Here is a 121,896-nt window from a genome sequence, read left to right as displayed (position 1 = left end):
GTCTCAAAAGGCATGCATGCCGTTGGAAGAATTCAGTTCTTTGTGGCTGCAGGACTGAGGTCTGCCTCTCCTTGCTGGCACTCAGCTGGGGCTGCCCTCAGCTCATAGAGGCTGCCGAAATTCCTTGCCACGTGGCCCCCTTCACGCTCAAAGCCAGCTATAGAGAATCTCCCTCAGGTCAAATCCCTCTCACACTTTCAATCTCTGACTTTCTCCGTCTCTGACCTCCAGACCCACACTCAAATGGCTCATGTGACAGAGAGAAGACACACAGAAGAGGAGGAGGCAATGTTACCATGGAGGCCAAGACTGGAGTATTGTGGCCACAAGCCAAGGAATGCTTGTAGTCACCAGAAGATGGAAGAGGCAGCCCCAAAAGGGAGCGTGACCCTGCTGAATTTTGGACTTTTAGTCTCTAGAACTGTGAGAAAATAAACTTCTGTTGTCTTAAGCCAAAAACAAAAAACAAAACACCTCATGTGATTAGGTCACGTCCACTTAGAGAATCCCCCTATGTTAAGGTCAGCTGCTTTGGGACCTTAATTGTATCTGCAAATTCCCTTCTGTCATATAATCATGGGAGTGATATCTAATCATATTCATAGGTTCTGCCCACACCTGGAGGAGATTATGCAAGGGCAGGGGTCATTTTAGAATTCTGCCTACCACATAGCTTCTGTTTGATTCTCTTGTTACACCTGTTCTTAGGCACCATGCTGTGAGGAAGCGCAAGCAGCTTTAATAGTCCCAGCTGAGTTCCCAGTCAACAACCAGTATCAACTTGCCAGCCTTGTTAGTGAATCATTTTTAAAGTGGATCTTCCAGTGTCAAGCTGAGCTGCCCCAGCTGGCCATGATAGGAGCAGATAAGTTGTCTCCATTGAGTCCCACCCAAATTGCAAATCTCTTAAGTAAAATAAAGGATTGTTGTTGTTCTAAGCCACTATGTTTTAGGGTGATTTGTTACACAGCAATAGGTAATCAAAATCAAGTAACAAGCTATGTGAGACGATCTACAAGTACTGATAGCTTCTTGTGGACATTTCTTTTAGGACACTGGAGCATCTGGCAGGGTAGGCCTAAAATGTCACTTAATTCATGCTTGCTGATTTATTAATTCAAATGTATACTTAACTGACTCACACCAGTATACCGGTCATTGATATTTGGAAGCCCAGTGCTTTAAAAGGGTTATATGAAAATGATGCTGCTTTCCTTTTGAACAATGGCTATACCGTACATTTTAAAGCTGTATATATAAAACATCTGAGATGTAAATGAACATAGATAATGAATGTATTAATTTTTAAAAGTATAATGGGCTTGTTTATAAATCACTACTTAAAGTATTAATATTTCAATGTATACTTAATTACTTTTCAACGCATTACTTTTACTGGAAAAGGTAGAAAACACTGGGAAAAGAGTCATCAGTTTTGTCATTAAGAATTTTCATCAATGTATATTAACTATTAGGTGAAAGACTTATCCATACACTCTCATAAGAGGCTCCCCTTGGATTATCTGTTGATTACATAGAGGAAAAGGTCCTTTACAATGGAGAAATCCGGCAGACAACTCAACTGAATGATCAAACTATCACCAATAATAGAACAAAGTGATATCACGTGCCTCCCACTGTGATGCACTAAGGACACAACCACACGTGTGTAGTATTCTTGCCAAAAAACATTTAAGAGAAAACAGACTAATCCAAATTAAGGACATTCTGAAAAAACACTGACTTGTACTTTTCAAAAATATCAATGTTACAAAAGACAAAAAACCGCTGGGGGGAACTCTTCTAGATTAATGTAAAAGAAATGATAACTAAATGTGAATCTTTTTTTTTTTTTTTTTTTTTTTTTTTTTTTTGCGGTACGCGGGCCTCTCACTGTTGCGGCTTCTCCCGTTGCGGAGCACAGGCTCCGGACGCGCAGGCTCAGCGGCCATGGCTCACGGGCCCAGCCGCTCCGCGGCATGTGGGATTTTGCCGGACCGGGGCACGAACCCGTGTCCCCTGCATCGGCAGACGGACTCTCAACCACTGCGCCACCAGGGAAGCCCTAAATGTGAATCTTGAGTGGATCCTGGATCTCCCCCTTCCAACAATAAAGAAAAAAAAAAGCCATAAAACTATAACACTTAAATATGCACTGCATATTAGATGATAGTACTGTACTACATGTTAAGTATCTGAGTGGATTATTGTACTGTGGTTTGTAGGAGAATGTCCTTGTGAAGAGCCAGATGCTGAAATATTTAGAGGTGAAATGTCACTTCGCAATACTCGGGCAAATTGTGCAAAGAAAATTCTGTACCTGGCTGAAGAATTTTGTATCAACATCTAGTCAACGCTGTCCACAGACTGGAGAGAACAGTTTCCCCCTGTGTAGCTGAGAAGCAGTCAGCAGGAACCTCGCCTCCCTGGGCGAGGAGCTTTCAGGCGGCCGCAGCACGACGAGGAGCGAAAGACGAGGCTGTGAGCCCACCCTCACTTAGAAGCACACGCATACACACTTTACGGCAGTCACGCGAAGGCACGAGGGCGAGGCTGCGCCTCACGTTCCCAAAGACAGGCACGACAGCTGTACGTGCCATCTAGTGCACTTTACGGCAGAAACGTGAAGGCACGAGGGCGAGGCCGCGCCTCCGCCCCCAAAGCTACGCAGGACAGCGGCACGTGCTGTCTAGCGCGCTTTACGGCCGCCGCGCGAAGGCGGAGGTTCCGGGCCGACGCAGGGTAATCAACGGTTCCGGGCTCTGCGCTCCACCTCGTTGTCGGTAGGCTGTTCATCCGTTGACGCTCCCACGGCTCGGCGATCATGGCGGCGGTGGCGGCACTGTGGCGGAGGGCGGTGGAGATCGTGAAGACCACGAGTTCCGGGATTACGTGACCAGCACGCACTTCTGGGGTCCAGTGGCCAACTGGGGCATCCCGCTGGCTGCCATCAAGGACATGTGGGCGCCGCCGGACGTCATCAGCGGCCGCGTGACGACGGCGTTCATCTTATACTCGATGGTCTTCATGCGTTTCGTCTACCTCGTACGGCCTCGCAGCTTGCTGCTGATAGCGTGTCACAGCACCAACGTGGTGGTGCAGTGTGCAGGGGTGCCGCTATCTGATCTATCACTACGGCGGCGCCACGGCGGCCACAGCCGTTGCTGCCTCTATCGCCTCTCCCGGCTCTACCGCCGCTACCCCCGCTACCCCCCCCCCCCCGCAGCTGAAGACCCTGTGACTGACGGCGACTGCCTGGAGGTCACCGACTACGATCCGCTGACCCCAGAACATGATTGAGAGGGCCCTATCAAATCTTTGCAGCTTGCAAGCACTGAACTGTTCTTCCTAAAGAAAAGATCGATAAAAAGTTTGGTTTTGACTCTGAAACAGTGCGAATCTGATTGAAACCTGCAGTTCTGTTAATAAAAAATGGCAAATAGCACAGAACTGAAGCTGTTGAGTGTTGTTTACTTCGTGACAGGGAAATAAAATGGTTTTTAGAAGGTGAGGGTAGATTGGCTAGTCTTCCTCTCCACGGGACCTGCAACTCGAGGGTTAGTTTATGTAGGGGAGGAAGGCTGAACGAAAGACACTTCAACTTAGCTAATTTATTTTTTTTTAAGCTCTCCTGGGAACATGCTTTTGTTACTTGTTTCGGGTGTCCGGGCCGGATAAGCCACAATGTTTGTACACCAAAAAATTCCAAGGGCTACTTCTACTGAGGGAAATACTTCCAAGGAGGTTTAAATGAATTCAGTGAAATCCAGCTCAGACTTTTAAGGAGTACTTAACAAGAGAACCTAGAATCTGTTGGTGACCGGGAGCAATGACAGAACCTTCAATGGAATCAGGATAAATAAACAACTCAGGTCAGTGGCCGTCAACCCTGAATTCTAGGTAAACAGAAAATAAAAACAAGATCATTATCTTTTCCTCTTTTCCTCATGCCTAAAAATGGGGGAACTGACAGTTTGTAAAGGTGGTGAACCTATCACCCTGTGTTGCACTGTAGCTAGGGGTGAGGGTGAGGGTCAGTGGTAAACAGTATTAGCCCAGGGTATCCCCCCTAGGAATCCTATGGGTGCTAAAGGACTCTGCTTGGGAGCATGAGGAGGGAAAAGAGAAGGGTGGGGCTTTGGGTGTAAGGCCATTACCTCTGCAGCAGAGGCTGCCCTTCAGGATTTGACCCCCAATCCCCCCTCCCTCTGGAGAATGCGGGAAGTTCCAGGGTGGTCTACTGGGGAACCCCCATGTATGTGATCAAAACCCCTACTTTTGTTAAAGATTTCAAATGCAAAGATATTGAAAACAACTCTGAAATTTTCTGAATACATCAGGTTTTGGACAAGACAGGCACAACTTTACCTTCTGTGGCATCTAAGCAGTAGTCCTCTTTGTAGGCAGTTTCTGCATTTCACATTCTGCATACAGGGGGAAAAACAAACTGGAAAGTGACAGTGTATGAGTTATCTATTTCTGTGTAACAAATCACCCCCAAACTTAGCTTAAAAAAACTTAAATATCTCGCACAATTTTGTAGGGCCAGGAATCAGGGAGGGGCCTAGTTGGGTGCTTCTGCCTTCGGGTCTCAGCTGTCTGCTGGGGCTGCAGTCTCTGAAGACTTGCTGGAGGAGCCACTTCCAAGCTCACTCACACTGTTGTTTGCAGGAGGCTTCAGTTCCTTGTCATGTGGGCCATAGGGCTGCTCACAACATGGCTTCCCCCAGAGGTGTTCCAAAAGAGAGAAAGCCCAAGATGGAAGCCATAGTCTTTTATAGCTTAATCTGGGAAGTGACATACCATCACTTCAGCTGTGTTCTCTTGGTCACATGGACCAACCTTGGTACGCTGTGGGAGGACAACACAAGGGTGGGAATAGCAGGAGGCAGGGATCATTGGGGGCCATCTTGGAGACTGCCTACCACACGTGGCTCTGAAATAAAAACTCTCCTGCCTTCCTGAAACTCAGTAGAAAGTAATAAATCATGTAAGGTCATCGCCCACCTTCCCCAAGAGATGTCACAAAATGCTCAGTTTACAGTTTTGTGGTCATTACAAACATGCATATATTACAGAGGATGGGTTTGAGAAGCAGGAAAAAAGTCTCTGGAAGATAGGTGGTAGCTCATAATATTTTAGATAGTTCAGACTATCATAAAATAAAAAGCAGTTCTGAAAGTTCTGAAATGAATCATAACCTTGTATCGAGATTTTTATTAAAATTTTAAAGATTTTCCCCCTTTGCTCTTACATGAGTGGAAATTAATGCATTTTTAGATTTGTTTTACAAAATGTATTTTGTAATTTGACTATTGTATTTCAGTAAAAGGCCACTGTCTGTTGAAGACATATCAGAGCAGGTACGTTTCTAATTAACCTGGTAAGGGGAAAATAGGTAATCCCTGCTGATAATTTCCTGTCACTCTACATTTTTAGAGGGCAAAACGATTAGAGCAAATATCCAAAAGATTGCAACAACACCTCCATTCTAATGCAATGCTCCACTTACAGGACCTAATTTGCAGCATGCCCACCCAGCTAAGAGCTCTAACCCTTTGTTGCCTAGGATATTAGTGTTTAAAACCATGTAAGTGATTAATAATTTAATAAAAACACACCCTTCAAATCATTAGGGTAATAATCATTTCATAATCTCCCCAAACTCTCAAACATAATTCTTTCTGGTCTTGGCAATTTAAAACTGTCTACAGGTCTCTACCACTACTTTATGAAGCCAAAAACATTTTCCAAATAGGCAGAGTTATTTTTTCAGAAGCTTTTGTTATTGACACACTTTTGTTACTTCCCAGAATTTGGGTTTTATACTGAGTTTAATAAGTAACATCTTCCTCTTTAGGTCCTCTGACCTTCCTGGCAAAGCCCAGACTAAAATCCAACGAACTGCCTTATCTTTGCAACTCTAATGCTACAACCATTTTTCTCCTTTAATTCTTTCAAAACTATGAACCTCATACTGTGTCTCAGGGAGAGGCTGGGAACAAATCACATTGCTGGACAAAGACAAGGCACTTAGAGATGATGAAGCCCTGTGCGGGAAGGAAACCACTTCCTGGGCCTCTCCTGACCCTGATGACTCACGAGTGCCCCTGGAGGTGGAGCTGACCCCCGCAAAAATGGAGGCTACAGTATATTCCAGGAAACGTGACATATAAGTCTTGCAGTTTGAATTTATGTCTATTATTTTGAAATGCAAAATTTGAATGGAAAGTTTTCAAACTACAGGAGTGCAGCTTTGTTGTAAAAATGTCATACGCGAGTGTGCAAAAAATAGAAAAGCCAAATTCGACCCCAATTCCTTTGGCAGTGGTAACATGGCAAAAAAGCTTGGGAAAAGTACACTTTTCAGACCTCTGTTACTTGAAAATACCATAGTTTTTTGAAAATACCATAGTTTTATAGCATGCTATGCATTGTTACACATTCTGCTTTTCCATCTATAATGTCTCACACGTCATGCCCTATCATGGCATTGCAGCCTTCTTTTTAACAGTTGCATAATACTCGGTAGCATGGATGTGCTGTGATTAACCAGTCCCCTCTCTCTTTTGTCCATGCCCTGTGCCCACGTGCACAGATCTGTAGAAGAGAGTCCCACAGGGCTGATGTCCCTGGATCAACCTTTAAAGCTATGTTTGCTATTTTTTTTAATTATAGTTTTTTTAAAAAAATAAATTTATTATATTTTTGGCTGCATTGGGTCTTCGTTGCTGCACGCAGGCTTTTCTCTAGTTGCGGCGACCAGGGGCTACTCTTTGTTGTGGTGTGCAGGCTTCTCATTGCAGTGGCTTCTTTTGTGGAGCACGGGCTCTAGGTGCTCCGGCTTCAGTAGTTGTGGCATGCGGGCTCACTAGTTGTGGCTTGCGGGCTCTAGAGCACAGGCTCAGCAGTTGTGGCACACGTGCTTAGTTGCTCTGCGGCATGTGGGATCTTCCCGGACCAGGGCTCGAACCCATCTCCCCTGCATTGGCAGGCGGATTCTTAACCACTGCGCCACCATGGAAGTCTTAAAACTGTGTTTGCTTTAAAGCTATGTTTGCTTTAAAGCCCCCTCCAGGCATGTCTTCCTATCTTCGTTTCAATTTTAATGTAATTAAATGTTGCCAGAATAATGTTTTCTGAACAATATCTTCTTTTTTTTTTTTTGGCCGCACCTCCCGCCTTCTGGGATCTTAGTTCCCCGACCAGGGATCGAACCCGGGCCCCAGCAGTTGAGTGACAGTGCTGAGTCCTAATCACTGGACCGCCAGGGAATTCCCTGAACAGTATCTTTAATTCATCAGAGCAGACAATAAATCCAGTAAGACGACAGCTCACATATCATTGTCCATACCTTACATATCCTCCATTTGCATCAACTTCAGTGCCTGGCATGTGGTTGATACTTGATAAAACGTTTCTTGGGTAGATAAGGGAAAGCTAAATAGATACAAGAGGTATGAAATGAAAGTGTTCATAATCCTAAGTTCCTAAGGTGAGAAATCAGATCTTAAATTGGTTAGTGAATCAAGATTTAATGTGATCCCAAGTTTTGTTATCTTACATGTAGAAACTAGGAAATATTTCATGGAGTATCTTAGTTTGCGGGAAGTTGCAAGATGAAAGAAAATTGTTACTTTACTATTGAAGTCTTCTAAAGGAACTCCATGAAATGAAGGGAGAAAGAAAATGTAAGATTAAAGACCAAATAGTAGCAGGAAAGATGAAAGCAGGAAGTCACAGGCATATGTGCATTCATCCAGGTTTTACAGAACTACATTAAATGCATTTCAGGGTAAAAATGCATCCCCCCACCCCCATTCTCTAAAAATCACATCCTTGTTGGGCAGCTGAGTAAGCAAAGGAGCAGGGCTTCACCTGGGCTCGAAACGGAAGCACTTCCTCCAGGCAGTGGGGAATGTGGCAATTCTGTCCCTCAAGGTCCAGGGGCGACAAGGCCCAGTTCAGTACTGCTGGCTTTGGAAATGAGCAGAGGTAGGGGAAGGTGAGGGTACAGCTGATCCCACAGATCACTGCATACAATGGGACAGGGGTTTTGCAGTTTAGGAAACAAACAGGACAAAGTCAAAAGTGTATGACTTTTTGGGTAAAAGGAATAAGGAAGTATGAATGAATTTGTGAATTTGCTGAAAGAAAATGATGTCTTTGAACTTCCATAAGAATATTAAAGTTTCATTCCTCAATCTCATAACAAAGGACAAGGCTTAGTTAACAGTGTAACTAACATTTGCGTCTATGAATACCTTTAAGCTATCAGTTGACCCTTCAGTTAATAAATATTCATTGAGCACGCAAGGGCCAGGCCTTGTGCTCGGCACTCAGGTTATAACTGAACCGGAAGAGCTGTGACTGCCACCAAGGCTGACTTTTCTTAAGAGTGCCATAAACAAGCCAGCAACCTCAAAACTTTCCCGGACATCCCTGCTTGTGATACTGGCCTGGGCCCTCCCCCTGCTTTGGTCAGTCAAGTTACTGTGCTCTCCAGCCCACCTCTTTGTCCTACTGCCTCAAGCTACCAGAAACAGGTAGTAACAGTTCTGTACTAACTGGAAATGGCTAGAAAATGGCCTTTCGGGCACATTTTTTTCCTTGCCTGCTGGCGAAAAGGATTTATATCTCAACATGTACATCACAGCCCACCCTTGGGCATCCTCATGAATGAGACTTTCAGGCAAGGGTGTGGGCACAGGACTTGCATGCCAGTGGGCAGAGAACTCTGCGTGGCCCTTCACACAGGCCTGGCCGAACACAGCCTTTAGTGTTTAAGCAGTTAAGAGTTTTAGGACCAGAAAAGAATCTCACCTTTTAAACAGCAAAACCAAACCAAAAACAAAACCCAAAAAACAAACAAAAAAGCCCGGATGACAGCAAGTTTGGCACAAGAGTATCTAATATTTTTTGGCTGGTACAGATCACATAACACCAAGATTAGGAATGTAAAAAAAAAAAAAAAATTCCCAAAGAGTTAAAGGAAAGTCCAGTAAAAGATGACACAAATTCCTTTTTGTTTGAGCGGAGTACTTGGGTAAGTTTTCCCTTTTGCACAGAAAAGGACGGCTGAGATGGAAACCCGGCTGACTTTCACAGAACATGCCTGATTTTTGTTGAAGGTCAACCTAAAATAAAAGAAAATGTTTTAATTTTCTTCATTTGAGGAAAAAAAGTAAAATACTGAAGATAGTTACTTATTTTAACAAGTATTTTTTAAATTAATTAATTAATTAATTTGGCTGCACTGGGTCTTAGTTGTGGCATGCGGGACCTAGTTCCCTGACCAGGGATCGAACCCGGGCCCCCTGCATTGGGAGCGCGGAGTCTTAACCGCTGGACCACCAGGGAAGTCCCAACAAGTTTTTCTTATGAATATAAACAAATTGCTGTTATTCATGCCACGGCTAAGAGTGAGGCATCACTGGCATCACTTTAGGGCTGAAATGCTTCTTGATTATGTCATAAAGTTGATTCATTTAAGACTAGACCAGTGACTTCAGGTATACTTGACTGAACAAAGCTGACAGGGAGTTTATCTTGAACTAGTTCACAGATGTGAGAACCATCAATCAGAAAGAGCACAAAGCTCAGTGTCCTTTCTTTCAAATAATAAGGACATAGGGAAACTTCAGATGAGACTATGTGTGTTATGGCCTTACCTAAAAGAACAGACATTAAAGAGATGAGGCTATTCTGTCCTTATTTACCATCATATGCTTAAACTCACTTCAGGCCTTCCCTTCAGGTGTCTGTGCCCTAGGTTCCTTCGAATCCAGTTTTTGAGGCTGTTGGTGGAGGCTGTCTAGCTTCTGCATATCTTCTGTAAGACCATTTCTAAGATCCTCGTTGTTTCTCAGAAATTCTTTCACCACTTCCAGTTGATTTAAGATCTGTAAGAAGAAACCATACAATGCACAGCTTAGATAATTTTATAACAGACTTAAAATTCAGATGAGAAACTTACTAGCTCCAAGACTGGCTCCTGTTCATGTGTCTACCAATAGCTGGTACTGGGGCCACACAAGGGCGTGTTTGCTTGTCCCCTTAACATTTTTTGCTTTTAGGGGTTAATATCCAAAATATATAAAGAGGGACTTCCCTGGTGGCGCAGTGGTTAAGAATCCGCCTGCCAGTGCAAGGGACACAGGTTTGATCCCTGGTCCGGGAAGATCCCACATGCCGCGGGGCAACTGGCCCGTGGTCCACAACTACTGAGCCTGCGCTCTAGAGCCCTCGAGCCACAACTGCTAAAGCCCGTGCGCTCTAGGGCCCGTGCTCCGCAACAAGAGAAGCCATTGCAGTGAGAAGCCCGCGCACCGCGAGGAAGAGTAGCCCCCACTCGCCACGACTAGAGAAAGCCTGTGCGCAGCAACAAAGACCCAACGCAGCCAAAAAAAATAAAAAATTATACACACACACACACACACACACACACACACACACACACACACACATATATAAAAAGAACTCACACAATTCAACAGCAAAAAAAACAGACAACCCAATTAAAAAATGGGCAAAGGACCTGAATAGACATTTTCCCAAAGAACTGAATAGACATCTTCCCAAAGAAGACATACAAATGGCCAACAGGTACAGGAAAAGGTGCTCAACATCATTAATCATCAGAGAAATGAAAATTAAAACCACAATGAGGTATCACCTCACTCCTGTTAGAATGGTCATCATCGAGAATCCCCTGGCGGTCCAGTGGTTAGGACTCTGTGTTCTCACTGCCAAGGGCCCGGGTTCAATCCCTGGTCGGGGAACTAAGACCCCACAAGCCATGCGGCACGGCCAAAAAAAAAGGACAGTCATCATCAAAAAGAGGTAACAAATGTTGGCGAGGATGTGGAGAAAAGGGAACCCTCGTACACTGCTGGTGGGAATGTAAATTGGTGTAGCCACTCTGGAAAACAGTATGGAGGATCCTCAAAAACTTAAAAAAGGAACCACCAGGTGATCTAGAAATTTTACTTCTGGGAATATATCTGAAGAAAACAAAAACACCACGCTGAAGAGATATCTGCATCTCCATGTTAATTAGCAGCATTATTCACAATAGCTAAGACAAGGAAACAACGTGAGGGTCCATCAACAGATGAATAGGTAAAGAAGATGTGGGATATATATATACAATGGAATATTACTTGGCCATAAAAAAGACGAAAATCCTACCATTCGAGATAACATGGATGGACCCAGAGGGCGTTATGCTAAGTTAAGTCAAACAGAGAGAGATAGATACTGTATGATCTCACTTACATGTGGAATCTAAAACAAAAACAAAAAAATAAACTCACATAAAAAGAGATCAAATTTGCAGTTACCAGAGGTGGGAATAGGGAATTGGATGAAGGTGGTCAAAAGGTACAAACTTCTAGTTTATAAGATAAATAAGTACTAGGGATGTAATGTACAACACAATGACAATAGTTAACACTGCTGTATGGTATATTTGCAAGTTGTTAAGTGAGTAAATCTTAAGCATTCTTATCACAAGGTAAAAAACACTTTTTTCCTTTTTTTGGTATCTATACGAGATGACAGACATTAACTAAACTTACTGTGGTAATCATTTCACGATATATGTACGTCAAATCATTATGCTGTATACCTTAAACTTATACAGTGCTGTATGTCAATTATATCTCAATAAAACTGGAAAAAAATTTTAAAAGATTTTTTTTTTGCTGTAAAACTTCCTGCATTTGTACAAAAGGGCTATATGTCTATACCTATATGTGTGTGTGTGTGTGTATACACATATATACACACATACGTATACATACACATACATATATATGTATATATAAAAATAAAGCCCTTTCATTTTGAATTTTGTACCCATTTACTATGATTAAATACATTTACACATACACATATATACACACACATATAATGCTCTTTGATTTTGAATTTTGTACACACTTATTACTAGTAAATATGTATACATATATACATTTATTACTATTCAATATTTATAAAATATACATACACATTTACTAGTAATAAATATACTGGTACAAAGTTCAAGATGAACACAGGGTACAACGTAAAAAGTTGGTCCTCTTCCACATCCTGTCCCCAGTCACCCAGCTCCTCTTAAAGGTGACCACAATGAAGTTTCTTGTGTCTCTTCCAGAGATAGTCCATGCATTTACACGTGAGCATATATGTATATATGTGCACACCTTTTTAAAATTTCCGCTTTATTGAGACATAATTGGCACATACACATTTTTAAAAACACAAATGGCAGCATATTAGACATTGTTCTTCAACTGATTTTTTTCTATATCAGATTGTTAAGAGTGGCCTCATTGTTTTTTTTAATGGCTGAATAGTTTTTCAGTTATGGATGTCTCATGTATTAACATATTATTTCAAACCTTCTGCTAAGAGAAATACTGCTGCAGTAACTAACCTGGGACATGTGTCATTTTGCATAAAGTGACAGGCTATTTGTAGGATCTGTTTTTAGAAGTGGAATGAAGTTTTAATTGATAGAGTTTTCTGTTTTAATGTTAATAGATTTTGCCAAAACTGTCATCTCTAGAGGTTATACCAATTTAAACTCCCACCAGTAACATCCTTCCTGACATTTAAACTAATAAAAGCATGTATTCTTAGAATAGTACCACGGAAGTGTTTTCACTCGGCTTATCCGAGGATACCCTCACTGGTCACTGTGCTTATTACAAAGAAGAGAGTTATTAATATTTTGGGGTGTGGTGAATTGTTTAAAATGAGGGACCCCCAATTCCAAGCTAAGTCAAGATGATCGACATCTAACGAAGGAAAGTGATGGAGTACCCTACTCGTAGCAGAGTGGTGGTTCTTAAACTTTAGAGATGTACACAATTGACTCTGGTGCAGTAGGGCTAGGGCAGAACCTAAGCAGCACCAGGTTACTGTGACGGCAGTGAGTGAGACGGTCGGTTGCAGAACGATGGCTGCCAGGGATGGGAGGGAGGGGAAGACTGGCTAGGGCTTGTGACCAGGATGAACAGGGAACAGGGAGGGCCAGGGTGGAGCTGAGGATGACCAGAGGTCTTCAGACAGGTTACTAAGTAGATGGGGATGTGCCCTTCAGCTGGAGCTGTTTATTACATGGCTAGAAACAAGCCTACAGCTCCTGAAAGATACCTGGGCTTTAAATAATAAATCTGGAAACCATAAAAACGTGAAATGAAGATTACATCAATGACATAATTCACAGTGTACATTAGTAATTAGTAATTGCGGGTACTGCACTGTTAGCACTCATTGCCTGTGCCGGGTGCTCTAGATGCACCCCAGGGTTCTTCCCATTCCTTGGTTCCCAGCAGATGCCCGAGACCATGCCGGCCTGGTCTGTGCGCCACACATACCCTCCAAGATGGAGTGGGGTCCTCCCTTCCCATAGACCTTCTCATTTCATGACTTGGGAGCTATGATCCTTTGTGCTGTCACCTCCTGACCCTCTCTGCTCTTGAAATGTGCTCAACAGGGGTGATTATTTTAGCTTGGGGGGAGGAGAAAGAGTCAAAAGGAGTTTTTAAATAAATTTATTAAGAATGGGGAAGGCTTATGCACGTTTATATGTTAAATGGGGAAGGAAGTAAAGATGGAAAAACAAAGTGCTAGAAAAGTAGTCAGACAGACTTGGATATTGAAGCCCAGCTTTGCCACTTAACTAGCTGTGTGACTTTGGGCAAGACACTTGACCTCTCTGAGCTTACTTCCATATATGCAAATATAGGATGATGATACCAACACCACCAAGCATTCCTGTGAGGATTAGAAATAATCTAGTAAAAGCACCTAGCACTGTGTCTGGTACATTCCTCCCTTCCGACAGTCATTTAACAAAAGTGTACCGAGAGTCTACTATGTGCCAGGCAGGCGCTGTTCTAGGCAAAAGATGCTTAGCGCCTCCATACTCCCAGGCACTTAAGCCAAAACCCTTGGACTTGTCTTTGATGCCTTTCCTTCTCTCCCACACCACACGTGCCCCCCTTCTCACCACCTCTACTCTTCACCCTTCCACCCTGGTCTGAACCACCACCTCTCTGACCTGGTACCTGTGGCAGCCTCCTAATGTCTCCCTGCTTCCATCTTTGGCCCCCGGCCCTGCATCCTCCACACGGCGGCCAGCGTGCTCCCTTCACCGTTCTGCTGCTCAGAACTCAGTGTGGCTGCCGCCTCAGGAGGAAGAGCCTGGATCCTCCCAACGGCCCACAAGGCTTCCCTTCGCTCAGCTCCTCACCGCACTCCAGCCAGCCTGCTTAGCTTGCCCTGCCCTCCGCCTGAACGCTCCTCCTCCAGAAGCGCACACAGCTGCTCCGCACCTCCTCCAAGGTATCGCTAAGTCTCAGCTTCCCAATGGGGCCTCCCTGGCCACCCCGCGCAACCCAACCTCCAGCCCCGTTCGGCCACTCCTGATCCCCACACTGTGCTCCACACAACCCTCCTCCTTCGACCTCGCCCCATCATTGCTTATTATGCTGACCGTTTACCATCTGTTTTGTTCACTGATGCACGCCAAGCTTCTAGAACTGTGCCTGGCAAATAGTAGGCACTCACTCATGAAATAAATCTGGCCTATAACCAATGGAGTGTCACTTCCATCCTTTCCCTGACTGCCTCGACTGCATTCTGTCACCTCCTCCCTGAGTTTCCCCCTGAAAGCGGTCCCCCCACCAGGGTTTAAGAAGTCAGTAATGATTTTCAAGAATGTGCAAGTTCTTTGCATGTTTTTTAGCCACTTACTGCGCTCAACGTTCTCTGGCTGAATTTTGAACCCCCCAGATCCTAACAGAGCGCCGAGGGCCGGCAGGTGTGTGTGAAGGGCTCTTGGGCGGCAGCTGCTGCTCCCATTTGGCTCTGAGGCGGACCGCGTTTTACAATCACGGTTATGCACGCACAGTGTATTTTAATGGGAGCCCCCTTTTATAATGTTATCATTAAGGCTCGCCAATTGGACAGAAAAGAATGGAGATGATGAACTCTCTGCTTCGTGGTCCCTGGCACTCACTCCCGTGCTCCTTTCGGGGGACTGTCGCACTAAATCACCACCATTAACCCTTTCTTCTCAACTTGGCTTTCCAACCCGAGCTCTGCTGTTTTAATGAACACCAGAAACAGGTCTTGCTAAACATTCACACAAAAAGTGCCGCGGTCATAATACAACCACTGCATTTCTTGATTCCTAATTGCACATTTTTAAATACTTTAACATCTCGAATGAGAATGCGCCTTACCATTGATAGTGTCTTACAGGAAATTGGCAGCATTTTTTTTTCTTACAAGTGACTGAATTAATGGTGTGTCTTGCAATTCATAGTGTTTTAGAGTCACTGAAATTTGGTTTACCAAATCCTCTGACTTTGGAGACTAACCCAAAAGAACATGAATAATCGTATTTGCTGCTGAACTTTCAAAAGAGGTCTGTTCCACACATCGTGGAAAGCCATCCTTCAGCTTCTCAGAGATAACGTGCCAATCAGTCCGAACTTACAACTTGATCAATTGAACTATCAAGAGAAATGCCACGGTCCACTGAACAGAAAGCATGAAAAACGAGAATTTATCACCTTTATCTAGAGACTTGGGGACCCAGAGGACAAGCCAATTAACCCCAATTTCCTCTCTGTAAAACAGAGATAATGAAGGGTCGAAATTTACAATTGCTAGCTGCTCGGTGACATGAGAGCCGCTGCACGGCACGTGGGAAGGCAGGCCCAGGGCCAGAGCGGGAAGACTCCCGGGCCAGCCCTCATACCCCAGCCGTGAGGCCTTGAGCCCATCAGCACCTGCCCCTTAGGGTTGCTATAAAGCAGGGTATTACCCAGGTCCCTTCCCGCTCCCAACTTGCAGAGACTCCTGGTTTCAGTGTGTTGCTACTGATGCATTTTGCTCTTTGTTACACAAACACGAAAAGAACTGCAGCTCCCTCAAGAAAGAGGAGAGAATTTCTGACGACTCAGGGACCGTGAGCCTGATCCCCCGGTTTTCTTCTGTTGTCTGACTCTGCTTTTAAAAGGAGCAGTGGAAAGAAAACTGGGGATGGTTCTAATGGCATTTTAAAGTAAAGCTAGATGAGGGACTTCCCTGGCGGTCCAGTGGCTAAGACTCCGCACTCCCAATGCAGGGGGCCTGGGTTCGCTCCCTGGTCAGGGAACTAGATCCCACATGCCGCAACTAAGACCCAATGCAGCCAAACAAATAAATACTTTTTGAAAATAAAAAAAAAAAAAAAAGCCAGATGAAACAGATGGATTTAGAAAACAGCTTTAACAGCCTTATTCGTCACTTTAAATACCTATGGTGTGCCAGGGTGGGTGCACCCCAAAACCACTGGTACCCAGTCCCTGTGCTAAAGGAGTTCATCAGGCTGAGTGAAGCACCTGGGTCAAGGTCAGAAGAGTTAGCGTCGGCATATGGACCAGTACGGAGCATGGCCTAAAAAATGAAATACACACCTTGTATTAAAACACGCTGTGTTTCACGAGGTAGCCAGTAAAACTACTTTCCTCGGACGAGGTGGAATTGGAGAGGTAAAATGATCTGTCCAAGACATCCTGGGAATCTGGAATTCTAATCCAGCAAGTGCTGGGCTATTTCTGAACCTTACCAAAATATAATTCTACTACTGTTAGTTTTTTTAGTATCTTGCATGTAACAAAGGGGACTCGAATCTCCTGTACTTGAGACGATCATTAGCTTGCAGCGTCCTGAGCTAGAAGCCTTGACGATCCTTTAACCCCTCCTTCGCCACCTCCCGCCAGCCCCGGGCCACGCCCCAAGTAATCTAACCAGCCACTGCGGCTAGGCCCCAGTAGTGCCTCCCGCACCCGGCTCCTCCCCCACACCTCTAGCTTCTGTCCTCTTTCTCTCACCCTCACACAACTGCCAAGAGCCTCCTGGCTCCAACCTCCAAGTGCCATTAAGACGTCACTTTTTAAAAGCCCTATCGTATCTATTCATTTACTCTCTCCTGATTTAAAACCTCTGTTGGCTCCCAACTGCTTTTTGGGAATTAGGTCCAAACCCCTTAGTGAGGCATAGAAGACCTTTCAAAATACGGCTTCGACCTACCTGACCACCCTCACAACCGACCATACCTCCCTCCTACGTCGCCTCGTCACTGTCTGGCCCAGGCTAGTCTTTCATGTCTTGGCAAATGCCTTCTGCCAAGAATGCCCTTCTGCTCTTGCCAATTTGCTGAACTCTGATTTGATTCTTAGTCCCAGCTCAACAGCGCCTTCTCAGCAAAGCCTTTTTCTGCAATCGCCCCTCTGAGCTGCAGAGTCGCGGGAGCCTGCGGTTCAGGATTCTGTGGCCGCCCTTCCTGTGGTCTTCCACACTGTGGCACATATTAGGCACCCAAATGTTTGCTGATGGGGTGAAAACATTTGTTTAAGGGTAACAGTAATCTGTGCCAAAAGAATATCCATTTCTGGAAATTATTTGACTTTTAAAGCAGAAACATAACCGTTAATAAGTTAAAATGTGCTACTCTTCCTCCCTGGTGCCTTTCTTTGTTTTGTTTACTCACACAGGGGATATAATGTGGTTTTTTTTTTTTTTTTTTTTTTTTTACCTCTTCAGGCAACACCTCTTGTCCCTTTGCTTGAAGATAGAGCTCTTGAAGCTTTTCCTTTAGTAACTCCATTTCTATCTCGTTTACTTGGTGCTCACTCAGGTAAACTCCTGTTTCACAGTCACACCCATCTGGCTGATCCTCCTCAGGGATGTAAACAGCCCAGTCAGATGTCAACAGCTGTTGGGTTACCGAACAAATATATGAACTGATTGAATGGAAAAGATATTCCAAAAAAAAAAAGATATTCAAAGAATTTGTAATTAAACATCGTTGACTGGATCCAGTCTAATAACATCCCGTGACCACAGAAAAGCTGCTCAGCCCAATCACGATTCTGACTTCATATCAATGTTGTTCCCCTACTTACATTCTAGAATTTTGTTCAAATCTAATAAGCTTCAAATTCTAAATGAGTGACTGTGATTCCTTTTTTTCCCCCTTAGGTCTTTATGCAGGAACTGTTAAACGTGATTTTTTACCTGTTCTATTCGGGAGTATACCGCCACAATCTCTGGGATATTCTTAAATTCATTCAGAAAATTTTGGATCTTTATCTGAAAATCTCGAAGCCACACAGAAGATACTTTCATCTCTGAAGAGTGCATGATCTCGTTACGACACTTAATCACCTATAGAAAGACAAAAAGAGAGAAAAGCCCTCAAAGGCCAATAGTGGGGTAAACTGAGATTTTGTAGTTCCAGAGAAAGACTGTTGAAAGGCCTTGTTAATTCTAAAATCCACAAGTGTGTGGTCTGCAGGTGCTGTCAAGGCTCGAGGGGGATGTTCAACCCCCAGCCACTTGAATAAATTAATTGGGGTAAGAAATACAAACAAGCCTATAACTGTCGCTAGTCCTTGAAACCTTGTGGCCGGGTGGGTATCTCTCGCACAATCCCCCAAATGCCCTAACTTAAAACAACCTGCCAAAGAGCAAAACTATTGGCTACTGGCTCTGAGAATACCCAAAGGCCAAGGCAGACAATGCAAAACTCTTTTAATATACATTTCATGCCAAGTCTTCCACACTCTTGGTTGAAAGCTACCAAAGGGGTCGATTTTATACTGTGATAGTTTTTGAGTCTGCTGATGATAAAGGATTCTCAGTCCTTTCAGCTGCTGGCATGCTAGCAAAATATACATGCATTTTCTCTACATATTATAAATAATCCAGGTATGCTATATACCCTTTTCAAGGATCCTTAGAGTAACAAATGTGCCAAAGCTGTTCTCTGGTGAAACAGAGATAGTCTAAATCTCCCAGAGGAAGTCTGACAAGCGCAGCGATCTGTTCTGACACTGTTTATCCATTAGGGTTTATATTTTCCTCAGTTCTAGGTAAATTGGCCTTGCAACTGTTTAGCCAATGAGATTGAGAAGGGCAGGATTCCAATGCTGGCATCCAATGGACAGAATGACGCATTACTCTGTATTTGTTTTTTTTTTTTTAATATGGAAGATTACTTTGCTTCTGTTTATGGCAGAACAGGGAAGAGAAATTTGAGGCCTGTCGATTTAGTGGCAAACAGTGCAACAGCAGGTTGTTGGAAAAGTTCAACAGGGTAGGGTTGAAGGGTCAGTCTCCCGCCTGCATTCGCACAGGGGTTCTGGGACATCACAGAAGGTGCATGTGATGTGAGCCCTGCTTGCCTGCTCAGCGATGACAACTGTGGACCAAAGTTTAACTCCTTCGCACACCACCGTCTGGGGAGAGCCGTGAGCTCTGCCCACACGGCTGCTTTAGCAGCACGGGGTGTGGCTCCTGGCTGGTCTTCACAGTACCCACCCGACCAACTCTGTCTGCTTTTCAATCTGACAGTTCTTACCTCTGTGACTTTCTTTCGATCAACCTCGAAGTGATCACAGGAGTTGATGAGACTTAGAAGAGCAACCGCGTCACATTCCTCGGGTCCTGTTTTGTCTGCCAGTCCTCGGGGCATGAAGGCCTGCAGCAGGGGAGGCCCAAGGGGCACCCGAGTCTCCTCCAACCCTAGGAGACATCTATCTATATGGGGCTAGTGGGACAAATGCTATGTGCCTGTTCCCCAAATGATGACTGAAACTCTCTTACTGAGGTTTCAAGTTAGAGCCTCATGAGTCCAAAACACAAGTTGGGAAACAGTGCGGCAGCCAAGCCTCAGCCCAGGGCAATAACTGAAGAGTTGCTCCATCTGTCCACTTGCTATTACAGACACTTACACACTTGACCTAATTGTCCTTTCTTAATGGCATATAAGCAGGAGGCAGGGGAAGAAACCACCCTTTTCTTTTCCTTACTGAAGTTTCAGTGGCTGAGTTGTTAAAGAAGATTTAAAAGTAATAGTTATTCCCAAGTGGACACTTTAAAATTACTCGAGAAAGTTCAGTATGGTAGTAGAAAGTTAAGAGTCTGGGCTGTGGAATGCGACAGACCTGGGGTGCAAATCCCAGCTCTGCCACTTGTCAACTGTGTGACCTTGGGCAAGTTACCTATCCTCGGATTCCTCATCAGTCAATAGGGGCTAACTGTCCTCATCTACCTTGAAGGATGTTTCGAGAATTAAATGAGTTAATGCGAGTAAACCACTTGCACGGTGCCTGGCACATGCTAATACACAGGCCACAAATGTTGGCAATTATTATGCTGATGGTGCAAGGTGAGCAGGACCTACACAGGCGTTACAGACGGTGTCCCAGGGTTTGAGATACTAGATACAACAGAATGGCCTCATTCGAGCATGATTTTTCCTTTTGTAGCATTTTATGGTGTGTACCCCCAAAATGGTGTCATAGCAAGGCTTGGGCATATTTCTTTCCCGAAGTATTTCCAAATTTACATCTGAAGGCAACAACTTTACCAAGCTACGAAGCTCGAGAGTACATTCCTGCCAAGGGACTAGAAGAGATGACATATGAAAAATGACTCGCCAAAAAAGAACTCTAAATAAAGAGACCTGCTCCCTTGAAAACAAACACATTTCCGTAGGCATCAACCATGCTGCTTCCTACAGTGCTCATGGTGCTATGCGGAAAAAGGAACGTGGTATGGGCCGACACCCCCCAAGGAGAGTCAGGGCTCCGTTCCTGATGGTGGCAGAATCACACACCTCGGCCTCATGTAACTGAGAAGAATTCTACACACACTGGATGGCCCCTATCAAAAGGTACAGTAGCCAAGACCATCACTGTCTCCGGCCAACCCGCTGAAAGTAGATTATGGATGTTACAAGTGTTAACAAAGAACTAATGTATCACAGGCAAACTAATTTGATGAAATAGAGGAAAAAAAGAGGAAGAAAAGAAACACTGCTTATTCCAACTGTGGCTGAGAGGAACACCCAAAGTGGGAGGGGCCTTAGTTGCCTCAAAACCAAGCAGAGTTTTTCTTTCCCATTACAAGGTATGTCCAGTCTGGCATTTTCTCACCAATATAAACCTGTCTCTCCCACGTCAAGGTTTTATTCTAGTACTTCTTTCCTTTCCTCAGAACCAGAAGCCGACAGAGGCTCTGCCGCCTCCTTGCCTCTGAAAGCTGTTTCTTAAAATGGTATCGCCTACCGCCAGGTTCCGTATGTGACAAGCACAGGATGAGAAACACACGCTATTGCCTCTCACTACCCCCTCCTGTCTCTTCACTGAGTAGTAGGAGACAAGGTTGGAGAAATAAACAGGGGCCAGACGTGCTGGGCCTTACTGGACTTGACAAGGAGTTTGGAGTTTACTCTAAGGACATCGGGAAGCCATCCAAGGGTTTTGGGCAAAGGAAGAAAGCGATCTGATTCCCACATGAAGATCGCACATCCTGCTGTGTGAAGGACCAACCAGGGGTGAGCAGAGCAGCAGAGGCGGCCAGGTGGGAGGCTGGCAGGAGAGGGGGCGAGAGCTGTGATGCAGAGATGGCGAGGATGATTCCAAAGATAATTTGCACGTTACAAATAAGAGGGGTGGTGGGGGGAAAGAGGTGAAGCAAGAATGACTGTAGGTAGTTGGTGGTGGGGCATGGGTGCAGGCTGGCGGGGAGAGATGAAGAGTCCTGCTTGAGAAGAAAAGACGAAGTACCCAGGAGGTGGTGAAGTGGAGGCATCAAGTAGCAGCTGGGTATGGGCCCCCGGAGCGCAGAACAGCGCATTGTTAGGGGTACCAATCTGGGAGCCGTCAGCAGAAACGTAGTATTCAATATTTCACTCCACGGGCCTGGACAGTATCACCAGGGGAGAAGGCGGGATGGGGAGGGACAGAAAAGGCCCGAGGAAGGCCAACCGACACTCAGAAGGAGGCTAAGGAGGAGCCGGGGAGACAGGAGGAAACCCAGGAGGGGAGGATGTCACAAAGCCAGGGCTGTTTCAAGAAGAGTGGCCTGCAGTGCGGCAGCGCCGAATAGCTGAGAGGTAGGAAGGGCGAGGCCAGAGAACGGAAGGTCACGTGTGCCCCTGACAAGACATGCAGTGGAGTGGCGGGGCAGAAGGCAGAGGGGAGTGGGTTGAAGAGTCAACGGGACCTGCATGAACCCTGAAAAGAGAATTAGGCATAAAGCACTTTTTGAGAAGTTCTACTGGGTATGTATGTGGGAGGCAGTTAGAGAAATGGGGAGACAGCTGGACGGAATGGATGAAGGAAGTTTTTCTTTCTTTTCAAATTTTATTTTCCAAGTATTCACTCAATTCTTTTTTTAAAAAAGCTTTATTAAGATGTAATTCACATACCATATAATTCACCCATTTAAAGTACACAGTTCTTCATGGAAAAGACTCTGACAAGCACAGGTTTCTGGTAACTGACTATACTGCTGAACTGAATGAATAAGCATTTCCAGAACTCTAATGGAAAACTGATGAATTCACAAAAGTGCTAACAAAAGATCAAGATGAAAAAAAAAATTAATTACATGGGACTGAGTGAACTGATGAGGATGATTATAATTTTTGTGACTTTCTGTGTGAATTAAAAAAAAAAAATCCCACAAGGACTCAGAGGCAAAAAATATACAAATCAATTTTCACTGCAAAGTAAAGGAGCTGTTACCGTGGAGGATTACTGGACTGAACGCCAATATCATGACATAGTATGAGTGTGTTTCGTGTTCGGTAATTGCAGTCGTTGTTGCTTTTGTTGTGGTCATCCACTTACAATGCTCGATGTCAGTTTATTTATCTCTTGTAAAAATAAAATACAGTGTGTGTGTGTGTGAAAAAAAAAGAATGTGAATACAGGGAACTTTGGGAAACTAGAAAATCTAGAAAGGATTCATTGGTAATTATTTATTTTCAATGAATAAAATGTAATAATACGGCTAAAAAAATAAATAAATAAAGTACACAGTTCTTTGTGATGACATGGATGGATCTTGAGGGCATTATGCTAAGTGAAGTAAGTCAGACAGAGAAAGACAAATACCATATGATCTCACTTATTCGTGGAACCTAAAACAAAAACCCCAGCTCGCAGATGCAGAGAACAGACTGGTGGTTGCCAGAGGTGGGGGGTGGGGAGTGAGCAAAATAGGTGAAGGGGGTCAAAAGGTACCAACTTCCAGTTATAAAATAAATAAGTCCTGGGGATGTAATCCACAGCATGGTGACTATAGTTAATAATACTGTACTGCAGTATTTGAAAGTTGCTAAGAGAGCAGATCTTGAAAGTTCTCATCACAAGAAAAAAAAATTTGCAACCACACATGGTAGTGGACATTAACTAGACTTACTGTGGTGATCATTTCACAAAGTATTAAATATCGAATCATTATGTTGTATACCTGAAATTAATATAACGTTACAATCAATTACACCTCAATAAAAAAAATTAAGCATTTACAGTTTAGTGGTTTTCAGTATATTCACAGAGTTGCATAACTATCACCACAATTTTAGGACATTTTCATCACCCCAAAAAGAAACCCTCTACCCATTAGCTATTGCCCCCTCTCTCCTTCAGGCCCTGGCAACTACTAATCTACTTTCTGCCTCTATAGATTTGGCTATTCTAGACATTTCATATAAATGGAATCATACAATATATGACTGGCTTCTTTCACTTAGCATAATGTTTTCAAGGTTCATGCAATACTGTAGCATGTATCAGTACTTCATTCCTTTTTATGGCTAAATAATATCCCATTGTATGGATAAACCACATTTTGGTTATCCGTTCATCAGCTGATGGACATGTGTGTTGTTTCCACCTCTTGACTATTGTGAAGAGTACGGCTATGAACATTGGTGCACAGGTTTTTGTGGGGACACATGTTTCCACTTCATCAGGTATGTACCTAGGAGTGGCACTGCTAAGTCATATATTAACTCTATACTGAAATCTCTTTCTTTAAAAAAATTGAATAAACCAAGGCAGTACTAAGGCTATTTGTATGGTGATGGGAATAAACTGGGAGGTCGCAAGAGTGGAGACTCAAAGTCCTTGGGCAGGTGGGAGGGGATAAGGTCCAACACTCAAGTGGAGGGACAGGGCGGTAAGAGGAGAAACGCCCTTCCTCCTTTGTAGCAGAAGGAAGAAGATGGTGCACATTGAGGTAGGTTGGTAGGTCTGGTAAAAAGATAAGAAAGCGAGAGCAAGGTTAGCAGCTGGGATTGCAGGTGGGGGAAGAGGAGTGGGAGCTCAGCGAAGGAGAGGCAGCAACAGTTGTCTCCGGGAACAGGAACCTACGGAGAGACAGGGCCAGGCTGCTGGGCTCGTGATCAAGAACTGAAAGCGAAAGATCCCTCGAAAGATTCTTCCCCAGAGCAGCAGGTGTGGTGTCATCAGGGCTGGAGCTGGGCCTGGCAAGTGCAGAGAAAGGAGGAAGAAGACCGAGACAACTGCAAGGGACCGAACAGAATGATGGACTGTGGAATCTGGGCTGGCTGAGGAAGCAAAGGAAGCTGGGAGGGCAGAGGCTGCTGGGGATTGGGAAAGCTGTGGACTTTGGAGAGGGACGAGGGGTGGGGCAGAGGTGGGGGCGGGTTGAATAAGTACACCGAGGGCAAGCAGGATGTTGGACACCGCAGCTCCCTGTGCTGACACAGTCCGGGTGTGAGCATGCAAGTGGGAGGCTGAGGTCGAGAGGATCACAGGATGTTTGACAGGGGAGTCCAGCTTGGGGAGAGAATATACACATGTGGTTGGACTAGGTCTGCAGGTGACAGCAATGAAGAAAGGAAAGAGCGGCAGAAACAGGTGGCATGGGCTTCAAGAGGATTCTGAGGGTATGAAAGCAGTGACAGAAAGCAAACAGGTGAGGGACGGTCATAGCAAAGGGTAGAGTTTTAAGTTTTCTTCTTTTCTAAGTAAAAGCAGAAGTTGGCAATTCTATGGCAGCAACAAACCAACGGGGGAGAGGGTAGGATGGGTTTACTGGACCACGATAGCCAAAAGTCTGGGGGCCACCGATATAGTCCAACTTCCTCATTTTTGAGGTTAGGGAACAGAGGCGGGCCCAGTGGTGCACCACAGCAGCTGGGCGGAGATTCTGATCCCTGCTTCCCAGGCACCAAGCCTGTGCCTGCTGGTAACTAGCATGTAGACTGACGCCAGAGGTGAATTTGTGTTAGGAGGCTACTGCGACTCCCCTCCCCCCCTCCTACTGGGCTTCTGGCAAATATCAAAAAATCAAAAAAATTCTTCAATCAGCCCAGCTAGTAAGTCACATCACCAAGATCTGAAAACGGGCCGAACAGTCCCCTTTTATCTGGCTGCCTACCCCACCCCTACCTCCCCAAAGTTTTACTCCTTAGCTAGGCACTTAAGGTCCTTTCTATCTTAACCCCAACTTCCCTTGGCTTATTCTGCCTTCCTCATGGCACCTTACAGACAAAGTGAGCTACTCAGGGAGCCTACCCTCAAAAGGCCTTGCCTGCTTCTCCCTCTGTGCCTGTACCCATGATGCCCACTCTACATCTTGCCCCAGCGTCTCTTGTTGAAATCTTCTACTTCACTAAGCTGCGTTGGGTCCGATATAACAGCCCTGAGCCGCCTAGACACTACACCCTTGATCAAAAGCCCAATCTCTCTCTGCATCTGTTTATGGGGGCCCAGCTCCCACACAGACCCAACAGACGCCCCGGGCTCCAGGTAACTCCTACCTGGTGGGCCAACTCCTCCTACCCTCCCGACCGCAGGTGCTTACCTTGGCCACCTCCCAGGCGTCGACCGGCCAGCGGACCGGCCGGCAGTTTCCCCAGTGAACGTCTCCATTTCTGCTGGTGTGATGTTTCAAAATCTCCCGTTTCCACTCTGCGCACACCTGACACTGAGGCTGAAACTACAGGGGGCGGCGGTGAGGAGGGGCCCGGGAGGGAGGGGCGGCGTCTGGGCATCTGAACCCCAGGCACGGCGGTCGGCCCGGCTCCGGGGAGGGCACGAGGCACTGCGCCCGCGGACGGGGTGAGGGGCGACGGTCAAGACCCCGGGCCGGGTGCTCACCTGGCGGGCGCGCGGGCTGCACCGCGAGCCGCTGCGGCAGGTGGCGAGGGGGCCCAGGCCGGGGGCGGCGGCTAGCACGCTGCGGTGGAAGGCGAGCACCTCGCGGCCGACGAAGCCCTGCAAGCAGCCGCGTAGCAGTAGCAGGCAGTGGCCCGCCTTCACCCAGTTCTTGTACTCGGCGCAGTTGAGGCGCGCAGCCAGCTCAGAGAGCACCATGCCGGGAACGAGCCCGCGGGGCCACGGAGCGAGGGGCGGGGCGGACGGTCGTGCGCAGGCGCGGAAGTCTGGGCGCGCCCGAGGCGACGGCGGCGCTCTGGGCGTGGCCCCGCCCGAAGGCGCCCCGGATTCCCCCAACCGCCAGGCGGCAGGGAGTTCTAGTTTCCGGGGCACGTCGGCCCCACCCCCGGCTTAGATGGCGACCGACGCGTTATGTACTTTGGTGCTCGCCCAGAAAGCCTCTACTCTGTTCCCCCAAACTGAGACCTCGCCAGCCAACGATTGGGCTCCCTCTCCTGAAGCCTGTGCTCCTGTTCTTTTTTTTTTTTTTATTGTAGAGGTGTAAGACGGTGCTCAAGACAGTTATTGAATTACTTACGTTCCTTGTGTTATACAATTCTAGAAAGTTTATTTAACTGGATCCTAAGCCCGCAGGTTGGCTGTAGCCTATCTGGACATTAGTGAAATTTGACCGTTGGCTGTCTGCACCGCGCACCTGTTAAGCGCCTGCGGTGTGCCTAGGTGACACAAAGCTCAGAGACATCCGCCATTGGGCTACCTAGCAGAGGCAAAACAGGACGACACATCACCCGGATTCTGGAGGGCTGCATCGCCCCGAGTGGGATGAGGACTTCTTCCACTCTGGTCTTGAAGCATCGAGCTTAGGTGACTTAGTACTCTTGGTTATATGATAATTAGAGCTCCTTGCATAAGGTAATCTAAGTTCCAAATAAGTGCCATGAGGGTCAGAAGGCAATGGCTTGTCAACTCCGAATGACAAGAGGTCATCTCAATTTTAGTTGCTTTTAGTGAGCTGCTTGAGCTTGGAAAACATTTTAAAATTGTGTGTAGTCAAAAGGCCCTGAGGGAAGAGCCTAAACATTGAAGCCTTCCCCTGACTTTGTTTCACAGCAAAGTGGCAGTGTTCAGGAGGGTCAGCTTTGGACTCAAAATGCTGCTTCTTAGCTGTTTGATCTTAAGCAATCTTAATTTGATCTCAGCAAATTCCTTCATTTGTCCAGGCCTCAGTTTACTCACAGTAAAAGGAGGCCTACCCTGCTGGGTTGTTGTGACAATTAAATACAGTCTGAAATACTTAGTGCCGGGCAATAGTAAGCTCTCAGTAAATATTAGCTATTATTTTATATTGACCTAAACGTGCCCTTTCATCAATCAGTCATTCCTGGGCAAAGTATTTTAACAAATCACTGGCCACCTGGAAATGGAGGCAATTTATAGAAAACCGTGAGCAGATCATAGCCTCCTGGAATTCTGCAGCACAATGCTGGCTGGCCTCTGCTAATTTTTTCTTAAAAACCTCGATAGTAAATCCATCCCAAGTAAATTTCAAATCATTCCCTTAGACAAACTGTCCATTCCCATTAAACCACATGAAAAAGGAAATTCCGCAGGGAACAATGAAATATACATTAACATCTTTCCTTTCTGTCCCTTAAATTCCCTGAGTATAAATTCTCTTATCATTTTCTGTGTATTGATTTTATATCAGGAACACTTGGATGATAGTAAACTGGATTAAAGTAAAATGTAATAGGTATTTCTTCTGAGGAAGAAACCATGAAAGAAAGGAATATCTTTTTTTTTTTTCTTCTCTTTTTTTGCTGTACGCGGGCCTCTCACTGTCGCGGCCTCTCCCGCTGTGGAGCACAGGCTCCGGACGCGCAGGCCCAGCGGCCATGGCTCACGGGCCCAGCCGCTCCGCGGCACGTGGGATCTCCCAGGACCGGGGCACGAACCCGCATCCCCTGCACCGGCAGGCGGACTCTCAACCACTGCGCCACCAGGGAAGCCCCAGGAATATCTTTTTTTTATGTTGAAATTGGACCCAGATTTAGAGTAGCAAAATTATATTTCTTGAAGTTATCAAATTAACCATGATCCCAAAAATGACTAACAGACTATTTAGTATCTCGTCGCTGAACAGGTTACTGTGTTAACTACAACATAGTAAAGTTATTAGTGGTGTTTAAATTTAAAATCATGTATATTTTAGTTTATGCTTGCACTTAGCTCACTCAGTGTTAGTTTTCAAACAAAGTTCAGCGCTCCTGTTATTAATAACTTGATATGTTCTGTTAAAGTTTTCGCTTTCTTCCTCTCTAATTCTGAAAATACTTCTAATACATTGTTTTTTTTTATCTTTTGGCCGTGCCGCGGCACGTGGGATCTTAGTTCCCCGACCAGGGATTGAACCCGCGGCTCCCTGCATTGGCAGCGCGGAGTCCTCATTTCAGCAGATGGAAAAAAGAATGTGGCAAATCAGGACCAATTTCTTCAAGGTTAAGCTAATAATAAACCAGACTACTACCCAAAACATCTTCATGAAAATTAACTAGAGAGTTGGTAGTTCTCTGAAACTTGTATGAATTTTATTTATTACTGAAATTTCTAACGTCACATTGAAATACACTACAGACCCAAACCACCTATTAGGCAAAATCCCTATGGGCATACAGTCCCTTCGATTGAACTCGGTTAACAGAAGAGGCAAAAGACATAGTTTGTGATGAAATCTAAGATTCAAATGCTCAGTGTTTTCAAGCTGTAATAAAGTATGCATCAATTCCAAGTATCAAGCGTGATATCAAAATTCACATCCATGGGTTTTCTCTTCATAAGCATCAAAAGCAAATTCTGTTCACTGAATTCTATCTTTTGATTTGCACAATGCATTCAGAGATGACTTATAATAAGGAACAAAGTATCCACTGACTGTATCATGTTTAAAAATGCAATTAATATTTCAAAACCACAATTAAAAGGGAAAATGCCTGAAAATTTAACTCTATTAATAAAATTATTTGAGACAATATTATCCTGCCGATAAAAATACATTTCTTGTATATACATGTAGATTTCTACATGAAAGAAAGGATTCAGCTCCAAATAGGAAAGGGCTGACCCTTGATAAAAGACATCTCAGACTGCCAAACTGATGTGATTACCATTGTAAGGTGAACCAAAAACAGAAGGATAAAAGGTAAGTTAAGGGAAGGATAAAAGTTTAGTCACCTGCTTCTGCATAGTGGCAGAGTTGGGTGAGAAGCAGGAGATGAAGGCAGAAATAAGACATAGAAGAAAGGCAAAGAAGGCCTCAGTTCCGACCAGAAATGAATGGAGAATCAAGCAAAGTTGAGAACAGATATTAACTGCAATGAGATGCTTGAAACTAGAATTTGGCAGTTGATAGTCACAGAAGCTCAATTAAATCATCTTAAAGTAGAATTAGATAAAGCATCTAAAATTTCATGGAGAACAAGTATAACAGTGATCAGATAGCTCAGCATGGTATTACCATTTAAAAAACTTTCCCAAATAACATCAAGTCTCCAGAAGACCTTTGCTTTGGATCATGTTCTTTGAAGCTTAAAAAAGTTCCCGACGGACTGGGAGAGACAGCACAGTGCTCCGAACAGAAACTCTGCTGAGATGTGTAACAGAAACTCCATTTGACCCTGGACAGACCCTGGGTCTTGGATTCTTCCAAGTGAGTGCACTGCACCAGGCTTCTTCCAGGTAAAACATTTCATCATTTTGTTGACAATAAATTAAATTGGGATTGTTTAGAACCACCCCAATTCTGGTGGGGAAGGCAAGGGGGAGAAGTTAATCAAGATAAAGAAACGTCACAGAAATTTCATGCAAGGGTAGAGCATTCAAGTTCTTGGTTTCCTAATTAATGCTATATGCAGAAGTATCCTGTAAACTAAATTTGCCTAACAGAAAAGTTCCCACATCCTCAACAGAGAATGACTGCAGTATTTGGGATCCTTGATCAATATGAACTACTCACTGTTTGTTCTCAAAGATTGGGTTCTTTCTTTTTTACCCAAATCCTACACTGAAAGACAACCAAGGTCCTAAATGTTAACCACCAGTCAAATTAGGAATGTTTAAGGAAAATAAATTAACCTTGAAACAAAGATATTTTGGTCAAATTTCAGACATGTATTATTAGAAATTAATTACTGGCCCCACCAGGTTAAAGATGAAGGGAGGCCCTGAGAAGTCTACAGAGCTGATATACACACAAGTGAGGGGTCACTTTTTTAACCTAGTTTTATTAAATATTGCTTCTTTGGGATGTGTTTATAACAACTCCCAGAACATTTTCATGTAAGGATTCAAAGCGGTCATATTAAAATACAGCTTCAATATAAAGTTTATCACAGTTTTACAGTATTCAAAAATGACAGACCTGCCTTAAAAAACAAAACCCAAAAAAGGACTATTACACCCAAAACATAAGAAAACAATTAAATAAACAAATTTGGCATTTCCATAATTTTATAGTATAAAACAGAATATTAAATCTATTACTGGCAAGCGGACACTGACGTATTACCTAATTTGAAATGTGTCCCATTTAAACACACTATACAAGTTCACTATACAAAAGATTGATGGTCTTTTTGATGAAAGAAGTGCACCCTGAAAATTTTTGCCACTTTAGAATATTCAGCTCTTAAAGTCAAAAAAGTCCTTTTGCTTTTTTAAACTGAAGGCTGAATTCAGATTTTTTTTTTTGTTGTTTTGTCTCTTTTGTCAGCCTTCCTGGTTTAAAAACAATAGTATCTATGGACGCCCACCAGGGGGCAGTGTAAGATTAGCCATTAAATCACGAACAGCTGCAAATATTGTGCATTCACCTGCAACAGAGAAAAATGGTCATTAGCTATTCGCAATACAGGAAAGATGATGTTAACACACCGGTGGGGGTCGGGGTAATTAAGTCTAAGATTAGCAAGAACTTTAAAGACCAAAACAAAAGACTAGATTTTAACTGCACGGATTATAGGGGATTAAGCGTTAAGTATCAGATGATACTTGGTTTGGGTTTTGTTTTTTTCATCATGAAGACATTTTGGGCAACTCCCAGTTAGATCTGAATTTAAGACAATATGCCTAGAGTTTCTCCACAGAAACACTGGAGCATTGGATAAGACTTTGAAGTCGGACTTCAAGGCTCCTGACGACCTTTTCTTGAATCTAATGCAAGATCTAATTTTATATTTATATATTAGTTAACAACATCAATCGTGTCCTTCTGATGTTGCATTAAAGGCCAGATAAAAATGTCTACGACAGCACTAATAGAACCTTCTGTGATGACAGAAATATTCTATATGTGTGCTGTGGCTACTGAATACTTGTAATACAGCCAGTGTGACTGAGGAACCGAATTTTACATTTTATTTGATTTTAAATAAATTTAAATAGCCACATGTGAAGAGTGGCAGTTATACTGGACAGTGCAGGTCTATGACACCTATTGGAGTCTCCCTCAAATTTCCAGGAATTGATCAACTTCTGGAGTTCAACGTTAAAATCAATTAATACAAAAACAGAATGATTCCTCCTTCACCGGGGAGGAAGTGATGAGTTTGGGAGGAGGGGAGGGGGGGCTAAAGTACAGCACACCAACAATCCCAAAACAAGATTCGTTTGTGTGCGTGTGTATGGGGGGGTGGTTGGGGGAGGTTAATGATTCATCCTCTCAATTTCCCCTTTGCTCAAAGAACGAAACACCCTGCCTCTTACTTATTGTGTGTGTGTGTGTGTGTATGTGTACATACACACACACACACACACACACACACACACACACGTATCTCAAATATTTCAATACAATAAACCAAAACCAGTTGTAAATATTAGAAACCCCAAACCGGGTCCTTTCCCTAGAGCATGGCCTAACGCTACAGTGGCTGAGAGCGAAGGAAGTGAAGACCTCAATTGAATAATGGCCTTCCGGCAAAGGGCAGGATGTGCAGTGATCCTGCGCAAGTCACTGCAACCTTCTCTCCAACTACTGAAAATTAAGGTACAGAAAGAAAAATCCAAAGGTTTAACCAGTCTAAGGTCAAATAAAGGAAAAAAAGAAATATACTTCCAAAATATCGCAACAATTTCTTAAATAAAAGAAGTTACAACTTTTTATTTTTTAAAAAACACATTTTCGTTATTGATAGGGAGAAAAACTTGCTCGATCCCAACAGGATCAAACATTCTTTCCTTTAAATTTTAAATTCCATGAGACATAACAATGATAGTCATCTGCTTGCGAAGGAATGGTGTTTATTGTCAAAGTTACACTGAACTGCTACTTGGAAAATGTTGATAGCTTTAAACTTTGATTCTGAAGGACCTATTCTGAGCTGAAAGAAGAGAAGTCAAAGGATGAAAGCAGAAAATTATAAGAAGTGGAAGAAGCATTACAACAAAAGAAGCACACCCTTCTCTACTGCCCAGTGTGTTCCTTATAAACTATATGTAGGTGAGAACTTGTCTATGTATACAATATGGGGCAACAAACAGCTGAAAATATAATTTCTCCCATGATTCCTGTGTCTAGTAAAATTTTGACACTGTGGTACCTAAAAAATGTTTCAGAGAACAACTTTCCCTCATTTAAAAAATTAATTCTGTTATCATACTATTCTAAACAGAAAGATACAGAGGACTTCCTTAATATTAGAAATAAGCAAATTTAATTTCCTTAACGTTAGACATAAGCAGAATGGAAGAGAAGTTCTCTTTGCTGAGCTTTATGTTTTATAGTAAAAAATTTAGCACTGCCAGAAGTTCCGTGTTAAGCATAGGCTACTCCGGTATTGAAGGGACCTTGTTTATCTACCAGAATCATTCTGGTCTCTTCGAAAATGTTCAGTTTGAGAGCTTCATTGTGCACTTGGTGAAAAGGTTCACTTGCACCCGCCTAACACTTATATAAGAAGCCCAAGGAGCAGTGATGCCATTTGTATCAGCTTTTATTCTTCACAAAACATTTAGAAGATACAGAAGTTTGAGTGATATTATTCTATTCATGACTGAACCATGAAATAGGAGAAACCAACATGCATTTCAACTTGGTGATGTACAGAGTGGCAGGTATCGATGGTGGGGCAGGAATTCACAGCCATGGAAAATTCTATCATCCTAACCTAGGGCTCTGTGGCAACGTGTGCTATAAATACAAGCTTCTGGCATTAGCAACTGGGTCAGTCCCAATAGTAAATCACTAACAAAAACAAAGTCCAGGCAGCAGAGACATGGACAAAACTGAAGAACCAGTGAGAAAGGAAGAAAGCGACAGGCAGACATTAAGAGGGCCACAGCAACCAGAGCTCTACTACTAGGACTGGGGGGCAAGGTGGGTAAGGAGGGAGCAGAGGGGAGAAGGGGGATCTCTCAAAAGAACGTTTATAACATATATGCAATAAAATATCATCTACTTGTCATGTACCTTGTCGTGGTGGGTTCATCTCTGCAAACCTCTTCAGAATGTTGCTGACCATCATGGGAGCAGCAACAGAAGAGTTCTGCTGTCTGGGAATGTCTGCCTGCTGGGTGGTACCTGAAGCCATGTCATAAATGATTGGAACTATAATACTAACGGGTTCTTGGGGAGGGACCGGTGTTTTCTGAGTTAGCTGAAGCTGTAGACACAACACAAACAAAAGAGAATAAAAACACAGTAAGAAAACAAAATATTTATGTAAATGTATCAAAAGTACTATCATTTACTCTACTGTCAGATTAAGATACAAGTAAAAGAAAATTAAATAGAACAAGAGAAGTGACAAACAACTAAATATTATGATTAAGATGCAACTGTGTCACACAATTACCTAGTTCAATATATTCCTTACTAAAGGAACCAAGGTTATGTGAGGTCTAAACTGACAATTAAGGGATCTGGGCCTATATTTGGCAGCAACAGGTAATTTCTGTAGGTACCCAAAAGATGCTCTGTTATCCTCAAATGGAGTCTCCCTCAGAAGCTCTGCACACCTGCACCCATATACACACACACACATACACACACAAACACATGTGCACGCCAGGTGGTACTTACAAAAAATAGCATTTTGGATTTCAGCACCACAGCAGGTGTCCCAGGAGGTGCAATTGGCGGTGCACTGGGAGGGATCGTCAGGCAAAACTGAACGTTCCATTTTAGCTGTGTTGCCTGGTCAGGAAACTGTTTTGAAAAGAAAAAAAATTATGATAAAGTCATATGAACATTTAAAATTATATTCTAGTGTAGGAGCCTGAAAGGTTAGAGGGAATTTTATATTCAACTATCAGTAGATCATAAAGTTGATAACCTGCCTTTTCTCAAAGGAAATATACACATGAAGGCCCTAACTGAAGAGTCAGCTCTGGATTCATGATATGTTCACCTTCCTTCCCTCCCACTTCATTAATTCCCAAGGCCTGCGGGTTCTCCTTCCTCGGTGTCTCTGACATCTGTTCCCTCCTCTCTATTTTCACTGATGCCACTGAGCTCAGGGCTCCGTTACTTCTCCCGTGGCCCCCCTAATGGTCCCTTCCATTGGCTGCCTCTCCCAATCCATCCTTACACCACTGCCAGACAAATGTCCTAGAGCATGGTTCTAATCTAGCTGACAAATGCTCAGTGACATGCAGTGATCCATGCTGCCCCCCTCACCCCCCAAGGACCAACACTGGCATTCAAGGCACTTAACTGGTGCCAATCTAGACTTCTCAGTCTCATTTCCAACTCCTTCCCTAAAACAAACTGCATTAATAATTTTAAACTATTATCTACTGGAGCTTTTTTAGTGACATAAATATTTACTCCTTTAAAAACTCAAATGGATTTTTTTAACATAAATAATGTTTCCTATAGCCTATCAGAGCAGAAGCCAAATGCTGACACTACTAGCAAAAGAACACTGCCGTCCCAATATTAATAATAAAACACCAACTGAAAAAAGGAATGAGGTATTTGGAATTACCCAAAGCAATGCTAGAAACATTAAAATGAAAGGCCTACTGCAAGACCGGAAAAATAAAATTAGCTGCCATCTGGATTCCAGCTATATAACTGTATACTTTCATAGGAAAGAAGAGGCATTTAAAAACCTCCCCAGAGGGAGAGAGGGGGAAGATGGCAGAAGAGTAAGACGCGGAGATCACCTTCCTCCCGACAGATACACCAGAAATACATCTACACGTGGAACAACTCCTACAGAGCATCTACTGAACGCTGGCAGAAGACCTCAGGCCTCCCAAAAGGCAAGAAACTCCCCACGTACCTGGGTAGGGCAAAAGAGAAAAGAATAAATAGAGACAAAAGAACAGGGATGGGACCCGCACCAGTGGGAGGGAGCTGTGAAGGAGGAAGGGTTTCCACACACTAGGAAGCCCCTTCGCGGGCGGAGACTGCGGGTGGCGAAGGCGGGGAGCTTCAGTGCGGCGGAAGAGAGCGCAGCCACAGGGGTGCGGAGGGCAAAGCGGGAAGATTCCCGCACAGAGGATTGGTGCCGACCGGCAATCAATCATCAGCCCGAGAGGCTTGTCTGCTCACCCGCCGGGATGGGCGGGGCTGGGAGCTGAGGCTCGGGTTTCGGTAGGAGCGCAGGGAGAGGACTGGGGTTGGCTGCGTGAACACAGCCTGAAGGGGGCTAGTGCGCCACGGCTGGCTGGCCGGGAGGGAGTCCGGGGGAAAAGCCTAGAGCTGCCCAAGAGGCAAGAGACTTTTTCTTCCCTCTTTGTTTCCTGGTGCGCGAGGAGAGGGGATTAAGAGCGCTGCTTAAAGGAGCTTCAGAGACGGGCGTGAGCCGCAGTGATCAGCGCGGACCCCGGAAACGGGCATGAGACGCTAAGGCCGCTGCTGCCTCCACCAAGAAGCCTGTGTGCGAGCACACGTCACTCTCCACAACCGCCTTCTGGGGAGCCAGTGCAGCCCGCCACTGCCAGGGTCCCGTGATCCAGGGACAACTTCCCCCGGGAGAATGCACACCGCGCCTCAGGCTGGTGCAACGTCACGCGGGCCTCTGCTGCCGAAGGCTCGCCCGGCATCTGTACCCCTTCCCACGCCCCCCCCCCCCCCCCCCCCCCGCCTGAGTGAGCCACAGCCCCTGAATCAGCTGCTCCTTTAACCTCGTCCTATCTGAGGGAAGAACAGACGCCCTCCGGCGACCTACACGCAGAGGCGGGGCCAGATCCAAAGCTGAGCCCCTGGGAGCTGTGCGAACAAAAAAGAGAAAGGGAAATCCCTCCCTGCAGCCTCAGGAGCAGCGGATTAAATCTCCACAATCAACTTGATGTACCCTGCATTGGTGGAATACCTGAATAGACAATGAATCATCCCAAATTCAGGAGATGGACGTGGAGAGCAAGATTTACTATTTTTTCCCCTTTTCCTCTTTTGGTGAGTGTGTATGTGTATGCTTCTATGTGAGATTTTGTCTGTATAGCTTTTTTTTTTGCGGTACGCGGGCCTCTCACTGTTGTGGCCTTTCCCTTTGTGGAGCACAGGCTCCGGACGCGCAGGCTCAGCGGCCATGGGTCACGGGCCCAACCGCTCCACGGCATGTGGGATCTTCCCAGACTGGGGCACGAACCTGTGTCCCCTACATCAGCAGGCGGACTCTCAACCACTGCGCCACCAGGGAAGCCCTGTCTGTATAGCTTTGCTTTCACCATTTGTCCTAAGGTTCTGTGCGTCCGTATTTACTTTTATTGTTTTACTTAAAAAAAAATTTCTTAATTATTTTTTATTTTAATAACTTTATTTTATTTTATATTATTTTATTTTATCCTCTTTCTTTCTTCATTTCTTCCTTTCTACTTTTTCTCCATTTTATTCTGAGCCATGTGGATGAAAGGCTCTTGGTGCTGCAGGCAGGAGTCAGCGCTGTGCCTCTGACGTGGAAGAGACAACTTCAGGACACTGGTCCGCAAGAGACCTCCCAGCTCCACGTAATATCAAATGACGAAAATCTCCCAGAGATCTCCATCTCAACACCAACACACAGCCTCACTCAACGACCAGCAAGCTACAGTGCTGGACACCCCATGCCAAACAACTAGCAAGACAGGAACACAACCCCACCCATTAGCAGAGAGGCTGCCTACAATCATAATAAGCCCACAGACACCCCAAAACACACCACCAGACGTGGACCTGCCCACCAGAAAGACAAGATCCAGCCTCATCCACCAGAACACAGGCACTAGTCCCCTCCACCAGGAAGCCTACACAACCCACTGAACCAACTTTAGCCACTGGGGACAGACACCAAAAACAACGGGAACTACGAACCTGCAGCCTGCAAAAAGGAGACCCCAAACACAGTAAGATAAGCAAAATGAGAAGACAGAAAAACACAAACCAGATGAAGGAGCAAGATAAAACCCACCAGACCTAACAAATGAAGAGGAAATAGGCAGTCTACCTGAAAAAGAATTCAGAATAATGATAGTAAAGATGATCCAAAATCTTGGAAATAGAATGGACAAAATGCAAGAAACATTTAACAAGGACCTAGAAGAACTAAAGATGAAACAAGCAATGATGAACAACACAATAAATGAAATTAAAAATACTCTAGAAGGGATCAATAGCAGAAAAACTGAGGCAGAAGAACGGATAAGTGATCTGGAAGATAAAATACTGGAAATAACTACTGCAGAGCAGAATAAAGAAAAAAGAATGAAAAGAACTGAGGACAGTCTCAGAGACCTCTGGGACAACTTTAAACGCGCCAACATTCGAATTATAGGGGTTCCAGAAGAAGAGAAAAAGAAAGGGACTGAGAAAATATCTGAAGAGATTATAGTTGAAAACTTCCCTAATATGGGAAAGGAAATAGTCAATCAAGTTCAGGAAGCACAGAGAGTCCCATACAGGATAAATATAAGGAGAAATACGCCAAGACACCTATTAATCAAACTGTCAAAAATTAAATACAAAGAAAACATATTAAAAGCAGCAAGGGAAAAACAACAAATAACACACAAGGGAATCCCCATCAGGTTAACAGCTGATCTTTCAGCAGAAACTCTGCAAGCCAGAAGGGACTGGCAGGACATATTTAAAGTGATGAAGGAGAAAAACCTACAAGCAAGATTACTCTACCCAGCAAGGATCTCATTCAGATTTGATGGAGAAATTGAAACCTTTACAGACAAGCAAAAGCTGAGAGAGTTCAGCACCACCAAACCAGCCTTGCAACAAATGCTAAAGGATCTTCTCTAGGCAAGAAACACAAGAGAAGGAAAAGACCTATAATAACGAACCGAAAGCAATTAAGAAAATGGGAATAGGAGCATACATACCGATAATTACCTTAAATGTAAATGGACTAAATGCTCCCACCAAAAGACACAGACTGGCTGAACGGATACAAAAACAAGACCCATATATATGCTGTCTACAAGAGACCCACTTCAGACCTAGAGACACATACAGACTGAAAGTGAGGGGATGGAAAAAGATATTCCATGCAAATGGAAACCAAAAGAAAGCTGGAGTAGCAATTCTCATATCAGACAAAATAGACTTTAAAATAAGGACTATTAGAAGAAACAAAGAAGGACACTACATAATGATCAAGGGATCGATCCAAGAAGAAGATATAACAATTGTAAATATTTATGCACCCAACATAGGAGCACCTCAATACATAAGGCCAATACTAACAGCCATAAAAGGGGAAATCGACAGTAACACATTCATAGTAGGGGACTTTTAACACCCCACTTTCACCAATGGACAGATCATCCAAAATGAAAATAAATAAGGAAACACAAGCTTTAAATGATACATTAAACAAGATGGACTTAATTGATGTTTATAGGACATTCCATCCAAAAACAACAGAATACACATTTTTCTCAGGTGCTCATGGAACATTCTCCAGGATAGATCATATCTTGGGTCACAAATCAAGCCTTGGTACATTTAAGAAAATTGAAATTGTACCAAGTATCTTTTCTGACCACAACACTATGAGACTAGATATCAATTACAGGAAAAGACGTGTAAAAAATACAAACACATGGAAGCTAAACAATACACTACTTAATAACGAAGTGATCACTGAAGGAGTCAAAGAGGAAATCAAAAAATACCTAGAAACAAATGACAATGGAGACACGATGACCCAAAACCTATGGGATGCAGCAAAAGCAGTTCTAAGAGGGAAGTTTATAGCAATACAATCCTACCTTAAGAAACAGGAAACATCTCGAATAAACAACCTAACCTTGAACCGAAAGCAATTAGAGAAAGAAGAACAAAAACCCCCAAAGTTAGCAGAAGGAAAGAAATCATAAAGAGGAGATCAGAAATAAATGAAAAAGAAATGAAGGAAATGATAGCAAAGATCAATAAAACTAAAAGCTGGTTCTTTGAGAAGATAAACAAAATTGATAAACCGTTAGCCAGGCTCATCAAGAAAAAAAGACCTGTATGCAGAAAATTATAAGACACTGATGAAAGAAATTAAAGGTGATACAAATAGATGGAGAGATATACCATGTTCTTGGATTGGAAGGATCAACATTGTGAAAATGACTCTACTCCCCAAAGCAATCTACAGATTCAATGCAATCCCTATCAAACTACCACTGGCATTTTTCACAGAACTAGAACAAAAAATTTCACAATTTGTATGGAAACACAAAAGACCCCGAACAGCCAAAGCAATCTTGGGAAAGAAAAACGGAGCCGGAGGAATCAGGCTCCCTGACTTCAGACTATACTACAAAGCTACAGTAATCAAGTAAAGATGTAAAAAAAAAAAAAAATCTCCACAGAAAGGACAGATTTTTCAATAAATGGTATTAGGGCAGTTGGGGGCATCTGAAAAAATTGGACCCATACCTCACCGTTTGACCCCAAGATATATTTTAAATAGATCAAATATATAAGTAGTTTACAAAATGATTCCGTAACAGTATTAGGAGAAGCCACGGGAGGATTATTTCATGATCTGGGAGTAGGAAGAGTATATTAAATGTATCTTTTTATAAGAGAGAAGCCACTGATAACTTGGATTGCCTGTGGGGAGGAGGACTAGATGGCTGGATAGGGATGGATGTGAAATTTCCCACTGTATTACCTTGTTCTAAATTCAAAAGATATAAGAGGATTGTGTTACCTACCCAAAGACAAATAAAATTTAAGTTAAAAATTAAGGATGCAAGAGAAAAATGAAGTACATAACATAAATGGGTGAAAACCAACATATTACTGTTCCCACCAACTCCAACCTCCTCAGACCGACCTGGCTAGAAAAGTCTGTGTGTCTCTGTAACTTACCAACTCTAGCTTCATAATATGCACACAGTCCCTGAGGATGTGTGTAGGAGCTCCTAACAGCTTGGTGAAAGCTATTAATGTATTGGCTTTAAATGGCGGTCCTGCAACCTACAAGGATAAATAAAGCAAGTTAAGTTACTCTTCATTCTACCTTGACTCCTCTGTTTCACCGACTGTATTAAAATTATGCATTAAGAAACACATACTCTTGTTTCAAAGAATTTCTCTAAAACTTGAAGTTCATCAGGTTTCCACTGTCCTGCATTTTCGGGTGTCACTTTCAGCTGAAGTGTTTGGTTGGTTTTGGGACTAAGGGCTACTCTGCATTTCAGCGCATCAGTCTTAAACATGATCACTCCAGGTTCATTGGAATTTATCAGCTGTAGCTGAAAAACAAGAAGCATGCATCAGATTAACATGTGAAATAATATGTAAGTCAAAGGGAAAATGGGAATGTTAACTAGAGAAATGTTTCAAAAGGAAAACAACTAAGTTGGTACCTGTTCCACAAAAAGGTATCTAGGCACTGGGCACCAGCAATTGCTAACCATATAGCAAAGAGAGGCAATCAGACATTATGTGTCTCCTGATGGAAGAACATAACACCACCTATCAAAACCACAACCAACTTGAGCCTGAATTCAGTAGTCAGATCCACAGGGTTGATCAATATTACAGAAATATGGAGGTCAAAAGAACATGTTAGATGATTCCAAAGGGATGCGATCAGCAAGATCCAGACTGAGAAACTCCACAGGACAAATGATATGGCTTCTTCAACAAATACATTATCTAATGAGAAATGGAGGGGGAACCTGTTGTTTAGAAAGGACTTAAGAACATGTATGGATTTTGATTCAGATGGTAAAACCTGTGACAACTTGGGAAATCTGGACACCAATTAGAAATCTGATGATAAAGAAACTATGGATGAAATGATGTCAGGAATTTGCTGTCAAACAATCTGGGAGGAGGAGTTATAGGTGAAACAATGTTAGTGTGAGTTCACTGTGTTGAAGGTGGGTGATGAGAACAGACAGGTTTATTATATAATTCTCTCTACTTTTGTATATGTTTAAAATTGTCCACAATAGTTTTAAAAAAAGATCCAGTAGGAAAAAAGAATAAAGAGTTCAATTACAAAATGTTAGATCTGGACTGGGACGATATGCTAGTCCAGGGGTTGGTAAATATTTTAGGTTCTATGGTCTCTGCTGCAACCACCCATAGACAATATGCAATTGAATGCGTGGGGCTGTGTTCCAATGAAACTTTACAAAAACAGGTGGAGGGCAGGACTTGGCCTCCAGGCCCATAGTTTACTGACCTCTGCACTAGCCTAATATGCTGATTATGCAGATGAGAAAAATGAGGTTCAAAGGGCTGAAAGCTTACATGGCTTTTAAGTGGCAGAGGTGAGGCTAGATCACAGGTCTGATGATTACTTTTGAATGCTAATTTATTTCAACTGACGTTAAAACTTTTCCTTCTTTCAAATTTGAATATAAAGGTTGCAAAATAGCTTGGCGCCATCTGTGGTGAGGCTATTTTAAACGCTCACCATTCTGACTACCTCATTAACATAAATATCAATAATAATTATTATAAATAATATGTAACTGAATACCAAAACATTATGTAAAGGTTTTATATGAAGTTATCTCAAATTTCCACAACTGTTGTGAGTTAGGTAGATACTACTATCTACTATTATCAAAAAAGGTGAAGAAATGTGCCGAAGCTCGTACCAGCCAGTGGCATGGCCTGGCTACAAACTGGGGTAGCCTGACTATAGAACTGGTGCTCTCAACTCTGAACTGTCTCCTAAGGGTATCACCACAGGATAGAAGTCTTTTTCTATAAGAGTTTTAAATCAATTCAGTTGCTCATGTGTTTTTTTAAAATACTTATTTATTTATTCTGGCTGTGCCAGGTCTTAGTTGCAGCATGTAGGATCTAGTTCCCTGACTAGGGATCGAACCCAGGCCCTGTGCACTGGAAGCACGTCTTAGCCACTGGACCGCCATGGAAATCCCCAATCGCTCGTGTATTTAAAAAGTAGCTCTCATCCTTGTGATCATAAATAATTTCACGATCACAGATTCCGATTCAGCCTGCCTGCAGAAGCATTCCAGAGGGCAAATAGTTCCTCGTATGCTATTCTCTACCAAGTCAGATCCTGGGTGCACTTGTTCTACGGTATCGTGGGGACCTATCTCCAGGTCCATGATAGCCACAGTATGGCAAATTATAAGTGAAGGAATTTGTTAATGTAAGAATGGAAAAGAAAATAGTGGATCCATTTTTAATGCTAGGGTGGAGGGCAAAACACAATGCTAACAGGCTGGTTAAAGGAGGTGAGGGAATAGCACTTCAGTTCAGATCCTACTCTAGGAAGCAACTTAGCACCTGCTTTGACAATCACCACTTAGGAATTCAGCAGGTAGCCACATACCGTTTCTTGTTGAATAATTCTTTGAAGGTGTCGTCTCATGATGACGGATCCAAGGAATCTCTCAAGCGGAGAACAAAGGTAACTACCTGCTAGGCCGGGCACGAGGCCTGGCGTTGGAGAGGGCAGCAGTAAAATATTCAAGGCACTGTGAGTGAGGATGGTAGGGATGGAGGCCGCCCAGGAGCGCTGAGGTAGTTTACGAGGTGGAGGCATGTTTGTGGGCATCGTTTGGGAACCTTTTGGGAAGGAAAACGTCATTTTTTTTTTTTACAAATACACACAATCTCGTTGTTCCCTGTTTTGCTTTTATTAAACACCTTTACTTTTCTATAGCAATCCATACTGTTTCCGTTACTCCCTGTGGTGTTAACAATCACATATTAGTTTCCTTACAGTTATTCTCCTCCCTGCAGCCAGGTCCCTTGCAGTGTGACTTTGCAGCAGTTCCTTCAAGGAGTGGGGTCTACTTCTTTACTTGGGACCTGGGCTGGCCTTGTGACTTGCTGTGGCCTACAGAATGCAGTGGAAATGGCACAGTGCCAGCTGCAGGCCTAGGCTTTTACTGACTCTCTTGGAATTCTGTCTAGCCCCAGGTGAGCAAGCCCATGGTCAAGTATGAGACCACAAGAAGCAGAGAGAAGCCAGGCCCCAGCCAACCCAGGCGCTGACCACACATGCATGAGTGAGCCCAGCAGAGCCTGGAAGAATCACCCAGCTGGGCTCAGCCCAAATTGCCAATCTGCAGAACAGCGAGCGAACATATGATTGTTGTTTTAAGCCACTAAAAGTCACACGGCAAAAGCTAATGAACATATGTGTACAATTCTTCTTTTCTGTGTTAATTTGCATAACCTTGTCAGTTACCTTTAGGTATCTTTTAAGGTCTAGTAGTGCAGCTAAGTTAGTAGTCATAACAGAGGTACAGCGTTCACCTCAGAAGACTTCTGGAGGAGACATTCTCCTTTCTTACATTTTGCCCGACTTTTACAAATTTAACTACTGTTACAACTAATTTACTAAATGGATAAAAGTTTAAGTTACTGAGTATCCTTATTAAGTCATGACTTTCAAATGTGAGGTTGAGGATAGAATGATTAAAACAGGTCATTTATGTTATTCTAAAAGCTAACATAAAAGTGTCGATGACACTCACTTGTTCCAGCTCGAGGGGAATGAGAAGCATCTGGAACTGGAGAATGTAGTGATGGGTTGGCTGGTGACATCCCAGGCATGCGTGTTGCTGGTGAGGGGCCAGACACTTGAGGAGACCCTGGCCAGTTCCCTGCTCGTCCACTTGGTGACACCATAGTGTATGGAGAACTAGGGTCCAGGGTTCCTGTAAACAAGTAAACAAATGGTTTTCAAAACCTATATTTTAATAGCTGAAAAGCTATTAAATAGCTGACAACATTCAAATGCTTAAACCCCACGTGGTGATATTTTGTCTTTCAGTAAGATATTTCACTGAAGCCTGATGCACATGGCACATTTGAATCTCTATTTGGTGTAGTTTTTGTACTTTTGAACATGATAAAAAAAATTAGGAAGGTAAAAAAATACTGAGAAAGGATAAAATTTACCTTTACACAAGCTCCAAGATGTGTAATATGTAACAATCTACTTTACACTATATAACAGACACTGTGTTTGAAAATATTAAGCAAAAAAATCTCAAAGCTCCTTTAAGGGTAGAAATCTTATATTTTTAAACTAACCCTGACAAATTATGTTTTCATTCTACTCAGAGAAGGCTGAAGAGAGGGAATTTTCCATTTTCTTTATTTAGTAAAGGGTACAGTGACTAAGAAATGCACCAAGAATCAAATTTTGAAAGCAGTGACCTCCTGAACAATCTGATATTTAAATTTCACCCTGCAGATACTTTTAACTTATTTACACCTCTTTGTAACCAAATGACAAAATGAGAAAATAACTTCTACCATATATCAGAGAATAAATGTTCCTTACTTAGAAATCTTACAAATCGGTAAGAAAAAACACAAGAATATAGGCAAAGGATATAAACTGGCAGGTGTAAAATAAGAAACACATAAGACTAATGAACATAAAAAAAAGTTCAACTTCACTAATAATCAAAAAACCACACATCGAACAGTAATATGCCATTTTTTACCTACCAAAATGACCAAGATTTTAAAAAATCACAATACCCCTTGTTGGCAATGATGCAGGAAAACAGACATTCTTGTACAATACTAGAGGAAATTGGTACGGCCTTTTAGGTGAGCAATTTTGCAGTATGTTTCAAAAGCTTTAGAATTTCTCAAACCCTTTGAGACAGCAATTCCACTTCTAGGAACTTACCTAAGAAGATAATCCTGCGAGCAGAGAAGACACCATTTTCAGTTGTGAAAAAATAGAAACATTCTAAACGTATCGTAATAAGAGAACGGTTAAATCATGGTATGCCCAGACAAGGGGATACTATGAAGCCATTTAGTATGATGACGTAGTTTTTACTGACAGAAATGTTCCTGCAAATATTAATAGTAAAGAGGAAAATCACAGATGCTACACAGCTGTAAAACCTGAGGAAGCTCTTTATGTTCAGATTTGGCACGGGATTCATGATACAGTTAAGTGACGAACGTAAGGCACCGAAGACGGTGTGCAGTATGCTGCCATGTGTGTAAAAGAGAGGGGGAAGAACAATCCGCATAAGACATCCCTCCAAGAATGCACGAGAAATCAGTAGCACTAAATGCCTCTGGGAGGAAGAACTAGGTGGTTGGTGGACTCGAAAGGAAACACCTCACTGGCTACCTCTTCTATTCTTTCTCTTTTTGAACAAATTCAAAATAGAATTTTTGAGTTAAAAAATTCAAGTCTCAATACATATGGTAGGGTCCCAATTTTGTGTGTGGGGGGTGGTGTTTAAGGGGAGAGAAAAAGATGGGTAGAGAGCAAGATAGAGCAACAGAGATTTGGGCGGGCGGGCAGGCAGGCAAGCGGGGGTGCATGACAGGCCGAGTGAGGGGGAGAGAGAGTGCGAAGCAGACAGACTAACTGGTAGATCTCTTCGTTGTGTGATTAGGAAAAACGTATTCTTATTTTTGGCCACGGCACGTGGGATCTTAGTTCCGAACCCGGGCCCCCTGCAGTGGAAGCGCGGAGTCCTAACCACTGGACCACCAGGGAATTCCCAGGAAAAACGTACTTTCTTTCGCTATTTCCCCAATACACAAGTGCTAATTTTGCAAAAAGAAAATTTATTTAACAAAAACTTATTTAACAAAAACTACTTTCACATCAAACTCTTATGTTCTAGCAATTTCCGGTATGGACTCACCATGTGGACTAGCAAAACTGGCCCCTGGTCCTATTGAGATTCCATGCGAGGAAGGGGGAGGAGTTGGAACAAATGATGCTGGTGATGGGGCTCTCAAAGCCCCACTGGGGGAGCTGGCGGCATGCAGATTTCCTAATAAAGGAAAATAATTATAGATGATCTTGCAGGACACATATTATGTCCTGTCCAAGGACCCCGAGTTAAGACTCTCTACAGACTAAAGAAACAAGTAGTAAAGCTCCCGTAAGTAGCACAAAGAAAAACTGGAACAATTTCAGTATGGAAAAAGAGAGACATCAATTCCATGGGGTCCAAATTCTAGCTCTTATATTGACTGATGTTTAAAAAAAAAAGCCAGTGTACTTTTTTATCCACTCACTCACTCATTCAACAAGTAGGCATGAACATCAATTTCATGCCAAGCATTGTTGTAGGTACTGGGGATGCAGCAGTTAACAAGAGACAAAAAATCCTGCCCTCATGGAGTTTATATTCTAGTATAACGAGAAAGACAAACAAATATATGTCAGGTTATGCTAAGTGCTATGGAGAAAAACAGGGCAAGGTAAGGGGGCTATATCGTGTAGTGGTGGAGGTGGGTGCTGTTCTTTATATAGAGCAACCAGGGACCTCTCTGAGAGGGGGCTATGTGGGCTGAGACATGAAGTGAAGGATCAGAAGAGCTAGTGCAAAGGCCCCAGTGGTAGCAGCAGTTATAAATAACAGGGGGAGGCCAGTGTGGCTGGAGCAGCGTGAGCAAGGCGGGGAGCGGGGAACGGAAGACGATCAGGTCAGAGAGGTGGGAGGAGGGTCCCAGATCACACAGGGACTTGTAGGCCACTCTAAGGACTTAGGGTTTACCCTGAATGAGATGGGAGGCCACTGCAGAGTCTGGAGCAGAGGAGTCATGACCTAACTTCTGTTCCAGAAGGATCACTCTAGCTGCTGTTGAAAAACAGACTATAGGGCAGGAGGCAGCAAAACCAGTTAGAGGCAACTGCAATTACCCAGGTGAGGGATGGCTAATGACCCGGGAAAGGGTGAAGGCTGAGATGGTGAAGGTGGTTAGATTCTGGATAAATTCTGAAGATGGAGCTGACAGTATTCGGTAACTGACTGACTGTGGGTGTGAGAGAAAGAGGAGTCCAACATGACTCCTACAGCTTTGGCCCAAGTAACAGGAAGGAAGGAAGAAGCTGCCACCTGCTGAGATGCAGTGCCTATGGGAGAAGCAGCACAGGGCAGGGTTGGGGGGGTGTTAGGAATTCAGTTTCAGCCATGCTGAGTTTCAGATGTTGACTAAACATCTACACAGAAATGCTGAATAGTTAGCTGGAAAACACAGGACTCGAGTTTGGGGGAGAGGCCTAGATGGAGCTATAAAAAACTCGGAGACATGAGCTTAAAGATGGTATTTAGCCACAGGACTAGCTTTAATTTAGGATGATGAAGGGTGGGGACTATGGCTATCAAAACTATCAGTGCAACATTAAAATACTTGCTACATTACCATGACTATCCTCAATACCAGCAGCTTTCAAATTCTCTACTATGTAAGAGAATTTCATATTTTTAATGTTCTATTAATATCTAATGCAGTACTAATTCAATACAGTATGAATTCAATAGTAACATATTGATATTCAATAAATGTTAATCAACTTGATTAACCTTTAAGTATTATATTTACATATTTAGCTGTGTGATCTGGACTAGTGACTTAACTTCTTCATGCCTCGGTATTCGTTTAACCATTTATTCCCTAGGGAATAAACGAATTCGTTTAATTTGTTTAATCCCTAGGCATTACCCGTTTAATGCCTAGGGCTTAAACGGGTAAAGTGCTTAGAACAGGGCTTGGCACACAGGAAGCACTATATACCTGTCTGCTACTAAAATTATTTCAAAATAATCATCTCTCCTTCCTTCTATACGAAACCAGTCTCAACCCACATCCTAGAAACTCCCTCCCCTCGGGTGCTGGGACCCCGCTTCCCGTTCTCCCCCTTGCTCCCCAGCTGCTCCTCCTCAGGCTCCCACACTGTCTACTGTCGGAGCTTCACAGGGTCTGAGTCTCCCACCAGCTCAGGGGGTTCAGGGGCCTTCAATGACACGACAATGACTTCCAAGTCTTCACCTGGGGTCCCACCATCTCTGATGAGCAGGGAAGGGCTCATCTACGCTAAAAATCCGATACCAGTGCTCCTTGCTAGAAGGTAAGCTCGAGAAGCAGGACTGCTATCGGGCTCACTGCTGAATCCCCAGCACCGTGCAGCATTAGACACAGAGCAACCACTTAAGACAAACCAACGAATTAACTGTTCTGTTAAAAGTCAAAATTTGGCATTCTCCCGCAATTTGTTTTTAAAGATTTTTTTTTGATGTGGACCATTTTTAAAGTCTTTATTGAACTTGTTACAATATTGCTTCTGTTTTATATGTTGGTTTTTTGACCGCGAGGCATGTGGGATCTTAGCTCCCCGACCAGGGATCGAACCTGCACTTTCATGCATCGGAAGGCGAAGTCTTAGCCACTGGACCGCCAGGGAAGTCCCTCTCCAGCAGTTTTTACAGCGTACTTCATGGGGTTGCCAACAGAGCCATCTTGTTCAGACAAGCAGGTTGTGGGCTGCCTGACTCTGAGGTGGGGCACTGTTCACATACACCTGGGCTCTGCCAACTCCTTCTGTAAGGGGGCTTTTCTGAAACGGGTCGTCGTAGCGGGAAAGCAGCCACAGACACTACATAAATGGACGTGGCTGCGTTCCGATGAAACTATTTACAAAACCAGGTGGTGGATAGGATGTGGCCCACAGGCCTTAGTGTATCGACCTCTGACCTAGATCACGTTGTGATTCTTGGAGTGGCGCCATGAGTCTGGCTCTGGGTGACAACAACTCCACTTAACTCAAACCTTTTAAAAGTGCTCCTGAATCATGAACATAGATTTCACAACCCTGCCATAATGAATGAATGGCAAATATCCAGCCACGGACTAGCAAAGCAGTTCCCTCTGACAGCTACGGCTACATCTGTAGTATTTCTCACGGTGTGTGTGCGTGTGTGTATGCGTGTTGTCTATCTTGGAGCTGAAAGTTGAACACAACAAGAGAATAAGTAATATCTTACCTGGAGACTGTGTGTGCATCATAGAGGGAGACTGGTTAACTGTGCTGTGATAAGATGTAGGGGGCGAAGTTAGAGGATAAGCGCCTGATGATCCTGGCTGCTTTGGAAATGGCTGAAAAGAAGAACATTCCATGTTGGTAAAATGGCCAATCATGCAGATTATGTGAGTGTGGCTTTCCCCAATAAAGAGCTACAGTGTTGACATTTACACACATCACTGGTTACCAAATAGGAAAGGTGAGGTATGAAAATGCCCAAAATTCACATCAATAATGCAAGTTTTAAAAAACTTCCTTTCAAAATGTTTTAAAAATAGCAACATTCTCATTCCTGACCTTGCACTCCCACTGCTTATAGCCCCCAAGATGTTTTTTGCTCATTTTATCTACCATATAACTGACTTATCTATATTATTTATCTACCATTTGACTGATTCTAAGATAAATTTTCCCCATATTTTAACATCTCTGAAATCAGTGTGTGTCTTCCAATTCATGGCATGTCGCAGTTGAACTGGCAGTGTTGTTTCGGGCGGTACATAAAAACAATGCATTTGGTGAAGTTTTAGAGTCAGTGAAATATGGTAGTTCAGCCTGATCTCTACTCACCTTCACCTTCATCTCCAGTAATGACCATGTAATTCTTCCTAGTCTATTTTTTTAACTTGAGGTATGAATCACATACAGTAAAGCACACGACTCTTACATGTATAGTCTGATGAGTTTCTATAAATGTAACTGCCACATAGATCAAGATACTGAAGGACATTACCAGAAGCCCAGAGGCCTCCCTCACCCACCTTCCAAGTCTCTATCGCCTCCCCAAACTCTGACTTCCATCACTCAAGCTTGGTTTTGCCTGTTTTTTGCATCTCATATAAATACTGAATGTACTCATTAGCGTCTGGCTTCTTTTGTTCAACATTACGTCAGTGAAATTCATCATTTCGTTGCATGCAGCAATAGCTTTTTTCATTTCTGTAAAGTATTCCACTGTATGAATATACCCCCGTTTACTCACTCATTCTACTGTTGCCGGATATTTGGGTCGTTTACAATGTTTTGCGTAAATAATGCTGCTGTGAACATTCCTGTGTTTTTTGGCAGCATTTCTGTTGCATATATACCCAAGGTAGAACTGTTAAATCACAGGCATGCATAATGTTCAGCCTTAGCACTCTGGAATAATGCTGAACACCACTGCAAGGCAGCTGTACCATTTTATACACCTTCCAGTAGTAAATGAGAGTTTCAGATGGTCCTAATACCAAATGTTGGCAAGAACTATCAATTTTCTTTTCCTTAAAGACATTTCTGTGGGTATGGGGGTATTATCTCACTGTGGCTTTAATGTATAATTCTGTGACGCCAGATGACACTGTTCACCTTTTCTGTGCTTACTGGCCATTTGGACACCACCTTTTGGGACCACATGGGTGATCACCTGACATTATTTTAAGTGCGGGAGTCTGAAGTTAATGCTGTTTCTGGTACTATTTACTTCCCATCACTAGAAGCCTCCTCCTGTCTCCCTCTGTCACTATTTCTTCATATGAATTTCTTGGGCATCTCGGGTCCACCAAGGACCTCCTTGCCTTTCAGCAAAGAAGCAGAGCCACCTATGGAACCTGTTAAGTAACACAAATATGACACCGTTTGGAATGTCAGCTAGACATCACCTGTTGCTGGGGTGGTGGCTGGAGTTGTGAGATTAAAGAATCCATCATATCTCCTCCAATGGGAGAAGGGGGATTATCATCCTCATTTACAGACCTTCTTCGAGCATCCTGATTGCTGTCAACAAACATATTCAGGAATGTCTATGGATATAAACAGGTAAAATTTAGATTATTTTACCTAACTTTAGTCAGATATTCTTAATCACTGAGAATGTGTTAACAGAAACAAACATATTATGTCCATTATCTGAAATATAAGTTTGACACGTGGCCACTATTGTTAGGCCAACCTAGAAGAGAGAGTGATCAATTTGAAGAAAGGGGGAAAATTGAGGAAAAGTTAAACACAACAATAAAAATAACATCTAAGTTAAAATGTTATTATGTGAGCAAAAAGTTGAAGAAAGAAGTTCACCCTGGCCAAAATATTTTCTTATTAATTTCTGAATCACAAACGTGGAAAAGAATAAAAAGTTGTATGGTAGGCATATAAGTAACTTCAATGACTCGGAAAACTTCCTATTTAGTGAGAGTTCTCACTTTTTAAGCCAGAAAATATGAAAGAGGAAAGCTGAATAAAGAAACTAAGCCACCTTTTCCCTTTTTATTTTATGTGACTTAATCTTAAACATCAAGAGTGGGACAGTCTTGTTTTATAGGTTATGTCATCTAAAATTAAGCAAGGCTACCAGAACTTGTGTCTCAAGAACAGATTCTCTTTTTTTTTTTTTTTTTTTTTGCGATACGCGGGCCTCTCACCACTGCGGCCTCTCCCGTTGCAGAGCACGGGCTCCGGACGTGCAGGCCCAGCGGCCATGGCCCACGGGCCCAGCCGCTCCGCGGCATGTGGGATCCTCCTGGACCGGGGCACGAACCCGTGTCCCCTGCACAGGGCAGTCGGACTCTCAACCACTGCGCCACCAGGGAAGCCCCTCTTTTCTTTTTAATATAAATTTCATTTATTTATTTATTTATTTTTGGCTGCGTTGGGTCTTTGTTGCTGCGTGCAGGCTTTCTCTAGTTGCGGTGAGTGGGGACTACTCTTCGTTGCGGTGCGCGGGCTTCTCATTGCGGTGGCTTCTCTTGTGGAGCACGGGCTCTAGGTGCACAGGCTTCAGTAGTTGTGGCACGTGGGCTCAGTAGTTGTGGGTCGCGGGCTTTAGAGTGCAGGCTCATTAGTTGTGGCGCATGGGCTTAGCTGCTCCACGGCATGTGGGATCTTCCTGGACCAGGGCTCGGACCCGTGTCCCCTGCATTGGCAGGCGGATTCTTAACCACTGCACCACCAGGGAAGTCCCAGATTCTCTTTAATATGCTCCACCTTCCCAATCTTCAAAAATATAGATTACAAGCTTATCAGAATTACTGAAAAGCTTTTAAAGGTACAAAGTCTGATTTCTAATTAAAGATAATAGATTATTCACAACACACATTTCATCTTCTCTCAACACCCCACTGAAGCTCCTAAAAAAATTTTTTTAAGCAGTAAGTCACCAAGACAAAAAGAATGGGATAAGAGAGAAATAGCAATAAATTCTAGGAGGTTGCAGAGCAGATGGCTGAGTGGTAACTGAACTATCTGATGTGAGGAAGTTTCTTCTTAAGCAAGCAGTGGGGAAAGCCAAGAAGCAAAGCTATTTCCATCCAGATCTCCAAGATACACAGGAACTGGCAGCATCAGATACCCCTGGAAATGGAAATGAAACAGACTAAGAGCAGAGGACTGGGTGAAACGTCTTAAAGACAGTAGTGAAACCCTCCAGAGCCTCTGGCACTCCCACTGAGTTAGGCTGACCTTTACCACCCAGGTGGAAGGTCTCTGATTGGGGGCGGGGGGGACCTCTAGGATCAATTGACAGCAGGGGTACCATACTAAAAATAGAGATTAAAGTTTACATACTGAATGCTGAGAATACTAGTTTCCTTCTCTTATTTGACTTGCCAAATATTGGGAGCCAGATGCACAACAGCTATGCAGAGTCTTGATACTCTTCTCTTGGTACTCACACTGGCCCAACAAAAAGACCTGAAGCTACTGACATTGGGAGTTACCCAATGAAATGGCCCAAGCAGATCATCCTGCAGTGAAGATTACAGTCAGCAAGTGTCACCTTTAAATAAAAGCACAGAGTTAAGAATCACTTAATATTTGAAAACTACTAATATGAAAGAGATGAAAACAAAAAAAGGTGGATGAAATGGAGATTATGTAGGAAGAGGTAAGAGAAGATAATGCAGCCATATAGAACAGGACGTCATAAAATGAACTTTCAGAATCAAAAAGAGCTCTCGGAATTTTTTTAAAAGATGGCAAAAAAAAAATTCTTGATGGAAATGAAAAATAGAAGGATTGGAAAAAAACAAAAAAAGGAAATCTCCCAGAAACAGAGAGATAAAAAACAGGAAAGATAAGAAAATTAGAGGATAAGTCCAGGATGCCCAACTTCAGAATAGCAGGGGTAGCAGAAAGAGCTAACAGTGAACACAAAGGAAAAGACTCGAGGAAGAGCACAAGGAAATTCCCCACAACAAAAGGATGTAAGTTTCCAGACTGAAAGAGTCCACTTAGTCACATAAGGTTCAAGAACTGGAACAGGATGAAATGTCTCAATGGTCACAACAGAAGCTAGGGCACAATGGAGCAATGCCTTCAAATTCTCCCAGAAAATGACTGCAACCTAGAATTCTACACCTAGCCGCTCTCTCGACTAGATGACGCTAAACTAAAGATGCTTTCCGACATACAAGGTCTCAAATTAACCTCCCGTGTATCTTCTCCCAGGGAGCTACATAGAAAGTATTCCACCAAAACAATGAAGTAAACCAAGAACAAGATGTGGGGTCCAAGCCACAGGGCATGCAACACAGGAGAGAAGTGAAGGAATCTCCTGCTTCACCACCCTTCTGCAGATTCCTAAATCAAAACTGGGCAAAAGGTCTGGAGCGCTACCATTCCAGACTGGAGTTCAGAGGACTGTGGAAGAGATGTCTTCAAGATGAAACTGGTAAGGTGTCTGATTTGTGAACATACTGAGGGGAGAGTTACACATATGGGAGACTTTAAGGTTGAGTTAGTGATAAGTACAGAGAGAGCTAAGAAACAAAAAAGTTAATTAATAGTTCCCAGGAAAATAAATGCTGAGCAAGAAAGGAAAAGTAATCATAGTAAGCTTGGTAGAATAGTGTTAAATACTCATAATAATGTGAACACTGAAAAATTACCTAACCATATCACAAGGTTGGAGGAAAGAAAGAAGATGAATCGGTACTGGGAGCAGCCTGAAAAGGGGAAGGGGCATATAAGAAAGAACTAAAAAAGAATTAAATCCTCATCTCCCATTACGAGAGTCAGATAACGCCCTCAACTAAGAAGTCAGCAAAGAGCAATGAAAGCATGCTATTTAGAGGTAAGGATGTAAATACCAAGAGAATGAGCTATACTGTATAAGAGTGGAAAACAGAGTAGGAAACTGGCAAGACTGGGACTAATTTTCAAAACAGGCCATTTGGAACTATTTGACTCTAAACTATAAGAACATACAACTGAGCTGTCATACCAAAATCTCCAGGGGTTGTGGCCCAAGACCTTACATTTTAAAAAAAGTATCACAGCTGAACTGATGAACAAAGCTTTTCAATATTCACTGATAAAGACTACTTTTAAAGTTCCTTGAAGCTCCAAAGAGCAAATAGGACTCTCTTTAGTATCTTCACTCATTACATGGTAAGGAAATAAAAGGAAGGACATCTTATCATTTCATGTACCTAGGCACAGCACTTTACCAGAAGTTCTAGCTCCTTCAGAATGAAGTTGCAGAGATGATGAATTAACATGGCTACTCATTAAATTTAAACAGGAATTTGTTGCTTTTCCTCCCCGTTATTTCCCCCTCGAAGGAATTGTTTTAGAGATCACATTTATGTTTACTAATGCTGTAAACACTGAAGTCCATTACCTTGAGTCCTGGTGCAGGATAAAAACCTTCAACTAACTTGCTATTATCAAAAAGACTATAGGCCCCATCGCGTATTGCCACAACGCCTCGACTCCGGCAGTATATATCAATGCAATACATGTTCCTGAAGGCCAGTCTGATGTGGGTGGACGACTGCGGCAGGATGGAGAAGCACTGGTAGGCAGTGTTGGTTCTCTGGGTCAAGCCCAACATCGGCACAGTGGGCAGTTTGTTGATGGCATTCAATGGAGCCTGAGTATCAAACAGTACCTACAAGGAACAAATGCAGTGAGAGCAGCCAGTTTCTGCTAAAACCTCAGAATTCTCAACGTAAAATCGTCACAAATGAGACAATGTCCTTCTGGCACATTCCATAAAAACTTTCGTCGTTAAAGACAAGTTAAGTCCACATGATTTTTTTTTTTTAGTTAAGGGTACTTTGATTAATTAATTAATTTATTTTTGGCTGTGTTGGGTCTTCGTTTCTGTGCAAGGGCTTTCTCTAGTTGTGGCGAGCGGGGGCCACTCTTCATCGCAGTACGTGGGCCTCTCACTGTCGCGGCCTCTCCTGTTGCAGAGCACAGGCTCCAGATGCGCAGGCTCAGTAGTTGTGGCTCACGGGCCCAGCTGCTCCACGGCATGTGGGATCCTCCCAGACCAGGGCTCGAACCCGTGTCCCCTGCATTAGCAGGCAGATTCTCAACCACTGCGCCACCAGGGAAGCCCCCAAGTCCACATGATTTTTTGAGGAGTTTTACACGAGACACTAACACTGAGTCTTATTTTTAAATAGAAAATGAACTTAATTACCTGTAATAACTGAACCACATTTGGTGTTTTGTTGAACATTTCTTGAAGCTGATGGAGAATGGTATTGTGACAGTTACTGCATCCTGAGTTTGGACCAACAGTTCCCAAAGAAATGTGAAATTTCTGATGTATGGAATTCCACTGGATACTAATCTAAATCAAAGAGATTACATGTTTCAGAAACCGAGAAAGGAACGGAGTCAATCAGAAGAAAAAATAATGTTTAAACAGTAAGGCAAAATGCCAAAGATCTAAATGAGGTCTTTTTTGGAAGCAACTCATGAGACCCTGTAAACTGCAGATGTGCTGTCCTTATGGACATTCACTGAGTATGTGTGTGTTAGACAGACCACTTCTACTAAATAAAACAGAAAGAAAAAATTTTGATTAAACTTTATTTGAAAATTGTCACTGTTTCTTATTTTTCCATTTTCTCTTGAACGGAATAAGAGTCACCCCCTAGGTGAGTACCGTATGAAAGGGAAAAGGAAGCCAGCCCCAACAGATGCCACCTTCAGTTAACAGATTTTAAAACACTCAAGTAATTTCTGATATTACTTTATGTGGAAGAGTCCAGAAAGAAGCTAGCTGGCTGAATTTATATACTAAATTTCTAGGACTTTACATATGGGGTGGGGAAAAAAATAAGAAACTACAGATTATGGGGAATACCTTCAAGATTAATACAGGATCAGATAATGTTAACAACCATGTGACTAAAAGCACAGACATACCACACTGTTCAAGACCATTCATATATAATCTTCATTATAGTAATCACGCTGCTAAGCAGATTTGAAATCAGTGAAGGAAAAAAACCCCATAAATACCAAAAGTATATTACCTTGCCCAAAACTCTTCAAGAATACATACTCCAAAGAGGGTATAGTTTTTGTTTTCAATTTTAAAGAGTGAAGCATTATAGTATATTTTTTATCAACAAAGTATTTAAAATTTACCATTTTATCCCTAATTTTTACTTGAACCCTCAATTATTTCAAGAAAGTTTTCATAATTTTTGAATTCTTGAGTTTTTAAAGATATATGAGAGGAACTTTAGTTTTTTGGGGGTTTTTTTGTGCACCCCACCCCCCTACCCCGCCAAGCAGACACCCTGAGACCCCTGGAAACCCCTCTGACCTCCACTCACCGTTGCCAAAACGCCCCAATCCCCACAAACGGAGTGTTTAACCCGTCCAGGGAACCCCCTCGCCTACGCTTCGCACTCAGGCAATCCCCACCCCATCTGAAGAGGTGGAGCCCCTCCTGGGGATTCCACCCCAAGTCCCCCACAGGAGCCACCAGCCAGGCGGCTTCTCCGCCTCCTCCTCGCAGCCGCCGCCGTCGCCGGGAACCCCCACAGCTCCTCCCGCTCCCGCCCCCGCCCCCCCATCCCCGAGGAACTTTAGTTTTAATTAATTCATAGACTTACTGAACTTCCCTTGGTGGTTCCATAACACAAGATAAGTTTTCGGTAATTATACACACGAACTTCTGAGAAAATGTTTAGATGAGTGGGTATGTCTAAACAGAAGGAAAACAAAAAAGTTTAAGATTATACATACGAAATTTTAAAATATATATTTGAAAAAGAGGGCATCTTGGCAATAGTATATGCCTAGATAGAAAGGTCTCTGTATATATAACTTAGTTTAAAAAAAAAAAAAAGAAAGGAAAAAAGATAGTAACAGCATAAATAGATAGTAGGGCTTCCCTGGTGGCGCAACAGTTAAGAATCCGCCTGCCAATGTAGGGAACACGGGTTCAAGCCCTGGTCCGGGAAGATGCCACATGCCGCGGAGCCACTAAGCCCCTGCGCCACAACTACTGAGCCTGCGCTCTAGAGCCTGCACGCCTAGAGCCCGTGCTCCACAACAAGAGAAGCCACCGCAATGAGGAGCCCGCGCACCGCAACGAAGAGTAGCCCCCACTCGCCGCACCTAGAGAAAGCCCACGCGCAGCAATGAAGACCCAATGCAGCCAAAAATAAATGTAAAAAAGAAAAATTTCAAAAGAAAAAAAAAGCTGAAAGTATTTCTAATAGTTTACTTAGTTGGTTGACAATAGTAATAAGAAGAAATAAATAAATAGGTAGTAGGCTTCAATTTCCATTTCGACAAAAGAGGGCCAGGGCAGGGGCAGAGATGTACTGAAGCAGTACAGCATAGTGGTTTATGGGTTCCAATTCCAGCTCTGCCCTTTGCTAGCTACGTGAACTTCAGCAAGTTTCTTAAGTCTCTGTGACTTGTTTTCTTCATTTGTGAAATGAGGGATGATAAATTACCTCATTGGGTGACTGTGAGGAGTGAATGAGTTAATACAAGCGTTTATTACATTGTGTGGCACACAGTAAACTCTCAATAAGCACTATTATTATAATCTGGTATACCTGTGTGTTAAAATTTCTCAATATATACGAATCATCACAGTGGCTGTCTCTCGGGGATAGACTGACGATTTTTTTTTTTTTTTTTTACAACGTGCATGTTTCACTTCCTCAGTTAAAAAAGGCGGTGGCGGATGCTTCCCCCCCTCCCTCCGCACCAAAGGAAGATTATCACTTGTACCTGGTAGAGAACGTGCAAATTCCAACACACACTCATATAATCGTGCAATGCTATTCCAGTCATTAAGGAACATTTCAACCACTTTTCTACCACCAACAGGTTCAGACAACAGGTTTTCATATGTCAGATAAACATGCCGGGATGGTCCTACAGATTAAAAGAAAAGATTAATAGTAATCAATACAAAAAACCACCCAGAAATATGCAAAGACAAAGTGTGTGAAGCATCTCACCTTGCTCCCTGGTAGAGGTGCCATTAAGTGGACAATTTGCAAACACTAACTCTGCCACCCAGGTGCGGTTATTTCTACCTTGTAATCGGAAAGTGCAATCAAGAAGAGAGCGGTCCAGAGCCTTTTGCGTTTCCTCATTTACACCCTTACAGGGAGGAATTCTGGTGATGAAAGACAGCATATGAAGTGTACTTCGTATCACAGAAAGACAAAAGCACAATCTACACAATGACAGGCAGGGTAGCATATTAGAGCTTTGGTTCAAAGTCCACTACTAGGCAGCTTCTGCAAGAGAAGGAAACAATTCACAGCAGTTAATAGCATTTAACCCACTTCCATTCATATCAATATGGATTAGGACTCTCATTTTAACAGTGATGCTCGCCTTCATCCTTAATCTTGTTATTAGAAAAGACCACAATTTCTCAGAAAATCAAAGATACTAGCTTTCTATGAAATCTACCTAGAACATCCTCAAGGAAAAGCTAAGGAGAACAAAATATTTTTAAGACCACTCTTTGAAGTCAGGATGACACACTGAAAAGAACAAGGGCTTTGGAGTAAGGGACCTGCATTCTAATTCTGACTCAGCCACATTCAACCTCTCTGAATTGCAGTTTTGCAACTATAAGATGGAGATAAATAACTACCTTATGGGTCTCTGATTTTAAAACATGACAAAACATATATATAAAGTACTTATGGTGGCTGATACAGCAGGTATTCATATATGTTAGTTTCTCCTTGCAGTAAAACCAAGTCTTGCTCACTGACTGCCATGACAAAATTTCAGGTTCGTTATCTCCCCCCACCTTCTCCCCTCCTCCTCTGTAGAGGTAACTCACTGTGATGGGGCTACACATGTATCAACTCATTTAACATACATACTGTCACTTATACATACCACATATACAAGAGGAATGTATTAGCTTCGGTGTCTTAAAATACCCATCTCTTGCAACTTTATGAACTATCTTATTTGTCATAAAACATGATGAGGTAATATATTTTGGCTGTTTTTTTCAGTAATGGATGAAATAATGAGATAATATTTAATTACACATTATCCTTTAACTCACAGGGAAAGTGAGTTAATTATCAGACTTGGTATAATAATTATCAAAATCAGCAAAAAACAACAAATATAACTAGAAATATGGAATTTTGGTTCAGGCCTCTCATTCAGATATAACACCTAGACCAGGCTTTCTCAGGGTCGGCAATATTGACATCCTGGGCTGCAGAATTCTTTGCTGTGGAGGGCTATCCTGTGCAGGTTATCCTACCCTGGCCTCTACCTACCAGCTGCCAGTAGCACCTCCCACCCCTTCTTCTCAGTTAATGAGAACCAAAAATGTCTCCAAACATTGCTCAATGTTCCCTGGCAGGGAACATTGCCCTGAGGTTGAGAACCACTGACCTAGAATAAACAATTTAAGAGAGAAAAAAGAGACAGAGATTGTATATGGTAAAAAATAAAATCTGTAGGGGGAAAGAAAGCTATCCAGGTTGCATAAAAACAGAATTAATGTACTGAAATTTTCTCAGTAAATTAAAAATTCCACCACAGCTTGTTTTAAATGTACACGTTTGGGCTTCCCTGGTGGCGCAGTGGTTGAGAGAGAGTCCGCCTGCTGATGCAGGGGACACAGGTTCGTGCCCCGGTCCGGGAAGATCCCACATGCCGCGGAGCAGCTGGGCCCGTGAGCCATGGCCGCTGAGCCTGCGCGTCTGGAGCTTGTGCTCCGCAACGGGAGAGGCCACAACAGTGAGAGGCCCGCGTACCGCAAAAAAAAAAAAAAAAGTACAGGTTTTAAAGTTTTTTCAAAAGTTAATATTTCATACTACATACTTGTTATCACTCACTACCAAGAAGATTCTGTCCAACATTATTTGGGGTAGTTATTATAGAAATCGCATACACTGCACATATGCTTCGAACTTCGGGTATACTGAGGACTTCTGCCTGCCCTTACCCCTCAAAATGTACCTCTAAGCCACAGTAGTTATAAAGCAGCCAATTCAGATAGATTTTTTAAATCCTGATTTTGAAAATATAAATGCAGTACATTATCCTTCTTTCACATAAAATAGGTATTTCATGAAATCCATCTGGTTAGAAAATGAACACATAGAAGTCAGCATGTTTGGAAGTAAGAATTAAGTAAGACTCCTTCCAATTTATGTTCTCAGGGACAACACGACCCTGAAAATGCATTCTATGTCACTTTCTTAATCTGTGATACCGATATAATTGGCTTTATTTCAAGGAACCTGCAAAATATCTACTTGCTTTTAAGGTTATACATGTAACAGAGAGAAATAACAATAACTTTAATCCTCCCTGCATGATCATGTGAGGTGGAAAAAAAAAAAACAGGTTCCCCCAAAAGGAAACCTGACAAAATCATTACAAACACAAAATACTATTATTCAATATATTTGCCAAAAATTAAGAACCGAGGAAGATGTTCCCCGGACAATGAATTTAACATATCTGAAAATTTCTATCATTTCAAAAAAGTTTTTTGATCTAAACAGCTACTCCTGACTGATTTTTCTCCTGTAATTCTGAATACTGAACAAATTTAGAAAAGTAAGCTCTGGTCTTCTAGGGCAGATGTGTATCAGCACTGCTCCTTCTCCGCCATCACGTGCTGCGTGTCAGTTTCGTTCTGAGGGATTTTACAAACATCAGTAACCACGTTATGTCCCCACAGTGCAAAAGTGGGGAGGAAGATCACTGAAAGTGCTAGTAAAAGCAGCAAAACTGCACCTACAAGGAAAGTGGGGTGGATTTTATATAGATTGCACGTGCATATGCAGGACTCAGTCGCATAACTGACAAGCCGAGTCACACAACTTGCAAAAAAGAGCTGGGCCTGTGCATTACTTGCATAAGCTACCAGAGGCAAACGAATCACGAGATGAAAAAACCTTGTGGGCGTGGCTGGAGGACCAGCACCACTGCCCATTACTGTAATGTTAGTTCAGGAGAGGGTGGAAAGTTTGCTTAAGAGCTCAAAACAAGGCACTGCGAGCATGCTGCTCTCGAGACTGTGTCATCTGAGCGGTGGGATCAAGGCTCTTGAGTTTGCACAAGGCAACAGGCCCATGAACCAGAGCAGTCTAAGGTGTTTACCATATTTTCAGAGATACAGCAAGAAGGCCTGCTCAACAGATTTTCAAGGAGATAAGCTGAACAAGAACAGAACATATTTTTTAGCAAAGAGGAGAAAACTATGCTCAATTTTAAAGCTTTGAAGTCATACTCCCATTTAATATGAATATACCTAGGACTAAATGCTTAAAAGAAGAGTTTCTGAAGATTAAATGAATTGGAGCAATTACTTACTAATTATAATTAGATCTATCCCAGATTTTAATTTAATAAAATCATATTTAGACATTTATTATTTTTTCCTTCCCCCGATAACGGACAGCTTGTACCAAACAGATCTCTTTATCCATTTCTATATATTTTCCTTTTGTTTTAAATAAAGGAAACAATAGCCAGGATATAGTAAAGACTTTCTCAAAAATTATTGTAAAATGAAGATTAAAAAATATGAACTGCTTCCTCTCCACGTAAGGACTATAATGAATTCTCTTGAGTTCAAGAATAAAGGGGACTGAAATGTCTTTTGTAAAAATGCCGAGAGCAAGATATTTTAAGATTCTTGCAAAACATGAAAAATATAACTAAGAGACTAGAACACAAATGTTATCATCTATTAATCTACAGTTGTCAAAAAGAGTAAAGAGAAAAAAACCCTATACTTTAGACAGAAGTAATATAAAACCAAAGGCAAATTAATTAAAAGTTTTACATTTTCCTTTTGATGTCTATTCTAAGACCAGCTCTCTCCCCAGAAAGCTTTTTGTGGAGATGGCATTAAGGTAACCAGGCAGGGCAGCTATTCTAGTTCTTCAACTCTTTATCTAACGTGAGCACCATGACACATGGGTGGAGTGCACGCTATCTGCGAGTCCTTCCCACCTTCCACAGGGCAAATTGATTCCCAAGTAACAAAAATTAAAGCCCCGCTGGCTCAAATTGCAGAGCCGCCATGTCTTGGCAGACAGGAATTCAATAAAAATTGCTTCTATGATTTATATTATTAAGCAACGTCTAATAAACAATACAAATGTCCAAAAAAGAAAACTGCTTTGTGCACCAAAAAGGGTGATCTCTTAAATGGCATTCTAGCTTTGCAAGTCCATCCTGGTCACCTTATAAATCACACACGCTGCCTTAGTTTTCCCTCTAAGCATCCTTTGGCCCCCTTGTCCTCTACCCGTTTAGAACCAAGCCCTCTGCCCATCTCCCTCTGCGTGCTCTTTCCTGGTGATCTAAGTTACTATCCCAGCTCAATTACTTTCACCTTGGTACCGACTCATTTACTTCTCCTGCCCAGACCAGTCACCTGGGCTTGAGACACAACCCTGCCTGCCCAAAGGGATGTCTAGGCACCTCAAACTTAGCAAAGCCCCTTCAAACTCGCATCTTCGGTCCCGTCTTGGAAAACATCACTGTCATCCATCATTTGCCCAAGATAAAACTAAGAGTTATCTTTGCCACCTTCTCCTCTTTCTCACCTTCGACATCAATCTAATCACCAACCCCTTAAGATTTCGTCCCCTAAGTCCTTACGGAACTTTCTCTGGTCCACGCTACTAAGAACTCTGGTGTGAACCATTTCAGCAACTAGTTTTGCTACTTCAGTCTTGTTCCCCTATCAGGGTGAGCTTTCAAAAACACCTATCTAATGATGTCAGTTTCTGCTTAAAATCATCTGATGGCTTCTTACTGCCATTGTGGTAAAGTCTAAATTCCTTAAGGACACTTACAAAGACCCTACAGGATCTGACCCCTTCCTGCTCACGTCTCTAGGTTCATCTCTCCTAACTCCTGCCACGCCCAACTTCCTTCAGTTCCAGGATGCCGAGCTTTCTCTTCCCTCTAAGCCTTCATTTTCGCAGTTATTCCTTCTGGTTAGGGGTGCCCACTCTCATTCTAGCTCCCTTTCCTCTGGCTAATTCTCACCTCTCCTTCAGTCTACGTACAACTGGTACTTCCTCAGGGATACCCTTCCTGACTTCTGAACTGGCCCAGATCCCCCTGCTATGTGAACCCACAGCATCCTGAAGGGCCCTTTCAGAATTCAAGGCTGACACATACTCACACTCAGTAAACACCTGTTGAATGAATGAAAGATAAGCCAGAGGAAAGACATCCTAAAATACCAAGTGCTGCTAGATCTCCACTTGGCAGGTGAAAGAGAACGCTCCCCCAGACTGTAGTACTTCCATGCAGAAATCTGTGGCATCCGCAGGTTCTGAACTCGGCTTTATGCTGACTCACGGAAGGAGAGGGGCAGCACTGGCAGTGTGGCTGCAGTGTGTGGCACCAAGTCAGACACGTGACAGGGACTTACTTCAATAAGCGAATCGCATGACTGAAGCCATCACCTTCCATTTGCACTCCTTGATGTGGAATCTCCAGATTGGACAGCTGAAAACAGAAAAGCACAGTTACGTCAGACCACCAATTTTACAAAGGAAACTACCTTTTCTAAGTACTACTGTCTCTATTCTCGTGGCGTCTGTACTAGAGTCACTCTGTCCCAAACTGACAACGTATTAGGCATGAGCATTGTGCCCCATCATCCGATTTCCTGGGAAACCAAATAAGACTGGTTTTCTTGTGTGATTCAATTATGTTTGTTTGAAAACAAAGTTCGAGTCATAGCCACATCTCATTTTTAACCACAAACAATATTTTTCCATTTATAACTTTTCTGGAATACATTTTTATTTTTAACAACTATTTCCTCCGTGAAACCCAAGAAGAAAAGATTTCCACTTTATGCATTTACCCAGTGAGATATCATTCCCAATTGGAGGATTCAGTAAATGAGTTAAAAAGATAAATGCAGGGATAGTGCCTGAGACCTTATCAGTGGAACTGCAGGTTATTTGGGTATGCCAGGAAGTCATCTGATCTAGCAAAGAAATGCCTGCCTTCAGCACATATTCCCAGGCCTTCTCTGACAGAGTATTTATTTATTTATACCCACCTTGTTCCAGAAAGGATTTAAAGCAGCCCTAAGCATTTCACTGAGCCCTGCTCTTTGGGCCTGGGAAGAGCAGAGGTTTAGGAAAATAGCTGCTGACCAAATAGGCAGGAGGGGTCCAGATTCAAAAGGAAGCAAAGTGTGGGAGGGCTTCTCTTCTATGGATCAGAAATATAAACATTCCTGGTAAGACTAGATTTAGTTATTCACATCTCAATATAAATTACTTTAAGCAGAAAATGTGCTTGCTTTTACCTTTAACATATCTTTTTCATTGAGAGAAGAAAAAGTTACGTTTTTAAGAGCTTGACTGAGTTCAGTAGACTACTACAGAATGTTACATGGCCTATGTGTGCAACAGGTATAGGAGCACAGGGAAGGGGGACAGAGGCCATATGCCTACAGGTGTCTATAGGGACACTACGAGGACACAAGCTTTTGCAACTTCTAGCCTGTGGGTAATGGGGAAGACAGCAGACAATGAATGAGGCATTACACTGCCCCTGGGCATCATGTAGCCTCCCTTCCCACTGCAAGGGAGTAACTGAATGACATTCATGTAACCAATCCACATGGCACGATGAAAAAGCCCAACAACACAGTTAGGTAGATACAAGCACGGACACCGCACAGTTTTGGAGCTTTGGCCAGTTCCCAGACAAGAGGACATCCGTCAAGCTTACAGTTCTAGGAGCGGGGACGTTGTGGACATAAGTATCTACTTCAGCCTATTTCTGGGCTTGGATTTTCTGGGCTACTGCTGCTCCTCACAATTTCACACCTTATTCTCGGCCTTCAGATCCCAAAACCCTATAAAGCAGCGGTTGGCATACAACAGCTCATGGGCCAAATCCAGCCACTGCCTGTTTTGGTAAATAAAGTTTTGCTGGAACACAGCCACACTCATTTGTTTAAATATCAACTATGGCTGGCTCACACTACAACAGCAGATTTGAAAAGCTGTAATAAAAGACTATGACCCACAAAGGCTTAAAATATTTACCACCTGGCCCTTTATAGAAAAAGTCTGTTGATTCCTGCTCTAAAGAATCAAAATGTTTTCAACAAGTCTTCCCAAGACTATCATCGTCAGCCCAACTGAAATAATCCACTTTCATGTTTCTAGGTCTCTTCTTCATTCCCAATAATTTACAGAGGGGAGGAGTCTTACAGAAAGTAAAACTTTAAACTAGAGGGAAATAATTAAGGTTTTGATGTATTACTTTTAAGGGCTGCCAATCCTTGGCCAAAGCCCTTTTTGGAAAAACAAAAATGCAGGTTCTGTTACCTCCCTTTACTTTCATGTTTGGGGATCATGCTGGATATCACGATTGTGTACTCTTGAAAGACACTAACTCTGCATAAGTCTATTGCTTCTTCCATAGGAAAAGAGTAAAAATTCAGTTTAATATTCTTTCTGACCCGCTTCTCAGAAAGGAACCCAATTTTATTAGTAAGCAATATGGACAGCTTCACCCACTGAAAAATGAGCGACCCCTTTATCAACTACCCATCTCTAAAAGGGTAAATAATGTTCCTAAGAGGTATACAAGTAAGATGTTAATTCTCAAAAGTTGTCTTTTTTTTTTTAAACTAGAAGAATTTACTTTCCATTTCCACAAAGAACAGAAGGCCCACAATTTGGAACCAGAGAGATGAAATAATTTAAGTCATGTTTTACATGTATACCACGAGATGCTGTGATTTCAACCCCACCCCTCCCAAAATATACAAGTGATCACAACCATCTGGTTCTAATGGAATTCATGTAGCTTTAGCAAGGCATTTAAAAATTACTTAGATACCCCAAATTACCTCCAACCGAAGTCCTACAAATGGCATATTTGTATCACACATAGCGACAAAGTGAGCTAGAACTTTATTGAAGGCACACATTTCTCCTGATCGTTTGGTTTTCTTGGGTTCTACTGGACACAGATCATCAGACAACTAGAATTTAAGTAAAGAACACAAGTGGGTAAAAAAAGTACATGTGATGCAATTAGTTAAGGCAGTTGTACCACTATAACAAAAGTCAAGGTTAACCAAAACAAATGTTAATTCATTCAACAAATATTTACTGAGCAAATATTGACCTAAACGCTGGAAATTTAGTAGTAAATATTATGTATTTAACAAGCTGTCTTTTGGAAAATGGTATATAATTATTAATTAAGAGAGAAACATTTGCAAGAATACATAGACATTTGTTACCTAAACCTTATTGCTGCTCAGTATCTTAAAAACCATACCAAATTCTTTCCCATTTAAAAATGGTTAAAGAGCACAGCAAAGTTCATACACGCAAACCCTGTGCTCATTTCTGTATGTGATCGTACCTTGCGCTTGGTACTGCTTCTAGGCTGTTTCCCGTTTTTTGTACGATAAACGAATTCCTGGATGTTTTCCTTGAACTGCTGCAGCAGGAGGGCCATGACAGGGCTGTCTTCACGATCTGCAGCATTCACGGACATGAAGTAGTACTTGTATGACAGCTGTGTGGGTTTATTGGGAACTTCCAACATCTCCACAACCTAAAAAGGCCCCAAATCAGAAATGAGTCTCAGAGACATAACTGATAAGTGTTGGATATTTTCCTCCTTATATCAAGTAGGGCTCAGAATTATATACCTAATGTGGATGCCTTTTTTCTTTAAACAAGGACAAGTCAGTCATGATCTCAAAAAAAAAGGCACTGCAATTAAATATGTAATTTGTTTTCTAAAAAAATAGATCAGGCTAAAGAACAATGATAAAAGTAAATGCAACCATAAACTAGAGCAAATGGAACATTTAGACTATCAGCGTTAGGTGTTCTTGAATTCATACCTTAGCTTATAAATTGAAAACATTTTCTGCTTAAGTCCAGCAGGTCTTCTAGATTTTCTAGAATGGTATCTATTTTAAATTGCCCTGCTGTCTCTCTTAACCAATGAAACAGCCTAAGAATTCCACTCTTATGGCAGAAGAAAAATGACAACTACCTCTCATACTTGGAAGCATATAAAAATAAACTCTGATTTTTCAACTGAAATATACAGTCACTGTGAGGATAATAACATCAACAGTAGTTAACACTGATACAGAGCTTACTGTGTGCCACGTACTGTCCTAAGTACTTGACAGATGTTAACACATTTAATCCTCCTAAAAACTCTATGAAGTAGGGATTCTTATCTTCATTTTTCTGATAAAGAAACTGAGGCACAAAAAAGTTAGGTTAATTGCCCAAGGTCTCAGAGCTGAGAAGTGATACGTTTTGATCCTAGAAGTCTGGATCCAGAGACCTTGCTCTTACTCACTATAACAGCTTACTGTTTTCAAGGTCTACCTAAAATTTAAAAGTCCCCTAAATACTTTAAGAAGTGAGAGAAATGAATGCCACTGGACAAGGCTCTTGACCAACACATACTTTTATGTCTCTGTTCCTGCCTCCCTTCTCTCCACCTCCTCCTCCCCACACACTCTCTTCAGGAAATTGTTTGGTCAACACGTAAGCATAAACGCTGAGGCACCTGAGGAAATGGAAGGATTAAAAGTAAAATGGAACTTCACTAAAGCTATACGGATGGCAAATTAGCAACATGAAATGATATTCAACATCATCAGCCATCAGGGCAGCATAAATTAAGACTACAATAAGATACCACTACACATCTATCAGAACGGATAACATTTTTTTTTAAGAAATTACTGTTGTGGTTTATGGGTTTTTTTAACTTATTAAGTTATTTATTTATTTTTGGCTGCGTTGGGTCTTCGTTGCTGCACGCGCGCTTTCTCTAGTTGTGGCGAACGGGGGCTTCTCTTCGTTGTGGTGTGCGGGCTTCTCATTGCGGTGGCTTCTCTTATTGTGGAGCACGGGCTCCAGTAGTTATGGCATGCGGGCTCAGTAGCCGTGGCTCACGGGCTCTAGAGTGCAGGCCCAGCAGTTGTGGCGCACGGGCTTAGTTGCTCCGCAGCATGTGGGATCCTCCCAGACCAGGGCTCGAACCTGTGTCTTAACCACTGAGCCACCAGGGAAGTCCCGAATAGCTAACTTTTTAAAAAAAAATCACAATACCAAGTGCTGGCAAGAATTGCAGAGCAACTAGAACTCTCACGTATTGCTGGCAGGAATGCAAAATGGTCTGGCCACTTTGTTTTTTTTGTTTGTTTGTTTGTTTTGCGGTACACGGGCCTCTCACTGTTGTGGCCTCTCCCGTCGCGGCTAGCACAGGCTCCGGACGCGCAGGCTCAGCGGCCATGGCTCACGGGCCCAGCCGCTCCGCGGCATGTGGGATCTTCCCGGACCGGGGCATGAACCCGTGTCCCCTGCATCGGCAGGCGGACCCCCAACCACTGCGCCACCAGGGAAGCCCTGTTCTGGCCACTTTGGAAAACAGTTTGGCAGTTTCTTATAAAGCTAAACATACACTTAGTGTATGACCCAACAATCCCACTTTTAGTTACTTATCCAAAAGAAAACTTATGCTCACAAAAAAATCTATATGCAAAGGCTTATAGCGGCTTTATTCACAATTGCCCCAAACTGGAAACAACCCAGATGGCCTTCAATGAGAGGCTGGTCAAACAAACTGTGATACATCCATACCATGGAACACTACTCAGCAATAAAAAGCATGAACTATCATATATACAACGATATGGATGAAAATCAAAGGCATTATGCTGAGTGAAAGAAACGAAACTGAAAGGCAAATCTACAGAGACAGAAAACAGGTCCATGGTCACTAGATGAGAGTGGGGGGAGGGTCTGATTATAGAGGAGAGCATGCGGGAGTTCTGGGGGATGATGGCAGTTACAAAACTGTATGCATTTTTTAAACTTCAGACACTAAAACATCTGAATTTTTACTGTATATAAATTATATCTCAATACAGCTGGCAAAAGTAAAATAGCAGAAAGACATTTAAAGGCAGGAAGACTTTCCGCTGTTCTTAATGTCCATGGTAGTTCTTCCCACTACTATGAACGTATCATCCTTAAGTGAGAAAGATGAAGGATGAAGAGTAGTATACATTCAGTTTTGGTCTAAACCATGAGAAACAAATTATTGCTTTATAGTAAATCACTAGTCACTGAAGCTTAAAGCCTGGCTTTTTGTTGATACTAAATAAGGTCAGAAAGTAATAAATTATAACCATTTACTTCTGTGTGTGGCTGGGTACAAAAGATCTTTGTGTGTTCATAGGTTTGATTATTATGTATATCATTTCATATGTAGACCGGGCAGCTCACAGAGAACTGAAACAACAATCCTCTGTCACGCGCCAGATCTAGTTCCACAGCTGGTATTTTAGAATTCAGAAAAAAGTGAACTTCACATCAATGACAGACTTATTCATCGACATAAGTAACCCTAACTTAAGCTATATCAGGCTACCTTTTTATGACAGTATCTTTTAAAAGTACAGCTTAAAACCTTAAAAAAAATGCACTCCCATTACCTTCAACCAACAATCCTGAATTAAGTTGTTTCAAACACCTTAGAATCTTATCTAGAAATAGCTACTTGGTATACACAAAAATTTCTACAAGCAGGAAATATATTTATAAAATATATGAATCCATATTTCAAACTCTTTCAAATTTTAACCAATTCAATGATCTCAAAGAAACTACTAGAAAACATCTGGAGTGTAAAAGGAATGAGGATTTTACAGTGTACTGAAAGGTACGTGCAATCAATAAAATGGATATATATGCCTTCAATCAATTAAGGATGAGAAAATAAAGCTACTTTAGTCAGCCATATTTAAAAGGCAGCGTTATGCAAGTTAACATTTGATTAGAGCCAAACAAGTTTATCTGACACCAAAACATCTCCAAACCTTCACAGTAGTTGCTTTCAAATTTTTTCTTACACAGAGATGCCTCATTCCAAGCAGAAACTAGGCCTCACTACAGGAGAGATCCTAGGGTGAGGGATAGGGGCATACCTTATATTCACCAACCCTGCCTAATCATTATATAATTTCTTACAGACATGATTTTCCTCTCTCCCTCATCCCTACCATCTCTCTCCCCTCTACTGGGTTGAGAATCACCATACAAAATTCAAATATCCAATAAAATACGTTTGCAAGTTAAACCAAACAATAAATTATTCAAGATACTAATAGAATTACTGAACTCGATCACCCAAATCACCCCTTTGCATACTTACGATGTAGTATTGTGGAAGACGGGTAAGTTTAATGAACAGCTTATTCTTAGAAAGGTTTCCAATAGGATGGGTTGAATAATTGGACAGCTGCAATGTTTCACTGCTTATTGTAGGCAAGTGTTTTATAGATTGTTTGCAACGCTGTTGTCCAAGCCAAAACCTTAAAAGAGATAATCCAAATCACAAAATCATAGACTTTTCTGATTAACTGTGCGCTACTGATTTATAAATAGATTAAAGACCACTAAGAAACCAATTAATATGAAATTTAACTGAACTAGTAAAAGGACACATGACCATAATGATGAATCATTCCTCTAGTTTTGTACTGGACTGTTAGTTCTAGTTCTAGTTTAAGGAGTTTAAACTGCAGTGTGAATGGATTTTAATTAATAAGGTAGAATTAACTAGTATTAAGGCTGAGACACTGTATCAGTTTATTATAGGAGATGAAAGATTTCCTATGCTTTATAAGACAGCACAAACTAATCTCAACATCTTTTATAAAATGCCTGAAGTGTTTATAAAACAAAATAGAACAACAAACAATAAGTATAAAAGTATCTCATTTTTCTGGTATCACTGGAGATATTCAGTCCCAGTTTTTATACTGTGCAAATAAAGTGACAGGTATGCCTAGCAGGTGCCAGTAAGTGTTGCTTACCTTCTTCCCCGCTCTCTCAGTTAAGCCACCAGATTTCACTTTGATGCTTCTACTACAGTACTCCTCTTATTCCTTTTATCTGACTGTCTATCCTTGAGGCTAGGATACCATATAATATGTGAAAAAGGGATAAAATGATTGGTACACAAACTCTCACTGATCCACAATGAGACAACTCAAAATATAAGAATACAAATATAGAAGCTTTTCATAGCAACATAACAGTGCCACAACATCCAAGATCACGATCACTAGGCTTGCCTTGCATAACAGGGCACAGACCAGTTTGGATGTTGTTGCATTTCTGTGGTGAGCCACATGTGATACAAAATATGTACTAGTCATGTACAGTAAAACCATGTTTAGTAATATAATATTTTAAGGGCACTTTGTCAACTATTACCCCCCAAAATGTATAGAATCTGGAAACTGCTTTTTCACCCTGAAAAACAAATTTAACTACAGCTTCACAGGATCAATTGCTAGAACTATTAATAAAACAATGAAAATAAATTTTTAAAATACACCAATACTTGCCTCATTCTGGATGACAGTTAAAAACGAATATTCTGAACTTGCAAAAACTGCTTTCAGATCTCTACGTCCACTCTCATCAACATACCTTTGTGAGACTGGTATCTCTACTATGGATGTTATTTTAAAAAAACCATGGAAACACTTAAGATACACATTATCTCCTGTGATTTTCGTCATCAACAATCCAACCGAGATTAATTACAACAAACCAGAAACAAGCTCATTTGCCACATTAAAAATCTAAATCTATTACAAATGTAATATATATAAATTATAAATGTGTGAATAATACATACAAGATATTCTTTCAAAGCATATATGGGATTGCTATTTCACTCAACTTTTTTTTTTTTTTTTTTTTTTTGCGGTACGCAGGCCTCTCACTGTTGTGGCCTCTCCCGTTCCGGAGGCGCAGGCTCAGTGGCCATGGCGCATGGGCCCAGCCGCTCCGCGGCATGTGGGATCTTCCCAGACCGGGACATGAACCCGCGTCCCCTGCATCGGCAGGCGGACTCTCAACCACTGCGCCACCAGGGAAGCCCTCACTCAACTTTTTTGTTACGACTTTGCAGAAGAAAAAAAAAATTTGAGTGAGTTACGGGCGGAAGACGAAGGAAGAGTAAGACTCGGAGATCACCTTCCTCCCCACAGATACATCAGATATACATCTACACATGTAACAACTCCTACAGAACACCTACTGAATGCTGGCAGAAGACCTCAGACCTCCCAAAAGGCAAGGAACTCCCCACGTACCTGGGTAAGGCAAAAGAAAAAAGAATAAACAGAGACAACAGAATAGGGATGGGACCTGCACCAGTGGGAGGGTGCTGTGAAGGAGGAAAGGTTTCCACACACTAGGAAGCCCCTTCGCGGGCGAGACTGCGGGAGCAGGGGAGCTTAGGGGCCGCGGAGGAGAGCGCAGCTACAGGGGTGCGGAGGGCAAAGTGGAGAGATTCCTGCACAGAGGATGGGTGCCGACCGGCACTCACCAGCCCGAGAGGCTCGTCTGCTGACCCGCCGGGGCGGGCGGGGCTGGGAGCTGAGGCTCGGGCTTCGGTCAGAGCGCAGGGAGAGGGCTGGCGGCGTGAACACAGCCTGAAAGGGGCTAGTACAGCTAACCGGGAGGGAGTCCGGGAAAAAGTCTGGAGCTGCCGAAGAGGCAAGAGACTTTTTCTTTCCTCTGTTTCCTGGTGCGCGAGGAGAGGGGATTAAGAGCGCTGCTTAAAGGAGCTCCAGACACGGGTGCGAGCCGGGGCTAACAGCGCGGGCCCCAGAGACGGACATGAGAGGCTAAGGCCCCTGCTGCCACCACCAAGAAGCCTATGTGCGAGCACAGGTCACCATCCACACCTCCCCTCTCGGGAGCTTCTGCAGCCCGCCACTGCCAGGGTCCCGTGATCCAAGGACAACTTCCCTGGAAAAACACACAGCGCCCTCAGGCTGGTCACGCTGGCCTCTGCCTCTGCAGGCTCGTCCCGCATCCGCACCCCTCCCTCCCCCTGGCCTGAGTGAGCCAGAGCCCCCGAACAGCTGCTCCTTTAACCCCACCCTGTCTGAGCGAAGAACAGACGCTCTCAGGTGACCTACATGCAGAGGCGGGGCCAAATCCAAAGTTGAACCCCGGGAGCTGTGCGAACAAAGAAGAGAAAGGGAAATCTCTCCCAGCAGCCTCAGGAGCAGCGGATTAAATCTCCACAATCAACTTGATGTACCCTGCATCTGTGGAATACATGAATAGACAACGAATCATCCCAAATTGAGGACGTGGACTTTGAGAGCAAGATTTATTATTTTTTCCCCTTTTCCTCTTTTGGTGAGTGTGTATGTATATGCTTCTGTGTGAGATTTTGTCTGTATAGCTTTTTTTTTTTTTGCAGTACGCAGGCCTCTCACTATTGTGGCCTCTCCTGTTGCGGAGCACAGGCTCCGGACACGCAGTCTCAGCGGCCATGGCTCACAGGCCCAGCCGTTCTGCAGCATGTGGGATCTTTGCGGACCGGGACACGAACCTGTGTCCCCTACGTCAGCAGGCGGACTCTCAACCACTGCGCCACCAGGGAAGCCCTGTCTGTATAGATTTGCTTTCACCATTTGTCCTAAGGTTCTGTGCGTCCGGTTTTTTTTTACATTTTAAAAAAATTTTTTTCTTAATAATTTTTATTTTAATAACTTTATTTTATTTTATCTTACTTTATTTTCTTTTATCCTCTTTCTTTCTACTTTTTCTCTCTTGTATTCTGAGCTGTGTGGATGAAAGGCTCTTGGTGCTGCAGGCAGGAGTCAGTGCTGTGCCTCTGACGTGGGAGAGCCAACGTTAGGACACTGGTCCACAAGAGACCTCGCAGCTCCACGTAATATCAAATGGTGAAAATCTCCCAGAGATCTGCATCTCAACACCAACACCAAGCTTCACTCAACGACCAGCAAACTACAGTGCTGGACACCCTATGCCAAACAACTAGCAAGACAGGAACACAACCCCACCCATTAGCAGAGAGGCTGCCTAAAATCATAGTAAGTCCACAGACACCCCAAAACACACCACCAGATGTGGACCTGCCCACCAGAAAGACAAGATCCAGCCTCATCCACCAGAACACAGGCACTAGTCCCCTCCACCAGGAAGCCTACACAACCCACTGAACCAACTTTAGCCACTGGGGACAGACACCAAGAAAAATGGGAACTACGAACCTGCAGCCTGCACAAAGGAGACCACAAACACAGTAAGATAAGCAAAATGAGAAGACAGAAGAACACACACCAGATGAAGGAGCAAGATAAAAACCCACCAGACCTAACAAATGAAGAGGAAATAGGCAGTCTACCTGAAAAAGAATTCAAAATAATGATAGTAAAGATGATCCAAAATCTTGGAAATAGAATAGACAAAATGCAAGAAACATTTAACAAGGACCTAGAAGAACTAAAGATGAAACAAGCAATGATGAACAACACAATAAATGAAATTAAAAATACTCTAGAAGGGATCAATAGCAGAAAAACTGAGGCAGAAGAACGGATAAGTGATCTGGAAGATAAAATACTGGAAATAACTACTGCAGAGCAGAATAAAGAAAAAAGAACGAAAAGAACTGAGGACAGTCTCAGAGACCTCTGGGACAACTTTAAACGCACCAACATTCGAATTATAGGGGTTCCAGAAGAAGAGAAAAAGAAAGGGACTGAGAAAATATTTGAAGAGATTATAGTTGAAAACTTCCCTAATATGGGAAAGGAAATAGTTAATCAAGTCCAGGAAGCACATAGAGTCCCATACAGGATAAATCCAAGGAGAAACACGCCAAGACACATATTAATCAAACTGTCAAAAATTAAATACAAAGAAAGCATATTAAAAGCAGCAAGGGAAAAACAACAAAGAACACAAGGGAATCCCCATAAGGTTAACAGCTGATCTTTCAGCAGAAACTCTGCAAGCCAGAAGGGACTGGCAGGACATATTTAAAGTGATGAAGGAGAAAAACCTACAAGCAAGATTACTCTACCCAGCAAGGATCTCATTCAGATTTGATGGAGAAATTGAAACCTTTACAGACAAGCAAAAGCTGAGAGAGTTCAGCACCACCAAACCAGCTTTACAACAAATGCTAAAGGATCTTCTCTAGGCAAGAAACACAGGAGAAGGAAAAGACCTACAATAACGAACCGAAAGCAATTAAGAAAATGGGAATAGGAGCATACATACCGATAATTACCTTAAATGTAAATGGACTAAATGCTCCCACCAAAAGACACAGACTGGCTGAATGGATACAAAAACAAGACCCATATATATGCTGTCTACAAGAGACCCACTTCAGACCTAGAGACACATACAGACTGAAAGTGAGGGGATGGAAAAAGATATTCCATGCAAATGGAAACCAAAAGAAAGCTGGAGTAGCAATTCTCATATCAGACAAAATACTTGAAAATAAAGACTATTAGAAGAGACAAAGAAGGACACTACATAATGATCAAGGGATCGATCCAAGAAGAAGATATAACAATTGTAAATATTTATGCACCCAACATAGGAGCACCTCAATACATAAGGCCAATACTAACAGCCATAAAAGGGGAAATTGACAGTAACACATTCATAGTAGGGGACTTTAACACCCCACTTTCACCAATGGACAGATCATCCAAAATGAAAATAAATAAGGAAACACAAGCTTTAAATGATACATTAAACAAGATGGACTTAATTGATGTTTATAGGACATTCCATCCAAAAAACAACAGAATACACATTTTTCTCAAGTGCTCATGGAACATTCTCCAGGATAGATCATATCTTGGGTCACAAATCAAGCCTTGGTACATTTAAGAAAATTGAAATCGTATCAAGTATCTTTTCTGACCACAACGCTATGAGACTAGATATCAATTACAGGAAAAGAGCTGTAAAAAATACAAACACATGGAAGCTAAACAATACACTACTTAATAACGAAGTGATCACTGAAGAAGTCAAAGAGGAAATCAAAAAATACCTAGAAACAAATGACAATGGAGACACGACGACCCAAAACCTATGGGATGCAGCAAAAGCAGTTCTAAGAGGGAAGTTTATAGCAATACAATCCTACCTTAAGAAACAGGAAACATCTCGAATAAACAACCTAACCTTGAACCGAAAGCAATTAGAGAAAGAAGAACACAAAACCCCCAAAGTTAGCAGAAGAAAAGAAATCATAAAGAGGAGATCAGAAATAAATGAAAAAGAAATGAAGGAAACGATAGCAAAGATCAATAAAACTAAAAGCTGGTTCTTTGAGAAGATAAACAAAATTGATAAACCATTAGCCAGACTCATCAAGAAAAAAAGGGAGAAGACTCAAATCAATAGAATTAGAAATGAAAACGGAAAAGTAACAACTGTCACTGCAGAAATACAAAAGATCACGAGAGATTACTACAAGCAACTCTATGCCAATAAAATGGACAACCTGGAAGAAATGGACAAATTCTTAGAAATGCACAACCTGCCAAGACTGAATCAGGAAAAAATAGAAAATATGAACAGATCAATCACAAGCACTGAAATTGAAACTGGGATTAAAATTTTCCAACAAACAAAAGCCCTGGAACAGATGGCTTCACAGGCGAATTCTATCAAACATTTAGAGAAGAGCTAATACCTATCCTTCTCAAACTCATACCACAATGTTCATTGCAGCTCTATTTACAATAGTCAGGAGATGGAAGCAACCTAAGTGTCCATCATCGGATGAATGGATAAAGAAGATGTGGCACATATATACAATGGAATATTACTCAGCCATAAAAAGAAACGAAATTGAGTTGTTTGTTGTGGGGTGGATGGACCTAGAGTCTGTCATACAGAGTGAAGTAAGTCAGAAAGAGAAAGACAAATACTGTATGCTTACACCTATATATGGAATCTAAGGGGAAAAAATGTCATGAAGAACCTAGGGGTAAGACAGGAATAAAGACACAGACCTACTAGAGAATGGACTTGAGGACATGGGGGGGGAAGGGTAAGCTGTGACAAAGTGTGAGAGTGGCATGGACATCTATACACTACCAAACGTAAAATATAGCTAGTGGTAAGCAGCCGCATAGCACAGCGAGATCAGCTCGGTGCTTTGTGACCACCTAGAGGGGTGGGATAGGGAGGGTGGCAGGGAGGGAGACACAAGAGGGAAGAGATATGGGAACATATGTATATGTATAACTGATTCACTTTGTTATAAAGCAAAAACTAACACCATTGTAAAGGAATTATACTCCAATAAAGATGATAAAAAAAGAAAAAAAAGAAAAACAAATTTGAGTGAAGAGTATCTTGTCTGTATATGTTCACTTTCAATGAAAAATATATAGATTTTGAATTTTTTTCTTGTATTTTTTGTTCTGATTTTATGTATTGAAATGCAATTTTATGTCTGTTCACTCTAATAAAAAAAATGGAGGCTTATATTTTGAACATGTTTTTTCAGTTCTTTTTTCTAGAATTTGTTTTCATTGCATGTTATAAAAAAAAGTAATCACATGAACAGATGCCCAACCCCATTAGTCCCTAGAAAATGTAAGTAAAAACCACAGTCAGACACCTGTCCCACTCACTAGGATGGCCACTGTCAAAGACAGTAATGAGCGCTGACAAGGATGTAGAGAAATGGAAACCCTCATACACTGCTGATGTCACTGTAAAATGGCACAACTACTTTGCATACTAGTATGGCAACTTCTTTAAAAGCTTAAATTTACTGTATGATCCAGTAATTCCATTCCTAGTGGAATGAGAAGTCTAGCCATATATTCGCACATGAATACTCACAGCTGTGTTATTCATAAGAGCCAAAAAAGTGGAAACAATCCAAATGTCCATCAACTGATGAATGGATAAATAAAATGTGGCCTAGCCATACAAGGGAATGTTAGTTAGCCATAAAAAGGAATGGAGTACTGGTACATGCTTCAACATGGATGAATCCCAAAACATTATGCTAAATGAAAGAAGCCAGTCACAGAAGACCACATACTTTATGATTCCATTTATATGAAATGTCCAGAAAAGAAAAATCTACAAAAACAGAAAGTAGATTCATAGTTGCCTGGGGCTGAGGCTGGGAATGGGGATTAACTGTAAATGAGCATCTTTTTGAGGCAACGGAAATGTTCTAATTGTTCTAAAACTGGATTGTGGTTATGGTTGCAAAACTCAGTAAATTTAATACAAGTCACTGAACTGTACACTTAAAACAGTTGAATTTTACGATATGTACATTATGTTTCAATAGTTATTTCAAAAAATTTAACGCCCCATGATAGATTAGTGATAAACTGGTCATTCACCAAAGATCATCTGAGAAGCACCACTGTAAGTGACAACCAGGGGACCTTTCCTATAAATAATGTGAGTTTAAGTATAGGTACACATTTGATAAGTTTAAAGCTTTTGGAGCTTGACTTTCTGGTTTTAGGTTATATTTCTACTAGCTGGAACTGCCCAAAAGCGTTAAGTTATGCAAGATGTGAATTATCAAGATTTAAGTATTTAAATCCCACTGAACAGTCTGGCCCCACACCCCCACACCCCCACTCCCCCACCCCGCCATTTGCCAGTTTGGTTTTAATCGCTGATATTTATTTTTATCCCTTGGAATTCTGTTTTATCGATTTAAAAAGAGTCTGTTAGAGTTGCCATAATGGTACCTTTGTGTACCAGGGTGGTAATGAAACCTCACACAATTATCTCTAGCTCCATTTTCAGTTTTATTTAGTTTAACAGTCTGAAGCATTCAAAGGATTCTGAGACAAACTGAATGACAGTATTAGAGAAGCAGAAATGACTACTCTGAAAGTGTCAGCTGGTAGATTCATACCATGAAGATTATCCCAGATAAGAGCAAATAAGACTCTACTGCAAAGAACACTAGATACAATAAAATTCATTGTGTAAGTATTTGGGAGAGTGCTTGCACAGGAGAAAATGTGAGTGTCAAAGCTGAGTGAATCAAAGCTGAGTGTCATGCCCTTCATACCTATATTTGCTCTAGAGGGGAATTTGATACAAAGCACTGCCATCTTGGACCTATTCCAAGAAAATTTAGATTCTAAGTACCAAAAGGTACTCAAGTTTCATGTCATAAACATTAAGGATAGTGGGTGATCAAGAGTAATGATGGAGAAGAAAATATTATCTTGTCAAAAGAAGTTTCCATTTTTAGTTTTGAACTACATAGACTCACTTAAGTTGCTGAATCCAAGGAATGATCCGTTTCATATCATCATTCACAGACTTCTCCATGTCATCCAGTGTGGCCTGGTCTATAACATAAAGTACTTCATTAATTAATTGCTTACATGAGACACAAGATATCCAGGTAGCCCAAAATTTAAATGAAAATTATTGTTTTAGGCAGAAAGTAGTGTTATTTTTGAGTCAGAGAAAAACTAAACGGAACGCATCATGAGGCATAAATTAACCTAATTTGTTTTCCCTCTTTAACATTTAGGGATAATTAATAGCAAATGTACATTAGCAGGAAGAACAAGTAACAAACAACACGAATTAATTCTTTGCCTATAGTTTAATTACCAAAATTCTTAGTCTAATTAGTTAATATTATTAATTTGTATGTATTCAAACTCATAGTATTACTAGACTTAGAACCTTAAAAATTATAAAACTCCATTAAAATGTTTATTTATTAAACACAAATGATCTCTGGCATAAGCACGATCTGTTGGCTGAAGATTAGCTTGCTAAATGTCACTTAGAATTTTTAATGACCTAGAAAATGCCAATAATAGAATGTTGAGCAAAAAGCAAAATATAAAATGAGTTCAACTAAAGAAAGAAGTATAGAAAAAATTAGAAGAGCATTGCTATGGATTGAACTGCATCCCCCCAAATTCATATGTTGAAGCCCTAACTCCTCATGTGATAGTGTTTAGAGGTGGAGCCTTTGGGAGATAATTAGGTTTAGATAAGGTCATGAGGGTAGGCCCTCATATAAGATTAGTGCCCTTATAAAGAGACACCAGAGAGCTTGCTCTCTCTCTCTTCCTGCCATGTGAGGATACAGCATGAAGGCTGATGACTATAAGCCAGGAAGAAAGCTCTCACCATAACCTGACCATGGTGGCAACCTTATCTCATACTTGAAACCTCCAAAACTGTGAGAAAATAAGTTTCTGTTATTTAAGCCACCCACTCTGTGGTTCCCTGTTATGGCAGCCTGAGCTAAGACAAGCATATATCCACTAAAAACAATAATTACCAACAGGCAACTACTTTTTTGCTTCTCTCATTTTTACATGTTTAGTTTTTCTACTTATGAGTATGTACTGTGTTAATCATCAAGAAAACAGTTAAATAAAGTTTTGAAGAGCAAACAACAATTTCCTAATGTGTCACTTATCATTTAGCCATCATAAATGTGATGTGATTCAAAGTAATGAGGCCAGTGTTCCATAAGCAGTTCATAGAAAAATCTATCTTTATAGCCATATGACATAGCCATACGATATAACCAGAAAGCCTTTTATTTTCATCAATCTATCTAGCGTAATATTAATTTCAAATGGTAAATGTGCTAACATATTCAAGAACACTATTCCATCAGCAATACAAAAACACTAAGTTCCTAGTATTTCATCATTTCAGAACACCAACTTGGTAACAGAACATGCTAGAAATCAAACTTCAATTTCTACTGTGTTTAAGCCAGAAAAAAAAATCCTTTCCTACAGGATTCTGTACCCTGAGTCATCTGAGATGTTTATACTGTCATAAATTTGTTCTTCAGCTGTGAATGACATTAGATTGTAGTCTTCTCCATGACACCCTACTATTAGTGGTAAAATAGTTAATCTAAGAAAAGATCAGCCATCAATATTATTACTTTTACATAAGAGAAACAACATGAATGTACTTCATACTGGGAAGTTTCACTTCTGGTACAAGAGAGTTAAAATGGGCCCCAAGGAATAGACATCAGCCAGAGTTATTCCTTCCATATCTACTTTCCATACACTGTTTATACCACCCCTCCCAATACCTTATGGCAAAAAATTTTTATTCTGCTTTTGTTAAAAGTATTTTTCTTTACCTTGAGTGAGTCTATCATTTAGTAACTTACCAAGTCCATAAAGCATCAACTGGAACATTCCAGAATGCAAATCTACAAAAATGTGTAGACACTCCGAATTACCACAGGGCTCCAAGATGGGAACAACAAGAGCTGGAAGTGCAGTCTCTATGGAAGCTGAACAGTTAAGAATTAAGTTATATTTCTATCTGAATATCCACCCCCCCCAAAAAATACATATATTTCTCAGTGAGTAGAAACGAACCAACTGCTGAATGATCCTGAATGTTACAGGAAAAACATAATTTTGCTAAACTGGGTTAGTAATATTACATCACTTAGTAGCTCAAAAGCAGAATGTAATCTACAAGGTGACCTGAAACAAACACACCCATCTCAAATACTACGGCAAAGAAAAAACCCTCCAAGATTCCTTTAAAAAGGTTAAAATAGCTCGTGAAAATTTAACCTTATCAGTGAGCTGAGTTCTAGTTTTACTTTCACTCAGTAATTACTAATAAGCTAATTTGAAGGATTTTCTTTCTGATATAATGGGAAAAAAATATTGTTTGGTAAATAGAATAAACTTCATTTATGGCCTAAATATTTTTAATGCCATTTTTCATAAAGAGAGGTTTTTCTGGCAATTAGGGCCCATGTATTTAAAAAAACCTCTGAACGCTATTAAACATTGATTATAAAGGAAAAGATTTTTTCAAGTTATTTATGTACCTCATTTTCAAGTCACAGATGAAATAAGAACAGAGGCAACTGCTAAACACAAATTCCCAAAGCTGCCAATATACTCTTTCTAGAGTTTCACAGTATTTCCACCAGGCCCGATTAACTTTCCTCTTAATCTCACAAGTTGGTATAACACAATCCAGTAAAGGAGCAAAGTCCTGAAAGCACACCATGTGCTCATCACATTGATGACCTGCTAAAGGAATATGCTCTTCTGGTTACCACAGTCCTTTAAAGCTACACTGCAGGAGAAAGGCAGGGAGTGAGTAGAGTGGTAGCGTAGGTCCAGCCCTTCACCAGGTGTGACTTCTCTGTGCTACTTTGTTAAACAAGGACAATGACATCTTCCTGTCCACGCCATGGGTTCAGGAAGAAGCAATGACAAGCTTTAAAGGTGCTTTAGAAAGCAAAGTGCTCAATAATGTACATTTTCTGTATTTATGTACCAAAGAAACAAACCAAAACCCCTTGTTATAAATTTGCAACAATTAAAATAGGTGATGTTGCCACTGGTACTGTCTATACAAACAAAATAATAAATCAAAAAAAGATTGCAGGAAACATATTTAATCAGAGGAAAACAAACTGCTTTCAGGTGTATCTAACATATTTGCATACAAATCTTTAACATGCAGGTCCAGCATAACTCATCTAAAACAAACAAAAAAACAGGACAAAAAAGGCACAAACGGGAATTTCTTTTACAATATTCTATCATTCAGACCAGTGTGACAAATTTAAAAAGTGCTTAGAGATTTGAAGCAGAGTTGCTGATTTTTAAAATATATCTGTACTGTCTTAATTCCTAATGGGATAGGAATGTACTCTTTAAAACAAAACTATTTTTAAAGTGTAGCAACGGAGTAAAACTAATTCTGACAAGTGGGATGACAACTATAATTTCAATCTAATTAACAAAATTAAATATTTTTGAAGATAGGGCATCAGAGAAGAATACAGAGAACACAGTCCAAAAGATAGAAAATACTTTGATGTACATCTCTGAACATATTTTATGGCTGCCGATGTCTGTATTTTTCTTTACAGAAAATAAAATATATAAGGCCTTAAGCATTTAAAGGCAACAGGTTTTAATGGAGTGTATCCAGAATGGAGAAGCTTATGGAGAATGAAAGGCCGTGCAAAATGACTGAGCTGCACACTTCTTCCTGCAGCAGGAATATATACAAATCTCCTCTTTCATTTCTCCCTATCTATTTATTGAGGACAAGATGAGGAATGTACCAACAGACAATAATATAAAGTGGGAAGACTGAAGAGAAGCAACTAAGCCCAATTAGGAATGGCTGTGTGTGGTTCACAGCTTCTGAACTGACCTTGAGACCCCAAATCTGGTGCTGACAGAGCACAACCCAAGGGAGAGCACCCTGGCTTCCTAGAGTCAGGTGATGATGAGAAGGGGCTGCAGGGCAAGTTACCTTTAGTGCCTTGAACTGCCTTTTTAAAATTGCTCTCCCAGAGTCCTGCCTACCCTTCCCTGAGACATTCCCACCCCACATCTCCCACCCTCAAGAAACCACACAATGCCCCCTGGGCTGTCTAAAACCTGCTATCTGCACACTCCCCTAGCCCTTCCTTGAAATGCTCCATTCTCCCGAGCTACTCATTTCCTCGGCTTATTCTAGTGAGGAGCTGGAAGAAAAGCCAGCTAATTAAGGGTAATTGCACTAAGGGGTTCGCAGAACAGACTATGGTCCCTGGCTGGTCCCAGCAAAGGATCTGACTAAAGCATGCTTTCCCATCACAAAAGAGATCAAGTAAGACTACATGAGAGTATAAATGCATGAACGTGAATTTAAAAAAAACAGTTAAAGCATATGTCCTAAAATGGTGGGTCAGCAGACCTTTTCCTACAGCAGTCCTTGTTTCCAGAATTGTTCCGATTAAAGCAGGGCTGAGGGGCCAAACCCCACGTGCAGAAACCTCCCTCTCCTTCAAAACAGTCTCCAAAGCACCCTTCTCTAACACTGAGGACTCAACAGACTCGTAGGGCTTGAAAACCACTACTGTAGCACACTCCCACTACAGTAAGAGATCCAGGAAGAGCCTGGACTAACATCCTCAAATTACAGATGAGGAGAATGGGGCCCAAAGAATTTAAGTGACTTGTTCAAGAGTAGAAGAGCAGCTGAACCCACATCTTTTGGCTACTCAAGCAGTGACATCTCTACAAAATGCTGCTAAAGAAAAATCTTCGCAACTTACGTGAACAACACGCAAAACTATTCCTAGGTAAACACACGTTCAGTCCATTTTTCAAAGTAGTTTAAATATCCCCCAGGCAATCATACTGAGGGTTTTTTTACTTACTAAGACTTGTTTACAGATGATACTAAAGTAAACCAGAGCCTATCAAAAGATCATAAACCCCAATTTTCTACAATCCCAATGATATTTTAGAATTTCACTATTTTGAAAAATTAGAAATAATTAAAATTAGAAAAATTAAGATTGCAAAAATACTGTGGGCACCAGGTAATCACAGCCAAAAACTGGGGTAGGAATAGTAAATATGCTCATTGTAATACTGTGAAACGATATTCCTAGAATGAAAGCACTTACTTTGTAAATGACTGACCGTCCCCATATGCTCTGAATATACCAGGTAATTAGAAGATTTTTCACTATGTGTGCATATCTTTATTTCTTATTTTGAATCCTGTTAATGTATTAACAACTCAAAAACATTTTTAAAAAGACAAGGGATATATTTTGCTTCATTCAAACAGGCATTATTTCATAAATACATTATAAATATTTGCAAAGCTGCCTTAACCTTTTAGAAGAAAAAACGAAAGAAGACTCATATTAAAATGTTAAAATAGCTTCTATTTCAATAGCAAAGAAAAGTTTTAAGGAGAGTTGATATACATACATTTCAAAAATAAGGTCAAGCTAAATGAAAAAGAAGAAAGTAAGGGAAAAATTAAGACAAGCTTGGTAGATCACGAATTAAAATGCAGCCTCTACAACAAAATCCGTATATCAGGAAAAAAATCATTAAGAAAGACTCTTCAGAAAATAAAAGTGGATACTAATTTAAACAAAAGAAAGACAGAAATGCCATTTTAAAAGAACCTACAATTTTCATTGGCATTGAAACCTCTAAGAATGGCCTTCAGTTCCTGGAGCTTCTGATGAGCTCGTGCATGGACACTGTCAATCAGGAGTTTTTCTATTGATAAATGATCAATCTGCATAAACAAGAACAGAATTGTATGTGCAATTTAAACATTTTTACTTTAAAAGCCCGAGAGTAGATTATTGTGCTCCAAGATACTTCCTTTTAGAATCACAATGATTAAGTGTTAACCAGTAAAAGAAAGCAAACTTAAAATTAAAAAAATAAATTTAAATGGTATTGATAACTTAAAGGCTACAGTTAACATTCTGGCAACTATAGATCTGATCTAAATTACAGAATTTGAAAGAACATCTTAAAAATTATATTAGATGTTAAAACAACCACAACAAATGTACAAGCATAACATTCATTTAAAATAAGTTTCATAAAGGGTTTTAGGAACAATTAGGTATTTTAAAGGATTTGTGCTAACAGTTTAAGTATAAATGGTAAGTTATATTACTATATTCATTTAATCAAACCAATATTGAAATATATTGAGTTCTTTTACCTTCATGGCTCTTTCTACTAATTTGGAATCAGAAGCTGGCAAAGGAGGATCATGAAAAATCTGTAAAGGCTTGGAGACATCATTCTCATCAATTTTAATTGTAACTTTGTGAACAGATGCTGTTCCTGTTTTTCTCCCAAGAACCTGTTGACTAAAGAGAAAAAAGAAATATTAAGAATTTTTTCCAACACAGTCTGTTAACTTCTGGAATAAAAGAGAGACAGTCTATTGTGCACCTTATCCAGAGTCTAGAACATGGCAGGTCCTCACTGTTCGTTGAGGGAATATTAATATTGGGAAAACAGCTATTCTGTAATCCAACACAATATGATTTACTACATTAAAAAAAAACACAGACACAGAATTTAAAAATAAAACACATGCACACACACACAAAAAGGCCAAAACAATCTTTAAGTGGTGTCTATTCACCTTTGATTCCTTTACAGAAAATGGGAATCAAGCAAAGTTCAAATAGGGAATAGAGGATTGGAAAACAGCCTGAAACTGATTTTCCCCCAAAAAACTTCCCCAAAAGTTTTTAAAAGGTGCAATTCAAAATATAACACTGTGATAAGCAAGGATTTTTTAAAAAATGATACCTGATAATCTAACCTAATGGTCTTTTAGCAATCTGGTATGAAGCCAAAGTAATCTAATCTTTAAGAATAGTAAGTTTTGAGCTTCCCTGGTGGCACAGTGGTTGAGAGTCCGCCTGCCGATGCAGGGGACACGGGTTCGTGCCCCGGTCTGGGAAGATCTCACATGCCGCGGAGCGGCTGGGCCCGTGAGCCATGGCCGCTGAGCCTGCGCGTCCGGAGCCTGTGCTCCGCAACGGGAAAGGCCACAGCAGTGAGAGGCCCGCGTACCACAAAAAAAAAAAAAAAAAAAAGAATAGTAAGTTTTAGTACAAATAGATAAACGTCTACATATTTAAAATATGCCATGTTCTAAGAAAGGTGTCAATTATGGATGTCCTATGTGGTTTATATACCATAGGACTTTACCATACAAAATCATGTTGCTAGAGGTACACAGAGGTATATGGTAAATCAGATGTATGAGAGAAAGAGAGAAACAAAAAGAGTATTTACAGTCATTGCATGACCCCACCAGAATCAACTTTACTTACTTCCAAACTGAGAGGGAGAGGCACTTTCCTGCATGATACCTTTCCACCTGTACGAGGTCTCCCCACCGCTCTCGGATTAACATTAGAGTTTGGGAATGTAGCACTTCTAACTGAAGTGATAAGCAGAAAGAATCTGATGGATCTTGTTAAGCAAATCTAAGATATTACTACAACAGCCAGTGAAGTATAAGCAAACTTCATTTAACAAACGCTCTATTCCCCAAAAGTTGGCTATTATACTTCTCCAATGACTTATACAAAAAGTGTTGGAATTTGTGACATAATTTTAGAAAAAGGTTTTGTATTTAATTTTGAACCAATATAAACAAAATGTAAGGTCCAGGTTGCCCCTTAATTCATCATAGTTTAGAGAATATGGGTAGACTAAATGGTACTATTTTTTCTCTCCAAATAGTACTATTTCTACCTTATCATTTAAAGTTTTTACCTGCAAAGTCAATAGTAAAATTTAAAACTTCATTTTTTATAGACATATCACTATTCTTTACACTGGCCAGTTCCCCAACCCCTGTTTCCACCCAAAAAGGGTGACGGGGAGAGTTTAAGCTGCTCTAGTTCAGGACTAGGGGCAGATGGAAATTGTGTGTGTGTTGAGGGACACAAATCCTTTACAAATACAGGGCTCAAATTTCAGAAGGATACGCAGGCAGTTGTACATGTCCTGAAGAGGTTTCTCATCGGCAAAGAGCCTAGACTGTACCAGCTGATGGATAAAGTTGATCTGCATACTATGAACCAAGGCTCGCCCATCTTCCATTGGCAGGAGAAAAGAAGGTGGTTAATCAGAAAAGTGTACAGATTGTGTCATAGACCAACGAAGGAAGAGTATATTCACTAACGATGAGTTTAAAAAAAAGAACTGAAATTATCTATGAAAACTAGAGAGTACACTAGAGAAACACTGAAACTTCTGTGGTCAGTAGGCAGTTACAATTATCATAAAACCTACATCAGATTACAGGATAAATTGCTAAACACATGTATTATTCTGCAAGAATGTTTCAATAATATAACACCCAACATTTAAATCAATACATATGATTTAAATCATTATTTATGATTTACCTCCTGTTTCCTTATCCTCAACTAGAATTTCTAGCTTGAGAAGACGCCAGGGAACATCAGGGTCATCTCCCATCACAGTCAAGGTGGCTTCAAATTCTCCTTCCACTCGAAACTTCACTCGGCCATTTGCTTTCAGAAGAAGAAGAAGAAGGTCTACTTTGCTAGAAAATAAGCAGCTTCCCACTAACCTAGAACTTTCAGTCTCGCTCACGAGAAATTTTAAACAGACTTAAGAATCTTTCATAAGTGTTCAGACAATTCACTGGTTCCTGCATAAACAGTAGCCAGCTTCCAGGTCATCAAGAAACCAAAGGCAACTCTTCTAACATCAAGGAACAGTATTTTCTTGAGGCTCAACTCTAGGACCTAGTCTCTCCTCCAGCCCCAGGTAATCCTGCCCACTCCCCAGCTTCAAATACCAGCACTGTATTTCCAGGTACTAAAGGGAAATGATATGGCACAAGTTTCGGATTCAAACACCACCAAAATTGTAGGTCAAGACTTCATAAGGATATTTTAAAAGATAAAACCCCAAAAGCTGTTTGAAAAATATTCTAACGAGTCAATTCTTTAAAAATGTATTTCAGGTACATACCAACTGTAAGATTTGCTAACTGAGGAGGAAGATCTGTGGTTACAAGTCGATGTCTAAGAATCTGGTTCAGCTGGTGAAGTGTAGCTTGTTTCTCAATTTTGGTAATTGGGTCTGGAGGAATAATTTTATCCTACAAAAAAGTTTAAGTAATCTAAAAATAATGTACAAAGAGACATAATTTTTACCTGCGCCTGTTCTAACACAGTATTTTCTTACTTTACCCAAGAGAACCTCAACACTCATTTCTGCAGTCTACATCCAATAATAGTGACCATTACTATCATGCATTAGAGTGTCAATGATTCCACCAGTCCCCCAGCTAAGATGGTAATGCAACACGATCTTCTTCATGTTCTATTTATGAAACCAACTTAATGTCGCTAGATGACTTTCACCACTTCTTAGAAGTATAAAATACAACAGCACCAAGTGAGTCAACAACTACCACAACAACAAATTTTTAAAAACACTTCCAAAAAGCAACTAGCGAGCCGTATTTTCACATCTGAAATAGATGTTAAGTTACCTTCATAATTCTGTTCACCCCCACCTAAATAAATAAATAAACAAACTCATTTTGATAGCTACTCACATTCTGGCTCCAATTTATTTCAAACCCGCCCCCTCCAAATTTTAATTATAGAGAAAAAAGCAAACTACATGAAATATTTATTTTAAAAATACAGAACAGTTTTTTGTTTTGGCTGGGCTACTTATTAAAATTGTAGAATCCAATGTCAAAGCCTTCAACTTTTGAGGGTGGGCTGGGGTAGGAATGCACTTACCCTAATGCAGGTTGGTAGCCGTGGGTAAGATCCAGTAGTCAGTACATCAATAGCATATGGGATGGCGAAACTAGGCAGGCGTGCATGGACCAGAGCATCTCTAGCTAATGAGGCCAGGCGATCAGCAGTATCCACAAAGAGGATGGCTTGATGATCTAAGAAGCTCGAGATCATCTTCAAAGCAAAGGGTATATGTATTACGCTTCCTTGAAAACCAGCCACTTTTCACGTCAAATATCATTTATTGATTCCAAAGTAAACTCTGAGAGGAATTACTATAGCTTTTCCATATTTCAAAATATTTCATCAAAAAATTTTCCAGTAATTTGAGGAAAGAAGAAATATTTTTAAAAACCAGTAATTTTCTATCAATTTAAATAAAAGGTTTCCCGATTCGTTTCTCCATCTTTAACATTACACATACATATGACAAGTTAGGAAAAATAAATAGAATACAATGCTTTTTCTCTTACAGACTTCTAGAGTTGATTGGTAATAAAGGAGACATAAAAGCATGGTCTCCTGGACCCAGACTGCCTTGGTCTCAACTTTAATTCTGCAACTCACTAGCCCTATAACCTTGGGCAAGTTGCTTAAATCCCTCTTTGCCTCAGTTTTTTCAATATAAAATGGAGATGATTTCCTCCCCCTCATAAGGTTGTTCGAGGATTAAGAGTTTATGCATATGAAACCTTTAGAACAGTGCCTAGAACATATAAAACACACAGTAAACATTGTCCATTATGAGATCTAGGCCAACTTCACGTCCAATATAGAAATCCTTTCCATCAGTTGTCTACTCAATGCATTTCACAAGTGTGCCTAAACTAGTAGAGGTCATCATGAAGCTGAAAACTACTTCCTTTCTGGAACAATACTTAAAAGTCTTTCACGTCCTTCAAACGGGGGAAGCCCACTCTATCTTCAAGCTGAACATTCCAAATTCCTGACTCATCATCCCTATTCCACTGCCTGGAAATGCTCCAGTTTATCAGTGATCAACTTAAAATATGGTATCCAGAATTAATAACACATCATGCACACATAATGCCCTACATTTTCTCAGTATTCCCACACTTATTTTATTATCTGATTTTCACGACTCTAGGAAATAGACAAAACAAGATAATTACTATTATCTTAGAGATGAGAAAATTGAGGCTGAGGTTTAGACACTTGCTCAAAGATAGTGAATAATCAGAGAAGCTGGAACCAAAAAATGTTTTTTCTAACTCTTAGACCAGCACAGCCCCTCAGAAGTGCTACCTTCCATGACTAGTAAAATGGAGTTCTATTAACACCACCAACACTAACTTCTTATCAGCAGCCACGACACTGCTAACACACAGCAAGCTTGAAGTTAACTAAAAGGCCTTGATCTTCTGTGCATGAATCTCTATCAAGCAAGGTCCCCTTTCCCACCCTGAACCTAAAGCATGACTGTACTCTGATTTTTAACATATTTGAATCCTGCTTCTCTCAACTTCCGTATAGGTTTTTACTCAGATTTAGGTCATCCCAAGTCTCCACTCACTCAAGACACTGTAAAAATGCTTAGGCCAAAGAATACTGAAGATTTCCGTCCAGGAAGATATGCATCAACCCTAGTGGGGTGCCACAGTTCTTCGAGCCTACATCACTCCACCTTAAATGTGGGTTATTAATGAAACTCTCTAAACTACCTTGCTCAACTCAAAATAAACTAGCTCCAGCTATATTTCTTTGACTTCGAAATCAAATTAATAAAGATAAAAGTTTAGTTTTGAGTTACTTATTAGTGAATCCATATAGGTCCCTAATAATCATGCTCTTTTTTTATTCTTAAGTACTCACATACCAACGGTTGATATGATTAATACCAATCTCCTTTAAAATTTAACTGAGCACCAAAGAGACACTTCTCTAAGGAAAATATACAAATGGCCAAAAGCACATGAAAAGACGTTCAACATCACTAGTCATCAGAGAAATGCAAACAAAAAACACAGCGAAGTGCCGCTTCACACCTACCTACCAGGAACGGCCAGAATCAAAATGTCAGACGATAACAAGTGCTGGCATGGAGCAATTAGAACCCTCTTACATTGCTGGTGGGAATGTAAAATAGTAGAGCCATTCTGGAAAACAGTCTGGCAGTTCCTCAAATGATTATTAAATATACAGTTACCGTATGACCCAACCATTCCACTCCTAGGTATATACCCAAGAGAAATGAAAACACATGTCCACAGAGAAACTTGTATATGAATGTTTATAGCAACATTATTCATAATAGCCAAAAACTGGAAACAACCTACAAGTCCATTAACTGATGAATGGATAAACAAAATGTAGCAGATCCATACAATTCAGCTATAAAAATGAAGTACTGATACATGCACAAGTACAACGTGGATGACCCTTGAAAACATCATGCTAAATGACAGAAGCCAATCACAAAAGACCATATATTATGATTCCATTTACAGGAAATGTTCAGAATAGGCATATTTATAGAGACAGCAGAGGTTGCTTAGGGCTGGGGGGTACTTGGGGTGATAAAGGGTAATGATTTTCTTTTTGAGGTGACGAAAGTGTTCTAAAATTGACTGCTAATGGTTGCACATATCTGTGAATATACTAAAAACCACTGAATTGTACACTTTATTATTACTATTTTTTTTTTGGCCGCACCGCACAGCGTGCGGGATCTTCGTTCCCTGACCAGGGATTGAACCTGTGCCCCCTGCGGTGGAAGTGCGGAGTCCTAACCACTGGACCACCAAGGAATTCCCAGAATTGTACACTTTAAATGGATAGATTGTATGGTATGTGAATTATATCTCAAAATTGCTTTTAAAAAAAGCTCAAGGAGGAGAGAGATATTTTTTCTTTTTCTTAGCTAAAACATTATCCAGACTGCTTTACCATTAGTTAGAGTTCTATAAACCACGTATTTATACACTCATCTAAACACTTTATATGTCTGGCGTGGCTAAAGATCATTATCTATTAAGAACCTCTAATGAGTCTAGTTAAATAATCATTAGGTTGAGAACACAAGTGTCAAAACCTGAATAATCCTCTAATTCTCCAGCTGATGGACTTTATCCCTGACAAAAACACATCTCTGTATCTACATTCACAAAACAAAAATACCAAAACTTTATGTATAAAGTTCAATATGAGACTTTATTCAGAATGCGACTTACTGGAACAGCCAATTCAAAAAACTAATAGGAAAATACTATACCATGAATTAATGAAAGATAAATACAATACGGCTCAATATCAAAACCAAGAGTTTTGGATTTTGCTTGATATTATTTTAACGACATACAGCTCAGTAGTATCAAACAGGTAATTTAAATACCCATGGTATAATTAGGGATTTAAAGCTAGATTTGAAAAATTGAATACTTGGATTTTATATACCTCAGTAATACTTAACTCTTCACTGAAAGTCTGAATACCTTTAGGAAAAGATTACCTGAAATTAACGAATTACTGAAAAGAAACCTTAGGCTTCTCAGAAATACTACCATGCTTCTTCATTTTGGCCAAAATAGATTCATTAGACTTGGTGCCCAAATTTGCAAAACAATGAAATGAATTGTAAACTTTCTGGTAAATAAGCTTGGAATAAGCCTGTTTATTAATATTTATAATAAAAACTATCCTTTGATGACAACATGAATAAAATAACTTTTTCCCCCATAAAGAAAATTCAATATATGGTACAAAATATCCTCCCCCTTTGATCAATGCTATATAAAAGGATGATACCAGCTTACTCCTAGAGACAAAAGACCTGTGGCTAGAAATGTGTCTTCTTTTAACTTTCAAAAAATATATTATTCTAGAATTTTAAATTCTCAACTTCTTCAAACCTCTTTTTTCCTTTCACTTTAGCAATTTTCACATAAGCTTTCTTTCTAATGATAAGGGAACCTAGTGAAACTGAGGATAGCAAATGCACTGGGCTAAAATTGAGGGGAGATGTCAGAAAATCATATGCAGAAACACACTGTGTTGTAGATTTCTTTCTAAAGGGAAATTTTATGGAATATGCAAACCCCAATAGACCTGCAAATGTAAAGTTACTATAAAAATATTCCAACTTAGCTTGTCAGGGTGCAAAAAATAAATTATGGTGGATAAATAAATGCTCTCATTATTTTAAGATTTTATTCATTTTATTATAATTACTCTACCCTTTCCAATATGAAATCTATTCTCCTCATTTTGTGTCTCATCTGTTAACACCATATCATCCTCCCCAAGTTATGAGCTCAATAGGCTAACACAAGATCCCTACTGATGTTTCTCCTCCTTAACATTTCTTGAACATAGCTTAAAACTTTTGTGGGGGGTAGGGGGTGCATGTTTTAGAATCTTTGGTACACTTCGCTACAGGTCACTCCTTTGAATTCAAAAGAATGACTCAACCAACAGTCAAAAGACCATGAGCTTCCTGAGGGCAAGGACTATGCCTTATTCAAGTCTCCATCCACTATGCCTTATGCCCTGTGTGCAATAAAGGGTTGGAGAATGAACAGATGAATAAACAAAGGGACAGATAAGTGCTATCATCAGCTCTGGGGCCTTGAAAAAGCCATTTAACTTCGAGGAACCTTATTTCCTCATCTGTAAAATAAGAAAAGACTGACTCTGCCATTCTCAAAGGGTTGTCAAGAAATCAGTAGGCAAATTTAGGGAATACTTTGCAAACTCTAAGGAAGCATAGGAATGTAAGCTAACCATTTTCCCCCTTTAGGTCCAGTCTCACATTTAATGTCTTCTAGCGTAATGACATCTCCAGATATGGCCTACTCTTTTTTCTGATTAGGTGTCCATAAACAAATACTAAGTTTCTACAGATATATACTATACATTATCATACAGAAATAATGATTACTCACATAAGTAATGTATCCCAAAACATATCAGCAGATGTAAGTTAGAGCTAAAATTAGAAATTATGCCTATTACAAGTTAACATTCCAAAAAAGTTATTTTATATAAAATAAAGTCAAAAGTTTAACTCACCGCACATTTTTCCACTTTGCCAGCATTATTAGCCCATTTTACTAAAGCTAATAATCGAACAAAGAGTTGGCGTGTCCGGCTAGCAAACTGCACTATTTCTATTTTCCTTTAAAATAAAACAAAACAACTCTTAATGAACCAACACATTTGAAGGAGTATTTCACAATTTATTTTATCTGAGCTAAAATATGAATCAGTCTTTGTTTACAACCATTACAATGAAATGAACCACCTAAAATATTTATTTAAATATGAATTATTGTCACATTTTGTATACCACCTGCATATACTTCATTTTCTACCTCAGAGTAACATCTCCAATAGAATGCTTAAGCAATGAATCACATTTTCAAATTAATTTTATACTGCAATAAAAGTTGTTTACTAAAATATACTAAATTCACAAATATAAAATTATTATATAGAAGTTAACTGGGTCACAAAGGGGACCAAATTATGGTTTGAAGTTGAAATTATGAATTAGTAACCTTTCTGGTAAGAGAAAGGAAGTGAAATAGCTCTTTACCAAAACTTGAAACTGTATTATTTCTACAAAGGCAAGGGCCCATTTCCCATCTTGCAAGAGCATGATTTATAAAATTGAATAAAGAGCTTAACTATGCAACTCTTGGCCAAACTAATTTCAATAACAAAGTACTAAAAATAAAAGCTAAAAGGTCTGTCCATATCTATTTTTATACTATACCCACTACAATGCTTTTTCTCCCCATACTCATCAGTATTTTTATCATCTCCTCATAAAGGCTTAAAAGCTTTACTAAAAGCTTTACATTGTCAATCAGCGTGTTAGCTAGACCTCTCAACTTCATGTCAGCTACAAAACTGATAATCATACCTTTCATGGTTTACCTTATGACACACAAAAAAATATTCGACAGGCCAGGACTGATGTCAGGCCCCAGCAAGACACCAACCTCCCTCCAAGTGGACTCTGACATATTAATCTTGTTACAGCTGTTCACTGACCTGTAGATCCAACCCACACCTCTGTATCTCACCAACAGCAAGACCATGATGCAATGCGCCAAAATGAAAGTTTCTGCTGAAGCATAATCCTAACTGAAGACCACAGAGTCTAGATCCTATTGAGAGCATACATACCCCACAAACAACCTGAAAGACTTCCTTAAGGTTCAGCCTGCAATATGATTATTGGTGGTAGAAAGAGAAGAATCAAGGACACTGATACAATTATGACTCTTTGCCAGGGTCTGTGAAGGATCCTTAGAGATAAAACAAGCAGAGAGCATCACAGGCAAGACTGGAACACAGCAGAAATGTTAAATGTACACTAAGATCTGGCAGTCACCTCAGTGCTAGGAGCCTCAGTGCTGTCATTCTAACTCAGCAACGGCTTACAGAGGATGTGAGGTCTCTTCTCTCACAGAGTAAACATATTTGTATATTACTAATTCCATTGCCAGAGGAGCTCCTCTACTGGAAAGGAGACATCCCCCTTTGTAAACTATTTTAATATGGTTTTTTCTTGACACCACGCTGTCTCAAGTGATAGGCAGCATGAGTTGGTTTTCCAAGGCCCAGTTTCCCTTCCTACCCCAGAGTGGACAGAACAAATCCTGATTTTCTTTTTTTTTTTCTTCCCCAAATGAATGCATTGTGGGTATTTTATTTACTTTTGGCTGGTGTCAAATATATTTTTTTAACATCTTTATTGGAGTATAATTGCTTTACAATGGTGTGTTAGTTTCTGCTTTATAACAAAGTGAACCAGCTATATATATACATATATCACCATATCTCTTCCCTCTTGCATCTCCCACCCTCCCTATCCCATCCCTCTAGGTGGTCACAAAGCACTGAGCTGATCTCCCTGGCTGCTTCCCACTAGCTATCTATTTTACATTTGGTAGTGTATATATGTCCATGCCACTCTCTCACTTCGTCCCAGCTTAACCTTCCCCCTCCCCTTGGCCTCAAGTCCATTCTCTAAGTCTGCGTCTTTACTCCTGTCCTGCCCCTAGGTCCTTCAGAGCCTTTTTTTTTTTTTTTTAGATTCCATATATATGTGTTAGCATACAGTATTTGTTTTTCTCTTTCTTACTTCACTCTGTATGACAGACTCTAGGTCCATCCACCTCACTACAAATAACTCAATTTCGTTTCTTTTCATGGCTGAGTAATATTCCATTGCATATATGTACCACATCTTGTTTATCTATTCATCTGTTGATGGACACTTAGGTTGCTTCCATGTCCTGGCTATTGTAAATAGAGCTGCAATGAACATTGTGGTACATGACTCTTTTTGAATTATGGTTTTCTCATGGTATATGCCCAGTAGTGGGATTGCTGGGTCGTATGGTAGTTCTATTTTTAGTTTTTTAAGGAACCTCCATACTGTTCTCCATGGTGGTTGTATCAATTTACATTCCCAACAACAGTGCAAGAGGGTTCCCTTTTCTCCACACCCTCTCCAGCATTTATTGTTTTTAGATTTTTTGATGATGGCCATTCTGACTGGTGTGAGGTGATACCTCATTGTAGTTTTGATTTGCATTTCTCTAATGATTTAATGATGTTGAGCATTCTTTCATGTGTTTGTTGGCAATCTGTATATTTTCTTTGGAGAAATGTCTGTTTAGGTCTTCTGCCCATTTTTGGATTGGGTTGTTTGTTTTTTGTTATTGAGCTGCATGAACTGCTTGTAAATCTTGGAGATTAATCCTTTGCCAGCTGCTTCATTTGCAAATATTTTCTCCCATTCTGAGGGTTGTCTTTTCATCTTGTTTATGGTTTCCTTTGCTGTGCAAAAGCTTTTAAGTTTCATTAGGTCCCAGCTGTTTATTTTTGTTCAAATCCTGATTTTCATTTCCTTCCTTAAAAACGGACCAGCCAAACCATAATACAGGTATGCTTCAATTGTCTCTTCCACTTCTATCTTTTCGATCTATGTCTAATTCTCTCAGAAAGGTCACTGGGGGTAGGGAGTGGAGCGTAGTCACTAATAAATGCTAAAATCCGCCCTAGTGACTTGGTATTTAACAAAAAGATCAACCAAGGAGCATAAGTAGTTCCAAATATAGAGTCAAGTAGCCTATACTGTAGCCCCAGTTTAAATCTCCATCACCTAATTTCTTTGAAAGCTTAATTTATCTTGTTCCTTTGGACTATGGAAACATACTAGCATTTAGAAATGTCTTAAGCCCCAAACTCCAACTGAATCAAAATTCTCTTAACTATAAAACAGCAATAGCAGTAGACAAATGTCCACTCTCTATAGATCTCTAATAGCATCATTGCAGCAAATGATAAATTAGCAGCAAACTTTCTAAGGTCAGTCTCTTCCTCAGCTTTCTCCATTTAGTTCTGATTTTCTACATCTTCCTACCCCCTCAGGCACTTGACCTGGTCAGTGATTCAATAAAGATTTCTAGAAGAGAAGGTCCAGAGCTGGCCTCATACCAAGAATTGTCAAGGATGAGGAAATTATATTTCCCAGGGCTCCTTAAACAAATGGTGTGAAGTCACCCTAGGCTCTCTGCGCCTATGTTCCTGGTCCACAACTCTACCACCCATACCTACACATACCTCCCCGCCCCGCCACTTTCTCTCTCACTCACACACACACATACTCATAGATATATCAACACAGACACAGATTTAAGGTTTTTTTCATACTCACCTTTCCACATCAGATTTCCTTGGCAGTCTAAGAAGAAAAAAAAAAGAAACTGACTAAATACATGCACACCTTCATTAAAATATGATAATGGTCTTTACTTTGACTTATTAAATACCTTAGTATTTCAGAAAAACTGGATAAATAGACACTACAGGCTTGTGTGGCTCCCTACTCTTTTTTATTTTATGAGTTTCCGGCAATATAGCTACAAAGGAAAAACTAACAAAGGAACATTTCTCTCCATTCAAAGTGCTTCAAAAGATACTGCATGAACCTCAAACATTTAAAAAGACCAAGTCTTACCTTAGCACACTACACCATAGAGAATCAGAGAAAATATTCTTTTAAGACCAAAATGATCATGGTTGCAAGGTACTACTTAGTTGCCAGCCTCCCCATATTCAATGGAACCTTGCTTCCAAGCACTAATCCCCCCATGTTTTGTTATGGTGGGCAAAACTAGAAGCTAGGCACACAAAAGGGCCAGCGTCAGCCAAGGATGTACAGTAATTATGATGTTGCTTGGTTAGATGCAAATGATTACTTTTAAACAGCTCCAGTGAGGTTTTGATCTCTTTTTTGCTAGTTGTCCAGTACGAAAGCCAGCAACCAATGTCACCCTTTTCCCTGAAATTATACCATTTAACACTCTCACGTCCACCAATGCTTAGAAAGATCCTGATTTGCTTCCTGAATCACCATATTCTGTAAACCTCTATCCTATGGTCCAAGATTCAACAGCCTGAACTCTAAAGCCTCCCCTACATCTAATAGGCTCTTGAAGAAAACACACTGAACCGCTTAGACCCTCTTCCCCCCGACATGCCACAAGTGCAGAAAAACTAAAACCGCCGCCAGAGATTCGAGGTACAAGGAAGGGAAACTATTAAAATGAGCTCTGACTTAGTTACCTACAATTCTTCGGGTAGACAATGGGATGGAAGCTCAAGTTATGATCCAAGTGATACAAGAAACTAGATAGGAGCTAGAAGGGCCAGCAGATCAGAGGATGAAGCAAAAATTAAGGCCTTATTATAAGACTGCAAGTAAAAGCAGCTACTGGGAAGTTCCTATACCTGTGAAAGATCCGGAAAACACTCCTTGAGAAGACTCCCCTGTCCTCAAGAGAGGGAGAGAATGAGAACCATGGATACTTGTATGTGAGAGAGGGAGAAAAACAGAAGAGTAGAGCCTTTGGGGGTAGAAAGAATAGGAATCATTGTTCTAGCCGCCGCCCGCCCCCCCCCCCAGAGACCCTAAAAGGATCATCTCTTGCCAGAGGTGGTGTCATTTCAGGGACAAAGGACAGGCTTTGCTGCCTACATCCCTCCCCCCCCAATTCCTCCTAATCTATTTAAAATTCCTTTATGGATGACAAATCCACCACTTGGGGCAAAAACCAACCCTAAAGGGCGAATCTTTGGAGGAAGTCACAGAAACCTTGTTTACACCAAAGCGTTTTAAGACAAGTTTACATGACTGAGATCCTAGCATTTTCTGATTTTAATTAAAAGAGGTTTTTAAAAGGAAAAACCTAAGTCTCTAAAAAATCACAGCAGAATGTAAACTCTAAAATGAAAGCATGTATTACATGCGTCGGGGGAGGAAATGAACAAGCAAAAGGAAAAAAAATAGAAATCTGGGGCCAAAAACAAACCACCTTTTTTACTTTCAATAGTCCACAGACAAGCATCAAATGTGGCAGAAATAAGACTCAAAGTATACCTTGAACACTGGTTTTATATTAATACATTAATCCTGGCAGTTTTTACCTGGAACAAGGAAAAATACATGATTTAGGAACTTCCAAGGTATATTCCTAAACCAATTTTGGTTACCACAAATCAAAAGAGAAAAAAGTTATTTTATATACCTATGTATCAAGAGCAACAGTGAATTTTCCCCTTAAATTCCCCAGGTCTACAATGACAGGTGCCCTGACTTAGAACAGTTATTGTTCTAAGCCCTGGGGAAGGTAGCAAGCAACTCAAAATCCCTGTCCTCATAGAACTTCCAGTGAGGAGGAGACAGACAACAAACAGTAAGTGCTGCAGAAAAACAAAGCAGTGAGTAAGAAGGATAGCTTGAAGGGGCAGAGTACTTCTCATGGGTGATCACCAAAAAGTCTTTCTGATAAGTTACATCTGAACAAAGACCTAAAGGAAATGTGAAAGCAAGCCACACAGATTTCTGCGAGAAGAGGGAAGGCTCTCAGGTGGAGTGTGCCTGACCCTATCAAGAAAGATCAATAAGAATAGCGTGACTGAAACAGAAGAAGCAAGGAGAGTATTAGAAATGAAGTTAAAGAGGTAAGGGAGAGAAGACACATCATGTAGGATATTAAAGGTAGACCACAGTCTTGGTTTGCTCAAGATAGTCCCGGTTTATGCCTGTCGTTCTGCCATTGCTATTAATAGCACCACCTTTCATGCTCAAAAGTGTCCTGACTTGGACCATAAATTTTATGGTCACTCTCTATATAGGTGACTATAAAAAGTTTTTACTCTAAGTGAGATGGGGAATCACGGGAAAGTTGTGAGCAAATAAGTTTTAAAAGGATCATCCTGGGGCTTCCCTGATGGGCGCAGGGGTTGAGAGTCCGGCTGCCGATGCAGGGGACGCGGGTTCGTGCCCCGGTCCGGGAAGATCCCACATGCCGCCGAGCGGCTGGGCCCGTGAGCCATGGCCGCTGAGCCTGCGCGTCCGGAGCCTGTGCTCCGCAACGGGAGAGGCCGCAACAGTGAGAGGCCCGCGTACCGCAAAAAAAAAAAAAAAAAGGATCATCCTGGCTATTTTATGGAGGAAAAACCGTAGAGGGGCAAGGGTAGCAGCAGAGGCCCCAGTTAGCAGACTACTGCAGTAACACGAGCAAAGGATTAACACTTGATGGAAACGTTGAAAAGTGGTCAGATTCTGAAGTCAGAGATGACAAGACTTGCTAATGTACTGAGTGTGGGATTGGAAGAAAGAGGAGCCAAGAATTACTCCAAAATTTCTGGCCTAAAAGCATCAAAAGGAAGAATGGAGGTACTATTTAGTGAGATAGGAAAGTTTTGGGGGCATCGAATGGAATCAGGAGTTTGGTTCTGGACTTGGTCCAGAACTTGCCCATTAGGTACTTAAACGTAGGCACCTGGATACAGAGTCTGCAGCTCAGTGGAAGCGCCTGTGCTGGAGAAATAAGTATGGGAATCATCAACCTATAAAGGGTGCAGGATGAAGTATAAAACTATATACTTATTCTACAGCAATAAAATGTTTCTTTTCGGGCTTCCCTGGTGGCGCAGTGGTTGAGAGTCCGCCTGCCGATGCAGGGGACACGGGTTCGTGCCCGGTCCGGGAAGATCCCACATGCCGCGGAGTGGCTGGGCCCGTGAGCCATGGCTGGCCACTGAGCCTGCGCGTCCGGAGCCTGTGCTCCGCAACGGGAGAGGCCACAGCAGCGAGAGGCCCGCGTACAGCAAAAAAAAAAAAAAAAAAAAAAAGTTTCTTTTCATAACTAAGTCCTGAAACAGTAACAACAACACAATTCAAAGAAGTGCTACAAATGCCCTATGGAGAAACAAATTATACAAATTACACAAACACGGCGGCAGTTTTCAACAGTTTCCCATAGCTCTACATAGGACGGGTACATGATATCTTCTCATGGATACTCAAATTCTTATGAAATCCAACAACTAATGGTGCAGAGAAGTATATTACCACAATAATCCCTCATCATGACAGCTATTTAAGTTTCTCATTACACGGGCGCGGGGGGGGGAGGCTTCTTTCTGTAAAGTACAGTGTATCAAAATTCTCAGAATGATGTTTTACAGGAATAAGTGGAGCCTATTCTAATTCTTTAAGTCATCTGCAAAAAAAATATTTTAACAGTCTCTAGCAACAAAGTACTGTGACATTGCACAGCCTAATACCTACATACTCGTGTATTTCAACTGAATACACTGATCTGGAGCCTACCAATAGATAAAAGATAAAAACGAATCTAGATGAAAACTAGTAACTCTTACTTTTTCTGAACATGAATTTAAAAGTGTAAAACAGCAATTCAAGTATATATACCCCTAAATTTTAGTTTCTTCACACACGTGAAAATCTTTACAGTGTATTCCGATCCTATTCTGAAGAGATTAACACCCTAATCATGTCGCAAGGCATTTCACCCGGTAACTTGGTGATTTACAAACTCCGTTCATACCCCAAGAGACAATAACAGCAGGCTAGTTACACAACAATCTTACACTAAATGCGTGAAGACTTCAGTCCCAAACGTTCCAGAAAAACAAACAAACTTGGAATCCAAAATTTCACATTATTTTATACACAGTACATCTCCTGAGTTCAAACTTTGTCAGGAGTAATTACAAGCCACATTTAAAATGTACCGTAAGAAGCTGTAAAACAATTTCTCACCTTTGGGTTTTTTGGGGGGGTTTTTTTGTAACTCGAATAGTATGTATTCCTAAACCGTAATCTTGGGGTCTGGGCTAGAAAGCTTCCAACCAAGAAATCAATAGGGTTCAGCTGGCAAATCGAGCAAAAATTCCAAGGACTGGCTTTTCAGGGAGTCTAACAACGTGCATAATTCACAAGTCTCGGCTGCTTCATCTCCAGAAAGACCCCAAACGCAAAGCTTCTCCTCCACCTCCGCTGGGCCCCAAGAGTTCAAAAATTCTAGACTAAGCAGTCCAGCAAAGAGGAGAAAGCAGCAGCCTTTTGGGGAGAAGGAGGTGCGAACCTCTCAGCCGGCTGGGCGGGAAGGGGGGGCTGGGGGGCAGGCGTGGATTTCGCGGCACTTACAGATCAGTCAGCACCATGAGCTCCGAGTAGGCCCGGTGCAGCAGAAATTCGATGAGGGTGCTTAGCCGGTAGCCAGGGCTAGCCGCCGCCGCAGCGGCCGCCGCCACGGCGGCTCCCGGAGGAGGAGGCGCCGGGGCTGACGCGGGGCCGCTGCTGCCCCCTCCGCCGCCTCCGGGCGGGACCAGCTGGTTCTCCAGCTGCACTGGGGCCATCGCGGCGCAGAACCGGGCTTGGCGCAGCGGCACAAGATGCGGACCTCGAGTCTCCCTCCCGGGCGCTCGGTCACCGCGCCGATGTGGGCGCGGGCGGAGTCGCCGCCGCCGCCGCCGCCGCCGCCGCCGCTTACTACCGCCAGGCCGCCTCTGAACAGGAAGCCGTGCGCCGGCCGCGGAGGCCCGCCCCCATGTAGCGACAAGCCCGCCGGCTCCAGGGACTGGAGCAAGGGGCGGGGGGGGAGGGGGCGGGGGGGGAGGAGGGAGGGCGGGGAAGCGGGGCGGGCGCCGCAGAAAAGCTGCGCTCCCGCAACCGATCAGATGCAGCTCCGCCAGGCAGCCGCAGCATCCATGTTGTTGACTGCCCAAAGCGGAAGTTGTTAGGCAGTACTGAAAGGGAGCCAAAGGGGAACTTCCGACAGCAACCTGTGCCTTTTCTCCCTGCTGTTGGGCGCGCGGACGCTGGGGGGCGCGTGGGAGTGGGGCGGGGCCGGCGCGCTGGCGGGAAAAGCGGAAGCGGGGGCCGGGCGCCCCCGGAAGTGGATGTGAGGGCGGGGCCGGTGCGAACGTCAGCAGTTGCCGCGCCCTTGCCCTCTCCGCCCTCTGGGATTTAAAAGCCTCCAATTTGCGCTGAGGTGTCGATCAACGCTCCCCAGGTGGGTGCAACACGATCGGGAGGCCACCCCATCCCAGATGTTTGTGACTTGTGGTTCTGGACTCGCAAATTGTTGCGGCTGCGTGCTTCTGACTTCTCAGATCTTTGCCCCGCCCACAGTCTGCCCATGCGCCTTTCGTGGGATAGAAGACGTTTCCGTCATTTTTTTTTTTAAACTGTGGGAAAAGATTCGAGAAAATCTGATTAGGGGTAGGAGCAGGGCCACTGGCAGAATAACCTCACTTTAACGGAGTTGAATATATGCTGAGTTCTTTACCGACCCCCAAATCCTGGCAGTTCTACCACGGAAACAGCCCTTAAATCCTCTACCGCTGATTCTCCCACTTGGTTCTTGTCCCTGCCCTTGAAGTAGCCGCCCTGCCTTCCAAGGACTTTCAGTTCATCTTCTGTGCCCTACTGCCACTTTTTCTCCCCTCATAATTCACGTTTAATAATTTTGCTTCCTGCGTTAAAGCGGCGATTCTCAACCTCGCCTGCACGTTGGAATCTTGGGCGGTGGAGGGGTGGGTGGCTTTAAAAAATATTTATGCCACCCCCACCCCCAATACATTCGACTTTAATTGGTCTGGGCTTCAGGATTTTTAAAAGCTTCCTAAGTGATTTTAATGTGCAACCGTTTAAAAGCGTCAATTGCTGCGACCCTTTTCAAACATCTATTTGCAGATTCTTATCTGTAACTCTTAGGTGTAAGAGATGCACATGCTGTTCCCTAAGGTTAAAATACTCTCATTCTTGTCCACTTGTGTAATTCTTAGTCGTTCTTGAAGACCATTCACCTGTCTTTTGAGGGTGTAACTTTTGGAGTGTAATTAATCACTTGCTCCCTCTTTTGTGATCCTAAAGCACATTTACACAAACAATACCATCATAGTACTCAGCAAAAGACATTAGATTACTTACACTCCCACCCCCACACACACAGGTACAGTTGCTGGAGGGCAGATAACCTCCCTAAGATTCATCCCTATGCTGCTACCTCAGGAAACAAACACATTGTTTCTAAGTTAGTTAGAATGTTACCTTTTTTTTTGCAGTTGTTTTGATTTGTTTTACTGAAGGTTCTTTTTCCTCTTCTGAAAACTATTGACTTCACTTAAAACGCCGTGGTGGTCACATACACACAAGATGTACAAGATGGTCCTTAAGGTCTTTTCTAATACTCACATTCTGATTCTGTGTGATGTTGATGGGATTTTAACTCTGCCTTATTGCATTTATTAAACACAGTTATACACCATGCCTCTTGGTATTCATTCTATTTGGCAGTAAGATTCTACCTAGAGAAATTACAACCAATTTGCAAATAAAAAAAAGTAATGGGTGGATGGGGGTTGTTTTAGAAAAGAGGAATTTTCACCGGCATCCATCGGGTTAGATATTAATGAAATTTCTGTGAGTCTGAATACGTATCTTTAAAAATTGAAAAGTACTGGTTATTAAAAACGATATTCTAATGGAAAATAGGGTGAAAATACAAGAATAGAACTGTGAGACTTGATGTGCTTGAATTGTTGGAGATCGGGAGGTAATTTAAATGAAAACTGAAAGTTATAGCGCACCTCCCAACCTGATAGTACAGACAATTAAGCAAATATAGGAACTGCTAATCGAAAAAATGAATAAGGAAGGAGAGAAAATGTTAGCATGTTTGGCTGAGTTTCTAAAGGAATGGCTCATACCCAAACTTTTGGAAATAGTGTAATTTATCATTTTAAAGCCTACAGTACAATGTTTGGCACTGTAGCATAAATACCTAATTTTTCATTCCCACTCTTCAATTGTTGCTCTATTTGGTCATCACCAGATTCTATCACACCTGAGATAATTTCAGAACTAGCAGCATATTTCCTCAGCTCCTAAATCAACCTAACACTTTAGATCTTTCATGAAGTCAATCTGATTTTAATGAGGAACAATTTGACTGCAAAATATGGGGAAAAAAGAACATTTCCTTATAAGCCCTTTTGATGGAACATTGAAAATTTGATACATATACAGTTGACCCTTGAACAACTTGGGGGTTAGGGACACAGACCCTCCTTGCTGTCAAAAATCCATGTATAATTTATAGTTGGCCCTCCCTAACTGGAATTTCTCCTTATCTGCTGTTCTGCGATTTTCAACCAACCTCGGATCATGTAGTAACATTTACTGGAAAAAAAAAATCTGCATATAAGTGGACCCATGCACTTCAAACCCATGTTGTTCAAGGGTCAAATGTAGTTTCCTTTTGAAACATACAGCTGCCCCTCAGACACAAAAGTCTGGGAAAGGAAATGAAAAGTTTTTTTTCTTTCTTTTTTTTATGATATTACAATCAATTCCTCCAAAATGGAGAGCAAAAGCAGTAACTGCTTTCATTTAAGAGATGCTCCTTTCATAGTGAAGTTGAGGGAAGGAACTCACTGTGAGTATGGTCTGACCAACCTAGAAAAAATGAGAACACTTGGATGGCTTTGCATATAGAAGAAAACCCAAACTTCTTAGTGTGGTCTCTAAAGCCATTAACACAGTGGTCCTTGCCTGCTTCTCCACCTCCATCTCCTGCCACTCTTTCCTTCATTCACTTCACTGTAACTTCACTGGATCAAGTACATGCCATTCCCTAAGGTGTTAGGGCTTGTCTACTGTTCCAGATACCTGAAACACTGGTATCCCAGCTCTTCACGTGGCTGGCTTCTCATCCTTCCAGTATCAGCTTAAATGAGAAAATCCTCAGAGAGGCCTCTCCTGACTCTATGATACTAGGCAGGTACAAGGAAGTTCATCGCAACGTTGTTTGTAGAAGCAAAAAAATAAGAAGAATCTCAACTGTCTCTCAGTAGGAGAATGGATACATAAATTACTGTATTTCTACATACCTCTGTAATTGAATAAATTAGACCTACATGTACCAACATGGAGACACCTCAAAAACAATATGGAATGAAAAAAACCCCATCTTTTTGATACCATTCCTATTTTTAAAGCACACAAAATACTCTATAATTTAATATATCGTAGACAAAGTAAAAAATGTAAATGAGGATAATAGACACCACCTTCAGGATAGTAGTTACTTCTAAGGAACGGTTAGGGATGAGGTGATGCTTTTTATTGGTTATTAGCTATTAGTTATATCTAATGGGTTTCTTGAAGAACAACCTGAAGGAAATGTGACAATATTAATATATGTTAAATCTGGGGATAGAGATATGATTGTTAATATATTCTGCACTTTTCAATACTTTTGAAATATTTCATAATTTTTAAATTTTTAAATTTTCTATTAGTATTATTTACACAAGCTGCCATAACGAACACCCCACCAAATCTCAGTAACTTAGCACAGAAAGGGTTCATTTCTTGTGCTCACAAAGTTCAGTAAAGATGTACCTGATGGAGAGGCTCTCCTGTAAGTAATAACCTACAGATACAGTCTCTTTTCATCTTGGGAAGCCATCGCTCTAACCTGGAGATTTTTTTTTTATATATATATCCACCCACATCCCATCAGCCAGAATTAGCCACATGGCTTGTTTAAAAGGCCAGGGAGCTGGGAAGTATAGTCTTCCTGTGTGCCTAGGAAGAAAATGAAATGGTTTGGTGAACAAATAACATTGTTTTTACCACAATATTAAGGTAGTCTTTTTTTCTTAGAGCACAGCATCTGAAATCAGACCACTTAGAAAAAGATCCTAGCTCAACCACTTATGATCTTAATGCTTTCCAGGAAGTTACTTCATTTCTCTGGGTTTCTCAGTTTGCTCATCTGTAATAATAGTATTTACCTCAAAGGATGATTATGAAAACTAAATGATGTTTATTCTTCCTTTAATTTTACTGAAATATAGTTGATTTACAATGTTGTGTTCAATTTCTGCCATACAACAAAGTGACTCAGTTATACACACATATATTCTTTTTTTTTTTTTTTTTTTTCGGTACGCGGGCCTCTCACTGTTGTGGTCTCTCCCGTTGCGGAGCACAGGCTCCAGACGCGCAGGCTAAGTGGCCATGGCTCACGGGCCCAGCCGCTCCACGGCATGTGGGATCTTCCCAGACCGGGACACGAACCCGTGTCCCCTGCATCGGCAGGCAGACTCTCAACCACTGCGCCACCAGGGAAGCCCACACATATATTCTTTTTCATATTCTTTTCCATTATGGTTTATCACAGGATATTGAATATAGTTCCCTGTACTATACAGTAGGGCCTTGGTGTTTATTCATCCTATATATAATAGTTTGCATCTGCTAATCCCAAACTCCCAAACCCTCCCTCCCCCATGTCCCCCACACCACAACCACAAGTCTGTTCTCTATATATGTGAGTCTGGTTTTGTTTCATAGATACATTCATTTGTGTTTTCTTAAAACTTATTGAAAACTGACATTTTTTTGAATTTTATTTAATTTTTTTATACAGCAGGTCCTTGTTAGTTATCTATTTTATACATATTAGAGTATATATGTCAATCACAGTCTCCCAATTCATCCCACCACCACCACCCGTCCCCCCCCCCGCACGTTACCCCCTTGGTGTCCATACGTTTGTTCTCTACATCTGTGTCTCTGTTTCTGCCCTGCAAACCGGTTCATCTGTACCATTTTTCTAGGTTCCACATATATGCATTAATATAGGATATTTGTTTTTCTCTTTCTGACTTACTTCACTCTGTATGACAGTCTCTAGGTCCATCCACGTCTCTACAAATGACCCAATTTCATCCTTTTTATAGCTGAGTAATATTCCATTGTATATATGAACCACATCTTCTTTATCCATTCATCTGTCGATGGCACTTAGGTTGCTTCCGTGACCTGGCTATTGTAAATAGTGCTGCAATGAACATTGGGGTGCATGTGTCTTTTTGAATTATGGTTTTCTCTGGGTATATGCCCAGTAGTGATATTGCTGGGTCATATGGTAGTTCTATTTCTAGTTTTTTAACGAACCTCCATACAGTTCACTATAGTGGCTGTGTCAATTTACATGCCCAACAACAGTGCAAGTGGGTTCCCTTTTCTCCACACCCTCTCCAGCATTTGTTGTTTGTAGATTTTCTGATGATGCCCATTCTAACTGGTGTGAGGTGGTACCTCATTGTAGTTTTGATTTTCATTTCTCTAATAATTAGTGATGTTGAGCAGCTTTTCATGTGCCTCTTGGCCATCTGTATGTCTTCTTTGGAGAAATGTCTATTTAGGTCTTCTGCCCATTCTTTGATTGGGTTGTTTGTTTTTTTAATATTGAGCTGCATGAGTTGTTTATATATTTTGGAGATTAATCCTTTGTCCACTGATTCATTTGCAAATATTTTCTCCCATTCTGAGGGTTGTCTTTTCTTCTTGTTTATAGCTTCCTTTGCTGTGCAAAAGCTTTTAAGTTTCATTAGGTCCCATTTGCATATTTTTGTTTTTATTTCCGTTACTGTAGGAGGTGGGTCAAAAAAGAGCTTGCTGTGATTTATGTCAAAGAGTGTTCTTCCTATGTTTTCCTCTAAGGGTTTTATAGTGTCTGGTCTTACATTTATGTCTTTAATCCATTTTGAGCTTATTTTTGTGTATGGTGTGAGGGAGTGTTCTAATTTCATTCTTTTATATGTAGCTGTCCAGATTTCCCAGCACCACTTATTGAAGTGACTGTCTTTTCTCCATTGTATATCCTTGTCTCCTTTGTCATAGTTTAGTTGACCATAGGTGTGTGTGTGTTTATCTCTGGGCTTTCTATCCTGTTCCATTGATCTATATTTCTGTTTTTCTGCCAGTACCATATTGCCTTGATTACTGTAGCTTTGTAGTATAGTCTGAAGTCAGGGAGTCTGATTTCTCTAGCTCTGTTTTTTTTCCTCAAGATTGCTTTGGCAATTTGGGGTCTTTTGTGTCTCCATACAAATTTTAAGATTTTTTTTCTAGTTCTGTAAACAATGCCATTGGTAATTTGATAGGGATTGCATTGAATCTGTAGATTGCTTTGGGTAGTATAGTCATTTTCACAATATTGATTCTTCCAATCCAAGAGCATGGTATATCTCTCCATCTGTTTGTGTCATCTTTGATTTCTTTCATCAGTGTCTTACAGTTTTCTGAGTACAGGTCTTTAAACTCCTTAGGTAGGCTTATTCCTAGGTATTTTATTCTTTTTGTTGCAGTGGTGAATGGGATTGTTTCCTTAATTTCTCCTTCTGATCTTTTGTTGTTAGTGTATAGGAATGCAAGAGATTTCTGTGCATTTATTTTGTATCCTGAATCTTTACCAAATTCATTGATTAGCTCTAGTAACTTTCTGGTGGCATCTTTAGGATTCTCTATGTATAGTATCATGTCATCAGCAAACAGTGGCAGTTTTACTTCTTCTTTTCAAATCTGTATTCCTTTTATTTCTTTTTCTTCTCTGATTGCTGTGGCTAGGACTTCCAAAGCTATGTTGAATAATAGTGGTGAGAGTGGACGTCCTTGTCTTGTTCTTGATCTCAGAGGAACTGGTTTCAGTTTTTCACCATTGAGAATGATGATTGCTGTGGATTTGTCATATATGGCCTTTATTATGTTGAGGTAAGTTCCCTTTATGCCCACTTTCTGGAGAGTTTTTATCATAAATCGGTGTTCAATTTTGTCAAAAGCTTTTTCTGCATCTATTGAGATGATCATATAGCTTTTATTCTTCAATTTGTTAATATGGTGTATCACATTGATTGATTTGCATATATTGAAGAATCCTTGCACTCCTGGGATAAATCCACTTGATCATGGTGTATGATCCTTTTAATGTGTTATGGGATTCAGTTTGCTAGTATTTTGTTGAGGATTTTTGCATCTATATTCATGAGTGATATTGGTCTATAATTTTCTTTTTTTGTAATATCTTTGTCTGGTTTTGGTATCAGGGTGATGGTTGCCTCATAGAATGAATTTGGCTGTGTTCTGTCTGCTGCAAATTTTTGGAAGAGTTTGAGAAGGATGGGTGTTAGCTCTTCTCTAAATGTTTGATAGAATTCACCTGTGAAGCCATCTGATCCTGGACTTCTTTTTGCTGGAAGACTTTTAACCACAGTTTCAATTTCATTACTTGTGATTGGTCTGTTCATATTTTCTATTTCTTCCTGGTTCAATCTTAGAAAATTACACCTTTCTATGAATTTGTCCATATCTTCCAGGTTGTCCATTTTATTGGCATACAGTTGCTTGTAGTAGTCTCTTATGATGCTTTGTATTTCTGCAGTGTCTTTTGTAACTTCTTTTTCATTTCTAATTTTATTTATTTGAGTCCTCTCTTTTTCTTGATGAGTCTGGCTAAAGGTTTATCAATTTTGTTTATCTTCTCAAAGAACCAGCTTTTAGTTTTATTGATCTTTGTTATTGTTTTCTTTGTTTCTATTTCATTTATTTCTGCTCTGATCTTTATGATTTCTTTCCTTCTGCTAACTTTGGGTTTTGTTTGTTCTTCTTTCTCTAGTTCCTTTATGTGTAAGCTTAAATTGTTTATTTGAGATTTCTATTGTTTCTTGAGGTAGGCTTGTATTGCTATAAACTCCCCTCTTAGAACTGCTTTTGCTGTATCTCATAGGCTTTGGATCATCGTGTTGTTGTTGTCATTTCTCTCTAGGTAATTTCTGATTTCCTCTTTGATTTCTTCAGTGATCTCTTGGTTATTTAGTAGACTGTTGTTCAGCCTCCATGTGTTTGTGCTTTTTACGTTTTTTTCCCCTGCAATTTATTTCTAATCTCATAGCATTGTGGCCAGAAAAGATACTTGATATGATTTCAATTTTCTTAAATTTACCAAGGCTTGATTTGTGACCCAAGATGTGATCTATCCTGCAGAATGTTCCATATGCACTCGAGAACAAAGTGTGATCTGCTGCTTTCAGATGGAATGTCCTATAAATATCAATTAAAGCTATCTGGTCTATTGTGTCATTTAAAGCTTGGTTTCCTTATTAATTTTCTGTCTGGATGATCTGTCCATTGGTGTAAGTGAGGTGTTAAAGTCCCCCACTATTTTTGTGTTACTGTCGATTTCCTCTTTTACAGCTGTTAGCATTTGCCTTATGTATTGAGGTGCTCCTATGTTGGGTGCATATATATTTATAATTGTTATATTTTCTTCTTGGATTGATCCCTTGGTCATTATGTAGTGTCCTTCCTTGTCTCTTGTAACATTCTTTATTTTAAAGTCTATTTTAAAGAGTCATGTACCAAAATGTTTATTGCAGCTCTATTTACAATAGCCAGGAGACGGAAACAACCTAAGTGTCCGTCATCAGATGAATGGATAAAGAAGATGTGGCACATATATACAATGGAATATTACTCAGCCATAGAAAGAAACGAAATTGAGCTATTTGTAATGAGGTGGATGGACCTAGAGTCTGTCATACAGAGTGAAGTAAGTCAGAAAGAGAAAGACAAATACCGTGTGCTAACACATATATATGGAATTTAAGAAAAAAAAATGTCATGAAGAACCTAGGGGTAAGACAGGAATAAAGACACAGACCTACTAGAGAATGGGCTTGAGGATATGGGGAAGGGGAAGGGGAAGCTGTGACAAAGTGAGAGAGTGGCATGGACATATATACACTACCAAACGTAAAATAGATAGCTAGTGGGAAGCAGCCGCATAGCACAGGGAGATCAGCTCGGTGCTTTGTGACCACCTAGAGGGCTGGGATAGGGAGGGTGGAAGGGAGGGAGATGCAAGAGGGAAGAGATATGGGAACATATGTATATGTATAACTGATTCACTTTGTTATAAAGCAGAAACTAACACACCATTGTAAAGCAATTATACTCCAATAAAGATGTAAAAAAAAAGTCTATTTTATCTGATATGAGTATTGCTACTCCAGCTTCCTTTCGATTTTCACTTGCATGGAATATCTTTTTCCATCCCCTCACTTTCAGTCTGTATGTGTCTCTAGGTCTGAAGTGGGTCTCTTGTAGACAGCATATATATGGGTCTTGTTTTTGTATCCATTCAGCGAGCCTGTGTCTTTTGGTTGGAGCATTTAGTTCATTCACATTTAAGGTAATTATTGATATGTATGTTCCTATTACCATTTTCTAAATTGTTTTCGATTTGTTTTTGTAGGTCATTTTCTTCTCTTTGTTTCTCACTTAGAGAAGTTCCTTTAGCATTTGTTGTAGAGCTCGTTTGGTGGTGCTGAATTCTCTTAGCTTTTGCTTGTCTGTAAAGCTTTTGATTTCTCCATCAAATCTGAATGAGATGCTTGATGGGTAGAGTACTCTTGGTTGTAGGTTCATCCCTTTCATCACTTTAAATATATCATGCCACTCTCTTCTGGCTTGTAGAGTTTCTGCTGAGAAATCAGCTATTAACCTTATGGGAGTTCCCTTGTATATTATTTGTCGTTTTTCCCATTGTTGCTTTTTAATAATTTTTCTTTCTCTTTAATGTTTGTCAGTTTGATTACTATGTGTCTCAGCATATTTCTCTTTGGGTTTATCCTTCCTGGGACTCTTTGGACTTCCTGGACTTTGGTGGCTATTTCCTTTCCCATGTTAGGGAAGTCTTCGACTATAATCTCTTCAAATATTTCCTCAGGTCCTTCCTCTCTCTCTTCTCCTTCTGGGACCCCTATAATGTGAATGTTGGTGCATTTGATGTTGTCCCAGAGGTCTCTTAGGCTGTCTTCATTTCTTTTCATTCTTTTTTCTTTATTCTGTTCTGCGGCAGGGAATTCCACCATTCTGTCTTCCAGATCACTTATCCGTTCTTCTGCCTCAGTTATTTTGCTATTGATTCCTTCTAGTGTAGTTTTCATTACGGTTATTGTATTGTTCATCTCTGTTTTTTTGTTCTTTAATTCTTCTAGATGTGTGTTCCTTAATTCTTCTAGGTCTTTGTTAAACATTTCTTGCATCTTCTCGATCTTTGCCTCCATTCTTTTTCTGAGGTCCTGGATCATCTTCACTATCATTATTTTGAATTCTTTTTCTGGAAGGGTTGCCCATCTCCAGTTCATTTAATTGTTTTTCTGGGGTTTTACCTTGTTCCTTCATCTGGTACATAGTCCTCTGCCTTTTCATTTTGTCTATATTTCTGTGAATGTGGTTTTTGTTCCACAGGTTGCGCGATTGTAGTTCTTCTTGCTTCTGCTGTCTGCCCTCTGGTAGATGAGTCTGTCTAAGAGGCTTGTGCAAGCTTCCTGATGGGAGGGACTGGTGGGTAGAGCTGGGTGTTGCTCTGTTGGGCAGAGCTCAGCAAAACTTTAATCTAATTGTCTGCTATTGGGTGGGGCTGAGTTCCCTCCCTGTTGGTTGTTTGGCCTGAGTATACCCAGCACTGGAGGCTACAGGATCTTTGGTGGGGCTAATGGTGGACTCTGGGAGGGCTCATGCCAAAGAGTACTTCCCAGAACTTCTGCTGCCAGTGTCCTTGTCTCCGTGGTGAGACAGAGCCACCCCCCCACCTCTGCAGGAGACCCTCCACCACTAGCAAGTAGGTTGGGTTCAGTCTCCTATGGGGTCACTGCTCCTTCCCCTGGGTCCCAATGTGCACACTACTTTGTGTGTGCTCTCCAAGAGTGGAGTTTCTGTTTCCCTCAGTCCTATTGAAATCCTGCAATCAAATCCCACTAGCCTTCAAAGTCTGATTCTCTGGGAATTCCTCTTCCTGTTGCCAGGCCCCCAGGTTGGGAAGCCTGACGTGGGGCTCAGAACCTTCACTCCAGTTGGTGGACTTCTGTGATATAATTGTTCTCCAGTTTGTGACTTACTCACCCAGTGGTTATGGGATTTGATTTTATTATGATTGCGCCCCTCTTACCATCTCATTGCAGCTTCTCCTTTGTCTTTGAATGTGGGGTATCTTTTTTGGTGAGTTCCAGTGTCTTCTGGTCGATGATTGTTCAGCAGTTAGTTGTGATTCCAGTGCTCTCACAAGAGGGAATTAGTGCACGTCCTTCTACTCCATCATCTTGAACCAATCCCTAACATTTATTCTTAATAACGTTTGCAAAGGGCTTAAAACAGTCATTGATCTATAAATATTAACTATTATCATTATCATCCCCTAGGAGCAATAATGTTTATATTTGATTCTTCACCTAATAACCTATGAACGTTCTGTCTTCTCCTACCCTCAAGTGGCTCTCTCTGATATTCCCAGCAGCTAACATAGTGCCTAGCTATCTGGCTTTAATGAGTGAATAGAACAGGCATATTCCTTCATCTATACACTGTAATTTTATTTATATTGCATTAACTTATTTGGGATTAAGATTGACTTTCATATATTTACATGTGAAGTCAAGTGTCTAGGAGTTCTTTTTAAATGGCTCAGAAAAAAAGTTGGGGGAGGTAGCTGAAATAAGATTGGCAGAATGTTGACGGTTGTTAAAGTTGATGATGGATACATGGGAGTTCATTATACTCCATTCTTTCTCTTCTTTTCTGTATGTGTAAGAATATACACAATAAAAAAAACTGGGGGAGGGGGGACTTTCCTGGTGGTCCGGTGGTTAAGACTCCATGCTTCCACTGCAGGGGGCATGGGTTTGATCCCTGGTCAGGGAACTAAGATCCCACATGCTGCGCAGTGCAGCCAAAAAAAAAAAAAAAATTAAGAATGGGTAGTAAACTAAAGACCCAGATCTTTTTTCTTTCCTAATGAACAGCCTTTAATATATATCTACTCAATTTTTCAGATTTTAAAAACTTTTTTGTAATTTATAGAGTGTTTAAAACTAACATTAAAAAAGAAAACTACAAGAAACTTCAATTATAACTGCTTGTAAAACAGATGAAAATGTCAAATATTTTAACAATTTTTGTTTCAGGCCTTGATATAAGAATGTTTCCAAGGGACTCTCAAAAAACACATACACACACACACACAAATTTATAATCTTAAAATTTTCTAGCTTTGCTAAAATTCAGTATCTTTTTTTTTCACCTCACATACTTACCTTTTCAAAAATTTTGTGGTGAGAACATTTAAGATCTACTTTCTTAGCAACTTTCAGGTGTACAATACATGTTAACTATTTTAGTCACCATGCTGCATATTAGATCCCCAGAACTTGTTCATCTTATAACTGGAAGTTTGTACCATTTGACCAACATCTCCCCATTTCCCCCACCAACTTCCGGCAACCACCAAGTTACTCTTTGTTTCTATGAGTTTGGCTTTTCTAGATTCTAAATATATCTGAGATCATAGAGTACAGTTGACCCTTTAAAAAGGTGAGGGGTGGGACTTCCCTGGTGGTCAGGGGGTAAGACTCTGCACTCCCAATGCAGGGGGCCCAGGTTCGATCCCTGGTCAGGGAACTAGATCCCACATACATACCGCAACTTAGAAGCCCGCAGGCCACAACTAAGAGTCCGCATGCCTCAACAAAAGATCCCACATACTGCAACGAAGATCCCACGTGCTGCAACTAAGACCTGGAGCAGCCTAAATAAATAATAAATAAATAAATATTAAAAAGGTGAGGGGTGAGGGCACTGACCGTCTGCCCAGTTGAAAAATGTCTAACTTCACAATCAGCCCTCTGTACATGCCGTTCTCCATCTGAGGATTCAACCAACCATGGATCATGTAGTACAAATTTAGTCAAAAAAAAAAATTCACTGTAGTTCAAACCCATGTTGTTCAAGTGTTCACTGTATTTGTTTTTCTACATCTGACTAATTTGACTTAGCATACTGCCCTCAAAGTTTTATCCATGTTGTCACAAATGACAGGGTTTCCTTTTTTTTTATAGCTAAATAATATGTGTGCATGCATGCATTTGTGTGTGTGTGTGTGTGTGTGTGTGTGTGTGTGTGTGTGTATTCCACATTTTCTTTATCTGTTGACAGACACTTAGGTTGTTTCCATGTCTTAGCAGTTGTGAATAATGCTGCAATGAACACGGAGGGTGCAGATACCTCTTGGTAAAATTCAGTATCTTTTAAATAAATGATTTCTAGTGGGTGAACAAAGGAAAGAGGAAAAGAGGGGTATTATTAGAAACAGAAAGAAGGGGGAAGGAACCCATTTAGAATACAATTATTATATTCTTCATTAAGAGATAAAAAATCTGGGCTTCCCTGGTGGTGCAGTGGTTGAGAGTCCACCTGCCAATGCAGGGGACACGGGTTCGTGCCCCGGTCCAGGAAGATCCCACATGCCGCCGAGCGGCTGGGCCCGTGAGCCATGGCCGCTGAGCCTGCGCGTCCGGAGCCTGTGCTCCACAACGGGAGAGGCCACAACAGTGAGAGGCCCGCGTACCGCAATAAAAAAAGAGATAAAAAATCTCACCTTGCCTTGTTCTACCTTTGTTAGGGAAGAACCCTCAACCTCTGGATTGCAAGGAGTAAACCTGGCATCCATAGGTACTGGAACTAGATCACGTGATCAGAGTAAGACTCAGCACAGCAACAGCAGAGGCATCAGCATGGTAGCTCTGGTTCTCACGCCCCCAAGTCCCAGGGAGTTATTCAATGAGCCCAGACAGAGTCTGTGAGCAGTGAGATGCATCACAGCTGAGGAACCCAGGGCCAAGGGCTCAATGCCTTAATTCCTATCGGTCAGATTGAAACAAGGTTACACTGGTGCACATATGAGGGGGGAGCTGAGGTGTCAGACACACCCAAGCAGTCCAGCTTTCCTGAGGGTATCGGGCAGAACTGAATAGTCCTGCTATGGTGCGGGTGTCCCACACAGCAGAATAGTTTTGTTCTGGCCACACCCACATGAGTTCTTCTCTTTTCCTAGCACTCGGATGGGATGACAAACCCAGCAGCAGGGTTATATTGCCAATTGCACCCACTGCTTGACTCAAGGGGACCATGTGATTATTTTGTGATGCTGCAGTGCTGGGTCTAGGGGACAAAGAAAGCATTAAATATTCCCACCACCTCAAACTTCCTAGGGAATGAAGGTGTTCATTCTTCAGGTACCAGGGTTATTGTTCTCTTTCCGTGGCCACATAGTTCATTTGTTCTAGGTCAGTAGCCACTCTTTCTCCCTAGGGAGCCAAAGGCTGCTCTCAGAGTCATCTAGGAGAGGGAGCTACAATGGCCCCTAAAAGTGTGGCCACAATCTATTCACTTGTGGGACTAGGCTTGCTTCTCCCTTGACTCTATTATTTTCATGAAATAAGAAAAGACTGTTGTGCCTTTCCCTTCCTTAGTTTTGTCTTAGATCACAGTCTGTGCCTGGTTTGGGGTGCCTGTCTTTATCCTGGGCATTTTGGGGCTCAGCATCATCACAGCCTACCACAGAGGGCCCCCAAGTACTAAAACAAAGATAATGGAGTCTTTCTTCCACTTGGGGCGGCGGGCAGATCGAAGTATCTTTCCACCCATTCTCTGCAGTGAGAGGCTCATCGTGGGGGGCTGTCATTCTGTCCAATGCTCATTGTCAGTCTGGAGCACCTACAGCACTCAGGCTTTGAGTAGCTTCTTCCATGGTATTCCGTGGGATTTTTATCAGCCTCGGGAGAGTCTTCCTGGGTTGGCCATAATGTAGTCATTGGAACAGAAATCCAAAGTAGCAAGCCTTGTTGAGGGCCTAATTCTGTCCCAGCTGAATAGTGTGCATGGTAGCTTGAGGCATGTGAGACAGCCTCACTGCTGCCATTCATTCTTGTTCCCTCATCACACAGACATGCCAGCCAGGTCTTTAACGGCTCCCCAGGCCATCAGCCAAAGCCATCCCAGGTGTCCCTCATCATGATGGGTCAATTAAAACTGATTTTGTCAGGCTATAGGTTTGTCCCTGGTGGTCTTACGCATATTAGGCTAGAATAATTTGGAGTTCCTACCAAGGTACGGCTGAGATCCTCACTGACATGGACCAGGACCTTTTTTTTGTTTGTTTCTTTGTTTTTCTGCGGTACTCGGGCCTCTCAGTGTTGTGGCCTCTCCCGTTGCGGAGCACAGGCTCCGGACGCGCAGGCTCAGCGGCCATGGCTCACGGGCCCAGCCGCTCCGCGGCATGTGGGATCTTCCCGGACCGGGGCACGAACCCGTGTCCCCTGCATCGGCAGGCGGACTCTCAACCACTGCGCCACCAGGGAAGCCCGACCAGGGCCTTTGACTCAGTAATCACGTGCACATCTGCAGCCCCTTGCATCTCGTCCACTTGAGGCATCTCTGTCCCTGATTACATGGATTTTTGCTCTGAATCTGGACTCTGTTGATTTCTTTGGCCCTCTGGTATCAGATGTGTCATTTGTCTCCCGGGATTTTAGAGGTCTGATCAGACTTTGGTGTCCTCTGGTGAAATTTAGCTTTTAACACCATCTTCTATCATCTGCGTGTCCACCATCTTGTCTGTTGTTTGTCTGAGAACTTATGAGAAATTGACTTTGGAAGAGATCTTTGTAAATATTCTGCCTTCCGGGAGGCTGCTGATTCTTCCAGTCAGCAGTCGAGGTGACTTAACATTAGCGTTAAGGGCCCAACTCATTTGTAAGTGATATTTTTACACTTGACCAAGTGTCAGCCGATTTCTCCTGGCTTTGTTTGCTAATAAACTTGTACTAACTTCCGGCATAACTTCACTGAGGACAGTTTGGAATTGTAGTGGCCACTTTGGGCAACTTTGACATGAATAAGATTGTTCATCTGAGAGGAGCTTTAGAACAAAAAGAGACCAAAAATACTCATGAGGGGACTGGCTTGTCTAAAAGAGAGAGACCATGTTATTTTTTCCATACAAGTGTTAATATCAATAAGTACTGGCTTTTTAATAGTATGACTTGATAAAATTTTCAAGGTGCCAATAACAAATGCTGGAGGGGCTGTGGAGAAAAGGAAACCCTCCTACACTGTTGGTAGGAATGTAAATTGGTGCAGCCACTATGGAAAACAGTATGGATTTTCCTTAAAAAACTGAAGATAGACTTGGCATATGATCCAGCAATCCCACTCCTGGGCATATATCCAGACAAGCCTATAATTCAAAAAGATACATGCACCCCTATGTTCATAGCAGCACTATTCACAACGGCCAAGATATGGAAACAACCTAAATGCCCATCAACAGATGAGTGGATAAAGAAGATGTGGTATATATCTACAACGGAATATTACTCTGCCATAAAGAAGAATGAAATAATGCCCATTTGCAGCAACATGGATGGAGCTAGAGATTATCATACTAACCGAAGTAAGTCAGAAAGAGAAAGACAAATACCACATGATATCATTATATGTGGAATCTAAAATACGACAAATGAACATATCTACGAAAACAGAAACAGACTCAGATATAAGAACAGACTTGTGGTAACCAAGGGGGAGGGGGTTGGGGGAGGGAAGGATTGAGAGTTTGGGGTTAGCAGATGCAAACTATTATATATAGAATGGATAAACAACAAGGTCCTACTGTATAGCACAGGGAACTGTATTCAATATCCTGTAATAAACCATAATGGAAAAGAATATGAAAAAGAATATATATATATATGTATAACTGAATCACTTTGCTGTACAGCAGAAATTAATACAACATTGTAAATCAACTATACTTCAATAAAATTTTAAAAAATTATCAAGGCCCCAAGTCATTGTTTAAAACACCTCTAATGACTCTAGTGTGGATGTGTATATGTGACTATATGTCAAAATGGGTGTTAAGCTTTTACAGTGATAATTTTATTCTACAACTTGCTCCTTCTCTTCTTTTACATTTTTTTCTCTTTTCATTACTTGGGAAATTTTAAAGGTAATTGATCAGAAAAATCATTCTGTCATATTCATATTCTAAGAACATCTAGTACAGATAAATATTCATAAATGTCTATGAGAAAGAAAAAATGTAATAAACTGTGCTTCTTTCACTTTAAAAAATATATGACAAGTAAATTTAAATAATAGCCTTTGTTACTAGAAGAATGTCTTCTCCTGGTTTTAATCTATTAAAATTAACGCAAGCCAGTGTTCTAGTCTATATAAAACTAAGGCCAAACTTCTCATGATTTAGATTTCCTAAATTTCCCATATTGGTCTTATGGATCAAATAACTTTTCATTGTTTCCACAAGATGTTAACGTTTACCAAATTGTGTTTCACTAAATGAAAATGGTGTTTCACTAAATGAGAATTTAATGACAGATATCTTTTAAAAGAGTTTGAGTTTATAAATTTTTTACGATTCTACAGATCATAAGGGCTTAGTGTGTTAGCTAAAATTACAATTTCCAGATCTTTAGTTAACATTTGTTAAGGTTTTAAATATTAGGTTGAATTCACTGGTAAATAATCTTTGGCTATTTGAATAGTTTCTAAGTATAAAAATATACAAAACTTTGGTCACTAAACATAGTTTCAATTTACCCTTATTCTTATGTATTATAAAACTTTTATAAGTTAACAGAATGTTCCAGGCCTTTGGATGATGTATGTGCTTATTTTACCACCTTAAAATTTATAAATATAATCTAAAAAGTATATTCAGGGAAGATTAGCTAGATGGTTCTTGGCTTCCTGTCTAGTGGTTTTCTCTGGGTCTAGAGAAGACAAAAGTTGGCTATGTAAACTAAAGGAGATAATAAAAATGATTAAGGCTGTACACAGTATAGGGAATTCCTTGCTGGTCCAGTGGTTAGGACTCTGCACTTTCAATGCTGAGGGCACGGGTTCAATCCCTGGTCGAGGAACTAAGATCCCGCAAGCCACACAGCGAGGCAAAAAACAAAAAGGTATACATAGTATAAGAATCACGTAAAATACAAATATGTGTACAAGAAAATGTTTTTCCTGATGACAGATTTGTCCGTCACATAAGGAAATTATTTGTTTGTTAAAATAGTAATTTTAATGTCATACATATTTTATTTAATATGATAACACTAATTATATCTTAAAATTAAAGTCTTTAATTTTACTGTTTATTAACATTGCTATATATTTACATCCAAACATATTCATATAAAAGTATATTATGGAATGATGTCACTGAAAATTGTGGAGTAGGGAACTCCAGGGCTGTGTCCCTCCACAGAAGCAACTAATGAGCTGGCAAAAATGATCATTATCAACTTTTGCACAACTCTAGAATTTGGTCAGATACTTACAACAACGAGAGGAAGGCTCGGTG

At 41.2% G+C, this 121,896-nt stretch overlaps 3 protein-coding genes across 10 annotated transcripts; 1 reads left to right on the top strand and 2 right to left on the bottom strand.

Annotated features, from left to right (window-relative positions):
* Positions 1–2,824: 2,824 nt before the first annotated feature.
* Positions 2,825–3,241, top strand: MPC1L (mitochondrial pyruvate carrier 1 like). The gene is given in 3 exon segments (XM_060137360.1): positions 2,825–2,873; positions 2,876–3,101; positions 3,103–3,241. Coding segments are annotated over 3 exon segments (414 nt in total).
* A 5,652-nt stretch (positions 3,242–8,893) lies between these two features.
* On the bottom strand, positions 8,894–26,220 carry CXHXorf38 (chromosome X CXorf38 homolog). 4 transcript variants are annotated; one of them, XM_060138299.1, is made up of 8 exons: positions 25,992–26,220; positions 25,696–25,830; positions 23,281–23,331; positions 19,427–19,546; positions 18,082–18,231; positions 17,600–17,779; positions 9,720–9,902; positions 8,894–9,137 (listed from the first exon to the last, which is right to left on the bottom strand). In XM_060138299.1, the coding sequence occupies exons 1-7, from the start codon at positions 26,205–26,207 to the stop codon at positions 9,741–9,743; spliced, it is 1,014 nt and encodes a 337-aa protein (XP_059994282.1). In that variant the 5' UTR covers positions 26,208–26,220; the 3' UTR covers positions 8,894–9,137; positions 9,720–9,740. The 4 variants fall into 4 exon arrangements, with proteins under 4 accessions (XP_059994282.1, XP_059994281.1, XP_059994283.1 ...); XM_060138298.1 differs by having other exon boundaries at positions 9,740–9,902; XM_060138300.1 differs by lacking the exon at positions 23,281–23,331 and having other exon boundaries at positions 9,740–9,902.
* Positions 26,221–28,575: 2,355 nt separating this feature from the next.
* On the bottom strand, positions 28,576–103,273 carry MED14 (mediator complex subunit 14). Of its 5 annotated transcripts, XM_060137527.1 has the most exons (31): positions 102,966–103,259; positions 98,160–98,186; positions 94,496–94,601; positions 89,468–89,641; positions 88,683–88,812; positions 88,088–88,216; positions 87,665–87,772; positions 87,002–87,134; positions 85,870–86,020; positions 85,317–85,428; positions 81,521–81,646; positions 79,625–79,703; positions 70,694–70,853; positions 66,863–67,057; positions 66,339–66,473; positions 63,885–63,961; positions 58,447–58,607; positions 58,214–58,360; positions 57,079–57,170; positions 55,647–55,799; positions 54,837–55,106; positions 50,881–51,021; positions 49,203–49,314; positions 46,074–46,205; positions 43,917–44,099; positions 42,764–42,999; positions 40,515–40,694; positions 40,309–40,416; positions 34,087–34,212; positions 33,475–33,667; positions 28,576–30,877 (listed from the first exon to the last, which is right to left on the bottom strand). In XM_060137527.1, the coding sequence occupies exons 1-31, from the start codon at positions 103,175–103,177 to the stop codon at positions 30,804–30,806; spliced, it is 4,362 nt and encodes a 1,453-aa protein (XP_059993510.1). In that variant the 5' UTR covers positions 103,178–103,259; the 3' UTR covers positions 28,576–30,803. The 5 variants fall into 5 exon arrangements, 4 of the variants coding, with proteins under 4 accessions (XP_059993510.1, XP_059993511.1, XP_059993514.1 ...); XM_060137528.1 differs by lacking the exon at positions 46,074–46,205 and having other exon boundaries at positions 102,966–103,260; XM_060137531.1 differs by lacking the exon at positions 54,837–55,106.
* Positions 103,274–121,896: the final 18,623 nt, after the last annotated feature.

This window comes from Lagenorhynchus albirostris, chromosome X (assembly GCF_949774975.1).
Source record: "Lagenorhynchus albirostris chromosome X, mLagAlb1.1, whole genome shotgun sequence".
Lineage (NCBI taxonomy): Eukaryota > Metazoa > Chordata > Mammalia > Artiodactyla > Delphinidae > Lagenorhynchus > Lagenorhynchus albirostris.
Note: the sequence above shows the minus strand (reverse complement) of the source record. Positions and strands in the feature narration are given on the sequence as shown.

Bases quoted from the DNA above. Each gene is read 5' to 3' on its own strand.
- MED14 (XM_060137527.1), bottom strand. From the start codon at position 103,177: ATGGCCCCAGTGCAGCTGGAGAACCAGCTGGTCCCGCCCGGAGGCGGC. The intron at 94,602-98,159 runs GTGAGTATGAAA...TTTATTTTAAAG, and splicing joins AGGAAATCTGATGTGGAAAG to GAAAATAGAAATAGTGCAGT. The intron at 51,022-54,836 runs GTAATGGACTTC...TTATATCCATAG, and splicing joins ATCCTGCACCAGGACTCAAG to ACATTCCTGAATATGTTTGT.
- CXHXorf38 (XM_060138299.1), bottom strand. From the start codon at position 26,207: ATGGTGCTCTCTGAGCTGGCTGCGCGCCTCAACTGCGCCGAGTACAAG. The intron at 25,831-25,991 runs GTGAGCACCCGG...CGCCCCCTGTAG, and splicing joins GCAGCCCGCGCGCCCGCCAG to TTTCAGCCTCAGTGTCAGGT. The intron at 17,780-18,081 runs GTAAAAAATCAC...GTAACCCAACAG, and splicing joins TATACTCCCGAATAGAACAG to CTGTTGACATCTGACTGGGC.